A 144,179-nucleotide genomic window follows, 5' to 3' on the forward strand; every position below is an offset into this window, starting at 1 on the left:
TTGAAACTTTTGGATTAATTCTGCCCAGAATTAATCATTACAGACTTCTGGGAGAAAACACACACAAAAATGTATTCAGTCACCAAGACTGCAGCTTTCCTTGCCAGCATGGTGTCATCTAAGAAGCTTCATGACAAGAGAAAATTGTGGGATGTTGGAAAGAATGCCTGCTTTGGAATAGATTTAGGACAACGCCGTGTAATTCAGAATATATTCTGAGGCTTAGCTGTTTGCAGATCACCCCTCCAGGAGGGCAAAAAAGCACCAGAAGGGAGATACGGAAATGCTGAGCTGAAGCAGGATTAAGAATCCCTTTTTAAAATTATTTATCACGAGGCACTATTGCAACTCTTTGGGCAGAAATGGGTTTTTTAAAAAATAAATAAAACATGGAATGCTCGCGGGTAAACAAAAGCCAGGTGGGAACTTTCCATTTCTTCAAAACTTGGCGAGGGAACAAAACAGATCTAGCAGCAGTTTTAATGTGTGTCTAGGGGAGGGAGGCAGCTTAAAGTGTTTACAGGCCAATCTTTTTCGCGGCTGCAAAAGATTTATTCGTGGTTCCTTTCCCAACCGTGACTTGGATGCTGCCAGACACGGCAGAGATTGTGTCATTTGCCAGCAGAGAAAATTGCCCCTTCTCCTTTGGCTTCATGGGCCAAATCCTGCCTTCTGAAATAGGAGCATTAATACAAACAATGATGGGGAAGGGATGTAGCTTGGAGGGCAGAGCATGTGGTTTAGGTGCAGAAGGTCACAGGATCAACCCCCAACATGTCCAGGTGAGGCTGGAAAAGACTCTTAGCCCCATAGCCTGGAAAGCTGCTACAGGTGGGCACAAATCTATGTGGCATTTGCAAAGCGTGGGAAATATAGGTTGCTAGACCTTTAAATGTCCCAGTATTAATAATAATAATAATTTATTATTTATACCCCGCCCATCTGGCTGGGTTTCCCCAGCCACTCTGGGCGGCTTCCAACAAAACACTAAAATACAATAACCTATTAAACATTAAAAGCTTCCCTAAACAGGGCTGCCTTCAGATGTCTTCTAAAAGTTTGGTAGTTATTTTTCTCTTTGACATCTGGTGGGAGGGCATTCCACAGGGTGGGTGCCACTACCGAGAAGGTCCTCTCCCTGGTTCCCCGTAACTTGGCTTCTCGCAGCAAGGGAACAGCCAGAAGGCCCTTGGCGCTGGACCTCAGTGTCCGGGTGGAACAATGGAGGTGGAGACGCTCCTTCAGGTATACTGGACCGAGGCCGTTTAGGGCTTTAAAGGTCAGCACCAATACTTTAGATTGTGCTCAGAAATGTACCGGAAGCCAGCGTAGGTCTTTCAGGACTGGTGTTATATAGTCTCAGCGGCCGCTCCTAGTCACCAGTCTAGCTGCCACATTCTGGATTAGTTGTAGTTTCCGGGTCACCTTCAAAGGTAGCCCCACATAGAGCGCATTGCAGTAGTCCAAGCGAGAGATAACTAGAGCATGCACCACTCTGGTGAGACAGTCTGCGGGCAGGTAGGGTCTCAGCCTGCGTACCAGATGGAGCTGGTAAACAGCTGCCCTGGACACAGAATTAACCTGTGCCTCCATGGACAGCTGTGAGTCCAAAATGACTCCCAGGCTGCGCACCTGGTCCTTCAGGGGCACAGTTACCCCATTCAGGACCAGGGAGTCCTCCACATCCGCCTGCCCATCTCTTGTCCCCCCAAAACAGTACTTCTGTGTTGTCAGGATTCAACCTCGCTTACAGTTCTCTACCCCTCTCAGAGTGAATAGACCACAAACCTGAGTGAGTTTAAATGCTTTGCTTACAGTAATCACAGGTCTCACTCATGCATCGTTCAGCACTACAGCAGAAACAGCACAGGTAAAAGCTTCTTTAGTATAAAGTTCAAAAGTATCTTCAAGCATGGAGTATGGACATAGGAGCTCCAGCCACATGAGTGGTCAGTTGCATGATTCAAAACAGGGAGGGAGGGAGAGGAACGGTAAACAAACAATACTTCCTCCCCAGCTGTGCCTTCTCTAGGAATTTACAGCTCTGTAGTCCTTAACCCTTTCATTTGCTAACTAGCATAGATATGCATTATTAGGTTTGACTGCAAAAGCTCCCACATTCTGGAAGACTGTTGCCCCACTAACACAGCCTCCTGCAGGCGGGGCCTGTTGCTGACTTCTGCTGGGTTTTTGCTGCTTCTGCTGGAGCAGGGCAAGTTCCCTGCCACTGGCCAGTATCCAACAGTTGGGGGAAAGGATAAGTGAGTGGTAAAACACAACCAGGTTCTTCCTTGCTGCTGTTCACAGGGGGAATGGGAGAGATGGGAAGCGGGGCTCCCTCCATCAGCTCTGCTGTGACAGACCAGCTCTATCAGGCTTCCTCTTCCTCAGCTGTCACCCAGGGCAGCTGTTCCCTAAGGCTGCCTTAGTAGGAGAGATGGGAAGCAGAGCTCGCATTGTACTTCATTACGAAGCTCCCTCCCAATGGGAGCCCATCTGACACCAACATCGTGAACAAGCAAGAGACCACCACTTGTGTCCTGAGAGCCAAAGGTCAGATTCAGGAAGGCCTTTCCTTACATCTAGCAAAAAAATCCCTGACTATGTGCCAGAAGTCTCCTGCTGAGCTCATACAAAACAAAAAACAAATGCTGCCCTCAGGAACATAATGAATGCATTTCCACAGCTTAAAACTGCAAAATAGATCAAAATTTGAAAAATCTCATCTCCAGGTAATGAGTGTACCCTTTGCAAAACGATTAGTTTAAGCTCCTAATAATTTAAATATTTATGCCTGCATGGGGAGGTGGAAGATGAAGATAGGGTGATTTATGGCACAATGTTTATTCTTCACTAATATAAAAACCAGGAAGGAAAAAGCCAAACCACTTACAACTAACAGGCAATAGACTTACTTGTTTTTATCCACTAATTCCTTGTTGCCCTGAAGCTCCTGAGATCCATTTTGCATTTAGCTGATAATCCACGTCTTACATAAATGGGCAACAAGCGACATGAGCTAATCTTGTGTGGAAACCTGCCCCCCCACCCCCACCTGTTTCTCAAACATTTTCTTCCCCGTGAAAGAGGCTCCTGTTTTTCTGCCTCCTTAGCAAGGTGCCTTATAATGTCTTTATAACATGGATGGGAAACTTCAGGTCTGGGAGCCAATTGCATCTCTGTCTGGCCCTTGGGACGCTCTAGAGGCTACATCTCCTTCCTCTTTCCTCAGGCTCCACTCCTCACCAGTCGTCCTGCTTCTCTGTGTGTCCTGTTGCTTGGCTGGAGTGAGCCCTGGAACTCAGATGATGACTCCTTCTCGCCTGGATGGAGGATGGAGAGGGGTGTGTGAGCGTGGGTGGAAACTCCTCTTCTGTGCTGCAGAGAACGACAGCAGAATGTTCCGGAAACAATCCAGTTAACTCAGGAGCAAAGCGACAAAAATTGGGGGAGCCATATCAGCATCCAGTTCTTTCCTGCTCTTTTCACGCGGGAATTGTGAGGTAATAGAAGCTTTGGAAAGGTTTGGGGAGCAGCAATGTTGTTCGGCGATGTCCGATGTTGTGCCGCACCGCACAACACCGGTGTGGACAAAATGTGGCATGGCATGGCAGTGCATCGGTCAAATAGCCAGTGTTTTCTAATGCAACAAGTTATTGCAGTGCAAAAGAAATGTTAGGAAATGGGACAGAAGCTAACGAAATTCTCCGCATGTCTGAACTCTCTTCTCCTACAGAAAGCAAGGAGAAGGTTGCCATGGACCGAGTGAGGGAAAGGGGCCATGTACCAGTCGTCCAGTTTATAGTTTGATAACCTAAAACAAGTTTGTTTCTCTCCCCACTCCAATAAAAAATATGACAAAATGGATGGAATGTAACAGTGTGGTTGGAGGAGGCTGGCATCAAAACATCTCTCTTGCAAAAAGGAACAAAGAACCTTTGGAAGGGAAAAGACAAGACCATGTCGCTGGGGAAACCAAGGGGCTCCAGAGGCGATAGCAATTGCAGCAGCTTGTTCTATCTGCATGTTTCTGCTGTGCCCACACAGTGTTACTTCCCCAGAGCAGCCAATAACCACCGGGGAGTATCAGCAGCCAGGCAGCACTATGTCCTGAGGATTCCTTCCCTCCTGTGTACACAATTTCCAGAGCAAGGCAGCTTTTTGGCAGTTGTTATTTGCCATGTTGTTTCAGTGTCAGAAGCTGCTCGTCTCTACCTCAGAACAGTGAGGAGTGTTGTCTTAAGGTGAAAAAACAGGGATGCTATTGGTGTAGCTGTAGCACCTTTAGTGGGCCTGAACCACCTCCCTCTGACAGTTTCCTCCACACGGGTGACCTCCTTTAGCTCAAGACAACAAGCAGATACACACCACACATTGAAAGCACACCAAACAGGCATGTAAAGGACATGGCCTCAAAGAATTCTGGGAGTTGTAGTCTCCCCCCCTCACAGAGCAGCAATTTCCAGCATCTTTCACAAACCAGAGTTCCATAGTTGGGGAAGGCTGGTCTGACTTAAGCTGTAACTTTTGCATGTTGTACAGTGGACGCTCGGGTTGCGAACATGATCTGTGCGGGAGGCACGTTCGCAACCCGCAGTGCCGCTTCTGCGCATGCGCGAGCACCGAAACCCGGAAGTAACCCGTTCTGGTACTTCCAGGTTCAGCGTGCAGCGCAACCCAAAAATGCGCAACCTGAAGTATCTGTAACCCGAGGTATGACTGTATTCATTTAATTCTTCTAGAGCCCCTCGGGTATTATCTTAAGAGCAAAAGAGTGGCCATTGTGTGTGTTTGTTTTAAAGGCATTTTATAATAGAGTTTTGACATCGCAGTGGATGTGGCTGAGATTACAGAATGTTTGCTGCTCGCTTTCCAGCAATATTTACCATCTGGCAAGGCGATTATGGACAGGATGGACGAGAAATTGTGCAAGGGCTATAGACAGAACAGACCACTATTTGAAGGCTCTGAATGGATTCAAGTTACCAGAAAGGACATTCCGACTAAACACCAGGAAGAACTTTCTGGTGGCAAAAGCTGTTCTGACAGTGGAGCAGACTCTCTCGGAAGGTGAGAGGCTTTTAAGCAGAAGCTGGGTGGCCATCTGTCGTGGATGCTTTAGTTGAGATTCCTGCATTGCAGGGGTTTGGACAAGATGACCCAACTCTACAATTCTATGGTTCTAAGGTGTCTGCAAATGGCAACTTTTTTTGCCTCGAAATATCGATTGTCAAATGTCGGGCCAGTCCTACGGCTGAAAAGCTACCCTAAAATATACTTGTTGCTTATTTTGAAGGTCTATACTGTCTTCCAATCAAATGACTCCAAAGGCAGCTTACAACCAACAGGTAATCTCTCTCACTCACTCACAAATAGTCATTAGTCTTCTGGATGATGGAGGAACCCAGAACATATCACCCTTTGGGTCTGGAGCTGAGTGTCCTTTCAGGCAGGGAAGAGGGAAGCGAACTCCTGGCGGCTGCTTCTCTTCTTCAGCCAATGGATGTGGCCAGGCTGATCTCTTCCCTTACCACAATTGTCTTCCTGGGGGGACAGGGGTGCAACCTCACAGGAAACTAACTTCACACAGTGAGTCAGACCACTGGCTGTTCTACATCAAAATGATGTCCATTCTTGATGGCCAACAGTTCTCCTAAGATTTCAGAAAAGGGTTTCCCCAGTCCTGTAGTTGGGAGATGGTGGAGATTGAGCCTACGACCATCAACCCAAGCCTCTGCCATCAGCCAGACTGCCTCTCCCAGTAGACCTTTGTCCCTTGACTGGCGGTGGAGGCCAGAGAATGCATCCCTTCCCCATTGCACCCTGAAGGTCCATCATGAAAGGAAAGGAAAGCAGATAATTGTGTTTCCATTTTTATTTGATACAGGCAAAGTAGGGCTACCGAACACATAAACTCACAGCCCTCTGGCCCAGCATCTGTGAATAAGCTACATTAAAACTGATCAGAATATAGCCCACTTAAATATAAATTCCCATACAGCATATAAACATAATTCAATTGTATTCAATGCTTTGCGAACATAAAAAAACACACACACCATTTATCTTACTTGCGGATGATTATTTCTGTTCCCATCTTTAAATACACGTCAGAGTCAAGTTCTACAGTCATTCATTAGTGCCATCTGCCTTCATCTAAGCATCTCAACTCGTTTGCAACATCTTTTTTTAAAAAATACTACGTCACTATCTTATTCTAAAAAGAAGATTTTTGCTACATTTAAAGATCTTTGGCAAGTATTCCCCGGAACTTTTATTTTGTACATGCCAGCTGCTCTGGTTTCAATGTCTTTAGACCAGCTGAAGCCCAATACACAACGCTAGAATACAAGAGTAGTGCCATCGACACAAGAGGCAATACACCTGTGCAAAATCTGCTGTGAATCAGCAAACCCAGAAGTAGCCAGGTCCTACACAGTAGGAAATACACTGAAAAATACACAGTGCGAACGCTTTAAATATTCACACATACAGAACAAACTCCCAGGCGCCGCGCGGTTTCCAGTTAAGCCGCATCTGTCGGCATTTTCAAATACGCTAGGCGGAAATTAAGGAGTCCTTCACACTCAGGTGGTGCCCAGGAAAGCAAGCCTGACCAACTGGCCAAGTGAGAGGAACAACCAGATAAGAAAGCATTTAAGCTTTGCTGGTAGGGCGGAGAGTCTGCCACACGCTTTTGCCAAGGTAGTCGGCATGGAATCCTTGCAAGAGACAGGAACTAAACGCTCCCGGTGCCCTGGATTTTGGAAGAGGGAGTCTATTTTACAGTGGCAGGTGCTGGGGGTGCTCAGAGCTTGAGGATTCTGCCCCCAGCCCTGTTTTCAAAAGGCACTTGCGGACTTACCAAACATGACTTTGGACGGCACGGCCTCTCAGCCTCGCCATCCAGGTTGTGTGGGCCAAAGACTCCTGCCAGCCAAGCGTTAAGGGCTCAGTTCTTTCAGTGCGTTTGGAGCAGGCTTTGCGCAGTCATCTCCAAGTGGGATTTATGGGGCAGGGAACAGATAAGCCAAGTGGATCTGGCAGCTTTATATCCCCTGAAGGCACACAGAGGATTGCCAGAACCATGGGAGCTGGGGGAGAGAGAGAAATTTAACTCTGCACTGCCTTCGCTAGAGTTCTCGGTCTGCTTTAAAGTCTTTGCACAGCAGGGGTAGCCAGCAGGGTGCGCTTCAGATGTTGCACCCCACCCCAAATCTCCCCTGGCCATTGGCCACTCAGGCCGGGCCTGATGGGAGTTACAGTCCGACAATATCAAGAATGCACCATGTGAACAGATGCAGAGTAGTCAAGCCGAGGGCTGAAGTGAAGGAAACGGCAGCCAACCTGAGGTTCTGAACATTAATCTGCTGTGTTCGGGGTAGAAAAGAGAAAAGGTCGGATTTCGGGATCAAAGCAGGGGGAGCATAGATCTCTCCCCATATGCCCCTTAGCTTGCAGCAGCAGCCCTTGATGCAGAGCATCTGGGGAGCAAAGTGACGCTTTTGCTCATGACGGGCATTCTGCCAGCTCCGTAGGCTTTTTTCTGGGACTGAAGGATTAAAGAAGCACACAGATCTAGCGGGGAAAGAGCCATCGCAGCAACATGCGTTTTCACCAACTCAGTACAAAGCGGTTGGTTAGCAAAGCAGGGTTTTTGAACCATCATGCGTGGTGACGTGTAGCCTCCAGGTATCTTTTGCAAACAGCCCGGGGGGAGAGGCAGGGAAGAAGAGTCAAAAACATTGATGCTTTATGTTTTTATCATGCAGTGCAGGGTTTCCCAAGCTTGGGTCTCCAGCTGCTTTCAGACTACCGTTCCCATCATCCCTGACCACTGGTCCCTGCTAGCTAGGGATGATGGGAGTTGTAGTCAAAGAATAGCTAGAGACCCAAGTTTGGGAAACTCTGGTGTAGTGGTACGCATGGAATGAACAACATTAGTGCTGCTGTTAACTGTTGCATAGGCTTTTTCATTTAAGAAGTGCAGGACATGACTACAGTTTTAAATGCAATTCAACACACACACACCCAGGCAGGGATACTGGACAGGAGTTAAAGCAGGATGACTCCAAAAGCCCCACTCTGTGGCATGTAGTGTTAGCACTCAATTCATACACACAGAATTCACACCCCCCCCCAGTTTTAGGAGGGGGAAGGATCACATGAATCAGGCCTACATTCAGGTCGGGGAAGGTGGTACAGATTCTGGGGGCCAGGATAAGACCCCTAGCTGGGTTTAGGTGTGATCTGGCTTTTTATGAAGTAAGGGGTTCCATCTCAGCTGCTGATGGAGAGAAGTTAAAGGGGCCTGTAATACAGAACACATCCACCCACAACGTCATTTGAACAGGGCAAAAATCTAGCCTGTGTCCTCCTGGGCAAAGCTTCACTGAAATTAAAAGGGATCTGCACACCGCCATTTCCATGGGAGCTTACACAAAAGGAACTTCCAAAAGCACGGAGAAGAACACCATACTGGCTGCACTCTTTAACAAGATTACAACAAAGGAGAGATCTTAGGAAGAACGAGTGCAGCCCCAAGTTAAGAGCCCTTTAACATCTGAAGTCCAAGTAGTTTGAACACGGTTCAAAACTCTACATACAATCAAAATTTGTTTCCTCAAAGCAGAAGTGGGTGGGAACCTCGTGAACTCCATGCAGCATGTTATGTTACTGTTATTTTTTTGCTTAAAGTAGAATACTGGAGAAATATCTCCTTCGCAACGTACACCGCTCAAGTACAAAATAGAGGAATTGCTCCATAGTGTTAGGAATAAAATAGAAAAATATACAGGAGCTTGCAAGTTTGTAGAGTCAAAATCAAGTTACGACGGAGAGAGAGAGAAAAAACCATTTAAAACAAGCTTGCATGGGTACTCATAATCGTGGTTCTGCTCCACAAAAAATAACTAAGCAGACATTGCACGTGCAAAATCTCATCGCGGCAGAGGTTATTTTTGTTGCTTTGCATAAACAGGTTTTAATATCCTCATCGCTGCAATCGAAGACACAATTTTGACACATTTGGTCTCTCTTTACCCCGTGCTATGGAACCTGTTCATTTAGTTACACTTCATTTCATGGGCAGTGACCTGCAAGGGGAAGGAAACTGCAGCGGAGGAGCTAGCTCAAAACCTGGTCCCAGGTGGAGCAGAATCTACTGGGTGGTGCCTGTGGCTAAGCCCCATAACCAACCTAACACAATTCACATTTTAAAAGCACATCTGTATTCTCTCAACTGCTGTGGGGCTTGCGACGGCGGAGATCTTAGACAGGCCGAGTGTGGCTAAACAAGACATGAACGGGAAAGTCGTTGGTTTGTATCGGCCAAACATGGTGTCAGAATAGTGTTTTGCTCTCTGGTCCCATTTGCAAATAAATATGTGGAAAGCCATAATGCTTTGAAATCGTGCTCTTCACGAGGTCATATGGAAAAGGAAGGAATGCAAAGACCTTGGGCCCGAACAACTTGAATGTTGGAACAGGAGTGGCTTTAGGTTCTCAGAAATGCACTTGATAGGCTCCCATCTCTAAACCTTCCCATTCAGAATTTTTGGTTCTCAAAGAAGTCTGGAACAAGGAGTTCCGGAAAGTTCATACTTTTCCAAGGTTAACCGGCGTTCCGGCTAAGTGCGAAACATTGAAAGAGCCCGGAGACGGCTCTGTAGTGTTGAGAGAAAAGAAAGAAGCCGGACAAACTATCTCTTTCACGGCCACGTACGTTCCGGTTACGAAGCCAATCACGCCCATGGAGGCAATGCAGACGTCTTTCAGAAGCATCCACAGACTTTGCTTCTCCTTGTAAAACGTGAGGATTTCGACCAGCGGCGGCAGGATCAAGGCTAACGTGCTGCTGCTGATGGCTCCGACGAGAGAGATGACGATGTCCAGGCGAGGGACTGAAACAGCCAGAATGCCTAAGAAGAGAGGGATGGGAGAGAGAGGCATGTTATTTTCAACTTTAAGGTATCTGACACAAGGATGGAAGAATGAGGAAATTCCTACGAAAGAGCAATGGCAAGAGAAATTGATGAACTACGCAGAAATGGCTAAACTGACATACAAGCTGAGAGATAAGGACAACTGTGACTTTGAAGAAGAATGGGAACTTTTCGCATATTACTTAAAAAGACAACAAAATGAATTGGACTCCTTGGCAGGTTTTGAATAAGCCTACACAAATCTATTGATTGTTAATGTAGTAGATAGATAATATAAGGAGTTATACAATTTTACAGTGTGCAGAGAACAATATGAGTTGAGAAATCAGAGAGAGGAGCTGGGGGAAGTCTTGGGGGGAAGGGTTTGATGGGAAATGGGGGGGAAATGATGAATATCAGATGTTTTGATATGTTAATATGTTGAAATTGTTAATTTTTTAAAATAAAATAAAATAAGGTATCTACATGAAACAGAAGTGAACAAGTCGGAGCTCTCAGAGCTGAAGGATTCTGGGGGGTCTGAGAAAACAGAGCTAATTCACTGCCAATAGCCTTAGGATGGATGAACCTGTCAATTTTGCTTTATTTCTGTTTCTTGTTTTCTCATTGTAGGGTTCCATTGACCATATTTCCACATCAATTTGGAAAATAAAAATAAAAATCCTCACGAGAATTCGCCAACATTTCCCCTAACACAATCACTTCTGCAACGGATTTTGCCTGCTGCACGCATCTTTTCTACTAAATCTTCTCTAGCAAAATGCACATTGTATCTTAGTTATATCAGTACATGCATCTTTGTGCATATTCTTGGGTTGCGGAACTGCAGCGCAAAATTTGGAGAACCACGAAGGACGTCTAAAGTTTTGGTTCTCCTCGCATTGTTTCCAGCAGTATGAATTATTTCGACTTGCATTAAAATGCCAAGGAAATTTAATTACTTCGTCATCCCTGCCACCGGACGGCTAGCAGACAGCTGCTTTCCACAAAAAGATACAGCTCAAATGAGACCATTCCACAGAATTTGCAAGACTTGATGTTAGAAGGAAAAGTCTCCTGACTCAGATGTTGTGGGGAAACAGATCTGGGCATTATAGGCGTATTGTAGGTGCCTACACTATGGAGGTGAGAGATCACAGAAATGTTTATTTCTCTCTGCTTTGTGGAAGAGACAGACAGACAGACTAAATGGCCTTTGGGTGGTTCGATGGAGGGGTGGAATTCTGTTGCTTCAATTCAAAAGAAACACCAGTCCAAGTGTGTTAAGCCTGAAGCCGTATTTAAGTCTACAAATTATGCCCCACGGGAATGTGGTAAACACGCCAATATATTATGTACTTAAATTTTAGATAAATCCCACTTTATCCCAGATGTTTGATGTGCGGAGTGTAGAGATGCAAAACCAAGACAGAATCCCACCAACAATAGCAAATCCAGGGCACACCATGTATCCCAGCTGCACAACATTTAAAATCCTAGCTATATCATCCCCACCTCTGGGTAACAAATTTGACAAGCAATATTTGATAAACCGTTCCCAAATCTCTTACCCTTCTCTGCTGGGAGGGGAAGAAAGATTATCAGCATCAGCATTTTTTGTACTCTCATAATTCAGATGTCTGTATAGCATGAAAATTATACAAATTGCCCCAGCAGGTGAACATCAGTTATAACCTCAGCCTCTTTTAATTGGGCGTGAAATCCAGGTTGTTCTATAAAATGAGAAAATTCATCACAAAGTGCACTTTGCTAGCACATTTTTAATTCCGTTCTCCCTCCACGGAGTTTAGGGGCAACGCGCAGGGATCTCTCCGGCAACTGATTCCTCATGAAAACCCTGTGGGGTATAGCAGCAACTGGAGCAAGGGCACCTATCAAGCTTAAATGGGGGGTGGGGGTTGAAATTGAACTCAGACCTCCCCTGTTTCAGACCTTCAGATACACCGGTTCGCACCTTTCGGTGCATTGTAACTTCCAAAGCAAACCGATTTTTGTGCAGCAGAATCAGTGCAGCTGGTTTGTAATCTGCAGCAACCGGTGCAAGCTCTACATAATGACCCATCTGTCGGAATCTCCGTTTGACCGAGCTGATAAAGCTCATCTTCTGGAATTGCCCTCCAACGTGATTAACGACCTGAGCCTCTGATAAGGCTCCAGGCACATCCCCCATTCAGCAGAGTTTTCAGCACAGGGAAGAGATGAGAAGGTATGAGCTGCATGCTAGGTTTTATTACTAAGCTACGCAGACAGAAAGAAATACATCCTCTCTCTGTGAGAGCAGAGAGCAACTGAAACAAAGGAACAGGAAACCAGTACGTCACATCCGTCTCCCATGAGACTTCCAACAGCCTGGAATGTCTCTGGAATGTAAACAGAGTCTTGTGACTCCAAAACACTGCACAGTGGCAAACAGAAACTAACACCATCTGCAGCTGATATTACTATGCAGAAGCCTTGAGACTCGATACATATATTTGGGGAGGGAGAAGGGAAAGAATGGACACCAGTCAAACAGAGGGCAAGCACTAGGAATTTATGAATTTATTAGTGAAACCATTATACACAGCGTCTTCCGAGCCCAATAGCCCCTCTAGGGCAACTTAACAATTATAACTGTTGCAATAAAGTCAATTAAATCTGAGAGCACCGAACAATTTTTACAAACTAAGGAGTTGCCCTTTTCACCACAACAGACTAACAGCACTAGAATCTCCTCTAAAAATTTCTCAAGAGAATGCACTGCAGTTTTCCTAAATACACCATCAGAATCAGAAGGCTGTTGCCAAATAATTTCCTGGGTTCATCTGAATAAATGTGGCCTCCCTGCTCAGGACCTGCTCAATCTTACAGGTCCCTTAGCTTTATCAGGAGCAAAGGCAGAAATGATGGGGGAAATCTGGCGGCCTTTGGACTTCTAAGCCCTTCTCAAGGAGATGTCTCAGGTTCTAGACCTGGCAGCGCTATGTTCTAGATCTGTGTTTCTCAACTTTGGGTCCCCAACTGTTGCTGGACTACAACTCCCATCATCCCTAGTTAGCAGGACCAGTGGTCGGAGATGATGGGAGTTGTAGTCCAACAGTATATGGGGACCCAAGGTTGGGAAACGCTGCTCTAGACAGCTTTCCCTCAGACATCTCTCTCTCCTTGACCTCAGACTCAAGTCACACTTGAAAACACAGTGAGCAGTAAGGCTTCACTTCTGTGGGAAAAACAGGAGCAGCCATCAAGCAAGTGCTGAACCAGCATTATTACAAGCCACTTTTAGAAAGGAAGGACTTAATTAACTGCAGAAGTAATTACATAAACAAGTTTAATATAATTAATTAGAGTAGGGACCTGCTAATCCCAGTAGGACTGCAGAATGAGGCCAGAGATGACTCTCCTCTGCCATTACATCGCTAACTGGAAATGGCCGTTCCTGTTTCACAATTCGGAGACGCCATGTTTGCGAGCGACAGGACCAGAAATCTGCAACAGGGAGCCCTCCCATCTGCCACAGATATTTTCTTCTTTGGTCTCTGCCCAGCTGGAAAGAGGTGCACCATTAACTGCCCTCAGACCCTCTGGACTAAGAGCTTGACTTCCCGAACTGGCTGCCTTTTCAGAGTGCTGGCAGCAGCTGTGAGAAACCTATTTCTTTCGTCTCTCTCTCATGCTCTGACCTCAACAGGGGCCTGGGCCTAGCCCAGTGGATCTCCCACAGCCCCTCTCTACCTGAGTCTAATGGTGAGACAGGAAGATATGGGGGGGGAGAGAGACAGAACAACTTTACCCACCCTAGATCTCTCCAGGCGTTGGACTACAACTCCCAGAAGCCCCAGTCGGAACAGTCAACAGTCAAGGATGATGGGAGTTGGAGTCCAACAATGTTGGGAGGGTACCACACTGGGGAAGACTGAAATCAAGCGTTCCTGTCCCCATTAACTGCATTTCCTAGCCTTCTCTGCTTGGTCAGAGACAATATCGCTGCTCTTCTCAGTCAGGCCTGTAACTGCAGCCTGAGGCGGTGCAGTTTCAGTCTGTTGTGTGAAGACAAGTGTGTGAAATTTGGGTGACGAGAGCCACCTTTGGGTCTGGCCTGGCGCCACCTTGAGACCAGACTTCTCTGCTGCCAAGAGCTGACAAGAGTTATGGCTGACACATGATTCAGGAGTGTCACCCTGATCAGGGTGCACAGGAAAGATCAAGCAAAGAATAGAAGCAGTAAGACGATATCGTTAGGAGGGCAGCCATGGCACACCCTTAATAAGATTCGCATTAAGGCTCTCTTGCTGGCCACGCCATTTTAAAGGGCCTCTGTGACAGCCTGTTTCTGCACAACAGATGTCACCCAAGGGTAAAATTCTGTTAAGATGTCATCTGTATGAATAGAGCTAGGACACAGAGCATCTGTGAAGAGAGCTGAAGGACAGTACAAAATTACCTTGAATCTTCCCACCCACTTCTGCCTCCTGCCAACCTCGGATGCTGCTCCAATGCACAGCGCAATTTCTTTGCCTCACTAGTATTGACAAAATGAAGGCCAGAATTAATGCAACGACTCCAGCAATAATTATTATTATTATTATTATTATTATTATTATTATTTATTATTTATACCCCGCCCATCTGGCTGGGCTTCCCCAGCCACTCTGGGCGGCTTCGAAAAAAATATATTTAAATACTGTAATACATCAACAGCAAACACGAAAGACACGTCCGTTTTTCACATCCAAACCTGAGCTACCAATTTGGCTCTCCAACATTTTGTTTAGTCATGTCCAACTCTTTGTGACCCCATGGACCAGAGCATGCCAGGCACTTCTGTCTTCCACTGTCTCCCACAGTTTGGTCAGACTCACGTTTGTAGCTTCGAGAACACTGTCCAACCATCTCGTCCTCTGTCGTCCCCTTCTCCTTGTGCCCTCAATCTTTCCCTACATCAGGTTCTTTTCCAGGGAGTCTTCTCTTCTCATAAGGTGGCCAAAGTATTGGAGCCTTATCAGTTTTTCACATCGAAACCTGAGCTACCAATTTGGCTCTCCAACATAACACACTGGATATAAATGAAATAAACACCACACTTTGGAGGAGAAATGCCGCTAGGTACTGCTTGGTTTACAAACACTTCAGCATCCCCACTTGAAAGAAAGCAAGGCTTTAAAAATGAACCAGGGACTTGTTAGCCTGAAGGATGCAATAAGAATATGGCAAGGTTTGCTAATCGCTCCCATCTTCTGAACACCCCTGTTCTGTGCTTTTGTGCCTTCGCTTGCAGAGATCCCTTTAGTGAAGAGGAGTCCCCCCTCACTTCTTGAAATGCCCAGATGTTATTTAAGCAGCCGAAGGCAGAGGCAATCTGTGGCCTGCAGTTCCACTTGCTCATAAAGCATGATAGCAAATGAACGAAGCATGAAGAAACTCTGCAATTCGGGTTTTAACAAGTTCACAATCTGGTGGTTTCATAAAGAAACACAGCTGCAACATGGAGCAGTAGCAACTTAAACAAAGATTTTCTGAGAACGCATTGAATCAATATAGAATTTAGGATAGTGTGGGGATTTTGTGTTGGGTTTTCATTTTGTTTTTTGTTTTTTAACTGACAATACACAAGGAGAGGGGACGCGGGTGGTGCTGTGGGTTAATCCACAGAGCCTAGGACTTGCCGATCAGAAGGTTGGCGGTTCGAATCCCCGCAACGGGGTGAGCTCCCATTGCTCAGTCCCTGCTCCTGCCAACCTAGTGGTTCGAGTCAAAGTGCAAGTAGATAAATAGGTACCACTCTGGTGGGAAGGTAAACGGCGTTTCCATGCACTGCTCTGGTTCGCCAGAAGTGGCTCAGTCACGCTGGCCACATGACCCGGAAGCTGTACGCCGGCTCCCTTGGCCAGTAAAGCGAGATGAGCGCCGCAACCCCAGAGTCGGCCACGACTGGACCTAATGGTCAGGGGTCCTTTTACCTTTACTTTACACACAGAGAGAAATACACACATCTTAAACTGGTTAGTCCGTTATTTATAATAAAATTTAACTCTCATTTTTCCTGCAACAAGGTCAAGGTGGTGTGCGTTGCTCTCCCCATCTCCATATCATCCTTACAGCAAACTCAAGAGGGGTCAGGCTGAAAGTTGGTGACTGGCTTAGAGTCACCCAGTGAGCTTAGCTTCATGGCTGAATGGAGATGAGTGGAGATTTGAACCCTGTTCTTCCAGGGTTCTGATCCAACACTATTACACCGCATGGGGGTGGGGCTGCATATTTTTTAAAAAGTGAGCAATCTGGCACAGAGGGGAACAGATGGTCTGACGGGCACCTTGGCATACCTAGAGAGTTTATCCCCGCAGCTTGACTGTACAGTCTTAATTCATGTACTGTTCAGAATCTTCAGAGTTTCTTTTTGTCTTCATACTCATGGCTCAAATTAAAACAGGAGATGGGGCACCATTCATGTACCGTGTTCATACAGACAATCTGAGTGAGAAACAACTCATTCAGGCTTGGAAATAGCTGCTTGCCTGCTCAGCAAGAAATAATCACATCCAGGTGTCATATAGCCAGGGAAACTAGCATCCATTGTAAGGCTGGTGCCCTGCCTCCCCACTTTTAGGTTGTCAATTTGTAATCAACAATAAACATAGGAATGTGTGAGCAGGTGGGCTAGTCAGTTTGGTGGGTGTGCAAAACTAATTTGCTTCTGTTCTCTCTGGGACTTGTGATGAATAATTTGAGGAGTGGAGTTCTGAGAGACTAGCTCCATGAGGCAAGCCCTGTTTTTATATTCAAGTTAAAAACAAATAAAAAGAAGAAGAGGAGGAGGAGTTTGGATTTGATATCCCGCTTTATCACTACCTGAAGGAGTCTCAAAGGGGCTAACATTCTCCTTTCCCTTCCTCCCCCACAACCAACACTCTGTGAGGTGAGTGAGGCTGAGAGACTTCAAAGAAGTGTGACTAGCCCAAGGTCACCCAGCAGCTGCATGTGGAGGAGCGGGGAAGCGAACCCGGTTCAACAGATTACAAGACTACCGCTCTTAACCACTACACAATACTGGCAACTGTCTTTTCTGGGTTTTGTTCCCCAAAAGAAGACCTTTTCACATCATTATCATCAAGCGATGATAATGTTTTCCTCTTCCAAAAACTAGGTGCATCTTATGGTCTGGTGCATCTTATAGAGCGAAAAATACGGTAATTAATGTAGAAACACAGCAGGAGGCATATGATTCCTTTTTTCTTTTGTGGCAGTTTTCAGTGGTTCCCAGTCTGCTTCCAGGCCCAGTTCAAAGTCTTATGCCTACCTTAAAGCCCTGCAGGCTTGGGATCCAGGTATCAGTAGGCATGCTCTCTCCCTAAACCCACCAATGAATTGTGAACACAATACATGAACTCTTAAAATCCTGAAGAGGCTTCCCTATAGCCAAGGGATGAGCCTAGTCCCACATACAGCAATGGAATACACAAAAAATATTGTTATTATTTATTAAATGTGTATACCTCCCTATTCCTATGGGTCTCAGGGTGGTTCACAACATAAAATCACAATATAAAAAGACAAAATACATATTAAAAATAAAAACAAGAACAACCTGATAATCCCCTCCTCCCCAACACATTTTAAAAGGGCATCGGATGTCAAAATCAAAAATAGATGCCCGCTTAATATATACCGGTCACAGAACAGCTTTTCCTGGGGCCAAATTTGCATGTAATGGCTGGGGTGTAATTGGGCACCAAGGGAAGGCACAGGGAAGTCTGTTGTTGCCTTGGCGAAGTTCCAACCTGACCTGGAAGCTTCTATTGTTCTTCCGGGTCAAGGGGAGCCAATGGCTGGCCTGGGCAGGCAGAGACATTCCAGAACCTAGGGACACTTAAGCCCCTAGGAAACCATTTATTGTGTAGCCCCGGTAGCTCACCATGTTAGGTACTAGTCTATGAATCAGATGGTTACTGGTTCTACTCCCGGGAGATCCTGACACTGAGCTTCCGGATGGCAGGCTTTTTAAATTTGAATTTTCCTTTAAGAGCAGCATTCATATAGCTAGCTGTTCTTTCAGAAAGCCTTGAATGCAGAATTAACCTGCACTTCTATGGACATAGAAGTATTCCTGTATCCCCGCAATACAGGAATATGTAGCTGTCCCTTATGGGGATCAAACCTGCAACCTTGGCATTATCAGCACCATGTTCTAACCAACAGAGCTATCCCACTGATAGGGTCGTCCTGCTGCACCTCTTCATTGGGTTTCATTGGAGCACTCACTTATTCTGGAGTTCAGAAGTATGGCAACATGGCATGTGCTTAGAGGAGGCTGCCCCTCGTGTCTCTTCTCACAAGTCATAGCTCTGGACTTGCTTGCTTTCTGCCAAGTGATGCCCAAAGAGGTACCGTATTTTTCGCTCTATAAGACACACTTTTCCCCTCCTAAAAAGTAAAGGGAAATGTGTGTGCGTCTTATGGAACGAATGCAGGCAGGAAGCTCTGCTCAGCGCTCCCTTTAAAGAGTTGCGTGGAGCGTGTGTGCGGGGGCTCTTCAGGGCTTTTCTCCAAGGGCAGCCCTTCTCCCTCCTCAGGGAAAAGCCCCCAAGAGCCGCACACACACTCCGCGAGCTCTTTAAAGGGAGCGCGGCTCTTGGGGAAGCCTTAAGCCGCGCGCAGCCTCTCCTGGGCAGGGGATGAAGGCTCCCCTTGCCCGCGAGAGGCTGCGCGCGGCTATCTCCTAAGCCAGGACAGCCAGCGGGATCGCTGCGCTGCGATCCCACTAGCTGTCCTGGCTTCTGGGATTCAGATTTTTTTTTTCTTGTTTTCCTCTTCCAAAAACTAGGTGCATCTTATGGTCTGGTGCGTCTTATAGAGCAAAATATACAGTATTTCTAATCTGTTGCTTAAAGCAAATTACCACAATTCATTACAAAACATTACCACTGGGCATTGAAACTAGAACCAAGGTTGGAACAAATAATCAAGCCAATTGTGGCCAAAATGAAAATCAAATACAACCTTAGAAGTTAGCTGAAAAAAATGGGAGGAGATTTCAAAAAGTTTCATTAGCCTGATTTTTGTTACCCCAAAATGTGCAAAGTGACTAATGACGAAGGGTGTTTATCTCCTGATAAGACCAAACTCTCAAGAAAGGACAAATCAGAAGTCCCTTACCTTGCACATCGAACTATCTTGCACAGAACTATAGCGTTAAGTACAGAACTACTTTGCTGGATGATATCAGTGGAAGTGAGAGCTGGACCATAAAGAAGGCTGATCGCCGTAGAATCGATGCTTTTGAATTATGGTGCTGGAGGAGACTCTTGAGAGTCCCATGGACTGCAAGAAGATCAAACCTCTCCATTCTTAAGGAAATCAGCCCTGAGTGCTCACTGGAAGGACAGATCCTGAAGCTGAGGCTCCAATACTTTGGCCACCTCATGAGAAGAGAAGACCCCCTGGGAAAGACCCTGATGTTGGGAAAGATGGAGGGCACAAGGAGAAGGGGAGGACAGAGGACGAGATGGTTGGACAGTGTTCTCGAAGCTACAAACTTGAGTCTGACCAAACTGTGGGTGACAGTGGAAGACAGAAGTGCCTGGCGTGCTCTGGTCCATGGGGTCACGAAGAGTCGGACACGACTAAACGACTAAACAACATCAGTGCTCAAGCATCTAGTCCAGCATTTGGTTTCTCAACAACCAAGCAAGGCATGCAGTCAACAGCTCTGCCTACACTACAATATCTACTCCTCTGAAGAAAAAGATTCCATTTAGACAGAACAGAAGAGGATGCAAGTTCTGCACAGGTGCATCTGTTTACATTGCAAAGGAAAGGCATTCTTCCCATTCTTCAAACGTACTGCCTTTACTTCAGGCTGAGCCCCAACACTGAAAATATGTCAGCGGCAGAGAACTGGATCCAGCCGGGGGGGGGGGCAATTCCTTATCTCCCCCATCTCTGTGGGCAAACCTGGCATGTGGTCCATCGCATGACAATGACAATGACAAATGGACATGACAATGGTCCATTTTTGCACCGAGTTTCACAACAGGAGAAAACAAACTTGATCCATCCTCAGCGGCACGGCTTTTTAGATACAGTGGTACCTCGGGTTACAGACGCTTCAGGTTACAGACTCCGCTAACCCAGAAAAAGTACCTCGGGTTAAGAACTTTGCTTCAGGATGAGAACAGAAATCGCACGGCAGCAGCAGGAAGCCCCATTAGCTAAAGTGGTACCTCAGGTTAAGAACAGTTTCAGGTTAAGAACGAACCTCCGGAACGAATTAGGTTCTTAACCCGAGGTACCACTGTATTTGAAGATGGCTATGAGATTTTCCTCTCCTCTTATCCAGGCCAAACATACCCAACTCCCTCAACTGTTCCTCATCAGGCTTGGTTTCCAGACCCGTGATCAACTTGGCTGCCCTCCTCTGCACACGTTCCAGCTTGTCAACATCCTTCTTAAACTGTGGTGCCCAGAACTGGACACAGTATTCCAGGTGGTGTCAGGTATAGAGCAGGTGCGTGTGGCTTGGTCAAAATGGCCTCATAGGCCAAGTTCTTGGGAAGCTAGTTGAGCATTATTAGGCCTGCAGGGCCAGAACATAGTTGTCAACTTTTCCCTTTCCTTGCGAGGAATCCTATTCGGAATAAGGGAATTTTCCTTAAAAAAAGGAAAACGTTGACAGCTGTGGGCCAGAGGCTCCCCCACCAAGGAAGCTGAGTTTCATAACTTGTCTTCAGGACAACTTGCAGCATCCAAGCCCAGAATGAAAAAGGGAGGAGAAGGAGAAGCCACCCACATAATCTATATTCTCTTTCAAGATTACAGCACCTTTGTTAGATGTCCTTCAAAGGGAGTAAATTAATTCAATCTGCTCAACTTTTAAATATTCAGTACTATACATTTATTCCATAAGTACTGTTCGTGTGGGGGCAGAGTGACGGTGAAAAACACCTCCAGCAGGAGTTATAATTACCATCATTTATCCCTTAGGCTTCTTACATTATCATTTCATAACCAAAAATTTTACATCTCTTCCTATTAGGGGTAATTAAAAAGAAGCCAATAACAGGAGAACAGGAGATTAATTTTTTAAAAAAAGCCTTCTACCCAGTTCTCTCACTAGCAGAAGATTATTATAAGAGTAGCCAGAAAAGTGATGTTGATAGTTGTGGATAATTTATTTTCTCTAATTGCCACCTTAGGAGTAATGTGTATTTAATAAGATAAGGAGATTTTTTTTAAAGAGTTCCGAAACATGAAGGACTTCTCTGGGAGCCTCTGGCAAGAAACGCCCCCCCAACTCATTAATACTCAATTAACCTTCAACTCTCTTCGCTGTCACTCTGAGGAGTCCATTAAAAAGTGGGGAACACAACTACTACGCCAGCATGCTGCCTCTTGGGGCATTCTGTCGGAAAACCAGCACGCCATGACTTACGACGGATTAAAACACAGCTTCCTTACACCTGTGTGAAAACAAACAGGCCAACTGGTATGTATTTGTTCTTAAGGGTCTGTGCCAGTTCCACATGTGCCCCAAATTATTACGCAAATGGGTGAACTGGAGAAGGTTCTATATCCAATTATGGCATCCCACTTGCACAACAAACTCCAGAGGGTTGACGGATCCCTTCAGAGCTGCAGGGCATTATGGCAGGAGGAGTGGAAAAGGAAAGCCCACTGGCCCAACACTGGATCTTGCCCACACAGTTCAAACCTAGGCATGTTTACTCAAGAAGATCCTTGGCATTCAAATGGACTTATTCTCAGGTAAACGTGCCTGTGATTGCAAGAGATTTCTGCAGATCAGTTGAATAACACCCTAATCCAGAAAATACCAAATGGTGGCCCACAGGTTAGAACCAGCCTCCAAAGGACACCCACCCCACGTCCCCCTACCACACTTTAAATGAAGCTGTGATACAAAGTTTGTCTGAACTTTGGTCCCCTCACAGAGCTACGATTGCCACAATTTGCCAGGAAGGGGGATTTGATTGTTGAACCACACAGAGAATTATAGCTCTGTTATGGAAAAAGGGGTCTCCTCACAACACTCAACTTCCTAACAAGCTACAGTTCACAGGATTTTTTGGGGGGAGAGCCATGATTGTTTAAAGTTATATGATACTGTTTCAATGTATAGTGGCCTCATTCCTACAATTTCCTTTCCTCACAAGAACCTTTATGCAGATGCAATCAATTAACTGATGAACTGGCAGTCTCCTATGATGTGTAAACTAAGATTCCTTTAATTGGACAGCAGCCCCGATATTTTTATCTCATTATATACAGATCTTGCCTTTCTCCAGTAGCCCTCAAATTCTCATCCACATACTGACCAGACCCAGACTAGAAACTGGGTTTCAGAGGCCTCATTTTCACCAATGCAATTTGAGAATTTATCGTTCATGGAAACTACCAACAAAAGCAGAAGTTTATGGTTCCAAGGAGAGACATAAATTCAATACCAGTGTGCCCCATTTTCAGTCTCTGGATACAAACTTTGTGAAGCCAAAAGGGGAATCTCACGTGTACAAAAACAAGAGACTGGTACACCCACACAAAGAGCAAACCTTTAAAAGAATTTCTAACAGTTACCTTGCAGTTAAAAACATTTAAGCTTCAAATCCCTTCTTTAAAAGGAATTTCTTTTTTCCCCTTTTTCTTTTTTAAAGCACCACACAACATCAGAAGGCCCCGAAGAGGCAGGTTTTCAGATAAAATCTTTAATTAAAGTTTAATTTAAATCTAGTATTATATATTTACTTTTCCTGAATAATTAATCAATGAACAGACAGTTAAAGGTAATAGGATTTTGCGCTCTCTCTCACTTTTTTTGCTGATATAAACGACTCTGAAGTCCAATGTCAACATAAAAGGACATGTTAAAATGAGACAATTACGCCAGTGTTTGGTTTCAGCACGGGTGTTTGAATACTGGGGAAGTATCGGCTAAAAAAAAGGTCTCAAGAGTGGCTGGAGATTATCAGCTCTGGAAACCCTGCTATTACCAAAAAGAAAAAAGAGTGGGGAGGGATGAGTCATCAAGACAGAGAGTACCAGTCCTTCAATATGTCCTCACAGTTGCTCAACGCATAGGGAAACAGCAACAAGAGGAAATCCACCCAGCTCCTGGGGAGTCACACCCACAACCAGTAGGTTGCATTCACCTTGGTGAGTCATAAAATTGTGCAGGGCTATGATAACTCAGGATCCAGATAGATGTAGAGTGCTCTGTTGTTGTCAGCAACCGTCTGTCTCAGGAGAAAATGGAGGAGTGCGCCTTTGGGGTGAAGTCAAACTGCCGGAAGGTTACAGTGCCTGCTGTGGCTGTAGAGACGGATATGGGAGATACATGTAGGGTTGCAAGGATAATAAAATAAGACAGGGTTGGGGAACCTGTGACCCTCTAGGTCAGCGGTTCTCAACCTGTGGGTCCCCCAAATGTTGTTGGACTACAACTCCCATCATTCCTAGCCAGCACAACCAGTGGTCAGGGGTGATGGGAGTTGTAGTCCAACAACATCTGGGGACCCATAGGTTGAGAACCGCTGCTCTAGGTGTTGTGGGACTCCAACTCTCGTAAGCCCAGCTAATTCACTAAAAAGAATAAGGCCGCTGGGGAGAGCTTGTGGGAAAGCCAGCCTCTTGAAAAATAGCCTTTTCTAACTTTTTTTAAAGGGAGAAAATGCATTATCTAAGAGGATTCGGATTTCAGATACTTTTGTAAGGATCTTAAGGACACATGCAATATTATTTCTAGCGCCCTCATGCATGGCTTGGGGATGTTGTGGTACGGAGGGAGACAACAGAAGATGAGAAGAATAGCAAATGTGACTTCAGGCATGTTAGGAGAAAGCAAAAGCAATAAAGCAAGTTGTTTCCACCGCACCCCATTAAAAATAAAACAAATGAACAGAGGTTTTGAAAATCAGTCTTAGCAGCCTGGTAACTAAAATTCTCACAGCTCTTACAAGGCTTATATGCAAGTACTGAACAAGTATCAGAGATATGCCTAGAGACAAATGTTGGTTAAAATATTTCATGTTTCCACACCTAACTGAATCTTCTTAAAAATGCAGAAAGAATGAACCGTTTTCATTTAAGATGCAGCTGGTCAACAGTGTGCAAAAAGCAACAACAACTCTTCAGAATATGAACTCTCCTTCCAGTGACTGAGTCATTAGCAGGACTGAGTTGTACACAGATGCAGAATCAGCGCCTCCCTTCATCTTATGTAGAGGGTAGTACTAAAAGGGCAGAAAGATTTAATTCTATATATTTAACCATCGAAGTGGGGAAGGAGAGAATATCAAGTGGGGAACGGGAAGAAGGGGAACATCAACATGTGGAGGGGATCAGTATATCTATCTCTGAATACAGTGGTACCTCGGGTTAAGTACTTAATTCGTTCCGGAGGTCCGTTCTTAACCTGAAACTGTTCTTAACCTGAGGTACCACTTTAGCTAATGGGGCCCCCTGCTGCTGCCGTGCCCCCGGAGCACAATTTCTGTTCTCATCCTGAAGCAAAGTTCTTAACCCGAGGTACTATTTCAGGGTTAGCGGAGTTTGTAACCTGAAGTGTATGTAACCTGAAGTGTCTGTAACCTGAGGTACCACTGTGTGTGTGTGTGTGTGTGTGTGTGTGTGTGTGTATTACTTACCCTTATTACAATTCTGGGAAATTCTCTTGCATGCTTGTTATTTATGATCTGCAGCCTTGACTTTTACAAAATTAATTAGGACAATAAAAGAAAACTACACACACACAACGCATCGTGTGGTGGGGAAAATCTGTGGACAGGATTCACCTAATGAGAACCTGTTGGGTTGGAATAACAACAGCTGTGCAAGGACTTCCACTCACACAAAGGGGCTTTCCCTTCCTTTCCTTACCCCCTGCAATGCCCTCTGAAACTGGAAGTGGGGGGCAGTCAGGAGAACCCCCGGAATAGTTCACAGGGAGAGGAGGTGGGATCAAGATGTGATGCTTGCCCAGATGGAATGTTGCATCACTGTATTCTACCCTGTTAGATTTTGTCCAAACCCACAGACTGAGTCACGTGGCACTTGCAACACCCCAAGACAGTGAATCTGTAACAGGATCAAAATGTCTTCATCCAGCCACAGCCTAGTTTATCCTTGCCAGATTTGATCAGCTCATTAAGAATCAGAACACTACAAAACTGAACAGCCTCCTATGTGTATCATAGAAAATGAAACTGTGGCATCACGTTCAAGGGATGGTCTTAATATTTAGGGTTTTGCTATTGTGCACTAGCTGACTGTACTCTTTGTTAGGATATTTCCGTTCCACCTTAAAAAGGGAGCAGGCTGTTGTGTGTCACAAGCCTGCATACTTCCTGCTCACAGGAAGTTTCTGTTTTGTATATAGCTTTTGTTTTCAGTCTGTTGCCTCGACACGAAGGCAGGCAGTCATGTTTTTCCTTTGTTCTGACCAACGTTGAATAAATCTGTAAAATATGCTCTCCTGGGTGAATCTTTCATTGTGGAAACTCTGCAAAAAGGGCGTGCACGAGTCCTGGAATGTGGACAACTATTTCTGAGGCTCTTGTTGCTAATCGACTGATAGTGTTTCCACGGGAGACCGGGAGATGGCATGGAGGCATGATGGCCTTTGTCTCCCTGGCAGTATCCGAACACTCTTCCCATGTAGCCTTTTGCAAACCCACCAACTCACACCAATAAATTTTGGACTACAGTTCTGACAAAACTTTACTGAAACTTCACAGCTAAGCAACATGCCCCTCAGTGGCATGTGCCATGTTGAGCACCGATCAATAAGCTTCACCATCACTTCATCATTTCTAAGCCCACCCTTGAACAGACTTCAATAAACAAATAATGATTTCAAGCTTACCCGTGCAACAACTTTAGCTTTGCAAAGTAAGAGTGTCTTATGGAATCGCTTTGTGCTTATAATTCACTTCCACCGGTACTCAAGCATGTAGGTTTAACTACCGCAGAGTTGCTTCAGTGTTAATGCAGCACAGCACTGGGAAATACAGTCAAATTAAAGCTAGCTGATAATCATAGAAATACAACATTGCGAACACTTTAAATGGAAGAACAGTTAATCTTATGGCTCTAAAAAGCAACTTGGTGTGTTTCTAGTACAATCAATTTACAGAGTTTCTAAGAACACAATAACAAAAGAGGCAATAGCGTTACTTTAGATTGGGATAGCCAATGTGGAGTTCCTGTGAGCGGTACTGGACCAGAATTTCCATTATCCCAACCACTGACCAGGCTGGCTGGGGCTAGAGAGTCCATCAGCATTGGGGGTACATCATGTTTGCTGCCACTGTCCCACTGGATTGGGTAATTAGACCTCTGTTCAAATGCCTACTCGGCCTTGCATCTCACTGGGAAAACCTTTGACACATCACCCTCTTCCAACCTGGCTAGGCCACAGCAAAAATGGTCTATGACAGGCCACTTAAGCGAGAAACTGTTTCTTGATTTGGTCATGGCAAGGTACGTCTTACATTTATTGTCTTTCATGCCATCTTCTTCACCACCTGAAGCATGCCACCAACAAAATACAAAAGTAGGGGAAATGTTTTTTTAAGCTTCTGTACTACAAGACACAACATATTGGTCTTTAACTTCACTTGGGAATTAACCCTAAAACCCTGCTAGCGATCCAGAGCAGCGTGGAGCTATAACAAGAACTTGATTCTTCCAGATTACAGAATGGCAATCCATTTTTAGTGGCTTGCTATCGTTTATGCCCTGACTCAGAAAATTGCTATGGCATGAGACACACATTACTCTGCACGGGTATGATACTGTCAACACTGCACAGTAACGACTATGAATTAATCTGGCTTGTGCCTTTCATGCACACTTTCCAACACAAGGCATGTTGCTGTCTTGATAGAAATTCAAACAAGTGTATTACATGCATGGCCTTGGGCTGGCCACCCAGGGAACTACAGGGCATCGGGCTGTAGCTACGCATGGCTCAGGACTGAGTAGCAACTAATGGACTGCTAAAACCAGGTTCCTAGAAGCAAGTCCAAATAGGAAGCACAGGTTCAGGACCTTGGAAAGCTCCCAGGCAAGAAAGAAGCTTCCATGGTGATCTGAGCACCCAAAACATCTCCCGAGCCTCCCAGTCTTCTGCTAGCAAGTGTTTTAAAAAACGACCATGGACTTGGGGAAGCTTTGCACACCGGCACTCCAGGGTAGTGTTCTCTAGGTGCACCTTTTCATCTTCTCTCCCAGCAATGTAGAGCAAGGGCCCTTGCAGCTGCAAATTGTTGCATAATAATAATAATAATAATAATAATAATAATAATAATAATAAATTTTATTTATACCCCACCCTCCCCAGCCAAGTCCGGGCTCAGGGTGGCTAACAAGCAATAATAAAAACAAGTTGAATGAATACAACTTAAAAACAAGATTAAAATACAACATTAAAACACTAAAATGCAGCCTCATCACAGGAGGAGAAAGGAAAAAGAAAGAGGGGGAGGGAATCAAATTGACTCCAAGCCAAAGCCAGGCGGAACAACTCTGTCTTACAGACCTCAGCTCCTGAAAAGCAGGAAAGCCTCTGGAATGGAATGGCGAACAAATGCTCTTCTAGAACCACCTAATTTGGCAGGAGAGCTCCCTTACTACAGCACCATAGAACTGCAGAGTTAGTAGGGGCCACAAGGGTCATCTAGCCCAACCCCCTGCAAGGTAGGAATATTTCACCCAACATGGGCCTCGAACCTACAACCCTGAAATTAAGGGGTCTCATGCTCTAGCCAGTTGAGCTATCTGTATGAATTCTTTTGCGTCGGCAAAAGACAGACAATCTAGGAAACTGCCTCATATTATGGAAGACCATTTTTCCATCTAGCTTGGTATTTTCCTAGCCCAACTGGAGATGCCAAGGATTGAACCATCGAAAGCAGGTTCTCTACCACGTACACCATTCTTCTGGCCCCCTCACTATGGAAAGCAAGCACAATCCAACACTGAATGAGATTATTTTCAGTATGGAAAAAAACCATTCTCCATGAGAAACTTGAGAGTAAAGCACTCTCCCCCTGCGTGGAAGAGGACGAAAAGCTTCCAGCGCGAGTCAGTTCATATTTTTGGCTTCCCACTGTATTAGCTTACAATGGTTGTTGTATAAATAGCTTACTACAAAAATAGATTATCTGAAGCAGTAAATGTAACAAAATCCATAAGGTCTCTGCAGCTTTCTTGGGTAACCTTGTTTGTTGAAGCTAGACTTTAATAAGCTGTTGTGGTTATTTTCGAACACCCCTGCTGTCCTCTGTGTAACCTCACATCTCTTTGGATTCCCTTGCCAGTCCACTCAGCTGTGTACACACTCATGCTGGACAAGGGGAAAGCTACACGTCCCTCCTGCCCTCCACAAAGAGGATAGGGGAGTATTTAAAGAACTGCTGACTCCCAGTTCCTCAATTATTTAAAGGCAAGATTAACTTTGTACCCACACTTAGGTGAAGTGTGTAGCTCTGCAATCATGGGTATTAAGAGGCACACAACACTCTTAAACCCTCTGGCACACCAACTGCGTAGCATTCCAGATAACACAACACCACCATCTCAGCAAAGGGATGTGGGTGGCGCTGTGGGTTAAACCACAGAGCCTAGGACTTGCCGATCAGAAGGTCGGCGGTTCGAATCCCCGTGACGGGGTGAGCTCCCATTGCTCAGTCCCTGCTCCTGCCAACCTAACAATTTGAAAGCATGTCAAAGTGCAAGTAGATAAATAGGTACCACTCTGGTGGGAAGGTAAACGGCATTTCCGTGCGCTGCTCTGGTTTGCCAGAAGTGGCTTAGTCATGCTGGCCACATGACCTGGAAGCTGTACGCCGGCTCCCTCGGCCAATAAAGCGAGATGAGCGCCGCAACTCCAGAGTCAGTCACGACTGGACCTAATGGTCAGGGGTCCCTTTACCTTTACCTTACCATCTCAGCAGATACATCAATAATCAGCGTGCTACCAGACGGTCAGTACCTTTATAATGGTCATCAGAACTATCTCATGTTAAAACACAGAGCACAAATTATTATCAGCTGTTGTTATTAATCATTAGATTTGTATACTGCCCTTCATCTGAAGGCTCACGTCATAAAAATGCAAAATGAGAACGCAAACTACATAATGAAGCAAAAACAAACCATTAACACCGCTCCCACAGACACAATTAAAAGAGCATGGATGGTTTAATCAGCCAAAGGCCTGGTTATAGAGAAACATTTCTGCCAGGTGCCTAAAGATATGTAGTGAAAGTGTCAGGCATGCCGCCCTGGAGAGAGCATTCCACAAGCGGGGAGCCACCACAGAAAAGGCCCTTTCTCGTGTTGCCATCTCGTGTGGTGGAGGCCCACAAAAAAAGGCCTCAGATGGTGATCACAGGGACCAGGTCAGTGAATATGGGGAGAGGTGGTCCTTAAAGTATTGCAGTCTGGAGTCATTTAATGCTTTGTAGGTCAAAACTAGCACCTTTAATTGGGCCCAGAAACTAATCATGCACAAACCATAAAATTTCTCCAATTTAGTTAATAATCAATGTGCTACTACCTAGGACCACCACCCCAATAGCTGTGTGCCAGTGGACGTGGACTATGTAAAGTAAAGCTACAAAGGTAACAGAGTGCCTGGGATCGGCCGACAGTGGCCTTTTCACTGAAATTTTTCTCTCCAGCAAAAACAGAAGGTGAGGGTAATCTCTTGGTTGGTCAGCAAGGAAAACTGGAAAATACAGCTACAAAGAGAGAAGGGTGGGGGAGAGAACGGTGTTTACAAATTAACTTTTATTCAGAGCAGACCTACTGAAATGAATGCACTGAAGTTAGCCATGGCAATTAAATTAATCGAGTCTAGTCTGAGTAAACGTTAGCTGAATACAACGCCAGGCTTCATGCCATGATGGAATCTGAGTTGAGCAATACATGGGCCTTCTGGTCTAAACCTGAAAAAGGGACCCCCATGTATAGAACTGCCAGAAGACCCCTATTCAGCCTTATCCTCAACCCTCCAGACAAAGAGACCCGACGCTGTCCTGTTTCCTAGGCATCTCTGTCTGTTTATGGCCACCCTTCCCAAGCTGGTGCTCTCCAGATGTTCTGGATGCCCATTTCCGCTGTCTAGGACCACTAGTTGTGCTGGATGGGGATCGTGGGACTTTGGGTTCAAAACATCTGGCGCAAAATGGGCTGGGGAAGGCGGATTTAAGGCATGGTTAATTCCAAGGTAAGACACAAATGAGGAAGCTTTCTTCTATGTTTAACTCCATTCATTATTATGTAAGTGAAATAGTTTCAAGCTGGCCTGTATATCTTATTACAGAGCACTGCGCTAAGCTTATTTTAATGCTTCGAGGCATTTTTAATGTAATTTTTGGGAATATTGTTAACGTGATATTACACGGTTGCTGGTAGTTTTTAAATTAGCAGTTGCAAGTTGACCTAGACCCTTGAATGTGAGCAGGGTAGAAATGATCTGGAATGAAGAAAGATCACTCTGCCTTCATTTTATTACGCCTCGAGGACATAGGCAGAGGCATTTTCAATTCTTCTTTGAGAGACTTCTAAACAGCTAATTTCCTAATTTCTAAATCATTTAAATCCCCGTGTTAAATATTTAAATATCCATAAGCACATTTTATCATTCCCCCGAAGCCCACCCCTAATTGATATTTTCTCTAGGCAATAAACCTATCCTCACAGGATTTCAGGCTAACAATTTATTTTTCTAGATCCTTTAGAATCCTCTGAACTTCGTGTCCAGCTTATTAATATCACTTTTGGGTTGTTGTTGTTGTTGTTGTTTAGTCGTTTAGTTGTGTCCGGCTCTTCGTGACCCCATGGACCAGAGCACGCCAGGCACTCCTGTCTTCTACTGCCTCCCGCAGTTTGGTCAAACTCATGCTGGTAGCTTCAAGAACACTGTCCAACCATCTCATCCTCTGTCGTCCCCTTCTCATTGTGCCCTCCATCTTTCCCAACATCAGGGTCTTTTCCAGGGAGACTTCTCTTCTCATGAGGTGGCCAAAGTATTGGAGCCTCAGCTTCAGGATCTGTCCTTCCAGTGAGCAGTCAGGGCTGATTTCCTTAAGAATGGAGAGGTTTGATCTTCTTGCAGTCCATCAGACTCTCAAGAGTCTCCTCCAGCACCATAATTTTGGGTAGCAACATCCAAAAATGAGAGCCAGTGTGGTGTAGTGGTTAGGGTGTTGGCCCAGGATGTGGGAATCCAGGGTTCAAATTCCCACTCTAGAATGAAGCTCACTGAGTGAACTTGGCCCAGTCACTGCTTCTCAGCCTAACCAACCTCCTCATCCTGTTCCTTCACAAGCAATCTGAGGTCTTGCCTATCTTTGCTCCGCCCTCTTCATACCTCTCCTGGTCCTGGGAGACCAAGATGGTGGTGGCAGCGCTTGTTGCAGCAGGAAGGGGAGACAGCCTGGCTTCCTCACCAGCTCAACTCAACTCTACCTCTTGCCTCCCTCTCCTGTCAAGCCTCTTCTTTTGCCTCTGGTTCTAGACTGTTCTCTGCCACAGCCTCTTCCTGCTCACTAAGCCCTGTTACCTCTTCAGCAGGAGTAAGCTAGGCTACAGTCCTTTCCTTGGCACCTAGTTTTCCATGGGCAAGGAACAGCAGTTCGATCATGCCATCTCCCCCTTGCCATCAGAAGCGGAACAGTTCAGGAAACATTTTACCACGTGATCCCTCGCTCACATAGTCCAGGTCTTTGATGCAGGAAGTTCAGCTAACTTTCTTGCTCGAGATTCTTTGCCGCAGTTCAGCTGAGGTTCCCAGTGCAAGTGTATAAGCGAACAGAATCAAGACAAGGTTTAATTTCCTCCTGCGGCAATATGCAATTAAAAAAAAGGAGCAAGGAGGGAGTGTCTGAGGGGGAGTTGCAGAGGCAGCGATATGAAGCTTCCCGACAGGTTGTCAAAGAGTCCGTGGCTCTAGAAGATTGTATCATCTCCTGTGTTTCTGCTGAGATTTAAGTTTCTCTCTCTTCAGTATTTCCCCATATTCTTTAAAAATTAAAAATAAACCCCCCATTGCACCAACTTCCCTACCCCCCCCCCGGCATGGCCATTAAGAGGAGACTGGAAGTTATTGGCTTCCATTTTTGTTTATCCACAGTTTAGTGTTAGGTCCAAACTCCTAAACTGTGGTTCATCTGAACTATGGCTTCCTGAAGCAAGCCAGTTCAGCTAAGTAGTTGCACATAGCTTGCTCACATCAACTTGCAGAGAAAGCCAGAAGTGTGAAGTTGCATAAATGCAGAGGCTGCAAAAAGGAGAAAGGCACCAATCTGGGTATTTGGCAGCAACATTTCACCCCCACTGGAAGATGTGAAGCGCCGACTAAAAGACAAGCAAGTCACAGTACATTTGCAAGAATTCTCCCAGATACATTAGAAAGCCTAAGTTGATTATGTCTCAAGAGCATTGCCCGGAATTGCAGATTATGAGACGCATTCAAAAGCGGTGACGAATACTTAGAGGTGCGCCTTCTCTCCCCCTCTCCCCTGAAACATTTAAGAGCTTCAGCTATGCAACGAAGGCATTTCTTAACTCTCTGGAGAGCAGTATTTATATAGCTCTAAGTGTTTCAAACTGAAACTGAAAATTGAAACAAACAGGAGCTGATCACTCATTTAGAGTTTCACCTAAGACGCGAACAAAAGCAAAAGCTGACAGGATCTTTTGTTTGGTGCTACAAAACAGCAAGTAAGTTTTTTTCCCCCATTTCTTTTTTTAAAGTGGAACCTGTAAGAAAATGCTGCAGTGCAGAGTGTGTTCCAGTTCAGGGTTGCTGCCAGCCAGCCAGACCCTTTCCCCGCAGATGCTGGCAGGCACGGAATTAACTCTTGTCAAAAGGACACTTACAAGTTAGGAAGAGGCATGCCCATTAAGTTCCACATCTGTCAGCTACTCTTGGGTGTGCACCCAATGAGGCTGTTGCTGCAACAGAGAGGCTCCGCCCCTAACCTTAGCTTAGGTATCTCTCCCACCTGAGCTGCATGCAAGCAGATGAAGACTAGGCCTGCGTGTAACCTTCTGCTCCTCTCACTTCAGTCCTCTACTGGTCCTGGGAGACAGTGGAGCAGGAGAGGTAAGGGCAGTGAGGGCAGCAGGAGGAGGCATGGAAGCCCTAGATTGCACACTAACCTGGCCTCTCCCTCCCTCCTCCCTCACCTGTTCTTCACTCCCCAATCCTGCACCTTCTCCTGCCTCTGGCTCTCGTCTCCCAGTTGTTACAAGTTTCCCCATTTCGCTGATCCCTTCTTCCAAGTCAGCCTCCAACCCCCATTTCTCCCGGTGCCCAGATTCCAGCCACCCCTCCCCAGCGTCCGGCCAGTCTCTGATAATGCCCCATTCTGTTCTTCATCTCTCCCCACTCTGCTAATGATGCCATGCTGCTCCCTGGCCTTTCCTAAGGATGCCACAGTAGGGAAAATCAGCGGCGTGATCAGAAATAAAACTCTCCAGATGTCATAATACCATTAACCCAAATCTATGGCGAGACTGCAATGGGAATAACTGTGTAGAGTTCCGGTCACCTCACCTCCAAAAGAATACTGCAGAGTTGGGAAAGGTCAAGAAAGGGCAACCGAAATGATCAAAGGAATGGAGCAACTCCCCTATGGGGAACGGCTGCAGCGTTGGGGACGTTTTACTTTAGAACAGTGTCTCCCAAACTTAGGCCTTCAGCTGTTTTCAGACTACCATCACCCCTGACTTGCTAGCTAGGGATGATGGGAATTGTAGTCCAAGAACAGCTGGAAACCAAAGTTTGGGAAACACTGGTTTAGAGGGAAGGAAAGGTGGCATGTTAGAAGTTCATGACCCTCGGGGTCCCTTTCAACTCAACTCTATTAACAGTGAATTAACTGTACCAAGGGACGTGGGTGGCGCTGTGGGTTAAACCACAGAGCCTAGGACTTGCCGATCAGAAGGTCGGCGGTTCAAATCCCCATGACGGGGTGAGCTCCTGTTGCTCAGTCCCTGCTCCTGCCAACCTAGCAATTCGAAAGCAGAAGTGCAAGTAGATAAATAGGTACTGCTCCGGCGGGAAGGTAAACGGCGTTTCCGTGTGCTGCTCTGGTTCGCCAGAAGTGGCATAGTCATGCTGGCCACATGACCCGGAAGCTGTACGCTGGCTCCCTCAGCCAATAAAGCGAGATGAGCGCCGCAACCCCAGAGTCGGCCACAACTGGACCTAGTGGTCAGGGGTCCCTTTACCTTTTAACTGTACCAAACTAGTTAGTATATGGTGCGCATACACACACACACACACACACACACAGCCTTTACTTCCATTATTGGACCACCACATGCATCTGAAATCAGTTTCAATATTGCTGTTACAATGCTGAGAGAGGTGGGGAGTTTATTCCACTTTTCAACTCAGCGGTGGTCTATAACTGTACATGGCGGGGACTCTTTTCGGGGGCCGCACTGGAAAAGACCCAAAACGTCGCCACTTCGCCAACCTGAGAACAATCTCCTGACACAAAAGCCAAGCTTGCAGCTGAATTGAGATGTTACACCTGCATTGGAGAAACCAACAATCCCCCCCCCCCACACACACCATGAACAGACAACAGAGAAACTACAGCCCACCCTCCTCCGGAGCTTAATTGATGCTACTGGGCATCTCTATATCTGGAAACCGCTCCGTATATTTTAGTTAAGTATAGAGGACCAGCCTCAATTGCTCAACAAGCCATAATCAGCATGTTGAGGAGTTTCCAGTTGTGCCTGGGCTTTTCTTCCTCTTTTTTGGAATACTGCATTTCCACGCAACAGCTGCATGGTAGAAACAATATAGAGAATGCTGTGAATAAACAATGTTTTTTTGAAAAAGGAAAAGAAAAGAAGCTGTTTCAAGGGTTGGCAGAGCATCTCTGCACTAAATGATAAATGTAGCTTTTTGGAAACCCAAGGTGCTGCACAAACAGAACGTCTCGTTACGGCACCAGCCGAGCTGCTAAGTTATTGCTCAGAAAACACCAAGGCCTCTTAGCAAGAGAGGCAAAAGGGCCACAGCTCAGTGACACAGCAGGTGCTTTTGTAGGCACAAAGTCCCAGGCCAAATCCCTGGTATTTCCAGTTAAAACCTTCCAAGCAGCAGGCGATGGGAAAGACTCTCTGCCTGGACCCTGGGGGGTCACACACAACACTCAGTTGCATCGCTCAGTGCAGAGGACATGCTCCACGTGCAGAAGAGTCCCAGATCAGATCCAGTACACATCATCATAGGTGAGAGATGGTGAGAAAGGTATTCCTCTGCTGCAGACTAATCAGTGTTAGAAACTCATATATATAAGCTAGGTGCCAAATGGCTCCTTAAACCAAGGTTAAAGTTAAGGTAAGGTAAAGGATCCCTGACTATTAGGTCCAGTTGTGACCGACTCTGGGGTTGCGCGCTCATCTCACTCTATAGGCCGAGGGAGCCGGTGTTTGTCTGCAGACAGCTTCCGGGTCATGTGGCCAGAATGACTAAGCCGCTTCTGGCAAACCAGAGCAGCGCACGGAAACGCCGATTACCTTCCCGCCGGAGCGGTACCTATTTATCTACTTGCCCTTTGCCCTTCAAAGCGGTTTGATGTGACCTGCGGTTTACTGTGGCATGTGAACACAGCCCCTGTATGACTGTTGTGTAGAGGAAATGTGAAAGCTAGACTTGATTGGCTTTCTTTCTTTTTTAAAAAGAGGGTAAACAGCACAAGTTGAATGAGAAAACTTCTCATTCAAGGCTAAAGAGGAAGCCCGGGCAGCCAGCGCGATCCATCCTGCTTGCTGCCCGGGCTTCCTCTTTAGCCGTGCGTGCCTCTCCAGCCACGGGAGGCTACGCAAGGCTAAAGAGGAACCCCGGGCAGCCAGCGCGATCCATCCCGCTCGCTGCCCGTGCTTCCCCTTTTCCTAGCACGCCTCTCCAGCCGCGGGAGGCTGCACAAGGCTAAAGAAGCCAACTTTTTAAAAATCTTTCTATCTCTACCTCTTTTTCTTTTTTCGTCCTTTCTCCACCCCCTTATTTTCCTCTGTATCAGTGTTTTTATCTAGATTAACGTTTTAGTTTGGAGGGGGGGAATGTTATAAAAAAGGAAACTTTGCAGCTTTTATTTTAGTATACAATAAAAACAGATTACCAGTAAACTAAACACAAGAGAAGGAACTAGCATAGAAGAAGAAGAGAAAAGGGAAAGAGGGAGGATACAAAGCCATTTACCAGAGGTAGATCTTAACCCTTGCCTCACCTGGGAGCTTCTCTGGGCAGGAATTCCCTCGGCTTAAGTGGGGTGAGGGAAGAGTGGCAGGTAGGGGGGTACCTACCTAGACAGTGAAGCCACATGTCTCTCCAATGAAAATTGGGAGTGGGCATTGTGTGAAGTGGCTGTGGATCTCCTGCCGCAGAAGTGTAGGACTGTATAGAGTTGGGAGGGCCACCCGAGGGTCATCTAGCCCAGCCCCCTCACAACGTAGGAATCACAGCTAAAGAACGCCAGGCAGATGGTCCCGCAACCGCTGCTTAAAAGCCTCCAGTGGTGGAGACCCCCAACAACTTCCGAGGTCACAGAATAACAGGGTTGGAAGGGAACCCCAGGAGTCATCTAGTCCAGCCCCGGTGGACAGCGGGCACGATCCATCCCGTTGTGCAAGGCTAAAGATGCTGCTAAGGCTAAAGAGGAAGCGCGCAGCCTGTCCGTTGCTCTTTGGGGCTGGGGGGGGGGGATAATATTTTTTTCCTTGACTTCCCCCTCTAAAAACTAGGTGCATCCTGTGGTCCGGTGCGTCCAATAGAGCGAAAAATACGGTACATATTTTTCCTGCATTTGGCTAAGAAACTCCCCATTCTTATTACTGCCCCTAGAGAGGATGACAGACGTAGGATCTAAATCTGCTTAGAGTACTCCAAGGCCCCATACCAAGCAAAACTGAACTATCAACACCTGGCAATAAAGCACTCTGAACGCCTGGGTTTTTGGTGAAATAACTGATGGCGTCTGTGTGTGTTTAAAGCCACTGAAATGCTGCAACGAGATCAAACTCACACCAAATTAGAACTGCTTCTTACCCATACTGATGAGTCCTCTAGAGCTTTAAACATGACGCATTCAATGAGCCGGTTTGCAGTCCTCCTTTGAGGACTTTTCCTGAAGTTTCGATTTGTATGCCGCCAGCCGTGCCAAATAATAAATTAGCTTGGAGAGTTTCTATACAGTGAGGTTGCTACATCCCTTTTCCTCTACATCGCCTGTTGACAACATTAAAATTTTAACTAAGAGAGTAATTATACAGTCTGGGCCCCTCAAGGAAAAGCCAATCCAACCATAACTGGTAAGGCACAAACAACTCATTTTAATGTGCATCCAACGAAAATTCAGCTTCTGGGCATTAATAATAAAAGGCACCCCATACATGATGCTTCACTGTAAGCCTTTTCTCACATGCAGAAAATTAAGCATGAAAATGCTTAACTCCTTCACAAGGGGAGTTTGCAAACTAATGCATATTTTTTAAAACTGAAAAGCAGATAGCCAAGCACATGATGCACAGATGGTCCATTTGAAATCCCGGTAAGAGTCATGGCCTGGTTCACATGGCATGCTAAGCCAAATTCACACTGTTTTGTGTGAATGTGCAAGCAGACAGGCAGGCTCCAGGGCAGGAGAACATGGCTGCTTGGCTCCTCTGTGCTTATTTTGGGCTCATGATTCACTGGTTCAGCTTACCCCAAACCTTGGACAAACCTTGGTTACAGCTTGTGGTTAATCTGGAGAATGCTAAACCATGGCCCCATACTAAGCCAAATCATAGATTAATACAGTACAGCAGTTACGTACACTCCATCCGCTCTGCTGAGGGACACCAGCTTTGTTTGTCTCCAGTGTGGCGTAGTGGTTAAGAGCGGTGGACTCATAATCTGGTGAACCGAGCTCGATTCCCCGCTCCTCCACATGCAGCTGCTGGGTGACCTTCGGCTAGTCACACTTCTCTGAAGTCTCTCAGCCCCACTCACCTCACAGAGTGTTTGTTGTGGGGGAGGAAGGGAAAGGAGAATGTTAGCCGCTTTGAGACTCCTTAGGGTAGTGATAAAACGGGATATCAAATCCAAACTCTTCTTCTTCTCCTCTCCCTACCCAATTTCCATTCTAGCTTGCCATTATGTTTAACTTTGAAGAAACGGTGTCTGAGCTTAACTCATCTTCTTCTTTCCTCCTCATCCCCCTTTCCCTTCTGTATTGTGGCTTTTAGTCTATGGGCAGGGATTGTCATGTTTTGTGCTGATCTTCAGCCACGTTTTCAGCTGAAGAACGCTTTAAAACCAACAAGATGTCTCACTGGTTCTTGAGACTCTGCGAGGTTTCGTACAAGCTTCAAGCAAGACCTTGTGGTTCCTCTCGCACGTCTGGAACTGAGCATCTTTGTAGTAAGGACCAGTGGTCAAGTGACAAGTGCATTTGCAGACCCCTTACTAAGACTTCAGTGAACTTAACTGTTGGTCACTCAGCTTTCCAAATACGCTTCACACACTGCTGAAAACTTCTTCTTTTTTAAGTATTAAAAGTTCCACTGCAACTTTTCTGCATCAGCTATTAAGTGCACCCCTATCAGAAATGTCCAAACCACAACCAGCCAAATCGCAAGTTGAATACATTTTTTAAACAAATCAAAATATGGTATTGGAGGCCATCGAAAGCATTCTGAGAGAAGTGCAGGGAGAAGGAGGACGAGGGAACAGCTGAAAGAACTGCCAAGAGAATAGGTACAACCCTTAAGGTATCTTCAAGCTTTGGCCTAATACATTATCTTCTTTAAACAGCTTCTCCGCAGGCTGACTTCTCTCCCCTGCAAGGCTAATATAAACATGGGAGGAGGAATCCAAATCCAAATTAAGTCCTGGGATGAGCCACCCAAAGCAGTGTGCTCGCAATCGCTAACGCTCCCAAAAGACAAAAGCATTATTCCTACACATGCATCTGTTGCAGGAAATGTTAGAGGGAGCATATCATTAAGTCGAGCTAGCTAACTTTTCTGCGGCAGCCGGCATTCCATGAGAAAGGCACTTATTAAATCAAAGAGAAAAACCAAGCTGGGCGTGGAGGCATCTCGGCTCTGTGCGTTTAATTGACAACTTTTTAAAAACACTCCTGGCACCTTAGGCTGTCATCCTAGCCACTGGCCTGCAGCAGGAGATCTAGGTGGAGTGGCATTGCCACTGCAGCATCCACCACCCTGCCAATTGTGCTGGCCAGAGACCGCCTCTCCTGGTACGCCCTGCAGAGAACCTTAAGGTCCATGAATAATCATAGTTTAGAGGTCCCAGGCCCTAAGAAAGTCAGATTATCCTCCACCAGGGCCAGGGCCTTCTCAGTGATGGCTCCGACCTGGTGGAATGCTCTGTCCCATGAGACCAGGGCCCTGCAGGATTTAACCTCCTTCCGCAGGGCCTGTAAGACAGAGCTATTCCGCCTGGCTTTCAATTTGAACTTAGTCTGATCTTTTATTACCCTTCCTTCCCTCCCCCTCCCCTTTTTATGAAGATTACCCACTCTGGGATCCCACAGTTAATTCTCCCTTGGTCCCCTCGCTGGCCCAAATAGGACTAATTTAGCCAACTAGCCCTAATGTTTATTGGATGGATTTTCTCCCTGAATTGAATCTGAATCATAAATTGCTCTGCCCATTAATGACTAAAGGCTGTAGACCAGTAACTCAAAAGCCACAGTTTGGTTCTCTGCACAGTACCTATATGCCACCCCAGGTTTAAACTCAAGAGACTAGAGGTTTATAGGAGGTGCAACAGCTGAGACAACTAGATTTGTTGGCAGATCCCTATAGGGTACAGAAGACCCTTCTCCGTAGAATCTTGCATAGATTCCAATTGAGGTTTGAATCAAGACACCTTAAAAAAAAACACCAACCACCCTTTTTCCAAGGATAACCTGCCAAAAGAAGCAGAAAGAAAGTGTACAATAGGGGGAAATGAGTGTGGAGTTCGGCATTGCTGAACTGCCATTAAAGCATAGGAATTTGCGCTGGAGAAAACAAAACCATGCAATTACGTTGTAAATTTCTGCTATTTCACACAGCAGAATGTCTGGCGAGAGACGGCATTAAAAAGCAGGCTCAAGAGATAAATACTGTGTAATCAAATGGTGGTTAAGTTGAATGTCGAATAATTAAAACTGCCCTTAATACAGCTGAGAGTCACAATGACTTCTTCGTCCTCAGCGGTTCGGAACATAATCTACAGTTCTGAGAGATTTATAGCACCAAGCAGGAAAAGTAAACCAGGAAACTAGAAGTCCAAAGGGCTTTGGAGCCATGGATTTTCAAACTGAGTATTGGGGGACTCTGGTGGTCTTCAGGCGCTTAGTCTCCTACTCTTACAATTGTGGAAGTTTATGGCTTAGTGGGGGACGCGGGTGGCGCTGTGGGTTAAACCACAGAGCCTAGGACTTGCCAATCAGAAGGTCGGCGGTTCGAATCCCCGCAACGGGGTGAGCTCCCGTTGCTCGGTCCCAGCTCCTGCCAACTTAGCAGTTTGAAAGCACGTCAAAGTGCAAGTAGATAAATAGGTACCGCTCCGGGGGGAAGGTAAACAGTGTTTCTGTGCGCTGCTCTGGTTCGCCAGAAGTGGCTTAGTCATGCTGGCCACATGACCTGGAAACTGTACACTGGCTCCCTCGGCCAATAAAGCGAGATGAGCGCCGCAACCCAAGAGTCGGTCATGACTGGACCTAATGGTCAGGGGTCCCTTTACCTTTACTTTTATGGCTTAGTGGCAGATAAGATTATCCTGGATTTGGTCCAATATGACCTTTCACCAGCCAGCTAAAAGAGCCGAGAAACTCCTGGTTCTATGCATGGCAGATTCCTGTGCAAAAGGACACTTTTCCAAACCACAGATCGATCACCCTTGAAATATTCAGGGCAGAAGAAAGGCAGAATGGATTCCTCTTGTAGATACACCGCTGGGGGATTTGCCATAGATCAACAACAGTTTGACTTAAAAGAAGGGGTCATCTGCCATGGCAGACCTTGTGCTAATTATCAATTCCTCTCTCGCCTCACTTTCATGCTTGATCCGATTTGATTTAATATCTGCAAGCCGCTTTCCCAACAACCAACGTGAGACCGAAGCATGCTCCAGGGCAACTACTGCAGGAGTATGCCACCAGACGAGTCAATATGGAAGTCTTAGATACTGGAAAGATCAAGAACCCCTGCTTAGGTTAGGGGGTTTGTTCTGGGTTCATAGAATCGTGGAGTCGGATGGGACCATTAGGGTCATCTAGTCCAAGCCCCCAATCCACCCCAAAAGGCAGGAATCTTTTGCCCTATGTGGGACTCAAACCCACAACGCTGAGATTAAGAGCCTCATGCTCTACCGACTTAGCTATCCCAGCGCCAGTGAGTTCCTGGTGAAGAGCACAATTCAAAGTGTTGGTGTTGACCTTTAAAGCCCTAAACGGCCTCGGCCCAGTAAACCTGAAGGAGCGTCTCCACCCTCATCGTTCTGCCCGGACACTGAGGTCCAGCGCCGAGGGCCTTTTGGCGGTTCCCTCATTGTGAGAAGCAAAGCTACAGGGAACCAGGCAGAGGGCCTTCTCGGTAGTGGTGCCCGCCCTGTGGAACGCCCTCCCATCAGATGTCAAAGAGATAAACAACTACCTGACATTCAGAAGACATCTGAAGGCACCCCTGTTCAGGGAAGTTTTTAATGTGTGACATTTTAGTGTATTTTTGGTCTTTGCTGGAAGCCGCGCAGAGTGGCTGGGGAAGCCCAGCCAAATGGGCAGGGTACAAATAATAAATTATTATTATTATAATATTATTATTTGTCACATTACACATGCCATTTCCACAAACCATTCTCCAGCAAAGTAGTTTGCTTTCTTCTGTGTGCAGAAGGATGAGAGAGGTATGCTAAAACACTATACAGTGGTACCTCGGGTTAAGTACTTAATTCGTTCCAGAGGTCCATTCTTAACCTGAAACTGTTCTTAACCTGAGGTGCCACTTTAGCTAATGGGGTCTCCCGTTGCCGCCGTGCCGCCAGAGCACAATTTCTGTTCTCATCCTGAAGCAAAGTTCTTAACCCGAGGTAATATTTCTGGGTTAGCAGAGTCTGTAACCTGAAGCGTATGTAACCTGAAGTGTATGTAACCCAAGGTACCACTATACCAGAGATGGGGAAGCCCATGGCAAATGTGCCCTCCAGGCAATCTATCAGGCTCTCGGGACTCTCTGCAGGCCAAACCCCTCACAGTGGCTTACTCTAGTTCCCCCCTGAGTGCTTTTGCCTGGGTTGAATGGCCCTTGCACTATTATAATGCTTCATGCTTACTTGGATAGAGAAAAGAGTGTGTGCATTGGCTGGGAAGTGGCCTACAATACAAAGGTAAGAGTCATCCACTTATGGCACCGGACCCAGTGCGCAAGTCTTGTGTGATATTGTGCATCTTTTCTGTCTCTCCTGAGCCTTCTGTCAATCCCGCTGGACCACGAGGTTCCAGCACAAATGGAAGAAGGAAACTCTTCAGCCAAAACAACCCTAATTTCACATGCCTCTTATAAAATCCAGTGTGCTGCCACGTGACAAAAGCAGTGCTATGAAACTAGGAGATCCACAGGCAGTTTAAGGTCCAGTGCAGGCGGCGGGAAACTGTTTGGGGGCTGTGTGTGTCGTGTGTGAATAAAAGCTGGCTTTTACCACCCTCTGAAGACTCACGTGGACAACTCTCTTCAGCTGCAAGCCTTGGTTATTCTGCATATGCAAAGTATAAGAGCAAGCAATACTCAAGTTGACGAGGTTTTTATCTGCATAAGCACGGAGGACTAATCCACAGCCTTCTTGCATGCTAACCTAAGATAACCACCAATCCGAAGAAGAATTTGGCAGGGAGTCAGAAGAAACTATAGTGCGGGAGAGAGGGAATAGAAGTATCTAAAGCAGGAAGAGATTAGAAAAATCAGATGGGGAAGGAGGGACAAAGTCCAAGCCTCACAGGTGTCTTTCTAATCCAGCCAACTTCCAGAAGATTCTAGCTGGCTCAATAAATTAAATCCATGAAACTGGACAAAAGACTGCCTTGTATCAAAGTTGAAGGCCCTCGTTGCCAACTATGGGCGTTTTTCAGAACTTAACACAACTTATTCAGTGAGAGATTCACTAGCAACACGGGAAGTTGCCTCATTCCAAGTCAAACCACTGGTCTATCTACGTCAAGTATTGTTTTCTGTAAGGGACGCGGGTGGCGCTGTGGGTTAAACCACAGAGCCTAGGACTTGCTGATCAGAAGGTCGGCGGTTCGAATCCCCACGATGGGGTGAGCTCCCGTTGCTCGGTCCCTGCTCCTGCCAAGCTAGCAGTTTGAAAGCATGTCAAAGTGCAAGTAGATAAATAGGTACCGCTCCGGCGGGAAGGTAAATGGTGTTTCCATGCGCTGCTCTGGTTTGCCAGAAGCGGCTTAGTCATGCCGGCCACATGACCCAGAAACTGTACGCAGGCTTCCTCGGCCAATAAAGCAAGATGAGCGCCGCAACCCCAGAGTCGGTCACGACTGGACCTAATGGTCAGGGGTCCCTTTACCTTTACCTATAGTTTTCTGCAAGCAGCTCCCTTAGGGTTTCAAGTCAAGTCCACTCAACTCAGTCTTACCTGGAGAAGCCAGGGACTGAACCTGGGAACTTCTGAATGCAAGTGCCACCACTGAGCTATGACCCACCAAGCTGCAAATAAGTGCACTTGTCTGAAGTTATGCTTGAAAATGCTCCTCTCTCTATCACCACATAAATCCGGGGGTGTTTGCTCAGACTCAAGTTTGGCCAAGTTCCACAGCAATTATTCCCAAGCAAGGCTGCACGGAACTGTGGCTTTTTGGATTTTTGTTCTGCAGTATCCCTTACGTGAGGTATTATAATGCAAAGCCATCTAACCTAAAAACCTCTAGAAGCTTTCCTCTAGTTGCAAACAGTTAGGTTTGGGAGGCTCCAGTTCTGAACGGTAACATAGCAGTAGAGAGTTAAAACCTTCTTTCCCTATCTCACAGACTAGATTTGTCTGGGGCTGGGGCTCGGTATACTATAATAATAAATAGTAGTAGTAGTAGTAATAATAATAATAATTTATATAATAATAATTTATATATTATGATATATATTATTCTATTTTTATTATTTTTATTATTTTAGTAATTAATTATTATTAATTATTATGTTATTTTTTATTTTTTATTATTATTCAAAGTGTTGGTGCTGACCTTTAAAGCCCGAAACGGCCTCGATCCTATATACCTGAAGGAGCTTCTCCACCCCATCATTCAGCCCAGACACTGAGGTCCAGCTCCGAGAGTCTTCTGGCGGTTCCCTCGCTGCGAGAAGCCAAGTTACAGGGAACCAGGCAGAGGGCCTTCTCGGTAGTGGCACCCGCCCTGTGGAACGGATTCCCATCAGATGTCAAGGAAATAAACAACTACCTGACTTTTAGAAGACATCTGAAGGCAGCCCTGTTTAGGGAAGTTTTAAATGTTTGTGTTTTATCATGTTTTTAATATTCTGTTGGGAGCCACCCAGAGTAGCTGGGGAAACCCAGCCAGATGGGCGGTGTATAAATTAACAACAACAACACATAGACTCCACCAAACTATTTGAGAAAATCTACATCTAGTTTGGTCTCAAAACAAATCTTTCACAAATTCTCTACCCACACTGTAATTATTTAAGTTCTGAAAGGTCTTTACACCCTTTCTGCTCAACATTCTTTTCTTTAGGTCATTCATCTGTAAACTAAATGAATTCTATTCCTATTACAGATGCCAGCATAAAATGAGCCGTCAAAAATGAGCAGTTCCATTGACAGTTCATAGTTGCCTCCCACTGTTGCACAGATGAATTAAGTTCTCTCAAGGACTTCAAACTGAAGCCTCAATGCATACCGGTTCCTATTTACCGGTACATCCATATCCCAAGCCTTTTAATAAATGAAACCTCAAGTTTGCCACTCCAGCAGTAAAAATAAAATAAAAATTCTGCCATAGTTCATAGTAAGATTTATAGGTTTAAGTACAGTGGTACCTCGGGTTAAGAACTAAATTCGTTCGGGAGGTCCGTTCTTAACCTGAAACTGTTCTTAACCTGAAGTACCACTTTAGCTAATGAGGCCTCCTGCTGCCGCCGCTGCACGATTTCTGTTCTCATCCTGAAGTAAATTTCTTAACTCGAGGTACTACTTCCAGGTTAGCGGAGTCTGTAACCTGAAGCGTCTGTAACCTGAAGCGTCTGTAACCTGAGGTACCACTGTACAAGGGATGCCCAGACACCCATTTATATATGAAAAAACTTACTGATTAAAAGCAAATAAAATATCTGGTGCCTTCCAGATATTGCATTACAACTCTGTGTTGCATGGGGCTGATGTGAGTTCTTGTCCAAAATAAGCTGGAGGGCACCATGTTGGGGAATGAAGTCCTAATTTCCCATATTTTCTACCCTTCCACAAATAACAGGCACAAAGTGATTTCAGCATCAGTGTACATTCCCTGCCTTTAGTTTGCCTGAGACCATATTATACAGGATTTTAATAACCTCCCCTCCTCACATCACATTAACTGCTGGTTGCGCAGTTTGCTAATTAAAATACATGAACAGAACAAATAAAAATTCATGATAAAAATTCTGCCAAGGCAAAAGTAGCACTGAACAGCTTTCAAAACTTGATAAACCTGCACATTCGTGCTGCTTCCAAGGGATGCAAACTACTTTAGAATTCCCCTTTCCTCAGGCAACAATTCTTAAATAAAATTTCCTTATACGGGCTCATTTCAATTAAAAAAAAATCCCACGCCAATTTCTTTTCAATATGATTAGCAAAGTTTACATTTATGGGGAGAAAGTTACTACCCCCTCCCAACTTCCCAATAAGCAAAGCATGCATTTTTTTAATTTTTTAAAAAAATTGCCCGCATCTTGAAGTTTCAAGTGCTGAGCTGTGTTGAAAGTATTTAGATTTTTAAAGAGAAAGAGAATTAAAGAACTTGGGCTGCACATTTAATATTAATTAAGGAAATAAAGGAGGTGGAGGGGGGAGAAGAGAGAGGAAGAATGCATGTGTAGCGGAGTTGATTTGATGTAAACAAATGTAAAGGGATGCAAATTTGGGGCACAAGAATTCATAATTTCACATATTCGCTCAGGGGTCTGAACCGGGAGCATCTGACCGGGAAAGAGAGACCGGGGTGGGGGCAGGTCATAGTGCACAGTTTGATGAAAATGTTGACCAGTGTGCAATGGCTATGCAAAAGGCAAAATCCATGCTATGGATCATTAGGAAATGGAATAAACAGAAAACTGCCCGTATTGTATTAAAAGTAAAGGGACCCCTGACCATTAGGTCCAGTCGTGACAGACTCTGGAGTTGCGGCGCTCATCTCGCTTTATTGGCCGAGGGAGCCGGCGTACAGCTTCTGGGTCATGTGGCCAGCATGACTAAGCCGCTTCTGGAGAACCAGAGCAGCGCACGGAAACGCCGTTTACCTTCCCGCCGGAGCGGTACCTATTTATCTACTTGCACTTCATGCTTTCGAACTGCTAGGTTGGCAGGAACAGGGACTGAGCAATGGAAACTCACCCTGTCGCAGGGATTCGAACCACCAACCTTCTGATCATCAAGTCCTAGGCTCTGTGGTTTAACCCACAGCGCCACCCGCACCCCATATTGCCATTATGTAAATCTATGGCAAGACCAAACTTGCAATACTGTGCACCATTCTGGGTATTAAAAAGGATATTGTGGACTTGGAAAAGATGCAGAAAAGGTCAACCAAAACGATCAACGAGATGGAGCAACTCCTTTATGAGGAAAGGCAGTCAATATTTGGGGTGTCTTAGCTTAGAGAAAAGGCGTGTTAAGTGCAGCCATGATCGAGATGTTTAAAATTATGCAAAGTGTGGGGGGAAAGGGAAGACATGAAAGCTTTTCTCCCTGTCTCATAATATGTACAAGAACTCGGGAACAAACAATAAAGCTGAATGTCAGAAGATTAAGGACAAAAATTTATTGACGTAGCACATTGTTCAAGTGCAGAATTTCTTCCAATTGCATGCAATGATGGCCACTAACGTAGATGTCTTTAAAAGAGGGTTAACAAAGAGACAAAACCACAAAATTCAAAACCGTACAGTCATAGCTTGGAAGTCAAATGGACATCTGTTCCGGATATCCGTTTGACTTCCAAAACGTTCGAAAACCAAACCGCAACTTCTGATTGGCTGCAGGAGCTTCCAATCGGAAGCTGCAGAAGCCCTGTTGGATGTTTGAGTTCCAAAAGAATGTTCACAAACCAGAACAATCACTTCCGCATTTGTGGCGTTCGGGAGCCAAAACAGACGAGTTCCAGGGTGTTCAGGATCCAAGGTATGACTGTATTTTAAAACATGCAAAAGTTACAATACTGTAGCAGATTAGAATGACACAAATTCACAATGGATACCACCAGTTGCTTGTAGCCACAAGTACGGGGGGCGGAGCAGGGGAGCATTCAGTACCTATTTATGTGTTTCTGACTGGTCACTGCTAGAAGACGACACTGGACTCAATGTGCTTTTGACACACCCCATTTATTTTTGAAACATTTAACCCACCAAGGTAGTTTTCAGAAAAGGAATTTATAAAACAAAACAATACAATACAAGTTGGAAAATAGCGCCGGCTCATGTTGCACTAAATAAATGCCAAAACAAGTTTCTGCAGATAAGATGGGAAACTACTTTAAACTATGTCTACCCACAGTAATATATATATATATATATATATATATATGCACATATATATATATATATAGATAAAGATATAGATATAGATATATAGATATAGATATATATTAGATACTCTGGAATTGCAAGATGGTTAAAAATTAATACATTGATAAATACAACCTTAAAAGCCCAAAATGCTCTAGCCTTTAGCTTGGAAAAAGGAGGGTATTCCAAGATTCCAAGACTTCTGGAGTTTGTAGTTCTCTCATGTACACAAAAACACAAACACACTGCTGCTGCTTATTTGTGGTTCTAGGACAACACCAGAGACCTACATAGTAGTCATCTTCTGAATCAGGCATAGATGTCTGACGACAAGCAATTGGTCTGTCAAGCTTTATCTGTCAAGTAATTTCCAAGCCCCCAGTTCATTGTCTGCTATCATCATCATGCTTACGAATCCATTATTTCCTTAAAGTTTCTTCCCTTCCCTTTTTTTTTGAATTAAAAATAAGGCCTATTTTAAACAATGGGAAATAATTTCTGAGCTCGCTGCAATCATCGCACATTTTCTCAGCTCAGAAAGAGCACAGCTTACCAAAGATGCAAAGACGATCAAAGTGTAGATTCAATATTCATTTTCATTCAGAGACAAAATCTAAATTACGTTTATTAGAGCCTTGACAATTATTTTATCATTAGCATTCTGCCAGAGATTGGTTGGGAGGAATGATTTGATGAATTTGAAAACGCCATTGTTACATTTCCACGACTCCACTAAGGGATAATGGCACTTCCAGTTTCCAAATCACTGTCACACACACACCCCCAAGTTTTGCGGCAGAGCTCCTCAAAGTAAACATCCTTACGTCTAGGAATGTGTGTCATGTGACATACAAAGAAGGGCAAAAAACAGCAATATGATCTCCCTGAGTTAAGGAAATAAGACACATTCCTTATTCTGATTAAATTCATGGGTGGAAAAAACTTGAAAAGTCCATGTGGTCAGTAAGGATGCAAAACCCACCGTTAGGAATCTGACCAGTCAAAAAAGATTTGGTCAACTAACCTGTCAAACAATGGGGAGGTATTTCTATAGAAATAAAGTTTGTTACAATAAATATATACTTCAACGATCAACTGGTTGGACAAAAGCAATTAGTTTCCTTGATGTGGTTTGCATAATCGTTCCTGGCTTCATAAACCATGGATTGTGAAGCCAAGATCAGGAACAAAACACTCCTCCCTCCCTCTCTCTCCCCTCTCCTTCCCTGACTTCAGTACAAAGATCCTGCCTTGCATTAACATGGAATTTCCAGCTGCGCTTGTTGAACCAGAGAACCCTGGGCTTAATACCGGCCAACTAACCAGAAAAACGAATCAGGATGTGATCATAGATGATAGAAGAGGGGTGAAGGAAAAGCGCTGAGCCCCAGAACTCATGCTCAGCTTTGTAAACCATGTGCATGTGTGTTCAGAAATACATTTCCCTAAGAGGCATATTAGGAAACACCCTCAGTAGCTCCAGAACCGTGTGCCACCAAGCCCAATTCGAGATATTAGCAGTGGTTTGCAACACCATAAAATGGCTCAGGATCCAAATATCCTCCATTACCAAATAGGCAGGAAACAGTGGGTTTCTTTTAGAAAGCAGTTCATAACTGAACTGACTTTTGCAAATTTTCCTTTAATCGAATCGTTACCTAATTTACAAGCTGCGCAGGGTTTGTTTTTTTCCTTCTTCTTCGTCATCAATAGATTTGAGTTTCAAGACTGATATTCTGTCAGCAAACAGAGAGAAAGGGAGAGGGATTAAACCCTCTTCACCCACCCAAGTACCCTGATTTGGCCTTTTTTTTCTGCTGCTGGTGCGCAGCCTGGGAGTCATTTTGGACTCGCAGCTGTCCATGGAGGCACAGGTCAATTCTGTATCCAGGGCAGCTGTCTACCAGCTCCACCTGGTATGCAGGCTAAGACCCTACCTGCCCGCGGACTGTCTTGCCAGAGTGGTGCATGCTCTGGTTATCTCCCGCTTGGACTACTGCAATGCGCTCTACGTGGGGCTACCTTTGAAGGTGACCCGGAAACTACAACTAATCCAGAATGCGGCAGCTAGACTGGTGACTGGGGGCAGCCGCTGAGACCACATAACACCCATCCTGAAAGACCTACACTGGCTCCCAGTACGTTTCCGAGCACAATTCAAAGTGTTGGTGCTGACCTTTAAAGCCCTAAACGGCCTCGGCCCAGTATACCTGAAGGAGCGTCACCACCCCCATCGTTCTACCTGGACACTGAGGTCCAGCGCCGAGGGCCTTCTGGCAGTTCCCTCATTGCGAGAAACAAAGCTACAGGGAACCAGGCAGAAGGCCTTCTCGGTAGTGGCGCCTGCCCTGTGGAACGCCCTCCCATCAGATGCCAAGCGATAAACAACTACCTGACATTCAGAAGGCATATTAAGGCAGCCCTGTTCAGGGAAGTTTTTAATGTGTGACATTTTAGTGTACTTTTGGTTTCTGTGGAAGCCGCCCAGAGTGGCTGGGGAAACCCAGCCAGATGGGCGGGGTACAAATAATAAATTATTATTATTATTATTATTATTATTATTATTATTATTATTATTGCCTTTCACTGAGGGTAAAAATTGCTATGATGTCTGCAGAGGGAGCAGAATGTTCTGTTTCTCTCTTAGCTGGCTGGAAAATAAAAGTGTTGTAAGCAGGAAAAAAACCAGATACAGTGGTGCCTCGCAAGACGAAATTAATCCGTTCCGCGAGTCTCTTCGTCTTGCGGTTTTTTCGTCTTGCGAAGCACGGCTATTGGCAGCTTAGCGGCTATTAGCGGCTTAGCGGCTATTAACGGCTTAGCGGCTATTAACGGCTTAGCAGCTTTAAGAAAAAGGAAACAAACTCGCAAGAACTCGCAAGACGTTTCGTCTTGCGAAGCAAGCCCATAGGGAAATTCGTCTTGCGGAACGACTCAAAAAACGGAAAACTCTTTCATCTTGCGCGTTTTTCGTCTTGCGAGGCATTCGTCTTGCGAGGTACCACTGTAGCAGCCTTATCAGTCTATGGTCCAGGCATCTAAAAATGGGGTGATTGTCCCCATTTGGGGTGAACCAATGCAGTCGCCTGTTGTTGTTGCTTTTGATAGCCTATGACCCTAATAAAATTATCAGCCTCTCTGGTCATCGGTAAGGAATAGGTTTTCACTGAAAAAGCACCTTAATTATGGGGGAAATAGCCAAAAAGCGCAATATCCAGTTTGGGGCTATAGGTTTCACACCTTTTGCCCAAGAGGGCTCCAAACTGACAGAAAACAACCATAATGTATTGAAATAATTTTTGGGAGCATTACTGGAGGGAAACAGAGGACCTGGCAAAACCTCTAATTAATGCAAGTAAAAAAAGCTCTGTCTTTTCTCTTTTTTTTAAGAGTTCACTTACACATAAAATTGTTCAGAGAAACTGCATGGTGCTCTAAAATGTTCCAAATGTAGCCTGCCAATCTGCACTAATCTGTGATCAATCGTTTCTCTACTGCTGTAATATTCCTGGTGCAAAACAATAGTCTGCTCTTGTCATCTGTCAAGCCAGTTCCACACCTTGAGACCTACTGCGTGCAGGACACATGTGGCCTCTTCTCCAATATTTGGAGTTTTCTTTACCCATAAGTAGGCTGAGCAAGTGGTTGTTTAAAGGAAGAGACTTGCAAGCAACAGAATGCATAATCAGGATGCAACTCCGAAGAAGAAGAAGAAGAAGAAGAAGAGTTTGGATTTGATATCCCGCTTTATCACTACCCAAAGGAGTCTCAAAGCGGCTAACATTCTCCTTTCCCTTCCTCCCCCACAACAAACACTCTGTGAGGTGTGTGGGGCTGAGAGACTTCAAAGAAGTGTGACTAGCCCAAGGTCACCCAGCAGCTGCATGTGGAGGAGCGGAGACGCGAACCCGGTTCACCAGATTATGAATCTATCACTCTTAACCACTACACCACACTGGCTCTCTTTACAAAGAGTTAAATCCTTGGGACAGTGTAGGAGATTGAGCTTTGGTCAACCGACATGTTAACTGAACACTGATAAATTATCAACGGGCCTGTGAAATAAGGGCTAAGTTATTTAGCTGGGAGGAAAAGCTGTTTTGATTCTACACAGTCTGAATGTTAATACGGAATGAAGGAGAGTATTTACGACGGTGATGAACAACATCCTTTGTGGTTAACCTGAAAATCAGCACACTTCCTTCAGTATCATAAAGAGGGATTGATAATCCAGAAATGCATATCAAACCAATTGACTAATTATTTGGGGGAGCTAAGGATTCTCCTTGACAGCTCAGGTGTTTCCCAATGGCGTTGGGAAAGCAGATGAAGGAAGCCGTAAGAGTATCAAAAGAAATCCAACTGGAGAGAGACCTGTTGGAATGTAATGTAAAAGGGCTGTCTAAAATGTATAAAATATTATTGGAATGGGAGACAAAGGATGAGCAAGTAAAATCCTCAGTGATACATTGGGCAATAGATACTGGTCATAATATAGACATGGAAGCATGAGAACGATTGTGGAATATGGATATAAAAATTACAGCATGTTATGGTCTAAGAGAGAATTATATAAAAATGATATAGTGATGGTATCTAACACGGAGTAATTGGCAAAAGTGTATAAATTTAAATCAAATAAGTGTTGGAAATGTAAAGAGAAAGAAGGTTCTTTTTATCCTATGTGGTGGTCTTGTAGTAAGGTTAAAGCTTACTGGGAAATGATATATAATGAATTGAAAAGGATGTTTCAAGTAAGTTTTGTAAAATAAAAAATAGATAAAAAACCCAGAAACTTTTCTTTGGGGAATTCTAGGTACAGAACTACCTAAACTGTATAGAAACTTATTCATGTATGCTACTACAATGGCAAGAATGTAACTTACCCCAAAATGGAAAGAAGCAGATGTCTCAGTAAAGGAAAAATGGATACAAAAACTTATGGAATATGAAGAAATGGCGAAACTTACCGGAAAAATAAGAAATCAAGACAACAAACTTTTTATGAAAGAATGGAAATGGTTTATTGAATATTTACAGATAAATTGTAAACAGATAAGAACATTGGCAGGATTATTGTAAAAACCTGCAGTTTTATAAGAGTATATATTTAAACCAGATGAATAAATGAGCAAATTAAGTTAATTTGGATATGCAGAAGATATTAAAAACAAATATAAGGAACTGCAGAAAGAGGGGGAAGGAAGTCAAGTTTTGAAATGTTAAAATGATTGTAAAATTAGTGAAATGTACAAATCTGAAAAGCATAAATAATTTTTATTTTTTTAAAAAATCCAGTCTATTCAGAATGCCTTGCTAAATTCACGTTTCGGAATTCCTCGCTGCTTTAAAGTAAAGCTACACAATTATATACCAGGTTTTAATTTCAGCCAGTATTCAGCTTTCTACAATAAAGGCCAGGTTTAATAAATAATAGTAATAGTAATAAGTGGCAGAACTGAAATGGAGTATGTCAATGAAATGTCCAGAGTAGAATTCTCAGTAGATTCATTTAACTGGCAAAGCTTTTAAATATGACAGCAAGTCCCTTGGGTTTCCTTGAAATCCAACATCTCTTTTCAGAGTTTGAACACTGCAGTTTATATATTCAGGTAGATTCCGATTTACTTTCACAGATATTTTCTCCTTCGAATAAAGCTGTGGTGTTAGAGGCAGCTCTTAAAGGTAAAGGTAAAGGTACCCCTGCCCGTACGGGCCAGTCTTGACAGACTCTGGGGTTGTGCGCCCATCTCACTCAAGAGGCCAGGGGCCAGCGCTGTCCGCAGACACTTCCGGGTCACGTGGCTAGCGTGACATCACTGCTCTGGCGAGCCAGAGCCGCACACGGAATCGCCGTTTACCTTCCCGCTAGTAAGCGGTCCCTATTTATCTACTTGCACCCGGGGGTGCTTTCGAACTGGCAGCTCTTACTGTATACTAAAAGGCTCCAAGGCAGTGATTCCTAAACTACGCTCTGGGACACACAACACAAAAGCTAGGAGAATTGCTAGACTGCGCCTTGAAAAAACCATGCTGCCATGCGAGATAATACCCACTTAAGAGGTTTTATTACAATCAAGTTGTAATATACATTTCGTTAACCGAAAAGGAAACAAAATGCAGGCTGCCTCCATCGCTTCCTGAGCCAGGCATGTTTTCTGATCAAGGGCGCAGTAGCCCCTCGCCAATGTCATGGGCGGTAACGCCATGCTGAGGGAAGAAGCAAGGGCACCATCAACAGAATTGCAAAATGGCAGCCTGAATTATAGTTAACAGACTGAAGGGAATACCAGAAGCATCACCACTGTGCAAAAAAACAAAACCCAACAGTGTCAGGGTTCAGGATAAAACTAAACCAGGCAAATGAAAAGAAGGGCATGCAATGTTAACCAAGTTATCCTACAGCTGCAAAATGCATGCAATGTTTGAGAAAGTGTGTGTGTTTGCATTCACACACCATATGGAGCATAAGGCTGAAGCGGTGCCATCATTTTATATGTAACAATAATAATAATTTATTATTTATACCCCGCCCATCTGGCTGGATTTCCCCAGCCACTCTGGGCGGCTTCCAACACAATATTAAAATACAGTAATGCATCAAACATTAAAAGCTTCCCTAAACAGGGCTGTAGAAAGAAACTCTGTACATTAGGAGTTTGGGGGAGACAAGTCTAAGGACACAGAATTGTTTTTGCAAGATTGTGAAACTTAAGACTTAGGGGTTGATAGCAACCTCAGGCACTGGAATAGGAAACCCAGTGTATTTGTTATTGCCACTTGTCGTATTTGATAGTTTCTACCCAAACACACAGAGCCTACGACTTGCCGATCAGAAGGTCGGCGGTTCGAATCCCCGCGACGGGGTGAGCTCCCGTTGCTCGGTCCCTGCTCCTGCCAACCTAGCAGTTCGAAAGCACCTCAAAGTGCAAGTAGATAAATAGGTACCGCTCTGGCGGGAAGGTAAACGGCCTTTCTGTGCGCTGCTCTGGTTCTCCAGAAGCGGCTTAGTCATGCTGGCCACATGACCCAGAAGCTGTATGCCGGCTCCCTCGGCCAGTAAAGTGAGATGAGCGCTGCAACCCCAGAGTTGGCCACGACTGGACCTAATGGTCAGGGGTCCCTTTACCTTTACCCAAACACAGAAGTTTTCTCATTCAACTTGTGCTGTTTACCCTCTTTTTAAAAAAGAAAGAAAGCCAATCAAGTCTAGCTTTCACATTTCCTCTGCACAACAGTCATACAGGGGCTGTGTTCACATGCCACAGTAAACCGCAGGTCACATCAAACCCTAGTTTATGGTTTACCTTGAGCGGGTCAAAGAAATGACAACCGGTAAGCCAAGAATCAAAGTTTGCTGCCGCTCACACTTAGGGAATGACTTCTGCGTTCAAAGTAAAGCATTAACTACGGTTTACTGTGATGTGCAAAACTGAGCCTTCACTTTTATCTACAACCAGACAGACTCAGCAAGCGGGTATGAAGAAACCGGTCACAGTGCCTGCCCTTTATTAGAGGAAAACCAGGATTGTTCTAGCAGTATCACACACACAACCACAGCACTATGTTATCTAATAAGACATATTGTAAAAGGTGAATAATTCATAAGCAAGGAGCAGCAAACTATAAAACGGAGAAAAAGAGTATGTTTATCTTAAGAATAGGGCCCTGTATTACTCAGAGTTCTTTTAAGTTATAATTCAGTTGATGACTTTGATTTTTCCTCTGCCCCTTGAGTCCTTTTTTGGGGGAAGGGAGTACATTGCAGCTCAATCATTCAATGTTCTAGCCAAGGCAACACATTAATAAAGAAAACTACTGTATATATGTTTTCCAGGAATATCCCAACTATTTTCAGATGAAATTCAAGGAGTGCATTGTCCCTACATTATTTTGCATCAGACAACAGGTAAAGATGTACCTCTCCGTCCAGAGTTTTGGCGAGGGGTGAAGCATATGGCGATACTTTAATTCCTCTTCTGTTGCATGATTTATCTGTGATTGTTACTATATTGATTTGCCCAAGTGTGCTTGGAGTTTGGCCTTACCATCAGCCGGAAAAACACCAACCACATGGGTCAGGAGATGTTGCCAGCACTCCACACATCAGCATTGGTGACCACAAGCTGGAGGTGGTAGATGTTTTTGTCTACCTGGGTTCCACCATAACAAGCAACCTCTCCATCGACGCTGAGCTGGAGAAGCGTGTTGGCAAGGCGACTATGGCAATGGCTCGCCTCTCCAAAAGGGAATGCAACGCTAACGTCCAATACCAAGAGGAAGGTCTACCAGGCTTGCATGTTGAGCATGCTGCTTTATGGTAGTAAGATATGGGCAACTTACTCCCATCAGAAGCGTCAACTCAACACATTCCACATGTGCTGTGTCAGGAAGATTTTGAGCATCACATGGCAAGACACGAGTCCGAAACAAAGAGGTGCTCTCCCCCCAGCCCACATTCCCTGCATGTTCACACTCCTGTCTCAGCAACCTCTACACTGGCTTGGTCATGTCCACGGAACGGAAAATGGCAGAATCCCCAAAGATGTGCTCTACAGTGAGCTGGCTTCAGGCACCGGCTGCCGGCTTGAGAAAACAGCACACAAGAGGTAATTAACAGAAGATTTATTGCACACAAGCAATTAGCCTCCAACCACTCTCTGCGAGCATCCATCACAATCAAGTTGGCCCCTCTGAAGAATCCTTCCGGCTACCGCAGAATATCCTGAACCTCCTACCCTTAAGTTTCAGGGATCATCTTCTGTCTTGGACTTTTCCCATTTGTCTAGTCCTAGGACTGATGGGTTCAGCTACCTCCTCTTACAGGGAGGAAATGCTCTCCCTCCCTGGTGCCGTGAGTGACTGTGATTCCTCAAAGAGCTGGCTCTCATCCAGCCCGCCTTTCCTGAGCTGCTAAGCCTCATTCCTGCCAGCTTCAGGGGGAGGATGAGGCGTCAGCCTACTGGTTCCAGCTGTCTGAGAAATCTGCAAGACTCTCTGTTCTCCTTCTGCCTGCCTGCCTTCTATCTCAGGCTGTCCTTCTTGGTTTTGGGCTGTTGTGTTCATGACAGTAGACCAACTCTGTGTTACAAGGATTTCTGCAAACATGACATGAAGACTACTAACATCAACCCTGCCATGTGGGAATCCCTTGCAGATGACTGGGAATCCCTGGAGACATGCGGTCAGGTCAGCAGTGACCAGAGGAGAAATTACCATTGGGAGCAGCGCCCTGGTGCATCTGCAGCAGCACAAGTGGATGCCTTCATCTTCCCCAGCTGCAACAAAACATGTCTCTCCCACATCAGTCTCTACAGCAACAGCAGGAGCTGTAACTCTCCAACGGTTTGACTTTACCACAAAGGCACATTCTTCCATTGTCCCGCAAGACAGATAGATGCCATCCAGTTACTAAAGGGATGTTGTTTAATTTTTTCTTGTTAATTGTCATCGTAAGGTTTCTTTTGTGCCACCCTCATAACCTTGGGTGAAGCGTGCATCACAACTACCTCCAAATAAATAAATCGCAAGATTGTAAAGTTGGCAGGGACCCTGAGAGTCATCTAGTCCACCCCCTACGATGCAGGAATCCCAACTAAAGCATCCCTGACAGACGGCCACCTGGCCTCTGCTTGAAAACCTCCAACGAAGGAGAGTCCACAACAAAGGAGAATCCACTACAGTTCAAATAAAAACCAGAATACAGAACAATCCACAATTCAACCGATAAGATCAAAATATTAGTATAAAAACCCAGAACAATTACAAAAATAATTTTACACCTGCTTCCTGAACATGCACAAATTCTATCAGAATACTTTTCAGATAGTTCCCCGCCCCTCCCCTCCGGTGCAGAGCCTATTTGCAACATTCATAAGAACTGCACAGAGAATTACAGAACTCAGTACTTTCAAGTAGCATTAAATAAAGAGATGGTGGGAGTACAATTGAAGTTAAGTTTTGCATACTTTATGTGAATGATTCATGGCGATGGTGAGGATTGTTATGGGGGGGGAAATCTCAAACATTTTCCCACATCTCCCTTTCTGAAACAATAAATCTCTCAGTTTACTTATCACATTTACATCCTGCCTGTCTTCTACAACGTCAAGACAAAGTAGCAGACAGAGTTCCTATCCAAACACTGATGAGATTAAGGCTGCATTCACATAGACGTTTATTCAGTTTCCCCAACATTTCTCTAACTCTTAATTTCCGCATAATATTTGCAGTTTCACGCGACATGAGAATCACTTCCAGAAATCCAGCAGAATATTGGAGAAGTATAGTGTGGATTTCTGTGTTAATTGCTTCGGGGGGGGGGACACATCTGCAGCCCCCTTAACCCAGAAAATGAGAAGAGTAAAGTGACAGAATTTGGGGTGGTATCCCAGCATACAGTTCTTTCCTGCTGTTTTCGTGAGTGACTCATGGAGGAATATTACATGTGCAGAAAGTTGGGACGACGACGACAGCAAAGTTGTTCAATGACATTTGTTGTTCTGCTACACTATGCCCACTGGTGTGAATGAAATTTAGTGCGACATATCAGTCAAAAAGTCACAGTTTCATAACACAACAGGCACTGCTTTGTGAAAAGAACATTGGAAAACAGGACATACATGTACCCTGGACTTTTTGCATGCACATCAGATAGATGCTCTACCACTTTCCGTGTGAACTGATCATAAACAAAACTTACGCCGATTGTATCAGCAAGCAATATTAAATGGTGGAGTGGGCGAGCAAGGTCTGTAAGCACTACGGTGATGGGAAAGAACATTATACTGAGAAATAATGGCTGGAGAAGCAAATAAATAAGGTGCTTCCAGGCGTCTGCTTACTTGCACAAATATGTTATCCCTCACTTTCTAAATACTGTACTTTTCCGTGTATAAGACTAGGCTTTTTTCTTTAATAATTATGCTAAAAAGTGGGGGTTGTCTTATACATGGATTGTGCATAGGGTGGACATTTGACTGGTTGCTGCCTTGGCTGTCAGCGGCTACTGGGCGTGTTATTGGTATGTCTAATTTAGGTTTTACAGACTACCCTTAATTCCTCTCCTTGTGCTCCTAAAATGATGGTTACCAGAAGCTGTGCCACCATAGTGAAAAACCAACTTTCAGAAGAGACTGCCCAACCTGCTCTGCAGTTTAGGATCTTTATGGTAAGAAATCTCTGAAGCACTTGCCTGGAAGTCAGTCAAACCTGCTACACAGATAAGGGCTTCAGTGTTCAAATGCCGGGTTCAAATCAAATCACCGTGAAATGCATCTGGAGCAAACTGTTAAGATATTTGGGGGGACAGGCACAAAGAGAGAGAGCGACGGAGGCAGGCAGAAGGGGAGAGGATAGAAAATAAATTCTTGGCACCCTCTGGTGTTCTACTCATGCAAAATGTGTGCAGCACACATGTTCACTGGCAGTGATGTAGATATTTCAACAGGGAGCTTATCCCATCAAACGCATTGAAGATTAGGCAGATAATTTCTCCGAGTTTGCCTTGTTGCTTCCACCCACCTCCCTTGTTCCTTTGTTGAATAATAATAATAAATAGCTTGATGCACCCTCTAATGAAATGTGCTACACATGTCTTTAGCAGCATCCAACTCACTCATTCCATCAGCGCAAGGATTACTGCCAGCACAGCAAAAAAAAAAAAAACCTCCACATTCCACATAATCTATTCCAAGGGATACCCCAATGCTCTGGGACAGATCTGAGGAGGGTGGGGCACAAACAGGGAGCGAGGGAGGAGAGTTCTACTGCACAAGCAGTAATCCTTTTGCTGATGGAACAACTTAGCTGGATACTGCTCAGTTACTTTGGCCATAAGTTCCACAGTTCACAATTCAGTTTAGACTGCTCAGTGTCACCTCTGCCCTTTCCTATGCTGTAAGATCACTGCCCGAGTCCCTATTCCAAGTACCAAATGAGGAATGGTGGCTGGCTAAGAGTTCGGGCAGTTTTGATATTTGTGGACGCGGAGAAAGCTTTTGACAACATTTCTTGGAGTTTTATGAAGAAAAATTTACAGGGGATGGGGGTTGGTCAAGGTTTTGAAAATGGTATAGGTGCAATTTATTCAGAACAAAAGGCTAAATTAATTGTGAATAATGTGGTGACGGAAGAATTTAAGATAGAGAAAGGAACACGACAAGGTTGCCCAATCTCTCCATTGCTTTTTATATCGGTCCTGGAGGTTCTTCTAAACATGATTAGAAGGGACCAAACAGTTAAAGGTATACAAGTTGGAGCTAAACAGTACAAACTAAAAGCATTTGCTGACAATTTGGTATTGACACTACAGGAGCCAGAATCTAGTACCAAAAGAGTACTGGAATTGATTCAAGAATTCGGACAAGTAGCGGGATTTAAGTTGAATAAGATGAAAACTAAAGTCTTAGAGAAAAATCTAACAGTGATGGAGAGAGAAAGGTTTCAGAAGGAGACAGGGTTAACACTGGTTAAGAAAGTGAAATACCTAGGGGTTAACATGACTGCCAAGAATGTGAATCTGTTTAAGGATAATTATGAAAAATGTTGGATGGAAGTGAAAAAGGATTTAGAAATATGGTCAAACCTGAAGTTATCATTGCTAGGCCGAAGTGCTGCGATAAAGATGAATGTATTGCCAAGGATGTTGTTTTTGTTTCAAACATTGCAAATATTAGATAAAATGGAGTGTTTCAAGAAGTGGCAGAGAGATATCTCTAGATTTGTCTGGCAGGGCAAGAAACCTCAAATAAAATTTAAGATATTAACTGACGCTAAGGAAAGAGGTGGATTTGCCCTGCCAGACTTAAAACTTTATTATGAATCAGCCGCTTTTTGCTGGCTGAAAGAATGGATGCTTCTTGAGAACACTGATGTGTTGGATTTAGAAGGTTTTAACAACGTTTTTGGGTGGCATGCATATTTGTGGTATGATAAGGTCAAAGCACATAAAGCGTTTAAAAACCATATTGTCAGAAAAGCACTGTTTAATGTTTGGATAAGATACAAGGATTTGCTTGAAAATAAAACCCCAAGGTGGCTGTCACCAATGGAAGTGAAGGCTCAGAAAAAGCTCAATATGGAGACCAAATGGCTGAAATATTGGGAAATTTTGGAACAAGAGGGAGACAGATTAAAATTGCAGAGTTTTGAAAAATTAAAAAATAGAGTGCGAGATTGGCTTCACTATTATTGAATAATGGAGGTATATAATTTGGATAAAAAAATTGGCTTCCAGGTGGAAAAATCAAAATTGGAAACAGAACTGCTAGATTCCAAAACTAATAATTTGTCAAGAATGTATAACTTGCTGTTGAAATGGAACACTCAGGAAGAAACGTTGAAATCTGTTATGATTAAATGGGCACAAGATGTTGTACACAACATTATGATGGCTGACTGGGAACAGTTATGGACCACAGGTATGAAGTTCACGGCATGTAATGCCTTAAGAGAGAATATAATGAAAATGATATACAGGTGGTACATGACACCAGTCAAGCTTGCGAAAATCTATCATTTGCCCGATAATAAATGTTGGAAATGTAAAGAGACTGAAGGTACATTCTTTCACCTTTGGTGGACATGCCCAAGGATCAAGGCTTACTGGGAGATGATTTATAACGAAATGAAAAAGGTATTTAAATATACCTTTCTGAAGAAACCAGAGGCCTTTCTCCTGGGCATGGTCGGCCAATTGGTGCTAAAGAAGGACAGAACTTTCTTTATGTATGCTACAACAGCAGCAAGAATACTTATTGCAAAGCATTGGAAGACACAAGATTTACCCACCCTGGAAGAATGGCAGATGAAGGTGATGGACTATATGGAATTGGCGGAAATGACTGGCAGAATCCGAGACCAGGGAGAAAAGTTGGTGGAGGAAGATTGGAAGAAATTCAAAGATTATTTACAGAAGCATTGTAAGATTAATGAATGTTAGAATGATGTTGGAATGAATTCATGTGATTTTAGCAGAAATGTTACAAAGATTTAGAAAAAACAGACTGTTAATTGGTGAAAGGAGGGAAAGTAAATTTATATCAATATCAAGATAAATTTACAGGACAAAAATTTGAAAAGAGGGAAAGGATTTGCTGAAATGGATAACTGACTTAGAATACAAAAAAGGGAGGTGTGAGGAGGTCAGGGAAATAAGCTAATGAAAGAAAACAAATGGGAAGATTTGCTGTATTTTTTCTTGATTTTTCTTTTTGTTTAAGGGATTTTAATTCTTTGTTTTTTCTTTTTGATCTTTCTTTTTTCTTTTTTGTATTTCATCTTTTTTTTGTTTAAAATGTTTTTCTTGATTTTTCTTTTTGTACCTTTAAAAACTTTAATAAATATTTTATTTTTTTTAAAAAAGAGTTCGGGCCTTTTCGGTGGTGGCCCCTCAGTTATGGAATGTCTTCTCCAGAGAAGACCACCTGGCTCTGACTGGTGTATTACTGGCACCACCTGGCTCTGATTGGTGTATTTCTGGCACCAGATACAGAGCTTTTTACCGTGCAATGGGTCCAACATTATTTTAGTTTTGCAATGGGTTTAGCTTCTGTGCTGTCCCTTGGTGTTTTTTTAATTTTCTCTTGCTCTAACAAACCCAGTTTGTTTGATCTTATAGCTGCAGGGTTTCCTGCGTTTCAGCTGCATTTTATGCACTTACGGTTTATAACGTTGCTGTTCACCCTCACCCACGACCTGGAGAACTGCCAGCAATGGGCAGCTGATAAATTAAATGAGTAATAAATAAAATTTGGCTCCCTTCCCATTTACACCAGTGTGAAGGCCTTGGGCAGAATGTATGGATTATGCATTAACTGCCCTTGATCTTCCTCCGTTCCTTTTGGAAGGGGGGAAAAAGGACAGCACGAGGCGAGGCTCGTACGTCACGCCTGAACTTTGGTTGCATCACTGATGGTTTGGAGAGGCTGTTGACGCATCTGGGTATATCTGACGGCCTACGCAGCAGGTAAAAGCTTCCCTCCTCCCATGCCAAATCCAATCACGTCTCCCTAGAAAATCATCTTGACACAAATGCACACAGCATAATCGAGTTAAGCTGCGCAGAAACCAGAACAGTTTGAATGCAAAGAGGAAAGATACTTGACCGGCACCTCTTCTTCAAAGGGCTTCACGACTGTGCCAATTGCCCAGCTGCAAGAACAGAAGTCACGATCGAGCCTTTATCTTATTTAACACGGCACCATCAGATGAGCAACAAGAGGAACAGCAGAGGAGCCGTTGTAGAATTCCTACAAATTATCATATCTCTCTCTCTCGCTCTCTTTTGAGCTGAGCATCTTCGTTTTATCAATCTTGATGGGCCTTCGTGGATGGGGAAAACTTAGCCACAGCAAATCCACACACTGGAATCTTCCAGGCTGGACCAGTGAAATGAACTCAACACAAGGCTCTCCTTGAAGAGGCCCACATGAGCTAGTGATCTGTTTTAAAAAAAATTAGTGTGGTTTTTATTGTGCATCTATCTACATATAATTATTGCAAACTATGGGGTACTGGTGTTTCATTATACGTATATAAAAAATGAAAACTGAATGCAGGTCACATGAATATAGTACACACATCCACAAAGCTGCAAGGTTGGTTTAAAACCGAATTAGCTTTAAGGTCAGAGCAGGACGACATTATAACGGCACGCTGCAAACATTGCATGGAAACATCTCAACGGCCAAAAGATAACAGCAAATCACATGAATCCAGATACATTCCTTGATGTGTCTGTGTTCATAGGATATATGTGGGCATTTGGCTACTTTATGGGGGCTTAAAGTTGAGTCAAATATCAGTAAATGCAATTTACCGTATTTTTTGCTCTATAAGACTCACTTTTTCCCCTCCTAAAAAGTAAGGGGAAATGTGTGTGCGTCTTATGGAGCGAATGCAGGCTGCGCAGCTATCCCAGAAGCCAGAAAAACAAGAGGGATTGCTGCTTTCACTGCATAGCGATCCCTCTTGCTGTTCTGGCTTCTGAGATTCAGAATATTTTTTCTTGTTTTCCTCCTCCAAAAACTAGGTGCGTCTTGTGGTCTGGTGCATCTTATAGAGCGAAAAATACGGTAAATCCTAAATTCACCAGGCCCCAGTGAACCCTTTCCTCAATGCCCAAGATACTGCTTGTCAAGGAAAACCCAAAAAGTTAGCTTCACAGCTGCCTTCTGCAACCTAAGACCCTCCAGATGTTCTGGACTGCAATTCTGACCAGCATCAACCAAGGCTGATGGGAACTGAGGTCCAACACATCTGGAAGGCACAAAGTTGGGGAGGTCTGCCTTGCACACGGCCTTGTACTTACAGGTTGAGCAGACCAAGAGCACCCTGACCGCCATCTCGCAGAACAGCTTCAGCTTCTGCTGCACTCGGGAAGCAACGGCCGGAATGAGGATCTCAGCCGGAACGTAGAACTGAATCGAATAGGTAATGAAAATCCCAAAAGAGTAGAGAATCTTGACCATATGGTACAACCTGTTGGAGGAGAGAAAGCCACACGTTTGGACAAAACTCACACTGGTCAGAAGGATACAATGAACAAGTCTGCTTCAAAGAAAAGGCGTAATTTCACAAAGAATAGTCTAAGCACCTGCCCAAGCATTTACTTGAAGGATCACCTCACTACAAATCTGCCCATTTGACCGCTAAGAACTGTGCAACTGGCACTTTTACAAATGCCACATAATACTCATTTGCACTCACAAGAAATCAATCTTTTAGTGTTTTAATGTGTTGGAAGACGCTGAGAGTGGGTGGGGCAACCCAGTCAGATGGGCGGCATATAAATTATTTTTATTTTTACACTTTGGAACTCCCTGCCCATTGGTATTAGGAAGGTTCCTGCCTTCAAGGTATTGTTTTCACCGGCTGCTAAGAACTTTTTTGGTCTAGCAAGCGTACCCAGGCATGTACAGTGGTACCGCAGGTTACAGACGCTTCAGTTACAGACACTTCAGGTTACAGCCTCCGCTAACCCAGAAATAGTACCTCGGGTTAAGAACTTTGCTTCAGGATGAAAACAGAAATCACAGGGTGGCGGCGTGGTGGCAGCGGGAGGCCCCATTAGCAGGGAGTGGGTGCTTCAGGTTAATAACGGTTTCAGGTTAAGAATGGACCTCCAGAACGAATTAAGAGAGCATGCTCTGGTCCATGGGGTTACGAAGAGTCAGACACGACTAAACAACAACAACAGGCTCCTATGATATAAGTCATGGGCCCCGCCTTCTAGCCTGCTCCCTAAAATATCACTGGTTTGCTTATTTCTATATACAGGGTGCCTACATTCTGCATGGACTGGTTGCATGGCAACATGTGCAAATGGCTTTAGATACCTATTAGGTCCATAAATTACCATATAGCATATATTCAACACAAAAACAGCGACAATTTGTTGTTGACAAAGGACAGCTGGACATATAAAAGGCCCCATTACCTTTAGTAGCTTAGGGCCTCATCAAACCTAAATCTGGCCCTGGGTACAGCACAAATCTAGGCAGATTGTTGCAACAGGGCAAACAAAAATCAGATGGACTAGACAAGCATGGCACACGTATAGATAGCCCTAGGCAAAACCAGCCCATCTATGAGGTGCAATGAAGCAGCCGCCTCAGGCAGCAGAAATTCAAGGGGCAGCACCCATCTGCCACAGAAGCAACCCAGGTAAGGAAGGTGGTAGTGGAAGAGCAGCACAGTATTTCATTGGCCAGCTTTGCCACCCCTCATGGCAAACCTCTGGAGAACACGTCGCCTCTCGCTGAGCCCTTGCAAAGCCTCACTGCCAGAAGGTGAGACTTTGCGAGGGCTTTTCCTCAAGGAGAGCGTCATGCGGCAGCAGGCCATTTCACCTCAGGTGGCAAAACATCTGGGGCCACCCCTGCCATAGGGCAAAGGTAGATCCAAGGTTGTTTGCAGTAGATATTGTAAGGGGACAGAGAAGAGGATGGAGAAGGAGAAGAAAGCTCATTAGGATTCTTAACTTGAAAAAGAAATAACTTCACAAAGACTTCAAAGCTGATGATGGTACAAGCTGACTTCGAGCAAAACTCTCCATTCTAACAGAGTAAGCATATTTCCGGCACTAAAAAGCACTCAGGAGAAAAATGTCTCCATATTCGGAAACTATTTTAAGAAGTATTAAATTAAAATTGACTGCTGATTTATTAGCTGCTTCCAAGCAAGCTTTAAAAAAAAATAATACAAAGGAGATTTTGTTTGTGACTGTTAATCTCTTCATTCCAGCCGGATTCGTTTCTACTTGCCAGTGTGTGTGTGTGTGTGTGTGTGTGTGTGTGTGTATTTCACATTTGAAACAGCTAATAGTAACAGTAATCTTAAAATTCTGTACCTTAACTAACATAAGTAAGCAATGAATCTCTGAAAGATGTACGTATGTAAACTAAAAACAAGAATGCATCGATAGAATACAATAGAGGTGGTATTCAACTGAGTTATAACTCAAAGTAGACCCAATGAAATTAATGAATGTGAATGATACAAAAAAAAAAGGATCCTGACATGCAGATAACACAAATCAGGAACTCAATAATCTTACTGTCATACCCACTCATTCAACGACCATATTCTCCTTGCAACCAGCCACTCAATTCTCACTTCAGCAGAACACTTAGCAACGAATAACCACGTACAAAACCGAAACATAAATAGCACGAGACCCAATCATTTCCTCCCCAACTCTCACCTGGAGCAATGGCAAACACGCTGGGTGGCATTCAGCTAACTCAGAGTAGTCCCGCTGAAATTAATCTAATGCTAGGCCCATTAACTCCTGGCTAAGTTTACAGCTGTTATATCAGCATCAAATACTGGAGAATATGGGACACAACAACAGAGTTAGGTTTGCAGAGAACAGCCTTCCAACAAAAAGAAAACTGCTTTGTGAAAAGGCATCTTATCAGCCACTGATGCACAAAGAAGAATTATTTGGACATACCCCCCCCACCCCCCACAAAAAAGTTTCTTCAGAATACCTTTCCTGAGGACTTGAGACTGATTGGGACATATTTGAAAAAGACTTAGCAGTCAAAACAGAGCTATAGCCAGTTGTTTGGGAGTATTATAGTCCTCCATTCATGTGTGTGTTCTCTAAAGTACATTACAAGTAGATTTTCATATTTGTAGGTCTCACTGCTAATCCGTTTTTCATACGTAGGGACCCTCTCTGTATTCTGCATTAGGACCAACTGTAGCCTGCTTGAGTGTTTCCAAGCTTAGCTTCCTGGAGTGAAACATGCCTCCAACCTTGGTTCAGAAAATGAAATAAACGTGTGTTTACTATCTGAATTTCCATTATTTGTGGAGGCAGGTGGACCATACAGGTTGCCCTCAACCCTGACACAACTTATGCAGCTATGCTAGACTCAAAGCCACAGCCAGAAATTACCAATTCAAGTAGCCCTGTGGATTAAGCAACCTGACAGGACCTAGTACTTTCATATCCTGCCTTTCTTCCATCATGGAACTCAAGGTGCATGCAGAAAACATTCTTGTTCAGGCAATCCTATCCAGACACATAGAACGCTGGCACGAGTTTTAAATCAGGTTTGCATCTTTTCAATGATTTTAATTATTCTTCTGGATTATTTATTTATTTATTTATTTATTTATTTATTTTTAAATGACAAAAACTTTATTGAGTGGTGAAAAACTAGGTGTAGCATTAGGACAAACAAGGCTTGAGCATCACTGTAACATTAGTTTCCAGCTTCTCTTCTTTATACTAGAAGCGCAATAGACTGAATATTCAGAACATTAGTCAATTAAACTTCACTCCCAAACCCAGAAAACTGCATAGTTAAGCAGTAGTACAAACACATTTCTGCAAAACCCCTGAAGATCAAATTTATTTTTTGCTGTGATTTTGGTACAAATGTGATCACCAGCACTGATCTTCTGGATCTTTTAAATACTGTAGTTGTTTTTCACTAGCAATCTTATTGTTTTTGGAAAACCGCTTCAAGTTTTTGTTACAACCGTACAAATTTTGCAGAATGAGTAAAAATAAGTAAGTACGTGGGGTTCCTAGGTGGTCACCCATCCAGACGCCAACCAGGCCTTGACCTGCTTAGCTTCAGGACGTTGGGCTGCCTCATTTGCCTTCGGACTATGGCCTGGGATGGCAGCAAAGGAAAAGCGAGTCTCTGCCCATTGCTGGCAAAGAGAGAACAATACTTGCCTCTGCACCTTCCTTCCTTTCCTTTCATTCTACAGCAGGACTGGGTAGAAGGTGGATTGGGATCAAATGGCAGATCCCTGAGCCATATGGACAAGGGTTTCCAACTCCCAGCAGCTCTGACTTTCCCCACCTGGATTAGGACGCTGAAATAGAGAAAGCTAACCAGGAGAGGACTTCTGCATGAAAGAACTGTGAGCTCAGCTCAGTTGCAGCACTGAACACCTTCTGTTTTGTCATTCTAAGGGTAGCTGGCTCTGATGGGTAAAGGGACCCCTGAACATTAGGTCCAGTCATGGCCCACTCTGGGGTTGCAGCGCCCATCTCGCTTTATTGGCCGAGGGAGCCAGCGTACAGCTTCCGGGTCATGTGGCCAGCATGACTAAGCCACTTCTGGCAAACCAGAGCAGCACACGAAAATGCTGTTTACCTTCCCGCTATTTATCTACTTGCACTTTCAAACTGCTAGGTTGGCAGGAGCAGGGACTGAGCAACGGGAGCTCACCCCGTCACGGGGATTCGAACCGCCGACCTTCTGATCAGCGAGTCCTAGGCTCTGTGGTTTAACCCACAGCGCCACCCGCGTACCCAGGCTCTGATGGGTAGACGCTAGGATTCTAGCAGGGAGGAGAAACAAGTTGTTTCTGGTAAGACCGCAGTCTGTTCCCCTGCCCTACAAAACTAATCTCTTTTATAGAGCCACATCCACTTCCTGAATCACATAAAAACTATGATTCAGCAGGCAGACCCTTTAATACGCTCTTCCCTCCGGTAATTACAGGTCCTAGTTATGCCATAACACAGTTGTCTACACTGATCAAGTCCCGTGGTTGAAAACTTGACCTTGTCCTTATATTCCCCTGCCACCGCTCACCTTCCTACTCATCATCTTCCCAATGCACTTTTTACACAGTGATGGGTAGCATTCAGATTAGCATTCAGGAGCAGGAGGCGAATTAAGATCCCCGAAGGACACTGGAGTTCTGCAAAGTTATGCCTCCGCTTACCATGCATGCGGCAGGTTCAGAGTGATGCTGCCTTTGATTTCGTCCCCAAAGCACATATACCCCAGTGTGGCCAACGAGACGTACAAGGTCATCACAATCGCCATGCCAATGTTGAGGGCCAAGGGGAAGCGGTCGACTTCTTTCATCCTATTCTGGAGGGGAAGGACCTAAGAAAGAGAAAGGGGGAGGAATGTAAGCTCTTTTTATATGCAATAACAGCAGCAAGAATATTACTGGCCCAAAAATGGAAGCAAGAAGAATTACCGATGATTGAAGAATGGAGAATGAAGTTAATGGGCTATGCAGAACTAGATAAACTAACAGGAAGGATTCGAAACCGGCGGGACCAGAAATTCATGGAAGACCGGAGTAAATTTACAGACTACTTGAAAAGTATTTGTGAAGATCAGACGACGTTTGTAGGTTTGCAAGAAGTTTTGTGAGGAGTATTATTGGAAATATTGCAAAAATGGAGAAGGGGAAGGATGATTTGTTAAGAGATGTAAAGGCAATATAAAGTTAAGAAATGCATAAGAAGTGGTTAAAACGGTGGATCAGAGGTGCTGATGGAAGTCTAAAAAGATTGTATAAGTGATAAGTTTTGTGGTACATTTTATAATTTATATGTTAAAATCAATAAAAATAAATAAAAAAAGAAAGAGAAAGGGGGAGAGAGGAAAGGTAGGCGAGAATGAATGATCAAAGAAGAGCTTTTTTGTTTAATGTTTCTTGCTACACATTTTGAGAACCAGGCTCCCGTGGCTTGCGGAGAGTTGCCTGTTCTGGGGTCTGGGGAAGCTTGGGCTGGGGGGGGAAATAATTTTCCCCCCTTTTATTTCCCCCCCAAAAAACTAGATGCGCCTTATGGGACGCAGCGTCCTATAGGACGAAAAATACAGTACTTTGTCTCTTTTCATATTTACAGTTATTTATACCTGTTCAGGGAAGTTTTTAATGTGTGATATTTTAGTGTATTTTTGGTCTCTGTGGAAGCTGCCCAGAGTGGCTGGGGAAACCCAGCCAGATGGGCGGGGTACAAATAATAAATAATTATTATTATTATTATTATTATTATTATTATTATTATTATTAACCAACAAACCATCGTTTCAGTCTGTTGAAAGTGAAGAAACCATAGTTAAGCTGCCAGGCAGATGGGATACATAATATAAACTAGTTCAGTGAACTATGGTTTAGCGTTATGTGTGAACTAGGCCACTTGGGAAATTTCACCACCATATCTCTCTCTCTCTCTCTCATGGCTCATCAGATAATATACCACCAGACTCAAAAGACCAAGAACATATTGGTGGATATCAGGTAACATGAGATTAGTTGTCAGTGGAAAGCCTCCTACCCTGATCTTAGGGCACCAATAAAAGACGATTGTAGAGAAAAGAGAGTCGTTTGCAGGGATAAAATATAAAGCTGTCCAAAAAGGGGAGGGAACTCTGACAACTGGCCGCTTGCTTTTAACTCTAAGCATTAATAAGACTGTTTGCATCATCTGTCAAGATCCAAGTCAGTGGCATTTTGAAGATGATAATCCTGTTCTTTAAAAGACAGGGAAGGAAGAAGAAAAAAGTAATCTAGCAGCCACTCAACAAATCCAGCGCTTGTTTGCTTTCTACAAAATAACATGTTCTCTCTGAAAAGCAGAGATATCCCCATTTTTTAAAAAAAATGAAACTTTGGGAGGCATCCGATTCAAAGAAGGTTCACATCTAAAAGAAATTAAACATTTTCCTTTTGCTTAGCTCATCATTATCTAGAACACCGCACAGGGAGCAGGGGCAAGGAATTGCAAACATTCACTTTTAAACAGAATGCAAAGATCAGCCGAGTTCCTTTCAGCAGGAAGGAGCTGCCTTTAGGAATGTTAAAAGCGTATCTCAGCACAAGTTCAGAAAATAGGAACAAGGTATTCCTACATAGTGCTTTACAAAGATAATCTGCCAGACTTCACCTGTGCAGAACGAACACCGTGCAAATTTCGCAGGCAGGCTAGCGCTTTCTGGAAACCTAACCCATATGAATATCTAGGAATAGCTCTTTGCTGGGAATCATTTACGGTGAAAGTTAGCTATTACATGCTTTGGGGAGGGGTGGTCTTCATAAGGCCACCTGAACTTACTCAATCCAGCTCAAAGATATGGAGTTAGAAAACAGCAAAAATTGAAGATCAATCCTCGCTTGCTACTTTTCTACTTACAGAGGGCGTTTAAAATATACCACTTTCGCGACCTCCAGATTGAGGTAGTATTCTTCAAGGGCAGCAGTACCACTTGACTGTTGATCAGGCAACTATCTGACTTTTAGAAGACATCTGAAGGCAGACCTGTTTAGGGAAGTTTTTAATGTTTCATGTTTTATCATGTTTTTAATATTCTGTTAGGAGCTGCCCAGAGTGGCTGGGGAAACCCAGCCAGATGTGAGGGGTATAAATAATCTATTATTATTATTATTATTATTATTATTATTATTATTATTATTATTAGCTGTCAAAAATATTAAGCAAGATACTGTCAGGTGTCAGGAACAGCCCCAAATAAAAGGGTGCAAATATAAGAATTATTTCCAAGTATGGCTGGAATATATTGCACTAAAATCTTTTATTTCCCTAGTTTCCCATCCCACCCTTCCCCTCTTATAATTTGCATGCAAAAAATTAAAGAAGGCTGACAAGACTGCAACACTGCTGTCAGCTCCTACCGTCAATACTCCCTCAAGTCATTGTCATGACATTTACAAGGTTAAGGTCAGCAGGTAACCTCTGCCCGTCACTCTGCGGTGACAGCAGCCCCCCCCCAGAGCCCCCCTATATACAATTCAAAATATGGAGATTTAAGAAAGCCAATTTAAGTCTGCAGCCACATCCTAAGGCTGTGCCAAGTCCTGTAAACAGAAGCAGTCAGTTGAAAGGCACAGATCCAGCATTTAAGCTCTTATTCCAACAGTGAAGTTTTGCTAAGCAATGTGGCCTGGCAGAAACAAGAGAGGGGAGAGAGCAGGTGAGTCAGCTTCCAAGACCTACAGAGGTGGAAGAGGTCCAAGCAAGCAGTTCCCTCAATGGTTTCACAACCAACCACCCTTTCCAGGCTCCTCGAGGGTAATAGGAGTCTCAGCAAACTACAGTCCACAGGATTATTTCGGGGAAGCCATGAGAGTTAAAGTGGTAAAATACTGCTTTACATGTGTAGTGCAGATGGGGACCAAGCAAAGAGCATCAATTTAAAGTCCTGCTCTATCACTGGGCTCCAAAACAGATCTCGCAAGCTTCTGAATGGTCTCAAGGTGTTCTGCATAAGCAGCCCTCTCTGTATTTTGCATTTGAAGGGGGCAGAGGGTTGCACCCTGGCTAAACAAAAACATCTTGGAGGTCCTGGGCCACAGGGAGGCTAGGCTGGCCTCAACCTGAGCCAGGGCTTTTTCGGCTGCGGCCCCGATCTGGTGGAACGCTCTGTCACAGGAGACTAGGGCCCTGCGGGACTTGACATCTGTCCGCAGGGCCTGCAAGACAGAGCTGTTCCACCAGGCCTTTGGCCAAGGCACAGCCTGACCCCCTCCTTTGGTAATCCTCACAGAACTCTAGACCAATGGTTGCCATTAATTTGATTTTGAATTGATTTTAAAATGAAATGATTTTAGAATGCCGTGTTACTTTTATTATTGTTAGCCGCTCTGAGCCCGGCTTCAGCTGGGGAGGGTGGGATATAAATTATTTATTTATTTATTTATTTATCTATCTATCTATCTATCTATCTATCTATCTATCTATCTATCATCATCATCATCATCATCCAAATTCTGCTCCCCAAGTAAGTTATGCCATGTCTAAGCAATTTCTCTTATTCTCTATGCAGCACTTTCTGCTATTTTGCTTTATTTATTTTGATACGCTCTTTACCTTCCACTCTGGGCTATTTGCCTTGCCATATAAAATTGTCTATCATTTTCTGCCTACTTTCCAGTTCAGAAAGATCAACAAGTAAAAACAACGATACAAACAAAAAACTGAGTTACAGAGAGGACGGTCATTTTAAAAGGCATAAATTTTGTCCTCTTGGGACATGTTTAATTTTGTTCCACCTTTCCGAGACTGACTTTACTCCCTGAGCCAAGGTCTCGTGATTTACTTTGCCTACCCTCTTAGTTTCAGATGCTAAGTTTATGCATCTAAATACCTAAGTGAAGTGGTATATGCATTCTATCCTGTGAAGCAGGGAAGGGGAAGCTGTGTCACTCCAAAAATTGCTGGACTACAACTCCCATCAGCCCCTGCTAGTGCAGCCAAGGATGATGGGAACTGAAGTCCCAACGTATCTGGAAGGTCATAAGTTCCCCACCTTTGCTGTCAATAAATATTAACTGTGACAGCAACACATTTTGAGATAACTCCATATATTTCCGTAATCTGGAATACATAACAGTAGCAATAACCAAACTCATGAAAGAAACCAGAGAAACAGGAGCGGTAATCTGGGAGAAAGCTTTTAAATGAGGAAGAGCCCGAATAAACTCAGCAATTGAAGCAGCATCAGCAAATTTTGAGACATAACACAGAGGCTCAGTAAAATGGAAGAAACTGAATGGGATGAAGCCACCACTTCCACTTTATTTACCTCATTAAAAGCAGTTATTAGTAAAAAGAACCCAAAAAAAATCCCATAAACCTAACTGAATACAATATTGAAAGAACAGGCAGCCCAAACTTCATCAGACACTGGAAGACAGACACTAGAATTTTAACAATACTCTGTCTGGTACGAGGTTAGAAAATAGAGGCAGTACTTTTTTTCTGGGGGGACGCAGACCCCTAAACATTTGGTGAATCTAATGGAAGAAGAAACTTTAAAATTTTTAATTTATTCTCTAGCATGGTGAATCATCAGTTCCGTTGTTACTCCCGATGGCGGCCTCATTTCCTGTCTTGGTGTTTCGTGAGTCTCAGACGAAAGCGAGGGTTTAATGAGTACCCCTAAATATATATATTTTTTTGGGGGGGAAGCACTGGATAGAGGTAATTTCAGACAGATAATGTCTAACATAACTGCTTTGGAAACATATAGGAGACTTTTCGGTCTTGTCGTCCAAAATCTAACCTGCACGTGGATTATCAAATGATCAACGAATCTCTTACAATGAGGCTATTATTCTATTTGCCTGGTTTACTGGTCAGTTTCTAGCTTTCAAGTCTATTACAGGAAGACAGGTATCTCCTGTGGAAGAGCCTGGATTGTTTTCTTTCCTCCTTTCTTTACCTCTCGTCCCAAAACTTCGCGTTCATCTCTAGTCTTTGGCCCAAAGTCCTTCCAATGTTTTGACTCAAGTTTCACCTTCCTGCCTCGCTCCCAGCAGAGCGGCACGCCAGAGTCTGAGCCCACCTGAGCTCAGCTGCTCTGGAGACCTTACAGTAGCACCAAGCCCCGGCCTGCTATCAGGGAGTCCTGGGGGAGAAACAGCAAAGCGCTTTCCCTCATTCCAGGAGAGCTCTGCAGCCTCCTGTGGAAACTACGGTACAGCATCTGCTTCCACCGAGAGAAGGGGAGGCTGGCACAATCTGCTTCCCACCAGCTTCTTCCACTCTCTGCCCACGCATTTTTGAAGCACGCTATTCTCAGCCCTAAACACTAAAAAAAAACCACGTCGTTTTTTAGGTTCTTAGGAACCTGGATTCTGAACTCGGTGCCACACTCAGCACTTCTAAGTCTTCGCGGCATGCACACAGCACGTGATCTGGGCTCGAAGGGCAAAAGACGAGTTAATAACTTTTGACAAAGTTGGTAAGTTCACAAAGGTAAGAAAAGGAGGAGGCTAGGCAAGGAAGGTTGACGTCCATCTTGCACCCTTAGCATGGCAAGTTGTTGTATACCAGCTCAGGCCATTGCTGCATCTTGTTCATAATCATCTATCTGATTTGATTGAGAGTTGTTCCGCCTGGCCTTTGGCTTGGAATCAATTTGATTTCCCCCCCCCCTTTCTTTTTTCATTTCTCCTTCTGTATTGGAACTTCTATTTGGGGACTTCCCTGGCTTTTTTCTGGCCCATGTAGGACCAGTCTGGATAATTAGCCTTGGTGAAGACTTGACGTTTTTCTCCCAAAAAAAGTTTTTGATTGAGTTTCCACTGAAATGAGGCTGCATTTTAATGTTGTATTTTAATCTTGTTTTAAATCTGTATTTCAATCTTTAATCTTGTTGTTTAAGCTGTATTTCAATCAATTGTTTTTATATTTGGTGTTAGCCCGGTCTTGGCTGGGGAGGGCGGGGTATAAATAAAATTATATTATTATTATTATTATTATTATTATTATTATTATTATTATTATTATTTCAGCTGCCATCAGTTCTCCAGGGTTTCAGGCAAGGTTTTCCTCCAGCCCTATCCAGATATCCCAGGGATTGAACCAGGAAACTTTTTGCAGACAAGAGTGTATGCTCTACAACTCAGCTGAAGCCTTTCTCTTCGAATAAAAGCCTCTTGTGCCTTCATGGAAAAGCACTAGCAACCATTCTAGGTCCAGGCTGTCAATGTTTTGCAGGAGTGATTCAAGCGCATACTGGAAATTTAGGTTTGCACAATCAATACAGATTAAAGCACCCTGCTGACCTGGCACAACACAACCACTGAAAAGAATCAGATTTTTTTGCAATGGGGAAATGCACTGAAAATTGTGGGAAGAATCTTCCCTATCAAAGGCACACACAAATTTGGGGGTCTCGTTTACCCTGAAGGTCTAGTTCTGGCCACTGGAGTAAAACAGAGGCCAATTCTATTTTTCCCGAGATGGTGAAGAGATGCGTTTCAACTGCCGTTGCCTTTAGGTAATAATCTTAAATTCTAAAACGGCACTTACCACTCCTATTCCTTCAAAAGCGAAGACAGCCGTGCCAAAGAAAAGCGGGTACCTCTTCCAGTCTGCCACTAGAGGCAGTTTTCGAGGAATGGATAAACCCTGGCAAGAGACATCATAATGAAAACAATATTGACTTTCTGTAGTCCGTTACGCCAACCCAATACAAGCCCGTCCTGAGCATTCTGGACCATTGAAGTTTCTGGACAGACTTCAAGGACAGCCCCATATACAGAGCATTACAGCCTTCTAACCTGGAAACGACTACAGTTGCAGCCCTAAGCATGTCTTCTCAGAAGTAAAATCCCGCTGGATTCAATTGGGCTTACTCCCCAGGAAGCGCAGCTAGGATTGCAGCCTAAGGCATGAATAACCGAAGTTAGGCCCAATTTCTCCAGGAAACTAGATACAAGTAGGTAAAAGGCAAATCTGGACATCTTCTAGGTGCGTTAGTAGGTGGGAAACTATTGAGTATTTGTGGAAGAGCTGGGCCATTTGAGTGCACTAGCACAGCCCAAAAAATCTCCACTGCTGAAGGAAGGAAGCCTCTGAGTACCAGCTGCAAGGAACCGCGACTGGGGTGAGTGCTATTATGCTCAGATTCTGCTCGCAAGTTTCCCATAGGTATCTCATTGGCGAGAACGAGATGCATGGGTCACTGGTCTTATCCAGCACCAAGGTTTTTCTTATGTGGAGTCATTTTTGAATTTTATTAATTCTGATGCTGCATTTTATGTTTTATTTTATGCTGTTTTTAAGTTGCATTTTAATCAATGTTTTATATTTGTTGTTAGCCGCCCTGAGCCCAGTTTTTAAGCCGGGAAGGATGGGGTATAAATAAAAAAATATTATTATTTAGTATACCGGAATTATACTCTACCTAGGGCTGGGTGAGTCCTGGTTTTCAACATCATGATATATCACCAGCTAAACATCGCGATGGGACGCGGGTGGTGCTGTGGGTTAAACCACAGAGCCTAGGACTTGCCGATCAGAAGGTCGGCAGTTTCAATCCCCATGACGGGGTGAGCTCCCATTGCTCGATCCTGCTCCTGCCAACCTAGCAGTTTGAAAGCACGTCAAAGTGCAAGTAGATAAATAGGTACCGCTCCGGTGGGAAGATAAACGGTGTTTCTGTGCGCTGCTCTGGTTCACCAGAAGAGGCTTAGTCATGCTGGCCACATGACCCGGAAGTTGTATGCCGGCTCCCTTGGCCAATAAAGCGAGATGAGCGCCACAACCCCAGAGTCGGCCACAACTGGAGCTAACGGTCAGGGATCCCTTTACCTTTATCAATACATCACCCAGCCCTACTCTAGGTAGACTGGTAGCATCCATGCCAAATGCGTGGGTTTGGAACACGCCAGGTTTGTATTTTACCTGTTAAAAACGCCCAACTATAATTGGGGAGTAGGGCAGAGGGATTCCCGTGCAAGGCAAGAAGCACATAATCCTGTGGTTGAAATCTTGGGCCCCTTAAGGCTCACTAATGGACAGGTCAGCGCTGCCCCTGCGCCGGACCCTTAAAAATGCACAAAGGAAAAGGTAATTGCCCTGTATTTCCTAAGTAATGGAGATGCGGTGGTGAATCACGATGACCTTTAAACAGATGAGTGAATCTGAACAAGTCGACTAAAAGGTCGTTGTCATTCAGCGGTGTTGGTTCTGGCTATCCACCGGATGCATCACTCAGAACTGTCAGCTTCTGTTGTTGTTTTCACTAATCTCCATCCACCCCCAAACCTACACACAACATGGGGCTGAAAGTTTCATTACACGTATGCAATGAAGGTGGGCTGGGAATTAAGCCGAGACCTTTTTGGTTGCAGGAGATAAGGCTATTGATCAGAAGCTGCTAGTCACAATGGCTACTGAGTGCTTCCAAGATAAGAGGCAACATGGTTCTGAATGCCAGTTCTTTGGGAACAGCAGCAAGACAAGACTATTCCCTTTATGCCCCGCTTGCTGTGGTCTAAACCACTGAGCCTCTTGGGCTTGCCGATCAGAAGGTCGGCGGTTCGAATCCCCGCGACGGGGTGAGCTCCCGTTGCTTGGTCCCTGCTCCTGCCAACCTAGCAGTTTGACAGCACACCAGCGCGAGTAGATAAATAGGTACCACTGCGGAGGGAAGGTAAACGGTGTTTCCATGCACTCTGGCACTTGTCCTGGTGTCCCATTGTGCCAGAAGCGGTTTAGTCATGCTGGCCACATGACCCAGAAAGCTGTCTGTGGACAAATGCCGGCTCCCTCGGCCTGAAACAAGATGAGTGTTGCAACCCCATAGTTGCCTTTGACTGAACTTAACCGTCCAGGGGTCCTTTAACTTTTACCTTTTTACCTGCCATCTGGTTGCCAGACGTGGGGAAAGGAATGGTGGACTGGATCAGCCTTTGCTTGCATCTTGCAGGGCTCTTCACACCTAGCTCTGTGTACGCTTCCAGCTAAAGCAGTGCTAAAATGGATTACCACCCGCGAGCCAAAGCGCAGCCCCCAAGTGTGACGCTGGGAGGAAGGAAAGAAAAATGAGTGCAGAAGCAGGTCCTTACTCACCTGGATAACATATTGATAAATGATTACAAGACTGATGGCCATGGCTATGTTTGCGAGGAGTGAGAGCACAGACAGACTCCGAAGATCGCGGATGAAGACCAAGAGGACAGTGAAAGGGAGGAAACACAGCATATATATTCGCAGATCAGTAGTCATTTTGTCTGAGGGGCCACTGACTCCTGTGGTGTTCACACCAGATTTATTTCCAAGAATCCCTTCGTGAACCTGCAAGAAACAATACAGGTTATTTTTAAATGACTGAAATTAGTCAATTAGTACAGTTTCAAAATGAGGGAAATGCCTTGTCTTCCCAGGATAGGGCACCTTTATCTTCAGCTCTTAGACCAGGGGTCGGCAACCTGCGGCCCATGGGGGTCGTTTAACTGGCCCATGGACCCCCGCCACCTGCTCAGTTGGCTCCCATGCACCGCACTAAACTGGTGCAGAGCACAGCAGGGACCGCCTTCCATGATGCTGCCCGGCTTCCCATTGGCTGCAGGAAGTTCCTGCAGCCAATGGGAAGCTGCACCCGCCTCCTCCATGCCGGAAGGAGAGACTTAAATAGCGTTTGCACATTCGTGTGTGCGCACAAACTCCGGCCCACCGCAGCGTCTGCAGGACCGTGAACCAGCCCAAGCCACAAAAACTTTGCCAACCCCGCCTTAGACCTCCTTTATGCCAATTAGCTATCAGGGTAAGCTAAAGATGCTGGTTTTGGTGTAAAAAGGCCTGCAGTTTGGGGCAAGGATACCTGAAATATCGTCTCACCTCTTAAATACCCGATCAATCACTGACAAGCTGCAGCCTTTGCGTTTTCCACACAGTTGCCATACAACCCAAGAAATCTTGGTCAACCAAAGCAAGTTTTTGCCCGTGAAACCTGCACACATTTGATTCTGGACAATAAAAACAAGTTTCGAAGGAGGAAAGCATACGGTGTTTTGACACATGCATCCCAGACCAAACGGGACCTTAGGAGAGGAACTAGCTCCTGTGGATGAGTGCCTCTGAGATAGCCTTCCCCATTTTGGTCTGCTACAGATGTTTGGAACAAAACAGCAAGCATTGGCTGGTTCGGCTGATGAGAGCTGCCATCCAAAATATCAGGAGAGCACTGGGATGGGAGAATGCTCTTCTAAGACATAAAAACTTTCCGGTAGCAGACACCAGGCATGTGTGTGTTAATAACGATTCACTGAAATGATGATTATCAGGGTGCAGAAACCAGAATGTTTTTGAAATATCAACCATGTAAAAATAACATGCTGCCCGAAGAATAGGTGATGCCTTTCATTCATTAAAAAGCTTTTTATGATCAACCAATGTCAGCTAACAGTCAGCTTTAAAAGGTTCAAGCCCCACATTGGGTGAAAGATTCCTGCATTGCACAGGGTTGGAATGAATAGCTTTTAATGCTTTCTGTTTTATTATGCTTTTTATATTTCTTGGAAGCTGCCCAGAGTGGCTGGGGCAACCCAGTCAGATGGGCAGGGTACAAATAATAAGAATGTCGTTGTTGCTGCTGCTGTTAAGCAAAATGGTAGCACTTCACTAACTTCAAGGATGCCATGTTACAAGACGGGCAAAATATCCGATTTGCCAGTTGCAGCACAGCCAGGACTGAAAAGCAGACAACCTGAACAGAGACACACGCATGCAGGAAGTTAACAAAACAACCATGAAAGAGCAACCGGCCTCCTCCTCCTTCTCCCACATTTCGTCTGGGGCCGAGCAGCGGTTTACTGCTGATTGCGATAAGATGATTGGTAGACGTGTGACTCATCTTCTGCCTAACCTAGTCTCCTTCGCAATGTCAGACTCAATATCATCAGCATCTCCAACCACTCGGTCACCATCACTTTGAAGCAATGGCAATTTCCTCCAGTGCGTCACATCACAGAGTTAGTAATCTTGGGCCAGGCCATGGTAAACATTATCCCGCTCTCCCCACACACACAAAAAGAAGAAGAAAAAGAAACATAGTCAGAAGTAACTTGGCAAAACAAGCTTCCAACTTTGTGATTTCCTCCATGCAAGATTTCCAACCCTGCAATGGTGTTGCTGGCCCCAACACCGTAAAACAGAGCGTTTCCTTTTTTTTCAAATGACTTACTCCAAACGTTATACAGTGGTACCTCTGGTTACGTACTTAATTCGTTCCGGAGGTCCGTTCTTAACCCGAAACTGTTCTTAACCTAAAGCACCACTTTAGCTAATGGGGCCTCCCACTGCTGCCGCACGATTTCTGTTCTCATCCTGAAGCAAAGTTCTTAACCCGAGGTACTATTTCTGGGTTAGCGGAGTCTGTAACCTGAAACGTATGTAACCTGAAGTGTATGTAACCCAAGGTACCACTGTACTTAAAAGCTTATATGCCGTCTGTGCAGTTGTACTGCCTAAGGTAGCCAATGGCGGTAAGAGCAAAAGCAGCATGCAAATACCTCGGGTTACAGACGCTTCAGGTTACAGGCGCTTCAGGTTACAGACACTGCTAACCCAGAAATAGTACCTCGGGTTAAGAACTTTGCTTCAGGATGAGAACAGAAATCATGCGGCGGCAGCAGGAGGCCCCATTAGCTAAAGTGGTGCTTCAGGTTAAGAATAGTTTTAGGTTAAGAACGGACCTCCGGAACGAATTAAGTTCTTAACCCGAGGTACCACTGTAGCGCAAGCAACCCAACAGGCAGGCAGCCCCAAGAATGGCTCTCAAGTAGGGTTGTCTACAAGTTGCAGGAAAGGCTCTCAAGGAGCTCAACACTCATGAAAGGTAGCAACCTTCTTCCCGAGCAATCAATGGCAAAAAGGAGAAGGGAGATGGCTTTCTGAAGCCGTTGGGGTACCTTACGGAGGCTTGGAGCAACATTCAGATGAATAATGGACTGCTATTAGTATTAATGAAGGGACGCGGGTGGCGCTGTGAGTTAAACCACAGAGCCTAAGACTTGCTGAACAGAAGGTCAGCGGTTCGAATCCCTGCCACGGGGTGAGCTCCCATTGCTCGGTCCCTGCTCCTGCCAACCTAGCAGTTCAAAAGCAACACAGTGCAAATAGATAAATAGGTACCGTTCCGGCGGGAAGGTAAACGGCATTTCCGTGCGCTGCTCTGGTTCGCCAGAAGCAGCTTGGTCATGCTGGCCACATGACCCGGAAGCTGTATGCCGGCTCCCTCGGCCAGTAAAGCGAGATGAGCGCTGCAACCCCAGAGTTGTCCGCGACTGGACCTAATGGTCAGGGGTCCCTTTACCTTTACCTATTAGTATTAATAGATGTGCAGCCTTCACTCTCGGGTAGCTCAGAAGAACAGCAGAATACTGCAGCACACTGCCTGAAGAACAGAAAGGAGACATCGGCTTGGTAGCGAAAGAGCCCTTGCCCACGCAGGAGCCTTCTGCTCGTGCAAAGTGGGGGTCTCCGATTTCCTTCATCCCCCAATGTAGCCCCTTGATCTTTGTTGTTAGCACACCCTTGCAGAAAGTCCCTTGGACTTCCAGAGGAACCACTTTTCAGAGGGCTGCAGCGGGAAAGGGTGGGTCTAGAGAGACCCACTGCGTAAGTGGAACTGTCTGTGGTTCTTATTCAAGTCAGTAATGGCAGCAGCATCAAAAGCAAGACCACAAGTGGTATATCAAAGTGAGTTTGGAGAGAGAAAGACAGAGAGGGGGGAGGGAGGGAGGGAGGGAGGGAGGGAGAGAGAGAGAGAGGGAGAGAGAGGAGGTACGATGCTTTGCTTGACACAAATAATGGCGCACAGCCGAACTCCGGAATTCACTCCTGCAAGGGGCAGTGATGGCTGCCAGCTTGGATGGCTTTGAAAGAGGATTAGACAAATTTGCAGGGGAAAAGGCTGTCAATCCACGGCTTCCAGCCACAATGGCTAGGTTCCCTCTCCACTGTTAAGAGGCAGCATGCCTCCAAACACCAGGTGCGGGGATCTGCAGGTGTGAGGAGTGCTGTCATACTCAGGCCCTGCCAATGGGCTTCCCGTGGGTGTCTGGCTGGCCACAGGAAGAACAGGCTGCTGGCCTAGATGGACCTTTGACCTGACCCAGCTGGGCTCTTCACGGGAAATTACAGATACGCGCAACCTGCCATTTTTTCCTATGTGCCCCAAGTGTTTCCACATCAGTAATGAATTTGGGAAAAGTTGGATGGAGGCGATCTTGGTTCCTGGGTAGGAATTACCGTACTTTTCCATATACAAGACTAGGGTGTTTTTTACTAAAAATAATGTTAAAAAGGGGGGTAGTCTTATACATGGGGGCAATCTCCCCCCATTTTCTTAATTTTGAGTCCCCCAAAATAGGGGGCGTCTTATACACGGAAAAATACTGTAATTTGGGGAAATAAGGTGACTTCCTCTAGACCAGTGTTTCCTAATGTTGGGTCTTCAGCTGCTTTCGGACTACAACTCCCATCATCCCTAGCTAGCTAGACCAGTGGTCAGGGATGATGGGAATTGTAGTCCGAAAACTGGAGACCCAAGGTTGCGAAACACTGATCTAGACAACGAAACACTGATCTAACACTGATCTAGCAGCAACGAAGGAGGGAGGGGGGAACTGAATTGATTTTGGAGCAGAACTTATTGGGAGGAAATTAAGAGGAAGTGACTTGGGACCATCTGGGTCTTAGTACCCATCTCCAACTTCTGCAGTGAAGCAGACTGCATGCTGTCAGAGAATAGATTTATAATAATATAATAATAATAATTTATTATTTGTACCCCGCCCATCTGGCTGGGTTTCCCCAGCCACTCTGGGCAGCTTCCAACGAAGATTAAAAATACATTAAAATGTCACACATTAAAAACTTCCCTGAACAGGGCTGCCTTCAGATGCCTTCTAAATGTCAGGTAGTTGTTTATCTCTTTGACATCTGATGGGAGGGCGTTCCACAGGGCGGGCGCCAATACCGAGAAGGCTCTCTGCCTGGTTCCCTGTAGCTTTGCTTCTCGCAATGAGGGAACTGCCAGAAGGCCCTCGGCGCTGGACCTCAGCGTCCGGGCAGAACAATGGGGGTGGAGACGCTCCTTCAGGTATACTGATTTATCTCTGGTATGTGTTTCTCTGGCCATCTACTGAGGGCAAATGAGCATAATGGTCACAAATCCAATACTGGGGTGGGGTGTCAACTGAACAACTTGCTTGGGGGCGATTTGCAGAGGTAGCTGTTTGCCTTTGGCGACAGTTGTTATTTCAAATTTCCACCTATACATACAAATCAGCATTCAAATTTTATGAAAATGAAGTCTTTAGGTCTGTGCCCAAAACACTGTAAGGACCTAGCAACACTCTTCACTGCTTGGGTGGGAACAGCTGGTGAAAGGGCCCACTCTGTTCCCTCTTATTCTTTGCAAGTAATCAGCAACTGCTGCCGCTTACCTTCTCAACACAAAAGGAAAATGGAAAAGGAACAGCCAACACTTAAGCCAAGCTGAAGACGCTGTTCAGAAGAACAACACAGACAGTTTTCACCGGTGTTACGTGTGGGCGTACGCAACAGCTCTTTTGAACAGCAGGTGTACGAAGCAGCCAGAGCTAAACTGTACCCACAAATTTCAGCGCAGTTGCCACAGCAAGAAACAAAGGAGGCAAAATTGCAGGGCATTTTTATGAAGACAAGGGGCTGCATTCAGGCCTCACCTCCGCCAGCCTCCTAGCCATGGTTTGATGATCAGGAACAAGCCATGCGCTCAAGTGCTCTCCCCTCCCCTTCAAGTTCTCAGCAGGGCTGGGCGATATTGCGCCCAAAACTGGTTTGTACTCCATATTGTACAATGGGCCACTGGTCCCATCACCTCCTGGCAAATAGAAGGGGAAGAAATGGAGGCAGTGAGAGATTTTACTTTCTTGGGCTCCATGATCACTGCAGATGGTGACAGCAGCCACGAAATTAAAAGACGCCTGCTTCTTGGGAGAAGAGCAATGACAGGCCTAGACAGCATCTTGAGAAGTAGAGACGTCACCTTGACAACAAAGGTCCGTATAATTAAAGCCATGGTTTTCCCAGTAGTGATGTATGGAAGTGAGAGCTGGACCATAAAGAAGGCTGATCGCCGAAGAATTGATGCTTTTGAATTATGGTGCTGGAGAAGACTCTTGAGAGTCCCATGGACTGCAAGAAGATCAAACGCATCCATTCTTAAGGAAATCAGCCCTGAGTGCTCACTGGAAGGACAGATCGTGAAGCTGAGGCTCCAGTACTTTGGCCACCTCATGAGAAGAGAAGACTCCCTGGAGAAGACACTGATGCTGGGAAAGATGGAGGGCACAAGGAGAAGGGGGCGACAGAGGACGAGATGGTTGGATAGTGTTTTCGAGGTTACCAGCATGAGTTTGACCAAACTGCGGGAGGTAGTGGAGGACAGAGGTGCCTGGCGTGCTCTGGTCCATGGGGTCACGAAGAGTCGGACATGACTAAACGACTAAACAACAACAACTCCATATTGTGAATCAGTTGCATGATTTCTGATCTGGCAATAGATCACGAACCATGACGTGTGTGTGTTTGTGTGTGCTATGCTAAAATCGCAAAGGGGGGAAAACCGTGAAGCCACCCAGTGCCTCTACATACTGTAGCTCCATCCTTATTTCAGACATCGTAGTATATCGGTATATCGCCATGTTTAGCTGGTGATATATTGCAATGTTGAAAACCAGGTATCACCCAGCCCTTGTTCTCCGTTTAGTATAACTGTTCCATCTATTTATACCGGTCCCCTCCTTTTGTGTTGCATTTCAGACTATAAGCTCCTCGGGACAGGGACCTATCCTCTACTACTTTGCAAAGGTCCATGTCCAATAATTGTTTAATTATTATTCGCTGCTGTTTAGCTTTACTGTTTACTATTACTATAGATTCTGATGGATTGTTTAATGTTGGTTTGTTTGATATAATTTGTTTACTGTAAAGTTATTGTGACTTTTTGCTATTCCTATTAATGTTGGATGTTTTATTATGTGTTTGTATGTGTTGGAAGCTGCTCAGAGTGGCCTGGGGAAACCCAGTCAGATGGGCGGGGTATAAACATTAATTGTTGTTGTTGTTGTTGTTAATAAGGTAAAGGGACCTCTGACCATTAGGTCCAGTCGTGACCGACTTTGGGGTTGCGGCGCTCATCTCGCTTTATTGGCCGAGGGAGCCGGCGTACAGCTTCCAGGTCATGTGGCCAGCATGACGAAGCCGCTTCTGGTGAACCAGAGCAGCGCACGGAAACGCCATTTACCTTCCCGCCGGAGCGGTACCTATTTATCTACTTGCACTTTGATGTGCTTTCGAACTGCTAGGTTGGCAGGAGCAGGGACCGAGCAACGGGAGCTCACCCTGTCGTGGGGATTCGAACCGCCGGCCTTCTGATTGGCAAGTCCAAGGCTCTGTGGTTTAACCCACAGCGCCACCCGCGTCCCTATTATTATTATTAATGGCACTCTATTATTAATGGCTACTGCTCCTCCTCTTCCATTATTATTATTAATGGCACTGTATAAAGGAAGAGGAGCAGCAGCAGCCTGGTTACTCAATCAGACCCAAAAGGCCATCTAGTTCAGTATCCTGTGGCCAAGAAGGACTTGAGCACAGTTTTGATTCCCAGAAACAGGTATTCAGAAGCAACACTACCATTACTCCCTAGGTTCCTCCTTCCAGTACATCAGAGAAAGCAGAAGGAAGAGAGTGATTCCTCAGACATTACAGGTTCACCATGCATTTGCTTTGCAAACAGAAGAGTCTCTACCAGCACACAGAAGTTCACTGCAGAGAAAGAAGCCACGCATGGTCTCGAATAGAGATACTGTGACACAAGGATGTGGAACAGCAATTTATATTTTTTTTGCTATGGCTAGTTTACTGTGGTAGACAAGTACACACTGCAAAAAAAAAAAGTTTTCCCTTTAAGAAATAGAATTACATTGAATAGCCATTCTGATAGCTAGCCCTTTGGCTCCCCCTACAGAGTGAATACTCCATAACAGCAAATCTTCTGACATGAATACGAACTGGCCAATCTTATCCATGATGACTGGCAGTGGCACTCCAGAGTCACACACAGGAATCAGAACTGAACTTGGGATGTTTGGCTTGCAAAGAACATCCCCTTTCACTAAGCTATGACTTTTTCCCACTGGGATATGGTCTGGTCAGCAACCGAATAGCGGACAACATACAACCAACAACAAACTGCACGGGCCTGCGAGCACTCCAGTTGGAGAACAGCCTTTACCAAAGGTGTCATGGGCTTTGAAGACACTCGAACTCAGGACGAAAGGGAGAAAGGTGCTAGGAGGAAGGTACACTTGGCAAATCCACACCGTGATCAACTCCCACCCGGAAACCCACTGTGGAAGGACGTGTGGTTCCAGAATTGGCCTCCACAGTCACTTACGGACTCATTGTTAAAACCTTGTTTATGGAAGACAATCTTACTTGGCTATGAGTGATCGCCAAGGAAGAGGAGACCGCCAAACATCCCATGCACACTCACTCTGACTCAATTCAGTGGAACTTGCTTCCGAGTAAAACATGAACTGGATTGAACTGGCGGCGACCTTTCTCAGGTGGGCCTTTTCAGCAGTGGCTCCTCGTCTGTGGAATGACTTCCTAGCGTGCTGTACCTTTATCAGGAGGAATTTGAAAACCTTCCTGTCTACCCAGGGATTGGATGGCTGAAGAATACTTTTCCTAGCCACCCCAAGATCACTGGTGGGGATAACGTTTTCAGCTGTAACAGCTTTCAGAATGTGTTTTGTTTTGTTTTTCAAATTCTGCATCCTTTTTTTAACCCTGGGCTCCTTCAGGAAGACGGGTGCAATATCAATTCCACGGATAAATTTATTGGCTTACTTGTTTCACGTTTTCTGCCAAGAACACGATATAAACGCTGCAGAACCCCAGCTGTGTAATCACAAGGAAGAAGTCCACAACGTATCTGTAGTGGCGCAATGAGAGAGAGAAAACTCAAGTTAACTAGTGTTTATCTGCGGGGAGGCAAAGATTTGGAGGTCACATCCAATGCACTGAGGAGTCGTATGCAATCAAATGAAGCTTTCCCTGCAAAACAGCAATTTGCTACCTTCCTTCTGGAGTGCCTACACTGACTAGGCAACGTACATAAAATCAAAATATAGTGGTGGGCAAATCTTCCCTTTTTTTCTTTCTCTTTTTAAGGAAGGGAAATGGAAACAGACTCGTTAGTCAGTGCAAGGACAGAGATATGTTTCTCTTAAAACAGGCATGAAATCCAGGTTGACGTCGAGCTTTCCTAAACCTGTTAGTACTCCCTGAACCACAAGGATCAAAGCGTTTCATGAAGTCTCCAGGCAGATTTCACACCCGCGCAAGAGAGTCTGTTGACGAGCTGGTGTTGTGCACAGACAGAGGCAGCATTTGGTTTACAGGGCAAATCAGACAGGGACGACGCAGCAGAAGGCCTGGGAGCAAATACTGGTGCAGCAGTGCTAACGCAAAGCCAGCGAAAGGAACTCGAAGCCTTTGGAGCGCAGCGCGAGTTCCCGCTGTGCTCCAAAGGCTTCAGGCGGCTATCCCTGAAGCCTTTGGAGCGCAGCAGGAACTCGCTATGCGCTCCGCAAGCTTCGGGTTCCTTTTGCTGAAGCTGGGAAAGCAAGACTCTCCTGGCTTCAGCAGAGAGGGAGAGCTGCGCAGCGCCCCTTCAGCCAAGCGGGGGGAGAAATGGAAGGGGCTCCGTTTCTCCTGCCGCTTTGCTGAAGGGGCGCTGAGCAGAGTGGGGGAGAAATTTTTTTTCTTATTCTCCCCCTCTAAAACAAGGTGCGTCCTATGGTCGGGTGCGTTCTATAGAGCGAAAAATACAGCAATTCGTTCTTAACCTGAAACTGTTCTTAACCTGAAGCACCACTTTAGCTAATGGGGCCTCCTGCTGCTGCCGTGCTACCGGAGCACGATTTCTGTTCTCATCCTGAAGCAAAGTTCTTAACCCGAGGTACTATTTCTGGGTTAGCGGAGTCTGTAACCTGAAGCGTATGTAACCCGAGGTACCACTGTACCGCATTTTGTTGGCAATACAGTTCTAACCCTTCAAGGACCCCACCTCAGGACAGAGCAGTCAGAAGAGTCAGAATATGTCCATTCTCTGCTTGCCCCTGCTTTCCATTCCCAGAGCCATACCATTTGGTAACTGGAACACGCTAGATGCTGGATAGCTCAGTCGGTAGAGCATGAGACTCTTAATCTCGGGGGTTGTGGGTTCGAGCCCCACCTTGGGCAAAAAGATTCCTGCATTCCAGGGGGCTGGACTAGATGACCCATGCGGTCCCTTCCAACTGTACAGTTCTATGATTCTAGGTCACACCGCCACAGTGCCTGCAATGGCAATATCACTTTTGCCGCCGTTTGCATCAGTAGGCTGTGAATGCCAACTCTATTAACTAAAATGCGTCTGCATTTGATTAAAGGTAAAGTGACTAGGTTATCGTGATCCGTGGAGATCTTGATGGATGCCTTTTTCGGGGACAAAAGAGCCTGGGGATTTTGCCTGCAGTAAACTTACCCCTCCCCCCCCTACTTATTTTTTATGAAACAGAAACACAACAACACCTATATGAGCTGAAAAATTCCCTTCCAACACGTAAGGGCACCTTCATTACATAACTTCAGCAAACTACGACACATGTCTTTACCCTGGCTTTCAACGCCCGAGATACAGTATTTTTTCATGACCCACCCTAGCCTTCTAATTGTAAAAGGTTTTTATCTGATCGGAACATTATATTTTTGCACTGTTCACCCCACCTTATGGTGAAAGGTGGGCAAGAAAGCAAATAATAGCAATAAATGAATAGCAACGATATAAATTCTATGTACTGTTCTTTATCTACTGTGTTCTTATCCTATGGGATAGCTCAGTTGGTAGAGCATGAGACTCTTTTAAAGATGAACAAGGAAGATATTTGGCTATTGAAATTCAACTTCAAGGAGAAAAAATTTTGATTGTAGGGGTGTATGCACCGAATGAGGGGAAATCTGAATTTTTTAAGAAGTTGCATGAGGTTCTCTTGGACTATATGGATTACAATATAATTTTAATGGGAGATATGAATGGAGTTGTTTCTACAAATATGGACAAGGCACAAAGACAAGTAATCACCAAAGATGGGAGATTACCAAAGACTTTTTTTTGAACTGACTGACAATATGGACCTGATTGACATTTGGAGAACTAAGAACCCTCTAGAGGGAGAGGGAACTTTTTTCTCTGAAGCAAAAATGACCTGGACTAGAATCGACCAAATTTGGATTACTAGAGGAATGGCACCAAAGATAAAAAAGGTAGAAATCTGCCCTAAAACCTGCTCCGACCATAATGCTGTAAAGATGGAGATGAAGCAAATAACACCCGGTTCCTTCAGATGGAGGATGAATGACACCTTATTTAGAGATGAAGAAGTATACAAAAAGGCCCAAAAAACTTTGAGAGACTATTTTGAAGTAAATTTGGCTACTAATGTTGAAAAAAGAGTAATTTGGGATGCTAGTAAAGCCGTGATGAGAGGGTTTCTGATTCAACAGAATGCAATAAAGAAGAGAAGTCGAAATGAGAAAAAGGATAAAATTCTGGAGAAAATAAAAGAAGGAGAGAAGAAACTGAGAGCAAAGCCAAAGTCACAGGAGATTTTGAAAGAAATAAAGCTACTTCAGGTACAATATATGGAATTGATGAACCAGGAAATAGAATGGAAAATTAAACAAATGAGACAGAAGACATTTGAATCAGCAAATAAATGCGGGAAACTATTAGCATGGCAATTGAAAAAAAGACAAAAACTAAATACAATTACAAATCTGGAAGTGGAAGGAAAAGATATACATAACCTAATTGAGATTAGAAACTGCTTCCAGAAATATTTCAAACAACTTTATGCACAAGGGCCACAGAACGAAATGGACATAGACCGATTTTTGAAGATAAATGGATTACAAAAAATTTCACAAGAAAGTAAGCTCATGTTGAACTGTAAGATAACTGACCAGGAGATAGAAGGTGCCATTCTAAGTATGCAAGTGGGCAAGTCTCCAGGACCGGATGGGTTGTCTTCCTGCTACTACAGACTTTTGAAAGAGTGGCTATTGCAACCATTGAAGGAAGTTTGTAATGAAATTTTGGAGGGGAAAAGGGCACCAGAATCGTGGAAAGAGGCTTACATTACACTAATACCAAAAACAGAGACTGAAAAGACTCAACTTAGGAACTACCGTCCCATATCCCTATTAAATGTGGATTACAAAATCTTTGCTGACATTTTAGCTAAGAGATTGAAAAAAGTACTGATTGAGGAGATTCATAAGGACCAGGCGGGCTTTCTCCCGGGTAGACATCTGTCAGACAATTTAAGGAATATAATTGACATTTTGGAGAAGTTAGAAGTGAACATAAACACTAAGGCAGTTTTGATATTTGTGGACGCGGAGAAAGCCTTTGACAATATTTCTTGGAGCTTTATGAAAAAGAACCTACAGGGTATGGGGGTAGGCCATGGTTTTGAGAATGGTATTGGTGCAATATATTCAGAACAAACGGCTAAACTAATTGTAAATAATGTGGTTACAGAACAGTTCAAGATAGAAAAAGGGACACGACAGGGATGCCCAATTTCCCCCCTGCTTTTTATTTCGGTCCTGGAGGTTTTGCTGAACATGATTAGAAGGGACCGGATGGTTAAAGGTATACAGGTCGGAGCCAAACAGTTTAAATTAAGAGCGTTTGCAGATGATCTAGTTTTGACACTACAGGAGCCAGAATCTAGTACTAAAAGAGTCTTAGAATTAATTCAAGAATTTGGTCAGGTTGCAGGATTCAAATTGAATAAGTTAAAAACCAAAGTTCTTGAGAAAAACTTAACACCGATAGAGAGAGAAAAGTTCCAGAATGAAACAGGCCTGACTGTGGTTAAGAAAGTGAAATATTTGGGGATTAATATGACAGCTAAAAATGGGAATTTGTTTAAAGACAATTATGAAAAATGTTGGGCTGAAGTGAAAAAAGATTTAGAAATTTGGTCGAATTTGAAGCTTTCCTTGTTGGGTCAAATTGCAGCTATAAAGATGAATGTATTGCCTAAAATGTTGTTTTTGTTTCAAACTTTGCAAATTTTGGACAAAATGGATTGTTTCAAGAAGTGGCAGAAAGACATTTCTAAATTTGTCTGGCAGGGCAAGAAGCCTAGAATAAAATTTAAGATATTAACTGATGTAACGGAAAGAGGTGGATTTGCCCTGCCAGATTTCGAACTCTACTATGAATCAGCAGCATTTTGCTGGTTGAAAGACTGGCTGCATCTTGAGAACACAGACATTTTGGATCTTGAAGGTTTTAACAATGTTTTTGGGTGGCATGCATATTTCACAAGGTGAAAGCACACAAGGCCTTTAAAAATCATATTGTCAGGAGAGCACTGTTTAATGTTTGGACTAGATACAAAGATCTATTGGAAAATAAAACTCCAAGGTGGTTGTCACCAATGGAGGCTAAGGCTCAGAGAAAACTTAACATGGAGGCCAAATGGCCAAAATATTGGGAAATTTTGGAACAAGAAGGGGATAGACTGAAACTGCAGAGTTTTGAAAAACTGAAAGATAAAGTGCGAGATTGGCTTCACTATTATCAGATAATGGAGGTTTATAATTTGGACAAGAAAGTTGGTTTCCAGGTGGAAAAATCTAAATTGGAAACAGAATTGCTAGAATCCAAAACTAAGACTTTGTCAAAAATGTATAACTTGCTGCTGAAATGGAATACTCAGGATGAGACGGTTAAATCTGTAATGATTAAATGGGCACAAGACGTTGGACATAATATCATGTTTGCTGACTGGGAACAGTTGTGGACCACCGGGATTAAATTTACGGCATGTAATGCCTTTAGAGAGAATATTATGAAAATGATATATAGGTGGTACATGACCCCAGTCAAGCTTGCAAAAATCTACCATTTGCCCAACAACAAATGTTGGAAATGTAAGGAAAATGAAGGTACATTCTTTCACCTTTGGTGGACGTGTCCCAGGATTAAGGCTTTCTGGGAAATGATATATAATGAATTGAAAAAGGTATTTAAATATACCTTCTTGAAGAAACCAGAGGCCTTTCTCTTGGGCATGGCTGGCCAAGTGGTGCCAAAGAAGGATAGAACTTTTTTTATGTATGCTACAACAGCAGCAAGAATACTCATTGCAAAGTATTGGAAGACGCAAGATCTACCCACTCTGGAAGAATGGCAGATGAAGCTGATCGATTGTATGGGACTGGCAGAATTGACGAGCAGAATCCGTGACCAGGGAGAAGAGTCGGCTGAAGAAGATTGGAAAAAAATTAAGGACTATTTACAGAAATACTGTAAAACTAAGGAAAGTTAAATGGTGTTGGATTAAAATTGAGGGGTTTCTAGCTGTAATGATATAAAGGAACATAGATGGGGGGGAAAAGGGTTTGAAAAAGGAGGTAATGTTATAATCTGTAATGCTTTAAATGAAGGATTTGCTGAACAAAGAATTTTAATTGGGATATAAGGAGGAGAAGTATGAGGAGGTCTGAGAAATTCGTTATTTAAAAGTATGGTTTATGAACTTTATGTCTTTTTTAATGTTTTTGTTTGTTCTGTTTTTGTTTGTTTGTTTAAAAATTGGAAAATCTAATAAATATTCTTTAAAAAAAAAAAGAGCATGAGACTCTCAATCCTAGGGTCATGGGTTCGAGTTCCGAGTCAGACAAGAAGATTCCTGCGTTGCAGGGGGTTGGACTAGATGACCCTCAGGGGTCCCTTTCAACTCCACAATTCTATGATTCTATAATACTTTTCAGGAAAGGACTGCCTCCCAAAGCAGCTCATATTGGTATTGAGGGGCTCTACAATCAGACTTACGAACTGAAAAGGAAGAGGCAAGGAGAGTGGAGGGTGATCGAGGAGGGAGATCAGTTTCAGATTCTTGTAGAAGCTTACCTTCCCCAAGAAGCTCGTTTCTGCAATACATTAAAGGGACCCACTTCCATCGCATAGCTTACTGTGTCGCTGTACCCTAAGGTAGTTTTTTTCAATCTGGCACAAACGAGAAAAGAAAATACTGATTATTTTCCAACTACGGTTATTGAACAAGATGCAACTTTGCAGAAATGAGTTTTGCCTCACTTTAAAAAAGGGGGGAGCACTCAGCCAGCAAACAAAGTCCAAATTGGCTAACATGCATTTCAAATTAAGCAGGCTAATTGAAGTAGGGCCATCGAGAGCGGATAACGCCAAGAAATGCAGATAAAGCCAGCCCCAGCCGTATGGCCACTGCGGCACACTCTGAAGTTAAATATAAGCTTCCAAGAAACCGAGAAGTAAACTAAGGACGGTTATCTTGCAAAGGGGAGGGGAGGCAGGTTTTGGCTTCCCTTGAGCCATCGACAAGCGCTTACCTTTGGGATAGGTAATGGCTGCATCGCACCAAAATGTGCATGCAGTGGATGGATACAATCCCAATGAACAAAAGGCTGAATGGCCCGAGCTGTGTGGAAGAGAGAAACACAGGCACAATAAGAAGAACCGCTTCCCAGGCCACACCCCTTCCAGCCACACCCTCTGCCCAGGCCACACCCTCTGCCCAAGCCACACCCCTTTCAGCCACACCCTCTGCCCAGGCCACACCCTCTCCCCAAGCCACACCCTCTCCCCAGGCCACACACCCTTTCTGGCCACACCCCTTCCAGCCACACCCTCCCCAGGCCACACACCCCTTCTGGCCACACCCTCTCCCCAAGCCACACCCCTTCCAGCCATGCCCTCTCCCCAGGCCACACACCCCTTCTGGCCACACCCTCTCCCCAGGCCATCACCCCCAGGTCCCACCCCTCACTGCCCCTGTTTTGTGCTTTTCACCTGGCTGAAATGTGTCTAATAATGCTTCTTGCTTTTCTGAATGGAGGATAGAGGGTGGGTGTGTGGAAGAGAGAGAGAGAGAGAGAGAGAGAGACTAGACTGCTGTACTAAGGTAAAACTTGCATTCATTGCTCCACCCATTTTTACTCAGGCCGACCACCATCATGCGGCCCCTGAAAGCTTGCACAGAAGGGAATGTGGCCCTCGGACTTAAGAACGATTCCCCACCACTGTCTGAAATTGTTTAACGGGAGGGCGCCTTTGCTTGCAAGTCCATAACCCTGTACGCTAACAGCAAACTCAATTCCTCCTGGTGCTGATCCGGACGTTGCCAAAACAACACCATCCACACATGGCCAGCAGGCTTGGGAGTGACCCAAAGGTTTGCAGAAGAAGTAGTAGTAGTAATATTTCAGGGGGAAACCCAAGGGGACAAAAAAAAAAAGACAATGGCCACCAAACGCAGCTAAATGAAGACTGAGCATACTCTGTAGCCGTGGAATTCTCCCAGGCTATTGGGAGGGGAACAGAATACGCTGGACAAGTGCCTCAAACCCTGATCAGAGTGATTCCGCATTGCAGTGCTTTGGGTTGCATGACTCCTAATCCGAGTAGACCCAAGCGAACCGTGCGTGTTAATTTCAATGGGTGTGTTCCAAGCAGGACTAACATTAGATGCAACCCCTTTTTTGCAGGACCCGTTTGGAGACTGCTAACGCACAGCTGTCAACAACAAAATCTAAACAGGACGTTCCCCCCTCAATGGAACTGATGAGCCACTCACCAGAAGGCCTGCATTTTTTATTGCAAGCGGGAGGCCTAGAAGTCCAGTTCCAACGTTTCCTTTGAGGAGATGAGTGAGTGTCTGTACAAACCTAAAAATGAGAGAGAGAGAGAGAGACCAACATTTGTAAACTAAGGTAAAGGTAAAGGTAAAGGGACCCCTGACCATTAGGTCCAGTCGTGACCGACTCTGGGTTTGCGTCACTCATCTCACTTTATTGGCCGAGGGAGCCGGCGTACAGCTTCCGGGTCATGTGGCCAGCATGACTAAGCCACTTCTGGCGAACCAGAGCAGCGCACGGAAACGCTGTTTACCTTCCCGCCGGAGCGGTATCTATTTATCTACTTGCACTTTGACGTGCTTTCGAACTGCTAGGTTGGCAGGAGCAGGGACCGAGCAACGGGAGCTCACCCCGTCGCGGGGATTCGAACCGCCAACCTTCTGATCAGCCAGTCCTAGGCTCTGTGGTTTAACCCACAGTGCCACCCGCGTCCCTATCTGTAAACTAGGACAATGTAAAACAACTAGAACACATGTGCCCCAGAGGATAGGTCTTCCCTGCAGCTACAGGGAAGACGGGAGGGCACTAAGGAATTTTATTTAATTTAATGATTTCAACAATTAAATTGCAATTGAAAGCCAGTGTGGTATAGTGTCAGACTAGGTGCTGGGAGATCAGGGTTCAAATCCCCCCAACTCAACCATCAAGCTCACTGGGTGACCTGGGGCCAGTCACACACCCTCATCCCAACCTACCTCACAGGTTTGTTGTGAGGATTAAATGAGGGAGAGAACCACGTACCCCACCCTGAGCTCCTTTGAGAAGAAGGTGGGATATAAATGCAATAAATGTAAAAAGGTAAAGGGTAAAGGGACCCCTGACCATTAGGTCCAGTCGTGACGGACTCTGGGGTTGCGGTGCTCATCTCGCTTTATTGGCCAAGGGAGCCGGCGTACAGCTTCCGGGTCATGTGGCCAGCATGACTAAGCCGCTTCTGGCGAACCAGAGCAGCGCACGGAAACGCCGTTTACCTTCCCGCCGGAGCGGTACCTATTTATCTACTTGCACTTTGACGTGCTTTCGAACTGCTAGGTTGGCAGGAGCAGGGACCGAGCAACGGGAGCTCACCCCGTCGCAGGGATTCAAACCACTGACCTTCTTTTTTTATATATATATAAGATATTTATTAAGATTTTTTAAAGTATTACAATAAAGTGAAAAAGAAAACAGATAAATAACAAAAATACAAAATAAGAATAATTAAAAACACATAAATTTTCCATTGCTTATTTTCCTTTAACTTGTTTCCCGGACCTCCTCATACCTCCCTTTTTTGCATTCCACCTCAAATTGTTGGTTCAGCAAATCCTTACCATTATATTATTACCTATTTATAATCCTTTTTTCATGTTCTCTTAAAGCATTACAGCTGGAAACCACTTAATTTCAATCCAACATCATTCTAACATTCATTAATTTTACAATATTTCTGTAGATAATCTTTAAATTTCTTCCAATCTTCTTCCACCGACTCTTCTCCCTGGTCTCGGATTCTGCCGGTCATTTCTGCCAATCCCATATAGTCCATCACCTTCATCTGCCATTCTTCCAAAGTGGGTAGATCTTGTGTCTTCCAATACTTTGCAATAAGTATTCTTGCTGCTGTTGTAGCGTGCATAAAAAAAGTTCTGCGAACCACTGACCTTCTGATCAGCAAGTCCTAGGCTCTGTGGCTTAACCCACAGCGCCACCCGCATCCCAGCAATAAACGTATAGTATTTTATATACATATATGTGTTTTCTTAAGTAGAAATACGGTACTTACGAAATGCTGTCCTGGTTATCGAGCTGATACTTCTTCTCTGGCGGCAGCAATTCATTTTCATTCTCATCTTCACTGTCCGAATTCTGCTCTGCTATTAAAGGCTTCATTACTTCCAGATCTATTAAAACATGAGGGGAAGAGGGAAGAACCCAATACATTTTGAGGTCGTCAAGCTGTTCATCCTGCCAGAAAGGTTCTTCAGGCAGCGCAGGAAGCAGCAATGGCCACCAACTTGGATGGCTTTAAAAAAGGATTATGTACAAGTTTGTGGATGAGGTAAAGGACCCCTGGACAGTTAAGTCCAGTCAAAGGTGATTATGGGGTTGCAGCACTCATCTCGTTTTCAGGCCGAGGGAGCCGGCGTTTGTCCGCAGACAGCTTCTGGGTTATGTGGCCAGCATGACTAAGCCACTTCTGGTGCATGGAGGACTGTGACAAGTGCCAGAGCGCACGGAAATGCCATTTACCTTCCCGCAGCAGCAGTACCTATTTATCTACTTGCACTGGTGTGCTTTCGAACTGCTAGGTTGGCAGGAGCTGGGACAGAGCAATTGGAGCTCACCCCGTCACCAGGATTTGAACCGCCAACCTTCCGACCGGCAAGCCTAAGAGGCTCAGTGGTTTAGACCACAGCGCCACCCGCATCCCAGTTTGTGGATTATAAGACTGCCCATGGCTATTAGTCACAATGGCTTCAAGGTAGGTGACATTCCCAGGCCTGCCTGGAGATACCTAGGATTGAACTTGGGAACTTCTGCATGCAAAACAGATGCTCTACCACTGAGTTGCAACCATTCTCATTATTCTAGGCACCTTCTCACGAAGCAGGGGGAGACTAGCTGATCTGGAACCAACTATGACATCATTTGGAACCAGGCAAAGCTTTCTGTTTACACTGGCTTATCATCATACAGCTAGTTGCGTTTTTTCATGCAATCCATACCTCTGAATCTTATAGGATATTTTCAACTGGTGCTTTTCGCTATTTGACTTGTTGCCATTTCTTTTTATTAGTTTTGTTACAAGCCAAGGTCGACATTTTTTTCTGATGGGAAGCTTAAATAAAATGAGTGGTGCAGACTCTTGGGTTCCAAATGTTCTTCAACTACAACTTGCGTCAGCCCTGGCCACTGGTCCTGCTAGGGATTATGGGACTTGTAGTCCAACAACTGCTGGAGACCCAAGGTTGAGAAAGGCTAGTTTAGAAACAGGGTTTGTACCTCATCTGCTCTTTGAATGAACTAGACCATCACCCTCATAGTACAGGGAAGCCAACATGGTTCCTTCCAGATTTTGCTGGACTACAAGTCCCATCAACCCTGTCCGTTCAGCATGACAGTTGGGAGCTTATGGGAGATACAGACCAGGGCTTCCCAAACTTGGGTCTCCAGCTGTTTTTTTGGACTACAACTCCCTGGCCACTGGTCCTGCCAGCTAGAGATGATGGGAGTTGTAGTCCAACAACAGCTGGAGTGTTTGGGGAACACCGACGTAAACCAACATCTGGATAACACCATGTTGCCTAACCTTGCCATATTAAATTCCACTGTGCAGGTTACATTAGCTAGTTGGAAGATTGAAATAATACAGCATACAGAAGTTGCGATCACCCCATACCCTCTTCATGAAAAACACATTAGTTGAAGGTCATATTTCAGTGCCATCCTATCTATGCCTTAATTACAGATGAATTCCTATTCAAAGATAGCTTTAAGTATTTCCTCATCAGTGCGTCACAATGGCACATTCTGCTTCGGCATAACAACAGTAAGAATCAAACGCTTTGGAGTCTTACTAAGCTGGAGATGCAAAAGCAGTTCAGTGCTTTTTCCCACAGCTACTAGATCTTGATTTTAAGGATTTTGGCGCCCTCAGGTGAGAAGGTGGAGCCAGGGAACAACCTGGTGGCCCATGTGGTAGAGCTTGGGGAAAATTTAACACCTTTCCATGCCCCAATCCATTTCTACTGGTTAGCAACTCTACAGGAAGACTAGGCCCGATGTCACATAATGCAAGAAAGGTATCCTCAGTCGCTGGATAGCAGCAAGAGGCAATAAGGTGCTGCGTTATAATGCCCTAAAATGACTCAGGGCCCTAAATGTCTTTGGGACTGCCTCTTCCAATACCAGCCGACTCAAATCTTAAAACTGGCTAGAGGCTCTGATCCTAGTCCCCACTTGGTTTTATAAGCAAGGACCCTCTTCTCCATAGTGGGGGTCTCAGCTCCAGAATGACCCTCACCCCCTGAAGTGAGGTCCTCTAGGTGATTGTTATTTATCCAGGCTTTTCAAGAGTTTGGCAACAGAGGGGCTTGATCACTAAAAGCAATATCACTCCTTCCTTGGAGGTTTTTTAAAAGAGGTTGGATGGTCATCTCTCATGTATGGTTTAGCTGAGATTCCAGCATTGCAGGGGGTTGGACCGGATAGACCAGGGGTAGGCAACCTAAGGTCTGTGGGCTGGATGCGGCCCAATCGTCTTCTAAATCCGATCCGCGGATGGTCTGGGAATCAGTGTGTTTTTACATGAGTAGAATGTGTGCTTTTATTTAAAATGCATCTCTGGGTTATTTGTGGGGCATAGGAATTTGTTCATTTGTTTCCCCATAATATAGCCCGTCCACCACATGGTCTGAGGGGTGGTGGACCGGCCCACGGCTGAAAAAGGTTGCTGACCCCTGGGATAGATGCTTGGGAAATAAACAACTACCTGACTTTTAGACGACATCTGAAGGCAGCCCTGTTTAGGGAAGTTTTTAAAGTTTGATGTTTTATCATAACAAAATAAAAAAATTCCTTCCAGTAACACCTGTTTCAGTGTCTCTGAAGAAGTGTGCATGCACACGAAAGCTCATACCAATAACAAACTTAGTTGGTCTCTAAGGTGCTACTGGAAGGAATTTTTTTATTTTGTTTCGACTATGGCAGACCAACACGGCTCCCTACCTGTAACTATGTTTTATCATGTTTTTAATATTCTGTTGGGAGCTGCCTAGAGTGGCTGGGGAAACCCAGCTAGACGGGTGGGATATAAATTAATATTATTCTTATTCCAACTCTACAATTCCAAGTGAGCTTGCGTTATAATGCTCCTGTTTTGTTTCACATATGCTTTATTCATTGATGTATTTTATTGCTTATTGGTGGTTGTGCATTGCTCTGGGCCCCTCTGGAGGAAGGGCAATTCCTAAACAACATTCGCCGCAGGGATGGTTTCCGCGATCAGCTGTAGCCCTGGCATATCAGCTCAAGCACTCAGAACTCTGATAGGATGGTTTTGCTGGATTACATGGCATTTCTCCCAATCAATCAAAAGTCTTGGCTACACACAAATCTGGCCTCTCTACAGCCAGGTAACCCACTTGCCTTGCATTTATCAGCTGTGAAATCTGCAGCCAGACCTAACTAATCGACCTGACTTCTCTCTCTCTTTCTCCGGAGAAGCCGCTGGGAAATCTAACATTGTTTGGTCCTGTCGCAGCTGGACTGTCAGGAAACAATGCATGTGAGCCACCAGTCAGCTAAACATTAAGCTAATGTTTTCAGGCACCCACAAAAGGGCTGCTGGGGTTCTAGAAGCTTCCAGAGGTGAACTTAGCCCCCTTCTGCCTCAGAAAATAGCAACTGGAGACATAGAATAACAGAGTTGGAAGGGACCCGAGGGTCATCTAGTCCAACCCCCCTGCAAATGCCGGAATCTCAGCTAATGCATCCATGACATATATAGCCATCCAACCTCTGCTTAAAACCACAAGAAAAATCCAAATCCCCACAGGCATAACATAAAACTGGCTCATCAAGTTTTCAGCTCATTTTGCAGCATAATGCTAGACTAGAAAACAACATAAGGGAGTTTAGAAACAGGGACTAATCTAGGGTAGAGGGACCATCTCCTGTTTGCCTCAAGGATGCATCTCAGAAGGCATCTCTATGTGTTCATGAGTAGACAAGACATCACTATGGCCACAATATTTAAACCAGGCTTATACAATTCTATCAGGAATGGTTGTTAAGGCTGCTGCAGCTGTGGCTTTCTGGGGTCAGCAGCATTGCTAAACTACAGTTCCCAGGATCCTCTGGGGGAAGCCATGACTATCAATAGGGCATATATGTGGATGTCATCTGTCCTGAATTATTTATTTTGCTCATGCCACAGAAATATGCTTCTGATCGCTTTGGTTAGAAGATGCGACCTTTCTCCCTGTAGAACCGTAACTTAAAACTTCCTTTCCCGTTTTTCCAAAGCCACCTGCGAAATTTGGGGAGATTGTTCTCAGGTCACCTTTACTTCCAATTCTCCCTCGGACAAAGTTGACTCTCATTTCCCTCAGCTGATGGGCAAAAAGTTCTTTCCCAGCTGACAAAGATTCATTTCCCTAGCAAATGGCTAGTAATCCTTTCCAATTTCCTTTCCACAAGAGTGCAAAAAGGAGTCACACAATAGTAACGACTCTTTTTAAAGTTTCTTCATGTGAAATCAATATAAATGGTATCTCTATAATGCGATCCCAAATTATGGTTGCCCAATATAACTGACTCGCTTTATCCATTAAGATGGGTAAATCTTACAGCAATGACGCCAAACTTGGTACATTTCAGAGGAAATGTTTCAGGCACTGAATTTGATTTCAGGGAGTGGGAGCAAGAGAACAAGTAAAAGTAATCCATTTAGGTCCTTGATGGAAATGCAGGTGTAAAGAGGAGGGGGAAATGTGTTCAGGAACAAAGTCAACACTTCTGCATCATTTAGCCTCCCCTCTATTTTGGTCTTCAACTAATGGATTGAATCAGCGTACAATGGAACCTCGTGTTACGTATCACCCTCTTTGCGAATGCTTCGGGTTACGAGCTCCGCTAACCTGGAAGTAGACGCCCCTTCTTGCGAACGTTGTGAGCGGAAGTCGTGCGCCGGTGGCACAGCAGCAGCAGGAGGCGCCATTAGTTAAAGCGCACCTCATATTAAGAACGGTTTTGGGTTACAAACGGAATTAAGTTTGTAACTGGAGGTACCCCTGTAGCTTCAAACTACATTTTTGCCCAGCAACAGTTTCCGAAAGTCTTCACTCACTTACTTTTCTTTATGTTGGTCACCATCAGTTCCATGCTGTTTCTGTTCCTAATCTATGGCTTTGGTTCTTTTATATATATATATGTCACTTCATTAAAGGGTTACACCAGCACCAGGAACCAACCAATCCGATTTGGCTATGGCATGAAGCCAAATCAGAATGAAGGCAATAAGTGCCACTATCACTCTGCATAGGCTTCTTGATGAGGCCATATAACATGAGGTTTTGCTGCTTGGCGAGCGTAACTAAGCCAAGTCAGAGCGAGGGCATTACTCCTGCCCTCATTCTGAATGGGCAAAAGAAAGCCTCTTTGGTATAAAACCAAATGGGGTAGGAAAAACACAGGAAGACAGGGAAGAAATCTAAAATGCTGCTGCTGAGCACTTATATTAGCATTTGGTGTGGAAGACTGGGGTAGAATGAACAGGAAAGAAAAAAAAGGAATTAGAGGAGGGCACAAAATAAGAGAAGCTAGACGAAACCTCCAGTTGGCAAGGGATAGCTCAGGCGGTAGAGAATGTGATTCTTATTCTCAGGGGTTGTAAGTTCGAGCTATAAAAAGATTCCTGCATTCCAGGGGGCTGGACTAGATGACCCTCGTGGACCCTTCCAACTCTACAGTTCTGTGATTCTAAGTTGAAACATTTGCCTAACCATGCAAATTATCACAGGGTCAATGGAGACAGGGACATGCAAGCCCCACCCCATCCCTTGTGCCCCCCTCCATCCCTGCCAGGGGTCTTCCACCTGTCTGCAAGAACATTGGGGTGGAGTTTAATGCACACCCTTGTCCCCAACCTTACGTGGAGAATCTGCATGTCCAGGCAAATGCCTGAATATGCTTATCCTTGCAGTCTGAAGATCCAGACCCACCCAGAGATTTGACTTTATGTATCATTTACCCAAGTGCCCCAACTGGCTCAACAAGTGAGGCAGGGCCAGAAGCAGACTCCTTTACTGAATCAGGCATTTGCTCAAAAGCCAATACCAGAATGGCACTTTCCAAGATTTGCAAACAGTTGTAAAAGTGCATGCCTAGAGGAAATTGGACGGTGCTCTTGCAAACAGATTCTGAATGAAGCATCTACCAGTGCAGAGATCAACAACAAGCCATTTGTTTGACAAAATAAGCATCACGAAGATCCAGCTATTAACGAATAGTACAATGTTGTATGTTAGCTAATTTATAAAATGATGCATAAAATTATTGTATTTTCCTTTGCAGACCAAACTGAGCTCAAGTCAGCCTATCTGCACTACCTGTGTGTCCCACTTCCTTTGATTTCAAACCATGTGTGCAAAGTTACAGGTAGGTAGCTGTGTTGATCTGCCGTAGTAAAAAAAAAATTTAAAAAAATCCTTCCAGTAGCACCTTAGAGACCAACAAAGTTTGTTATTGGTATGAGCTTTTGTGGGCATGCACAGGTATCTGAAGAAGTGTGCATGGACTTGCCGATCAGAAGGTTGGCGGTTCGAATCCCCGCGACGGGGTGAGCTCCCGTTGCTCGGTCCCTGCTCCTGCCAACCTAGCAGTTCGAAAGCACGTCAAAGTGCAAGTAGATAAATAGGTAACGCTCCGGCAGGAAGGTAAATGGCGTTTCCGTGCACCGTTCTGGTTCACCAGAAGCTGCTTAGTCATGCTGGCCACATGACCCAGAAGCTGTAGGCCGGCTCCCTCAGCCAATAAAGCGAGATGAGCACCGCAACCCCAGAGTCGGCCACGACTGGACCTAATGATCAGGGGTCCCTTTACCTTTACCTAAGGTGCTACTGAAAGGATTTTTTAAATTTTGTTTCATGTGTGCAAAGGTAGCATTTCGCTGCAGGGCTTAGGAGCACCAGTCAGCTGATTGGCGCTTTGAGCAAGCCCAATTTGGACAGCAACCAGATGTATTATATCAGTATCAGCTGCTATTAAGTGTCAATCAACTGCTTGGCACCCACAGCAAGCCTCATTTGTCAATGAACAATTGAGAGCAATCAAGAGTACACTTTTAAGGCTTCCAGATCCATCCTTTGAGGAAGTGTCTTTACCTGCCCTGCACCTGGTGTCACATATGATGCCAGCTATGGGACAGGTTTGAGGGGAAACAGCCTCCCAGTATGAGGCGTAATTTGGCCCATGAGCCAGGGGTTCTCCCCACCACTGATTAAAATGATTAAGTCCATCATATAATTTGTCCAGCAGATAATTCTTAGTGCAGAGGTGGAAAAATAATTATCAAGCAAGCACAGTCTCTTCCCGTACTTACAGATGGGTGAAGAGAACCGAATTAAAACTTCATGCTAACTCTTCAGCCAGTGTTCCATAAACAGGTAAGACTAGATACCATGCCAAGTATACCAGTAATAAAATAAGCAGTCCTGGAAAAGATTATTAATATTAATGTACTAGCTCTGTACGGTCTGTATTAAAGAAAGACCCACATATTACTGTAACAGAATGCACTTTTTATGGCCTAAACCCAACCCACTGAATGACAAGGCAGGCATCCTTTGCTATCTCAGCGATACACAATGAAGTATTTGTCTCTCAATTTTGTAATCACATGCTCGTTGCAGTATCTAGCAGGGTGGATTTGATTTAAATCATCCATTTAAATCACTAGTCAGTAAGTCTTGATTTAAATCATTTTTTTACAGAAAGACTCGTTCTTGCTGGTATAATCTTAATATTTACATCCAGATGAAGGTTTCATTTTTGGAACAATAAATTTTCAGAGTAGCTTTTACAGTTATATCAAAAAATACTAATTTGGTTATACTATTAGAAATTTGTTTCTAATAGACAGGTAATTATGAAATTATTCTTTATATTTGGACAACTTTTCTGCTGTACTTTATTGGAAGGAGAAAAATAACCATTTCCTTAACAATTTAAACAATTTATTTAAGTAAAACAATAACATAGTATATGTATCCATGTTTGTTAACGGATGTAGTTAAACGATTTAAAAAAACAAAACAACTTAGACTGAGTTTTAGCACACATGAAAAACCTAAAACAAATCTTTATTTCCTGATGAATAGCCTTTGGACTATAATGTAACTTAAACAGAAAACTATCTTTGGAAAGATTTTTCCTCCAAAAGCATTTTATTTTAAAAATCCAATTAATTTTTTTAAAAAATCCGATTAATTTTTTTAAATCATTGATTTTTATCCAGCCTGGTATCTTGGCTAGTCAGAAGATGGATAAATGCTTTGTCTGAAAGAGCATGAATTGGGATGGGGACTATGATTATAACAGCAATCCATGTTGCTCAGGTCTACAGAGCACCAGATTAAATGGTATATTGAAAGGTCAAGGAACAAGGCTTGTAGTTAAACGCAGTCATGTGGCTAAGCCAAATATGTAAAGCCTTTCAGAAATGTGGAAGATTCATATAAAGCTTCTGGATGAACAAGTCAACCACACCAGTGTTTCAGAAATGGAGAGAAGCAGTGCTCTTTTTCTAGAAAAAGAGGTGCCGGAACTCACTATGAACTTCTCCCTTTTTCTCTTAGAAAGGCAATGGCGCCCACCTGAGAGGTGCCAGAGTTGAGCTCCAATGAGCTCCGGCTGGTGGGGGGGGGGAGCCCTGGATAGAAGCATGTTCAAGTGTTGAATTAAGTAACCCAAGTGTTCTTTTGGAAGACTGATCATGTACCAGTTATGCTTAGCCCGTTCAGCTTGGTCATGTGAACACAAGTTAAGCCAGCAAAAAGGGTGGCATAAAACAGACCATATTTAAAATGGTCATTTTCTCTCTTCCAGGATTAGGTTAGCTCTAAGCCAGCAGTAGCCCCACTGCTGAACCCAGTTTGAATCTGAGGTAATTTTAAGCCAGTTTGCTTCACGCCACCTTTCTGTGTATAGGATTGCTCCCTCAGATTGTGTTTTTAATTAATGCTACTTTAATTAAGATCTGTGAAAAGGGCTTACAGTGTCAAGGTGGAAAAGGAGGATGCAAATATTTTGAATTCAGAATTCGATCCGGCACTTCTCTTAGTTGGAAGTCAGTTGGAACATACCGTATTTTCCGCTCTATAGAACGCACCGGATGATAGGACGCACCCAGTTTGGGGGACAGGAAAATAAGGAAAAAAATATTTTGAATCCCAGAAGCCAGAACAGCAAGAGGGATCTGGCTTCTGGGATACCGTGTGGCTGTTCTGGCTTCTGGGATAACCGTGCCAAGCCTCTTCAGGGCAGCGGGATGAAGGCTCCCCCTGCCCGAAGAGGCTGCGCACAGCTAAGGCAGAAGCCAGGGCAGGCGCGTCGCTGAAGAGGTGCTGCACAGTTTTCCCTCTCTGAGCAGCGCCTCTCCTGCGAAGACCCTTCTGTTCCTCCTCCGGCTTCGCAGGACAGGCGCGTGGCTGAAGGGTCGCTGTGTAGTTCTCCCTCTCTGCGCAGCGCCTCTCCTTCGCAGGAGAGGCGCGGCGCAGAGAGGGAGAACTGTGCAGCGTCCTTCAAGCGAAGCTGGAGGAGGAACAGAAGGAGACCCTTAGAATTTCTTGCACACAAAACAAGCATAGAAGCTTGCGTGATAATAAATCAAGAGCAGTTGGGCTTATCTTCGGAGGGGGGGGAACTGCTTTGATGGGTTTTACAATCAAGTTGTGGATAAATTTCGTGAAATAAATAAATAAATAGTTTATTGTCTCAGCTGCTTGTGTGGCTCAGTGCTGGTCGTTTGATGGTTTTTTCCTTCCTTGCAGCCACAGTAAAAGCCAAGGGTAGATTTCCATTACCCAACTCCCTCTTGCACAATGCTGAATGATCAGGTCCAAGGAGGAATACAGTAGTCTTGATTGCATCTCACTAGTATTTCCAAAGTAAACCTTGCAGCTATTACAGCCATCATATCCTCCACAGGGCAGCAGTCCTAGGTATGGTGTTCTCTCACACACACACCTTAACGCATTGGAAAGAAAGAATTCCACTGAAATTTGGGTTGATTTAGGCAAGTTGCTCAGATGGCGAAGCCACACCATGTGAAACAGGGACAGGGTGTGTGCTAAGAGCTGGTGCAGCAACACCTCATATGAACACATTCACACATGGCAAGATCCATCAACACTCACTGTCTCCTTCCTTGCCCCACATTTAAGGTGATTCTGAGAGTTTACAGCATGCGGAATCACAGTTGGAAGTGCCCTCAAAAGGTTATGTAGTCTAAGCGCTGACAATGCAAAATAAGTATACAAGCAAAGCAGAACCATCACATCCACATAAAAATGTGCACATCCCTTTTAGGTGGCCTTGCTTCTCCGCTTCAAATCACCACTTATGTACGACTTTGCAGTGAATCAACCCACACACCGGATTGCCAAATGCCCCGAATTAAAATTCAAAGAGACCACTTGCACCCCATCCACTCATTGTGCAAAGGAGAAGAAATAAATATTCGCCGCAAATATGAAAAACTCAGCCACACAGTTCCTGGAGAGCGGAACATTTGGAAACCTGCACACATTTTAAGTGGGGTCAGTAGTAACAAACTAGTTTAATGCGTTGGTTCCTTCAAGACAGGATTACTGCAATGCGCTGTTTGTGGGGCTTCTCTCGTGCTTGATCCAGAAGCTGCAGTTAGTGCAGAATGCTGCAGCACAATTGCCAACAGGAGTGATGCCTTGTCAACCTACATGTGCTTACTCGACCGCTTCAATCAGCGGAACCAGCACCACTACAGGTGCCACATCACACCTGTTACTGCACTTAAAGGTAGGTAGCAGTGTTGGTCTGCCGTAGTCGAAACAAAATTTAAAAAAAATCCTTCCAGTTTGGGGGGGGGGGTTGGATTTGATATCCCGCTTTATCACTACCCTAAGCAGTCTCAAGGGACACGGGTGGTGCTGTGGGTTAAACCACAGAGCCTAGGACTTGCTGATCAGAAGGTCAGCGGTTTGAATCCCCGCGATGGGGTGAGCTCCCGTCGCTCGGTCCCTGCTGCTGCCAATCTAACAGTTTGAAAGCACGTCACAAGTGCAAGTAGATAAATAGGTACCGCTCCGGTGGGAAAATATACGGTGTTTCTGTGCGCTGCTCTGGTTCACCAGAAGAGGCTTAGTCATGCTGGCCACTTGACCCGGAAGCTGTACGCCGGCTCCCTCAGCCAATAAAGCGAGATGAGCTCCGTAACCCCAGAGTCATCCACAACTGGACCTAATGGTCAGTTTACCCTTTACCTTTAAGGAGTCTCAAAGCGGCTAACATTCTCGTTTCCCTTCCTTCCCCACAACAAACACTCTGTGAGGTGAGTGGGGCTGAGAGACTTCAGAGAAGTGTGACTAGCCCAAGGTCACCAAGTGGCTGCATGTGGCGGAGCGGAGACGCGAACCCGGTTCACCAGATTACGAGTCCACCGCTCTTAACCACTACACCACACCGGCTGTGTATTTGAAGAAGTGTGAATGCACACAAAAGCTCATACCAATAACAAATTTAGCTGGTCGCTAGTCTAAGGTGCTACTGGAAGGAATCCAATCACTTAGTGCAGCAGCGCCTGCACTTCGGAACTCCCTGCCTATTGAGATCCAACAGGCATCTTCACCGCTGTTTTTTGGCGCTCGCTATAAACATTCTTGTTCAGGCAAAGCTACCCAGGTGCTTGGAAAGCTCAGGTCCCATTAATCTGATTTCAACCTTTTGCACGTTTAAAAGGAGCTGCCTTTACAGTTTTGTCTTTTGTAAACCGCCCTTGAGGGTTTTGCAAACCGCCTTGAGGGTTTGGTTTGGTTTTTCACAATCAAGAGGAGTATAAATCTTATTAAATGAAATAAATACAATAAAAATACGGTTCCCCACCCCCACCCCTTTTTTAAACACACTGCAATCCCCCTGCAAGAGTTAAAAGCAAAGGCGGATTTTGCTAACTCCAACGCACCGGCCTCTCCTCGCCCTCCCGAGGCTGCAGCACCAGCCCAGGCTAAGCTGGGGAAGGGGCTCGGTTCAAACCTGCGTCCCCCACACCCCTCCAAACAGGATGGTCTCTCCCGACTCCTCGGATACAGAAAACGCGAACGGGGCAAACCATGACTGGCGGAGAGGGGTGATATGGAAAAAAGGGGAGCTAAAAACACTCTCCCCCCCACTCCCCGTACTCTCAACACTTCTCCCCATTAACGATCAGAGTTACTCCCCCATCCACCCATTCAATCCCCTCCGCCACCCGGCAAACATAAAGGTACGTACCTAATTCTTCTCTTGCCGCCGTCTCCATCTCTGCCCTCTCTATGGTTCGCTCCACGACTCCTTCCGCCAATGTGGAGCCCCAGCGCCGCAGCAGCTGCTGCGCATGCGTTTACAAAGCCGGTTCAGGTTCCCCCCTCCCGCTGGGCTCGCGGGCAGCGGCTTACCATAGAGGCGGCATGGGGGCTAGAGAGGGCACAGGAGAGAAGGCCATCTCTCTGTGTAGTGGAGGGAGGAAAATTCCACAGCCACCGAGGCTCTTTGAAGTAAACCCTAGAAGGGCCTTTTCTTTTTATTGGCTGTTGTGGCCCAAGACAGCTGTTTTCTCTCACACATCCAACTCCAAATCTCAGGGATACTATGTGCTACTTCCCTAGTGTCTGTTTCTCACATACATTTTATACATATATACACACAAATACATTTGTATTATGTAAGTGTGTGTGTGTAGGAAAATAAATCTCCCATTTCACAAGCAGCCAGAACGACTTGGCAACTGAAACATATTTTTTAAAAAATTAAAAAGACAAGCAATGATTTATTAAATTTCTATGAGCCCTTCATCCGAGGATCACAGGGCAGTTTGCAATGTAAACACACACAAACGCACAAATACGTGACATAGTAACAAGCAAAACAATGACCCCTTTAATTAGTGTTAAATTTGTGGATGAGCCCAGGGCCTTGTTTGAGAATACACAAAGAACCAAAATGTAAAATACTAGCAACAGCAACAGGCCCCAAACTGTTTTAAATAAATAACCCACTTAATTTGCGGGATTACCTTCAGAGAGAATTGCAGAAGAAGCCATTTCAGTTGAAGAAAGCACAACAAAATGAAAACTATCAGCGCGGGGGAAAGCATCTCTGCAAAAGAGCTGCTACTTACACTCACTCCTCTTTTAAAAAGAGTATGAAGACTCTCACCTTACTTATAGCTCAAAGTACTATGGGAAATCTCAACCCCACAAACAGGTAGACATCTTTCTCAGGGGAGGAGACTCACCCCACAAGTAATGAAACATGAAGGTGGCCAGGATGTCTTGTAAGAGGGAAATGAGAGAATAAGCCGTAGTCTTAAAAAGGACTAGCATAGGTCCATCCAGATTTTAAACTATATGCATTTTAGAACAAACTCTTCTGAAACCTTGTATCTTACCAGGGGGGCGGGGCAGGGGAATTGGTGATTATTTTATATATATTTAGTACAGTGTTTGTCTAAGTTTGCTTAGGCTTATTGAAGTATATGTTTGTTGTTTAATGCTAGCTATTGTATATGATTTGGCAATTGCTTTGTAAACACAAAGTCCAGTTAATTTTCAGTGCTTATCAGGCTGTGGGGTAACATTATTGCGCTTATAGTACAGTCAGATAGATAGATAGATAGATGCTTATTCAGAAATAAGTCCTCCATGTTAACCGAGGCTTACTCCCAGGTAAGTGCATAGGATTTGTACAACAGCCTGGCTTTTTTAAAACCTAAAAGGGGGGAAAGAGGGGTACATGCACCATGCGCTTATTCAACCATGCAAACAAGCCCCATTAAGTTCAGTGCATAAACTGTGCTGCACAGATGTTCAATGGGTGTTTTTCGTAAACAAGTGTACTGTACTAAAGATTGTGAGCTTGCAGCCCAATCATTACTTCAGAAATAAGCCGTGCTGAATCCAAAGGGATTTTGCCCAAGTAGCTTCAGTCCTGTGCACAATTATTTTTGGGTGCAAGTACAATAAGCTACTCTTAAAGAAACAGGGATACACTGAGCCATGGGTGTAGCCAGGGGGCAGGGAGGGGCAGCTACCCTCCAAATCAACAAAAATACATAGCAAACTGAGGTTCTCCCCCCCCTCCCGCCCCAACAAAAGACCTGCCCCCCCCAAAAAAAACCTCCTGGCTACACCCATGTTAACTGAGCCTGCCTTGCATATTTTGTTGTTTTTATAAAGGTTTGCATACCTCCACAAAGATCAAGTTAAGAAATAATTCAATGGGGGGTATCAGCAGCTTATTTTAAGAGCTCTGTTGTAAACAAAATCTGCCCTTTTTCCCTTATGGTGTATCCAAGAGCCCGTATAGAGTCCTTAAGTGGGTTTCCTATCGGTAGGAGCAATAACAGAGGCCAACCAGAGAACATTGAGAAGCAAAGCAGCTAGTAAGACTGATCTTTATTAAACTGTTGCAACAGGGTCCTCACTCACCACATGCAGGAGGGAGGAGTAACCCAGAACAATGGTATGTAAGCTCTTATATAGACTTTTGGAATTGCCCACTCTGCCGCTCAAGACCACCCCACCCCACCCCCCAATACATCATACATACATCACTGAAGGGGCGGTCTGCAGCAGAAATACATCACAGGAGGCAGTCTACAGCAGAAATCCTGTCTGGCAGGAAACCTGTTAATGGTCAGTGATTGGATTACCTGGGTATCCTGGCCATTCTTTTGTGATGATAAATACTTAATTCCTGAGTCTAGGTCACAAGCTCACCCTATTCATATCTTAAATGTGCCCTTAAGGCACGATTTGTGAGCAGAGAGACAATGGGAAGGTTTTTCCCATTTCCATCTGTTATGTACTGAAGTTCTCACCCTGGGCAAGCAGGGGGATACTGTAGATAGTTTTCACTCAGGTCCACATATGCAAATAAGGGATTGAAAGTGACGTTCAGTGATTGGATAGTTACAGAAAGTTGCGTTGTAGTGGAGCTCTATATAAGCAGGCTGGCTGAACCCTTCAGCTCAGTTCTGTTCTGGCCTGTGAACAGTGGCGTAGCGTGGGTTGTCAGCACCCGGGGCAAGGCAAGTAATTTGCGCCCCCTAACCCGTGGATTTTAGTAGGGGCAGAGAGCTGCGAGTGCGAGCGCGCCCCCCTCAGATGTTGCGCCCAGTGCGGCCGGGCCCCCCCCTGCACCCCCCATGCTACGCCACTGCCTGTGAATAAACAAGAGCTGTTTGAAGAATCGCTGTGTCGTCTGATATGTTCACCCACAACTTAACACCATCCAAACTGCAGAGGAGTATTTGTGGCCACTGGGAGAGTCAAAATGGTCTCAGGACTGTCTTCCTGTACTGTTTCAGACATGTGGTTTATATATTTATGTAGGTGCTTGCCTTGTACATTTATGAACATTTAATTTATATATTTGAGACCTTACATTCTTATAACAGCTTCATTGTGGATCCCTTTTGAATATTTCAAAAGAGTTACAGGTGCTCTTGGGAAATAAGCATATGTTGCCTTGAAATGTAGGAGAAGGGAACTGAAGGTGTCCCCCCACACACACCTCATTAATTTGTGTCATCTTAAGGTTTTCTGAATTGCACAGAAGCAGAGAGGTGATTATCACATGCAGCTTTGCCACTCATTATACTTGACATTCTTATAGTACATCTCAAGTGTTCGGAGTCCTGCACATTGAGTCTCCGTAGCCCTGAAAGATGTAGGCCAGTCTTGATGTACTTGTTTTGCAAAAGGAGTGTGCAACGAGAGTCAAAAGGAAATCCTTAAGATTGTGAACCTCTACATGTCAACACAGATATTAAATGCTATTGAGTTTAATAAGACGTACTGTCGGGACAGTGGATAGGATGACTGTCTGAGATAGATAGATAGATAGATAGATAGATATAGATAGATGTAACAACCTCATGAAATCCATCAGCATTTTAGTGCAAATTTCTAAACATTAACAATTCCAATTCCAGATGTACTTATCTAATGTATAGGTATTATAATTACCCAAATAGATTCGTGTTTATTTTTAACCTACTACATTGTGTATTCCAAATGTCATTATACTTGTCCACGCAAAGGCTATGTCTATAAGAAATCCATTCGTAAATTGCAAGTGTAATCCTATCTTCAATGGGTTGATTAAATGTAGCCTCACACTTAGCTTTCCTGTGCATCAGTATCACTCTTTTGGCCATAGTAAGGGCGCGAAGAATACATTTACGTTGTCCAGGTGTCAGATTCCATGTGGTAGCAACTTTGGAAATCCCATTGTCTCCACATTCCTTAAGGTTAGTGTGGCCACCTACAAATCCCGCCCCCCAAGGAAGTGCAGAACCAAAAGAAATGAGGGCACAGTTTTGCAAAAATTATGTATCTGCTAATTTATATGTCTTGATGCAAATGTAGAAACAATGACTGAAAGAGCTGCTGTCAGTCAGAGGATCGGCTGCTGACTCACAGCCTTTCTCCCAAGCCAGGAAAGTAGAAACTATTTGAACTGGCTTTGTTCCACATTCTAAAGATAACCTATGATCACTTCCAAACTGACCCTCAGGTCTTTTATCTTTTAAGTCATTGGAATGAATGTACTGTTGTTGCTGCTGCTGCTTATTTTATACGTTTCATTGTTGCTTAATCTCTTGTAGGTTTTTGTACTGTAACTTTCATGTTTTCTCCTGTTTCCTCATCAAAATGGAAATTTACACTCTATTTGTTTTCTTTTTTGATTTGTGGACTGGTGTAATGATGAAAGGGGACAAATAAATGAACGGGAATTGATTTTGGAGCAGGAGTTGAGTGGGAAATTATTTGGTGACAAATTAATTGGAAGCAACTGACATGGGTGATGTGGGGTGGGTTGCAAACTAACTTGAAGAGTTCATTTGGAGGTGAAATTAATTGGCTTCTGTGAAAATTAAATTCTAGTAATTGTTTCTAAATGGACATTTATACTGTTAGGGTTTGAAGGTGAGTCTGTATGTCATCTTTGGGTTCTTAGTCAAGCATGTGGTTTTATATCTGTAAGATGGAATTCTGTAGGAAGACAGGCTACTAAAGTGGTCAAATCAATGTCTTTGGTAAGTTGAAGGCTCTAGCCCAGTCTGTTGTGTATCTCTTTGCATGACCAAAGAGTAGTGGCTGGTTGCCACGGAAACTAACTGGAGATTTTTCCAGAAGAGGGTGATATCACTGGTGAGTACAAGAGAACAAGAGGCTTAGACCAGGGTCCGCTGAAGCTGGGAAGTCACATAGTAGTAATATCCAAAGGCAGCACGATGACCAAGTACAACAATACAATGTCAATACAGTGGTACCTCAGGTTAAGTACTTAATTCGTTCCTGAGGTCCGTACTTAACTTGAAACTGTTCTTAACCTGAAGCACCACTTTAGCTAATGGGGCCTCCTGCTGCCGCCACGCCACCGGAACACGATTTCTGTTCTCATCCTGAAGCAAAGTTCTTAACCTGAAGCACTATTTCTGGGTTAGCGGAGTCTGTAACCTGAAGCGTATGTAACCTGAAGCGTATGTAACCTGAGGTACCACTGTATAAACTCTTTATATAATCTTTACAGGACACTGAACAATATGACATATATGAAATATGCACTCTCTGCAAAACCAAATAAACAGAAATCTTCAAAATCTCTGAAAGTCCCAAAATATGCACTTTTGATGGATTCTCTTGAAAACATAGAACCGAATAAACATAAGTCTTATAGGTCTCTGAAAGTCTTTGTAGGCTATGCAAGTCTCTGAAAGAAGCAATGGGTCAGATTCTTATTTGGTGAAAACAAGCCGTAAAACTTTGTTTTATGACGTCCAACGCTGCCGAAGTGTTCCGCAAACAGACGTAGTGAACAGCGATTCCAGATATACCCACTGTTTCGTGGAATTCTTCTTCAGCACAGCAGAAGGATACAGAAATGCTTCATAAACCCCTCTATATGGTGAATGGAATTGTATAGCAACAATTGCTATGGAGCAGTGGTCATAAAGTTATGTAAGGGAAGTCACATAGACCTGACTTGGGATCATAGAGTTGGAACAGACCACGAGAGACATTTTCTAGTCCAACCCTCTGCAATGCAGGAATCTTTTGCCCAACAAGAGGCTCAAACAAACGACCCTGAGATTAAGAGTCTCATGCTCCACCAACTGTGCTATCCCAGAGTACTTGCTCCTGTTCTCACAGTGACTAACCAGATACCCCTGGGAAGCCTGAAAGAACTGGTGCCTACAATTTATTTTCTTCCCCCCTTCCTTTCCCTTTCCATCCATTTCCCCTTTTGCGTCATGTCTTATTATTGTAAGGTTGTGGGCAGGAACCGTCTGGTTTTAAGCAAGCCTCTCTGGGAGTCTTTTCAGCTGAAGAGGGGAGTAAAACAAAATGCTTGAAATAAATAAGTTGTCTCCCTCTTCTTCTTTTTTATTTGTAGAAGTTGCCTCCATCCCCTTATAGAACTCCAGCTCTTTGTGAAATGGGTTTGTTGACTCCATGCGCCATCTTCGGAACACTTCTAGCAGTTTCTGATTGTTATGTACTGAGTTGAATAGGATCCAAACTGCAGCAGTCTGATTGGTCCTAGAACAATAGGATCCAAAACACAGCAGTCTGATTGGTCCTAGAACAATAGGATTCAGAATGCAGCAGTCTGATTGGTCCTAGAACAATGCAGCAGTATGATTGGTTGGCAGGAACCACCCAATCATTCTCCAGATAGAAGTGAATCCACAACCTGATTGGCTTACAGTAGAATTCCGGAATTAGCCAATCATGTGCAGCCCATTGGGTAAATAATGTATATAAAGCAGATACTTTGAGGGGACATTCATTCATTCCTCCTCACCACTATGAGCTGAATAAAGAGCATGAAATCACTTTGCAACTCTGAGTATATTTCACTGGCGACGAAGGTGGGATCCCGCTGAGCTGACTGCCACACACAGCACCGCAGCACCGCCACCTGCCGCATCGCTGCCTCGCACCGGGTATCCAGGCTTCAGCTCCGGGACACAAGGAACTCAGAATGGCAACCGACAGCAGCTTCTCGCCGTTCAACCCAGCATCCGGAGACTGGGAAGCGTACGCCTCCCGTTTCATCTTCCTCCTAGAAGCCAAAGGGGTCACCGACGAAGAAGACGCCAAGAAGAGGGCGATATTCTTCAGCGTCTGCGGAGAGGAGACGTTTGAAATCGCCCGGGCTCTCCTTGCACCTGAAGACGTTGCTACTGTTCCATACAAAACAATAATGGAACAGCTGAAGGGGCACTTTTCGCCGCAGCCCTCAGTGGTGGCTCATCGAAATGCCTTCTACGCAAAGCGGCAAGCCCCTGGGGAAACCATAACTGGGTTTGTGACCTCTCTCCGCCAAGCCGCCCGGTTCTGCAACTTCTCAGAGCTAGAGAACATGCTTTGTGACCGCCTCGTCGGTGGCCTGAAGGATGAGAAGCTGCAACAACGCCTCTACGCTAAGAAGGACCTAACGTTCCAGGTCACTCTGGAGGAGGCCCTGGCAACGGAAGCTGCCGAGAGGTCGACGCAAGAGGCACGGCCGAGCCTGCCGTCCCAACTGAGGGTCCACCATGAAGACCTCACCGACGACTCAGGATCCGACAGGGAGGAGGTGCACCGAGTACAGCAGCGCACTCAAGCAGCCCACATACCACACCTGCCTCGACGAGAAGGAGGGAACTGCGTAAGCTGCGGGGAAAGTCACGAGAGGAGGACCTGCCGTTTCCGCAACGCAGAGTGCAGGCAGTGCAGAAAATTGGGACACATCACCTGGGTGTGTCGGGCTCGGCCCACCCGATGCCAGGCATCAGATGACCAATCCAAGAGCCCCAGGTCCCGGGGGCCAATGCACCAAGGCAACTCGACGGAGCTCACGGACTTCCAGGTATACCAATTGCCCCACCCCAACGTAGAGAAAATTTATGTAGAGGTACAGATAGAGAGGGCCCCATGCCACATGGAGCTTGACACGGGTTCAACTCTATCCATAATCTTGGCAAGGACCTTAAAGAAACTGTGTCCTACTGGGGGTCCCAAATTCAGACCGGCCCCATTCACCCTCCGGGACTTCCAGAAACGTAAGGTCCCCACAATGGGGGTGGGGACCTTCAGGGTGCAATACCGAGGGCGGACGCAGCAACTGGACTTGCTTGTGGTCAAGGGCCCCTACATTAGCTTACTGGGATTGGCATGGTTTGGACCACTGGGGCTAGCCGTCACCGGGGTGAACCACACTAGCTTACAAGTGGACGTGGACACCATATGCAAGGAATTTCCGGGGGTTTAATCACTTTGCAACTCTGAGTATATTTCACTGATATTTTGGAGGGTTCACGGTCTCTGCATTCAAAGTCACTGTATGCGAGAATTTCTTCACCCACCATCATTCCTGAAGAACAACATTACCCTGTAATTAGAATGCTACAGCAAAGGCTATTAAAACCTGACACACTAACGAATCCGTTCACCCCACAGCTTTAATTCTCCCTGGTCTGTGGTCTTTGCTCACAAATGCCAGTTACGTAAAGGGGTGTGTTGGCAACCCACATATGCAGAGTAAAAGATACACTGACATCTATTGCCTTGCTGGTGGAATATTAATTGGCTTCCGATGCATGCAGTGAACCACCTCTTCTGCTTCTGCCTCCTTTCTGAAAAACAACAACAACGAATTCTCTTATTTTCATAAAAGCCTCTGGCGTTAATGATGGGGATAATCCATATATTGCCATGAATTTTGCCTTGTATTTTGCAGAATCGTAAACAGTAATTAGGGTATGTCTAACACTTAAAACTAGACTCAACTCTGGACTATTAAAAAGAACTGCGTGGGAAAAGATGAATCATGCTTCTTTATTATTGGTATTATAGAGCAGGGATGAGGACCCTCATGGCCGGGGGCTGAATGTGGATCTTCCTATCTGGGAACTCTTTCTTCTCACTAGACCTACTTCATGCCCTCCTTGAATGTCTTTGCCCAGCTGGCGTAGGTGCTTGAACTCCATGCCTCTTGCTTGCTAGTAGAAAGCTACTTCAACAAAGGTGAAGCTTCCATCCGTTGCTCCTCCCACTTTTGTCTTTGGCTCCACCCACCTCAGGTCTGTGCCCTAGGAAGTTGACTCAGAAGGGTACGTGGCCCCTAGCCTGGAAGAAGGTTGTCACCATCCCTGTTACATAGAAGCAGAACATGCTTACGTCACTAGAGTCATCAAGCCTCTGTAGAACTCTATACATAAAAGAGACAGATCACATACCACTTTTAACAGCTAGGGCTTCCTCAAAAGAATCCTGGGAATTGTAGTTTATTGAGGGTACTGAGGGCCTTTTCTGTAGTGGCTCCCTGGGTGCAGAATGCTCTCCCCAGAGACGTTCGCCTGGTGTCATCACTTACATGCCTTTAGGTGCCAGCCAAAAACATTCCTCTGTACCCAAGCCTATGGCTATTAAATAATCTATGGCTTGTGAAAGTAGGAGTGAGTGGACTGTTACGATGACTATATTATTATTATTAGGCTGTCCATCAAATTATTTTTATTATGTTTTTATCATTGATGTTCTTCAATGTTGCACACTGCCCTGGGATCCTCTGATAAAGGGCGGTATATAAATTGCAATTATAATTATTATTATTATTATTCCCTATTTCCCTCGGAGAGGGGCGCGGGTGGCACTGTGGGTTAAACCACAGAGCCTAGGGCTTGCCGATCAGAAGGTTGGCGGTTCGAATCCCCGCTACGGGGTGAGCTCCCATTGCTTGGTCCCAGCTCCTGCCCACCTAGCAGTTTGAAAGCACATCAAAGTGCAAGTAGATAAATAGGTACCGCTCCGGCGGGAAGGTAAACAGTGTTTCCATGCGCTGCTCCAGAGTCTGTCATGACTGGACCTAATGGTCAGGGGTCCCTTTACCTTTACCTTTATTTCCCTCAGAGAACTGCAGTTCTCACAGTGGTTTAATTGCCAGAAGAGTTTGGATTTGATATCCCGCTTTATCACTACCCGAAGGAGTCTCAAAGCGGCTAACATTCTCCTTTCCCTTCCTCCCCCACAACAAACACTCTGTGAGGTGAGTGGGGCTGAAAGACACAAAGAAGTGTGACTAGCCCAAGGTCACCCAGCAGCTGCATGTGGAGGAGCGGAGACGCGAACCCGGTTCCCCAGATTATGAGTCTATCGCTCTTAACCACTACACCATACTGGCTCAACAGCAGTGAAGGAGCTCCTCTTCTCAAGGAACTCTGGGAACAGACCTCAATATTATATGATATCTACACGTGACTCATTCCCGTTTTTTCTGTCTGGCCTTGTCTCTTCTTCCCTTCTCCACCCTCTCACATGTCTAGAAAAAGGAGCTGCACAACTGCAGGTCCATTGACTCTAGTCCACAAGTTTGCAGGGAGCACTGTTTGATCTTTGCAAATATGGCACTCCCCCAAGAGTCAAGACTGTTAAAGTAATTTACCTCCCACTGATCCAAATTGTTTGCCACTCAACCAGGATGCGGAAATCTCCTGGCACAGCCGGAGTCCATTGTCTTCCTTAGCCTGACCTGCTTAAGAGATCACTGTGTTCGTACTCCCCTCCATCTTCCCTAAAAGGAACGTGTATAGAGTTTTGATCTGGTTCAGCTAAATCCAGGTCACATCCCCGGGTGATTTCAATAGACGTATTTATAGGTGCTAGAATTTAATTAAGGTTTGGGGTGTCAATGCTAATTTCCTTGGAGGTGGTAGATGTTAGGATATTTCCGTTCCACCTTAAGAGGGAGCAGGATGTTTGTGTAACAGCCTGCGTAAGTTCCTGTCTCACAGGATGTTTATGTTGTAAGTTCGTTTCGTTTTCTGCTGTTTTGCCTGAGCAGTCGGAGCAGACGGTCATGTCTCCTTTGTTCTGACCAACGCCTAATAAACTGTAAATATGCATGTTCTGCTCTCACGCTTGTGCAACTTTCTGCTGTGTGAATTCTGCTGTTATAGTGTGCACTAAGCCTGAGGCTTAGTGTCGCTGAATTGCTGATATTGCCTGACTACGGGAGGTTGATGGATCGTCCGGCACCGAGCTTGGGGGCCAAGATGGACTTTATCTCCCTGGCAGTATCCCAACAACAGGTTTCGGGCCCAGATTCACAGCACTTGCAGGAGAGTAAGACAGCGACAGACTGCTGAGGTATGTGTGGGAAAAGCGAAAGCAGAGGCTTTTCTGTTGCCGCGGCAGCCTCTTTGATGTCCGGCTGGCCTAATTGGCCTGGGAGCCGAGCCAGAGGCATCGTGATTTATGGGCTGCCGAGATAAGAAGTCTTAGAACGCATAAAGGCTCACGGCTAAAGTAAAAAGCTGGAATGGAGTTTTTCCAAGCCTCTGAAGCTGCTGAGTGTCCTAAATTAAATCGGGACAATTATGAGACCTGGGCAAGATGGTGTGAGAGTTTGCTGCGTCAGTTTGGAGTCTGGCATACTGTATTTGAGGCCACTCCAGTTCCTCGGACAGAGAAATGGCAGGGCCAGGATTCGAAGGCCATGGATATTATTGTCTTATCCGTCTCTCTGGAGGAAATAAAGACGCTTGCTGGAAATCTCACGGCACGTGACATGTGGGATGCTTTGAAAAAGGCCCACCAGCCAATAATCCCAGCCCAGAGTTTGACTGCGTCGGAGGTCCTGGCTGTTTCCCAGAATGCGAGTGAATGCAGGAATGCCGAGGGCACCGGTTGCAAGCTGCAGGGGGAGCTGACTGTGATGTCATCCCAGGCAGCATTCCAGCCTCCAGGGGGAGCCAAGGAGTCGGCAGCTGAGAGCTCTGTTTCTCGTGAGAACCAAGGTCAGAGCCTATGCAAAGGCCGGAAGACCAAATGTAAACAGAGCAAGATGCTTGCAGGTGGCCAGGAGCGGGGGGGCAAGTTGCAAAAGCCCACGCCAGTGGAAAACAAGGCTATGTTAGCTGGCACAGCTCCACCAAAGGCTAAAGGCACGTCTGATGGCCAGGAGCAGGGGGGCAAGTTGCAAAAGCCCTCGCCAGTGGAAAACAAGGCTATGTTTGCTGGCACAGCTTCACCAAAGGCTAAAGGCAAGCTGCAAAAGCCCACGCTGGTGGAAAACAAGGTTTTGTTTGCCAGCAAATCTGCTTCGAAGGGGAAGGCCAGGTTTATTGTTGACTCAGGTTGCACGCGCCATCTCAGCAAAGACCGCCATCTGTTTATCTCCTTCACACCTCAAGATGGAGAGGTCCAGCTGGCTGATGGAAGGACTTTGCAAGCTACAGGAGTTGGAACTGTGAAACTTGCAAGTCTGAAAACGACCATTAGCAATGTACTTTTTGTTCCAGGAGCTGCAGACAATTTGCTTAGTGTACCACAGCTAAATCGGTGTGGTTTTGAAATTACCTTCAAGAGGACTGTCTGTGTCATCAGAAAAGGCAAAGAGGACATTTTGCATGCAAAGTTGATGGATGGTTTGTTCAGTCTAACTTATGATGACAATGTTGCTATATCTAATGCTGATTCTTGTTGTGTTGCACAAACTAACAAGGTTCTTCATGCAGGATGCATTCATGATGCACATCGAAGGTTTTGTCACCTCTCTTGGCAAGCGCTAGCCAAGATGCCTGAGTTGGTTGAAGGTTTGGACATCAAACCTTGTAAATATCACATGAAATGTGTATCTTGTGCAGAGAACAAGGTGAAGGTTGCTCCAAAAGGCAAGGAGTCTAGCAGGCAGGCTTCCAAACCCTACCAGCTAGTTCACGCAGACCTGGTTGGGCCTCTAGCGCCCTCTTTGGGAGGAGCAAGGTACTTCATGGTTCTAATTGATTCTTTTTCCAGGTACATTCATGTGTTTATGCTCGAGCAGAAATCGCAAGCATTTCCTAAGTTCAAGGCATTCTGTGCTTGGTTGGAGAATGCTCATGGTAAACGTATTGGTTGTCTGTTTACTGATCGAGGCGGGGAATTCACTTCTCAACAGTTTGAAGCTTTCCTGACTGAGAAGGGAATCCAGCATGACTTGTCAACGCCTAGATCGCCATGGATGAATGGGCTTGCGGAGAGAGCAAATCAAACGTTGCTGCAAGGGATAAAAACCTTGTTGCATGATGCCAACCTCCCTGAGAAGTTTTGGGGGGAGGCTCTCTCGAATTTGGTTTACACTTTTAATCGCAGACTGTCATCACCTATTGGTTGCACTCCCTATGAGAAGATGTTTGGTAAGAAACCTAACACCAAGCACTTGAGAATCTTTGGTTCTGACATGTGGGTGCACACCCCACAAAGCAACAAGCTTGGGAAGCGTGGGGCACATGGTTTGTTCATGGGGTACGAAAAAGGTGCATACAGGGTATGGATGACTAACTCAAAATCCATCAAGTTCACAAGGAGTGTTGAGTACAATCCTAAATGGGGGGAAAATGTGGGAATTTTCCAGAGTTACCCAGAGGAGGATGAAGGTGATGTGAAGAAAGCAGATCATGCTGAGAAAGCTGAGGAAACTGAGGATGATGATGATGATGATGATGATGTTGATCAGAGTTCGGATTCCAGTTCAGTGGGCGGCGCTGCTGCTGCTGTCAGTGACAGTGATGACACAGCAGACTACAAGAGCGCAAAGGCCTCAGTCAGACCATCTGATGAGTCTGACAATGAACTGGAAGAACCACTGTTCACCATTGGTCACTTTTCTCCTAAGAAAGAGGAGATGAGTCCAGAAGACTTGCGTCTGGTTCGCAGGTCTGAAAGGGCGACCAAAGGCAAACCTCCAAAGAGATTTGCTGATGAGTTTGCTAAGATGGCAACTGCTGTTCTTAGTAGCTCAGAGAAGGTGTGGGAACCTTCAAGCTTCAAAGAGGTCCAGGAGTTAACCTCTAAAGATGCTGAGCCTTGGCTTAATGCCATGAAGGCTGAAGTTGATTCCTTGAACAGGAACCAAACTTGGGAGCTGGTACCGGTAGTCCCAGGGATGAGACTGGTTGGCAGCAAATGGGTCTTCAAGGCCAAGACAGACCAGAATGGCAAGGTTGTCAGACACAAAGCCAGATTGGTTGCCAGAGGTTTTTCACAGGTACCAGGACAGGATTACCACGAGACCTACTCACCCACGGTCAAATATGAGAGCATTCGGCTGATGCTCAAGATCGCTGCGGAGGAGAAACTGCATGTTTCCCATCATGACATTAATACAGCTTTTTTGTACGGAATTTTGGGGGAGGAGCTGTACATGTTTCCACCTGACGGGATGCAGATACAGAAGGGAATGGTCTGTAAACTGCGGAAATCCTTATATGGTCTCAAGCAGAGTGCCAGGTGTTGGAACACAAAACTCACTGAAACGTTGCTTTCTCTAGGTTTTCACCAGGGCAAAGCTGATCCGTGTGTGTTTGTCAAGGAGGAGGGGCAAAACAAACTGTATTGTTTATGTTTTGTTGATGATCTTCTGATGTTTTGGAAGAATCAGGCTTTCTACCAAAGCACCCTAGCTCAGCTGAAGGAGCACTTTGACATGAAGGATCTTGGTGAGGTATCCAACTATCTTTCTCTGCAGGTGGAGAGGGACCAAGCAGGTAATTTTCTGGTACACCAAACACAGAAAATTACTGATGTATTAACCAGGTTGAATTTGGTTGATGCAAACCCAGCAGACACACCGATGGTGACAGGTTACCAGGTAGATAGTACTGCTGGAGCGTTTTCTGACACAACGCTATACAGATGCATTCTAGGCAAGTTGAATTTCATTGCTAGATGTTCAAGACCTGACATTGCTGTAAGCACTAACTTGCTTAGCAGACATGCTAACAATCCTACTGTTCAGGATTGGAAAGCTCTGAAGCGCATAGCCCGGTATTTGAAAGGGACTATGCACTACAGGCTGAGGTTCACCAGTCAGAAGACTGGAGGTCTTGAAATCTTTGCAGATGCAAGTTTTGGAAGTGACACCACGGATGGTACAAGCACTTCTGGAGTATGCTACATGTACAACCACTGCCTGTTTGACTGGTTGTGCAAAAAGCAGACAACAGTTAGCCTAAGTTCCAGTGAAGCAGAACTCAATGCTCTGTCATTTTCACTCATGGATTGTGAATGGTTGATGCAACTGTTTAAGGACATTGGGGTTTCTGTGAAATGTCCTATACAAGTGTATCAAGACAATAGATCTTGTTTGGCTTTGCTGAACTCGGAGAGTTGCAAGCAAAGGACCAAGTACTTGCAGATTAAGCTACATCGTGCAAGAGAGTGTATTCAGAAAGGACTCATTCAGGTGTCCTACATGCCAGGAAATGAAATTCCTGCTGATCTGTTGTCTAAGGTTGTTAACAGAGAACAACTGAAGGTTTACGCACAAAGGTTGCAATTGGGTTGAACCACAGGTACTACAGGTTACACGGAAAGGGGGAGGATGTTAGGATATTTCCGTTCCACCTTAAGAGGGAGCAGGATGTTTGTGTAACAGCCTGCGTAAGTTCCTGTCTCACAGGATGTTTATGTTGTAAGTTCGTTTCGTTTTCTGCTGTTTTGCCTGAGCAGTCGGAGCAGACGGTCATGTCTCCTTTGTTCTGACCAACGCCTAATAAACTGTAAATATGCATGTTCTGCTCTCACGCTTGTGCAACTTTCTGCTGTGTGAATTCTGCTGTTATAGTGTGCACTAAGCCTGAGGCTTAGTGTCGCTGAATTGCTGATATTGCCTGACTACGGGAGGTTGATGGATCGTCCGGCACCGAGCTTGGGGGCCAAGATGGACTTTATCTCCCTGGCAGTATCCCAACAGTAGCTACTCATATATGTATTAGGCCAAACCCAGTGTGTATTCTTCAACATCAACTTCATTAGACTGGTCATGTCGTGCGGATGCCTGATTATTACCGTATTTTTCGCACCATAGGGCGCACCGGACCATAGGGCGCACCCAGTTTTTTTGGGGGGAAATAAAGGGGGGGAAATTATTTTTCCCCCAGGCGCGGGGCTGGGGCGGGGGAAGCTCGAGCTTCCCCCGACCCCAGCCCCCAAACAGGCAGCTCTCTGCAAGCCGTGGGAGCGCTCCCACAGCTTGCTGAGAGGTCCGCGAAGCCTGGGCGCGCTGATCTCAGCGCGCGCAGGCTTCGGCACGCTGGCAACTCTCCGCAAGCAGCGGGAGCGCTCCCGCTGCTTGCAGAGAGGTCCACGAAGCCTGGACGCGCTGAGCTCAGCGCGCGCAGGCTTCAGCATGCAGGCAAGTCTCCGCAAGCAGCGGGAGCGCTCCCGCTGCTTGCGGAGAGGTCCGCGAAGCCTGGACACGCTGAGCTCAGCGCGCACAGGCCTGAGCATGCAGGCAACTCTCCGCAAGCAGCGGGAGCCCAGCGCTGGGCTCCCGCTGCTTGCAGAGAGGTGTGCGAAGCCTGCAGAGCGTGAGGGGTCAGTGCGCACCGACCCCTCTCACTCTCCAGGCTTCAGCGAAAGCCTGCATTCGCACCATAGGACGCACACACATTTCCCCTTCATTTTTGGAGGGGAAAAAGTGCGTCCTATGGTGCGAAAAATACGGTATCTTCCAAAGCAACTACTCTATTCCGAACTTCAAAATGAAAAGCGTAATGCTGGTGGTCAACAAAAGAGGATTAAAGACTCTCTCAAGGCAAATCTTTAAAAATGTAGTATAAACACTGACAACTGGGAAACACTGGCCTGCAAGCGCTCCAGTTGGAGAACAGCCTTTACCCAAGGTGCCATGGGCTTTGAAGACACTCGAACTCAGGGCGCAAGGGAGAAATGTGCTAAGAGGAAGGCACATTGGCAAATTTACACCGTGATCAACTCCCACCCAGAAACCAATGTCCCCAATGTGGAAGGATGTGTGGATCCAGAATTGGCCTCCACAGTCACTTATGGAGGAGGAGTTTGGATTTGATATCCCGCCTTTCACTCCCTTTAAGGAGTCTCAAAGCGGCTAACATTCTCCTTTCTCTTCCTCCCCCACAACAAACACTCTGTGAGGTGAGTGGGGCTGAGAGACTTCAGAGAAGTGTGATTAGCCCAAGGTCACCCAGCAGCTGCATGTGGAGGAGCGGAGACGCGAACCCGGTTCCCCAGATTACGAGGCTACCGCTCTTAACCACTACACCACACGGACTCATTGTTAAAACCGTGTTTATGGAAGACAATCTTATTTGGCTACAAGTGATGGCCAGAGAAGAAGATTTAAGCTGTGTGCTAGGCCTTGTTAATCCTTTAATTAAGCCAAGTGTTAAAGCTAACAAATTCAGGTAATTTCCTTTTGAGGTTGTTATGTACTGAAGTTCTCACCCTGGGCCAGCAGGGGGATACTGTAGATATGCAAATAAGGGATCGAAAGTGACGTTCAGTGATTGGATAGTTTTAGAAACTTGTTACAGTTACGTTGTACTGGAGCTCTATATAAGCAGGCTGACTGAACCCTTCAGTTCAATTCTGTCCTGGCCTGTGAATAAACAAGAGCTGTTTGAAGAATCGCTGTGTCGTCTGATATGTTCACCCACAACTTAACAGAGGTGATTTGCAAATGTGTCAGTTTCCCGCCCCCCCCCCAACTGAGGGTTTGGTTTAAAAGAAAATGTCAGTGTTTTAGGGGAAGTTAGGGTTTAGAACAGGCTTCCTCAACCTCGGCCCTCCAGATGTTTTGAGACTACAATTCCCATCATCCCTGACCACTGGTCCTGCTAGCTAGGGATCATGGGAATTGTAGGCCAAAAACATCTGGAGGGCTGAGGTTGAGGAAGCCTGGTTTAGAATAACATTCAGGAGCTAAGGAACAAAGTTACTCAGCAGTGGGTTAGAGACAGAGAGAGTAAAAAAAGCAGAATGCTGATGTCTGTTTTGAATCCAATGCTTTGGCTATGGGAGAAGCCAGAGCTTCTTGGAATATAGTGGTGGAAATCTCTCCATGGTAGACTTATGTGTAAATAAACCAAAAACACCACAGTCTTCACTGCCCCTCACTATCCAAAAGGAAACACAGACCCTGGATTCAAGTGCTCCTGGTACTCCTGGTATCTCACACCACTTGGAGATTTGGGGTTGCATGTAATAGTATGAAATAGCCAGGGTCACTTGGTGTATTACAAAACATCTGCAGGGAAGGTATTTTCCATGGTGAGGGGAGAAAACTTTGAACCTTTACATAAATACCGTACTTTTCCATGTATAAGACTATGTTTTTTCCATCAAAAATCATGCTAAAAAGTGGGGGTTGTCTTACACATGGGTAGTGCATAGGGTGGACGTTTGATTGGCTGCTGCCGAGGCTGTCAGCAGCTATTGTGCGTGTTATTGGTTGCTGCATCAATGGGTGGTGTTGATTGGCTGATGCTCCGGCAGTTGTGCGGGCAATTGGCAGCCTCTGCCGGCGATGGGACAGATGGGAGGCAGATTTAGCGATGCATGTGGGCAATCCTCCGCAAAAAAACCACAACAACTCTGTGCCATCTCTGTCCCATTTTCTTAAATTTGAGTCCCCCAAAATAGGGGGCGTCTTATACATAGGGGTGTCTTATAGAAGAAAAGTACGGTACAGTCACATCATGTGTAGCGAGCATCTGGTGGTCATCGTGTGAAACAGGATGCAAGATTTAATTTTATTTTTTGTAGGTTATGCTTTATTTAACTCTTTTAAAGAAGAAAAGAATAAAACCCACTAAAACAGTATGATGCAAACAGATACCAATTTAGTAATAACAGGGTACAATCTTATGGGTCAAGGAAAACCCGGGATAAAAGATCTTTAGCTACCTTTTGCTGCGTAGCAGGGACACAAAGAGAAAAGTGATCATTTTCCATTTGCAGAACTCATTCACAAAAAATCATCTTTCATTCACAAAAAGGCTGCACTATCTCTCTCCCGCCCCTCCCCCCTTGTGCTTTCTGCATGATCAGACAGAAATTTAAGCAGCAATTCTTTGGAAAAGCATTCTTTTTCAAAAATCAAAAGTTTCTAAACAAAATATCCAAAGGCATTCATTGAGCGGCTAACCCATCAGTAATGAGCTCCCACCGGAACAGACATCACGACAGCTTAGCCATGTTGTCCAAGCAATTGATGCAAGCCGGCATATGCACCAAATAAAAACAATCAACCATTATTTATCTATTTAATGAAGCAAAACCGACGAGTCCCCCATCTAGTTCCCTTCACGGTTGCCAATCTGCTGTTGTTGCCGACAGCATTTTGAGATACTTTTCAGCTGGCACCTGGTGTAGTAGCAGCCAGGACCAATATTCAACTCTCTCGCTGGTTTAATTTAAACTCACTTTAACTTCCTGCAAACAATCTAGGTGCTCCAAATAAGGCACATGGCATTCTCCAGCAACTGCCCAATGATTTCTTCACTCTGCACTCCTCCGCCATTTTAAGGAATCTTAGAAATATTTGGCTTCCTGTAACAAGGATTCCTTTTTGTTTGCTCAGAAAACTTACACCCCAGCCTTCCAATGCAGTTGGAACTCTTTGCAGCAGTTAAAAACAGAGTCATCCCAAAGAGATAAACTGCCCGTATAAAAACTGTTAAGTTGTGGGTGAACATATCAGATGACACAGCGATTCTTCAAACAGCTCTTGTTTATTCAGAGGCCAGAACAGAACTGAACTGAAGGGTTCAGCCAGCCTGCTTATATAGAGCTCCACTACAACGCAACAGTAACAACTTTCTGTAACTATCCAATCACTGAACGTCACTTTCAATTACTTATTTGCATATGTGGACCCGAGTGAAAACTATCTACAGTATCCCCCTGCTGGCCCAGGGTGAGAACTTTAGTACATAACAAAAACAGAACGAGATTTGGCAGAGGTTAATGTTTTAAAATGAGAGTCTGAAACATTTTTTTAAAATCTTCTATCCAAAAAGTTTCAACCACTTGTTAAAAGAAAAAATGCAGCAAGAGTCAATAGCACAAATGTTGTAAAGGTGCAGTACAGGAATTTTAAGCAAAATCTGGGGTGTAGTAGTTAATTGTTTTTTTTAAAAATGTGGTGATCTGTCATGAAACAACCCCGTTGAAGAAGATAACAGTAGTTACTCCAACCTCCTTTTTGGCTGCAGAGTTCAAGCTTCAGGGCCCTCAAAATGTTGGTCCACCACTGACCCCTCCTCTCCATCCTCTGAATCTGGACTGCTCTCTGCTCCAGCCTCTTCCTGCTCACTAAACCCTGTTGCCTCTTCAGCTTCTGATACCTCCTCCTCCCTGTCGTCTCCCTCTTCTCCTTCTGACCACATATCATCGTCCCGCCACCAATCCCTCGGCTCTGAGCTTTCTTCCCCTGCAGGTTCCCCAACTGCATCCAGCCCGTCTGTGACATCTGGCGGCAGTAGGTGCACCCATCTGACCTAGCGTTTCTTCTGCTCTCAACAGTGCAATCTCTCACCTCTGCAGCTGGGAGAGCATTGCAGCAGCAGTGTTCTTCTACCTTACATGACAGGACAGGCTTGAAATTAACTTCCTCACCTCCTGTGCATGTAGATGTTGCAGGATGAAGGAAAGGAGAGAGAGAGAGAGAGAGCAGTTCCTACAGCACAGGAAAACTGGACAGGATATTTAGAAGGTTGAAAGAGTTGCCATGATGGTGGAGCACAATGATTCCTGGACCAAAAACCTGAACTTACTCAGTAGGCAGAGAGAGCATGGGTAGGCAAACTAAGACCCAGGGGCCGGATCCGGCCCAATCGCCTTCTAAATCCAGCCTGTACACAGGTGGAGGGAAGTGCTGGGCTGTGGGGAAGGGAGGTGAAGGGATTAATTGAAACTGTTAAAGATTGGTATAGGATTTAAGAGATTTAAATTTTCATAAAGAGTCTATAAGGAAAGCAGAAAGCAGCAAGAAATATCAAGTAAAGGTATCGGAGAGGAGATCAGTGTAAATGAAAACATAAGACTGGTGGTTTTGTTACATATGGTTTTATTTTGGAGTTGTCTGTTTATTTTGGAGTTGTTTGTTGTAAAGAATGTATATTATGTGAATAAAATAATAAAGGATGAATCCTTTTTTAAAAAAATTAAATAAATAAATAAATCCAGCCCGCGGGCAGTCCGGGAATAAGCGTGTTTTTACATGAGTAGAATGAGTCCTTTTATTTAAAATGCATCTCTGGGTTATTTGTGGGGCCCGGCTGGTGTTTTTGCATGAGTAGAATGTGTGCTTTTATTTAAAATGCATCTCTGGGTTATTTGTGAGGCATAAGAATTCATTCTTTTTTTTCTCTCTTCCAAAATATAGTCTGGCCCCCCACAAGGTCTGAGGGACAGTGGACCGGCCCCCTGCTGAAGAAGTTTGCTGACCCCTGAGAGCATGAGACTCTTAATCCCAGGATCATAGGTTTGAGCCCTGCATTGGGTGAAAGATTCTCATACTGCAGGTGGTTGGATCAGATGACTCTTGTAGCCCCTGCCAGCTCTACAGTTCTATGATTCTACTTCCCATCACCCTGTTCTGAAAAGCACAGCTACTTTGGGTAGACCTCTCTACAAAAGATCTCTTGGAAAAAACATTCAGCTGTGCCGCTTGCATCCTAACACCAACCTTTAAGGTGAAAAACGGTGACTCAGAAGTGGACCGGCCATTTTCTTCTCAAAGCAGCTGTAATTCAAGGTGGATAAATAATCAATTCCAATTTTCTCCCAATTACAAGTTAGGCACAAACAATTTTGGAGTAATTGTGTTAGAAGTGTCAAGTGGGGAGGAAGTGAAGTCCTAGGGGCGGTGTTCCTTTTCAGCACGGTCAATTCACTTGCGCTCTGTACCAGCCCTTGGAACCTGTATTTAACATTCAGTTTTGTGCATGACTCAAAAGTTATTAGGGATTATTCATGCAAATGTACAGCTTATTGGCATTCTGAGTCATTCCAGGCTACTCAATGTAACTGGAAATATGAATAGAAAATGTTTGTGCAATCAACTGGGTTCTAGCCAGTGGCGTAGCGTGGGGGGTGCAGGGGGGGCTGGCCGCACCGGGCGCAACATCTGGGGGTTAGGGTTAGGGGGCGCAAATCCACAGGTTAGGGGGCGCAAATCCACGGGTTAGGGGGCGGAAATTATTTGCCTTGCCCCGGGTGCTGACAACCCACGCTACGCCACTGGTTCTAGCACTGGGGATGAGTGCAAGGGTTGTTTTTGTTGCTTGGGCAAATACAGTGGCACCTCGGGTTAAGAACTTAATTCGTTCCGGAGGTCCATTCTTAACCTGAAACTGTTATTAACCTGAAGCACCACTTTAGCTAATGGGGCCTCCCACTGCCGCCGCGACGCCGGAGCATGATTTCTGTTCTTATCCTGAAGCAAAGTTCTTAACCCAAGGTGATATTTCTGGGTTAGTGGTGTCTGTAACCTGAAGCGTATGTAACCCAAGGTACCACTGTAGTGTGTGTGTTTTCCTATTCACTAGCTCAGCATCCAACATCCTGCTTGACCCCACCATGATTACTTCCTCTCCCAAACCCTAAACCATACATGGGTCAGCTTCTTTATCCTGATCAGTCTCTGTGGGCTTGTCCACACCAGAGTGTACTCTGTGTTTGCTGCTGTTTGTGTTCTTATTTAATTTGCATCAGTGCTTTATTTTTAAGGAAAAAATGTGCCGGTACTCACCATGAAGTTGTTACAGGAAGTGCCACACTTGTAACATTTTTTTGGGGGGGGGAGGAAGGTGCTGATATTGTACCCCCCAGAAAAAATGCACTGATTTGCATGGTCCATGTAGTGTTACTGAAATATACTTGGAATCGAGAGTGAATTTCATGCTCTTTATTCAGCTCATAGTAGCAATGAATGAAACTTTCCCCAAAACGTCTAGCTATATATACATTATTTACACAATGGGCCCCGTGCGATTGGCTAATTCCGGGCTGCTCCTATAGGCCAATCAGGTTGTGGATTCACCTCCTCCAGAAGCCTGATTGGCTGATTCACTTCATCCAGGAGCCTGATTGGCTGCTCCTGCAAGCCTATCAGGTCGCTGATTCACTTCCATCTGGAGCTGGATTGGGTGGGTCCTGCGGACCAATCAGACTGCTGCATTCTGGATCCTATTGTTCTAGGATTCAGCTCAGTACATAACAGTTACCCTCAAACAACACGCCTCTGTACACTTCCCTTTTTAAATTCAGGTTTACCAAATACAGTCATACCTTGAATCCCGAACGCCCTGGAACTCGGATGTTTTGGCTCCCGAACGCCACAAACCCAGAAGTTATTGTTCCAGTTTGCAAACGTTCTTTTTGAATCTGAACATCCAAGGGGGCTTCCGCGGCTTCTGATTGGCCGCAGTTTGTGTTAAGTTGTGGGTGAACATATCAGACGACACAGCGATTCTTCAAACAGCTCTTGTTTATTCAGAGGCCAGAACAGAACTGAACTGAAGGGTTCAGCCAGCCTGTTTATATAGAGCTCCAGTACATTGTAACTGTAACAACTTTCTGTAACTATCCAATCACTGAACGTCACTTTTGATCCCTTATTTGCATATGTGGACCTGAACTATCTACAGTATCCCCCTGCTGGCCCAGGGTGAGAACTTCAGTACATAACAGTTTGGTTTTTGAACGTTTTGGAAGTCGAACGGTCTTCCGGAACCGATTCCATTCTACTTCCAATGTACAACTGTATGCGAATAATCCAATACGTTTGGGGAAATCGGGCTCCAAACTGCTCCACTCAGGGTTGCAGACAATTTGTTTTTTGTGTTTGGGGTAGATCAGTTGTCATTTTCTGCTACTCACTTTTCCATGCGCACGACTTCCTCAATGCTTTCTTTTCTGGCAATGCTTGTACAGGCAGCCCCACCGTTGACACACATTCAAAATGTGTGCAACCTTGTAGACGCGCATTACGCTGAACCCAGAAGTGACTGGGAGATGTCATAATGCATAGCTGTCAACCTTCCCGTTTTTTGCGGGAAATTCCCTTATTCCAGTGCCATTTCCCGCTGCTTCCCGCTGCTGTCCCAGATTGTTAGATATCCCATAGACTGTCTCCGGGACAGGTGAGGCTGCTGATCCCTTATTTTCTAGGCTGCTGATCCCTTATTTTCAAATCTGAAAGTTGGCAGCTATGGTCATAAAGACACCCCTGAAACGTCCTTCAAAGGGCAGAACAGGGGTAGGGTAGGAGCAGTGGAATGGAGTGTTTGCAAGCATGTAAACGGGGGGGGGGTGTTTCCTGTAACTATTTCTTAGCAAATCCTGAAGAGGTGCTCAGGATAATTAAGTGAAGTGTTATGTCTGTCACGGCTAAAAATTGGCCGCTGTTCCTTTAATGCTAAGAAAGTTGGATCAGCATGAGTCAGCGGCCTGCACTGGATTGTACTTCTATATATAGAGTGAGAAACCTGTTCCTCACTTCCACTGTGTATTCATAAGGGATTTGACTTAGATTGTATCTTACCGGCCCAGTGGTTTTTCCTACTTAAACTGAAGAAAGTAGGAAAAACCACTGGGCTACCATTTCACACGCTAGCAAGGTTATGCTTAACATTCTACAAGGAAGGCTCAAGCAGTATGTGGATCGAGAACTCCCAGAAGTGCAAGCTGGATTTAGAAGAGGCAGAGGAACCAGAGACCAAATTGCAAACATGCGCTGGATTATGGAGAAAGCTAGAGAGTTCCAGAAAGACATCTACTTCTGCTTCATTGACTATGCAAAAGCCTTTGACTGTGTCGACAACAGCAAACTATGGCAAGTTCTTAAAGAAATGGGAGTGCCTGATCACCTCATCTGTCTCCTGAGAAATCTCTATGTGGGACAAGAAGCTACAGTTAGAACTGGATATGGAACAACTGATTGGTTCAAAATTGGGAAAGGAGTACGACAAGGCTGTATTTTATCTCCCTGCTTATTTAATTTATATGCAGAATACATCATGCGAAAGGCTGGGCTGGATGAATCCCAAACTGGAATTAAGATTGCCGGAAGAAATATCAACAACCTCAGATATGCAGATGACACAACCTTGATGGCAGAAAGTGAGGAGGAATTAAAGAACCTTTTAATGAGGGTGAAAGAGGAGAGCGCAAAATATGGTCTGAGGCTCAACATCAAAAAAACGAAGATCATGGCCACTGGTCCCATCACCTCCTGGCAAATAGAAGGGGAAGAAATGGAGGCAGTGAGAGATTTTACTTTCTTGGGCTCCATGATCACTGCAGATGGATGCTTTAGTTGAGATTCCTGCATTCCTCTGACCCTGCCCACCCCTAGCGTGTGGCCTCTGGAAGCTCCCCAAGGTGGAGTGCAGCCTTCAGAACAGAGAGGGGAGAAATTCTGCATTTCACAGTGGAGGCTGTGGAGAGGAGGGAGGTTAAGAGACAGAGATGAGCCAGGCTGGTGACAAGCTTGTTAGAGGACGTTTGGCACAGAAACATGTGTGTATACCTTTAAGAAGTTTCTGGGATTAATTGGCTGCAGCTGGCCGTTGCTATGAAGGGAAAAATCTGAGTTTTGTAGCCTGCCTGCAGGAATAACACCCACCAGAGTTTGTGTTTATTGTTTAGTAATAAAGTCTTCGTTTTAGTTTGGGTTTTTACACCTATGTCTCCTGGAGTCACTCTGTTCTCTGCCACCGGCTGGAAATCCCCCTCCAACAAAGCTCCCCTCCTCCCTGGTCTTCCAGCACCAGAAGAGGTATGAAGAGGGCGGTGCAGAGACGGGTACGTCAGCACAGTCTCATATTGCTTGGGAAAGACGCAGGAGAAGAGGAGGCTTAGGCAGCTGTGGGAAGGCAGGTCGCGTCAGTCTCCCCAAATGCCTTATAGGGGCAAGACCTACTGAGCAGAGTTGCCGTGCTCCTTAGGCCTGCCACTCCTGGGCAGACCCTGCTTCTCCTACTGAAGAGTTAACTTCACTTACTCATTGTGATTTATTGCTGGCTCACTGCTGAGAGCAGACCAGGCATGGGTGGGGCCAGAGGCAGAAATGGGAGGAACGCTGAATGTGAATGTTACCTTTGTACAGCAGGCTAGTTTCTACACACAAACACACACCCCCATCTCTATCCCCCACCCGGTCAGGCAAGGGGCATTGTCACAGTTCCAGTCAAGGGGGAAAGCATCTCAGAACAGAGTCGGTGCGGATTGTGGCTCAGGAATGAGGCATGGCCTGTTGATGGTACTGGGGGCCATATAAGAAGGCCTGAGGGGGCCATATCAAGTCTGCAGGCCAGAGGTTTCCACTCCTGGTGCTCACAAATATCTGAGAATAAACCTCGTTGACCTCAATGGGACTTATTTCTGAGTAGACCCATATAGGCTTACACTGCAGATATGCATACCAGTCTCCCTTTTCTATCTAAGTCTTTAAGTCCCGTTATCTGAATAGCAGCAGAATATCATGGACCTACGTCAGAGAGCAGGTAAAATTTACATGCCTTGCTTTTAACCAGCAGCCATTAGAAACACAGTGAATGGGGAATATCTGTATAATTTGACCGTTATATAATTTGCTGAGCAAGATAAAAGGCGTCTCACCACAGGAACATCATCTTTGGAGGGATCAAACTGACACGGATGCACTGTTCTGCTCTTTGATATCTTAATGCCAGGGCAAATAAAGTTTCCTAAGCTTTTGCTTATTTCGTATTGAAAGGCCCACAAGTTGTGCCACAAAGAGTTTGGGAAGCCACCTAGGAACTCAGGAGTGGGGCTCTACTTCGTCAATATAAACAGCTCCATTTTACAGCAATATCTTTACATTAGGCCAAGCAAAATGTCGCAATATTGTGCAAGCTTATACATGGCCAAAGACAAGGAAATGCATCACACACACACAGGGCACAGGTTTGCATATGATTTGCAGGTGTCAACGTGTACATATTTATAATTGTATATTTATTCCATAACATTTATACACTTCTTGATTGTCAAACACACACACATACACTCAAGGCGGTTTACAGAAAGATAAGGCAAGAAAATAAAGAGTGCTCTTACTACCCTGCTTTAAAACATATTAAAATACTAAAATTAAAATTACCTCAACTTTCTAAGCATCTGGATAAGGCTTGTCTAAACAAGAATATTTTTAGCAGGCCCCAAAAAGTGTACAGTGAAGGTGCCTGCCTGATCTCAATAGGCAGGGAGTTCCAAAGCAGAGGTGTTATAAAATTATGATTTTACATATGGTTTACAAACATGTAAACATACATATAATTTACATAGAGATGTAAACTTTAAAGACCCCTGTTCTTTAGGCTCTTTATCTTTACCTCAGGACTCTTGGTAAAGCTGGATCCATGCTGGATCCTTTCTGCCCCTCAAAACATTACCGGCATTAGCTACCGGTAAAGCGTGTTCTCCTTCATGAAGAGCACGTGTTGCGGTGGGGGCCGCCAGGACACTCCAAAGTTGGGGGGCGGGCTAATTGATCGTTGGCCACTGATGCGATTGGGGCTTCCCTTGTTGTTGGGAAGAAGTTAATGTTGCCATTTATTGATTGACAGCCAGAAATACTAAAACTCCTTGCACGAGGCTAGGGCTTCCTCTTTTCACCCGTGCACCGGATTGCCCGTCCCTCCCTCCCTAGAATAGGGTTGTTTGACCTTACTATGCCTGTCATGGGGTCAGTTTTGTCCATCTAGCCGATTGGCTGGGGCCATTTGGTTTTTGCCTACTGCGTAGCAAATCGTCACAACTTGTAAGGTTCGCGGTTAGGCATTGGTTTATGGTTTGGTTGGTTGAGGGGCATGGATTGGCTGTGCCTGCCCCTCTATTGCTGCTGCTGCAAGGGATTCCGTTAAAGGAATTGGGGGCTAACTATTGATTGTCCACTCTGTCAAGGGGCCTCGGGCCATAGCAATGAGCTCCTGGTTGCATTTGGGGTGAGGGCAGGTTCCCTGCTCCGTCGCTACCCCAAGTGTATTCCCCTATTCTGACTTTCGCATCGTGTGGAACGTCAGTCTACCCCCCATGGTGGGGGCAGATAGTCTCAACTAATGCCTAAGCAACCACTCACAAATTTGTATTTCAATAAAGTTGTGGCCAAAATTATGCCAAAAATCTTAAACAAAAAATTCTGTGTGATGTGTGAGTTATTGGGGTGGACCTGGGGACCTCGACACGCAAGTATGCTTCTTTGATGCAAGTGATGGCTCAAAGACCATCCCTTGTTTCCATTAGACATCCTTTGAAAAGACATGGTTTAGACAGGCCTTTAAAACATGATTTTTGTTCTTTTAACCAATCAGTATTTATTTATGTTCTCCCCCCCCCGCCCGGCATTTTAACCTCACAACAATCCTGTGAGGTAGGTTCGGTGGAGAGAGAGAAGCAGAGAGACTCATCCAGCAAGCCTCATGACTTAGTGGGGAATTTGAACCCTGGTCTCCCTAGTCCAGTGCTCTAACCACTAGGCCACACTGCTGTCAGCTCCTCTGGCTGTTCACCCCACAATGCCAAGTGGCGACACCGAGAGACTAACTCTGTGTGGGTGGACATTTGTGTCCGCCCCCCCCCTATGGATTTTTAAACAAGCTGCAAAGATGAAAAAAAGTTTGTAGTTCCCTCTCCTTACACAGGGGGTGGAGGGGAACAGTCTGGTAAAAGACACCCTGTAATAAATGCTCCTGCTCAATTCGAGAGCGCAAAGCAATCTGAATGCTGTTGTTGTTTAGTCATTTAGTCGTGTCCGACTCTTCGTGACCCCATGGACCAGAGCACGCCAGGCACTTCTGTCTTCCACTGCCTCCCGCAGTTTGGTCAAACTCATGCTGGTAGCTTCAAGAACACTGTCCAACCATCTCGTCCTCTGTCGTCCCCTTCTCCTTGTGCCCTCCATCTTTCCCAACATCAGGGTCTTTTCCAGGGAGTCTTCTCTTCTCATGAGGTGGCCAAAGTATTGGAGCCTCAGCTTCAGGATCTGTCCTTTCAGTGAGCACTCAGGGCTGATTTCCTTCAGAATGGAGAGGTTTGATCTTCTTGCAGTCCATGGGGCTCTCAGGAGTCTCCTCCAGCACCAGAATTCAAAAGCATCAATCCGAATGCTAAGGTGCTGCTTTTCCTGCATAAGAAATTTGGTCAGAGACTCTTGACAGTTCCCCCCTCCCAGCAACGATATTGAGGACAGGGATAAGGCCACCTACTCGTGGCGGGGGTGGCAGCGGCATGATCCAGTGTGTCACTGCAACATATTTAAAGCATTCCCCCCCTCCAAAAAAAAAAATCCTATTTCTGTCATGGTAATTATTCGTTTGGGTGGACAATTTAGCTCAAAGGACTTTGGGAGGCAGGGAGCTGAGATGTGATTTTCTGGTTTGGCAAGAAAATTATACACTGGGCAGGGTTTTTATTGGGTCTGTGGGCCTGCACTGTTTTTAAACATTTGTCAGATGTTAAAACTACAAACATCTCTGATTTTCCAGGAAACTGGAACTGAGTTCCTGGTGCAAACAATTAACAGTTAAAGAGGGGGAAACAGAGATGAGGTGATTTGAAACAAACAAGGACAGCAGGTTTCAGTTCTTGAGCCTTTTAATTTCTTTATTACAGTACATCGATATTCCCCCATTTTTTTCAGGGGAAAATAATGCCACAAAAAGGCAGGTGATGAATGGGGTTGGGATTATGAAATATACTCAGAGTCGCAAAGTGATTTCATGCTCTTTATTCAGCTCATAGTGGTGAGGAGGAATGAATGAATGTCCCCTCAAAGTATCTGCTTTATATACATTATTTACACAATGGGCTGCACATGATTGGCTAATTCCGGAATTCTACTGTAAACCAATCAGGTTGTGGATTCACTTCTATCTGGAGCATGATTGGGTGGTTCCTGCCAACCAATCATACTGCTGCATTGTTCTAGGACCAATCAGACTGCTGCCTTTTGGATCCTATTGTTCTAGGACCAATCAGACTGCTGCAGTTTGGATCCTATTCAACTCAGTACATAACAGATTAGGAGCTGCTTTTGGGTGCTCACAAGCAACACATGAAGGCAACAAGTCTCTGGTGGGGGTGTTTTTGTCCCCAGATTTTGGCGTTCAGAGGCAGACCTCTGTAATGAGATGAGTGGGGTTGTTTCCTCTTAAAGGGATGGAGAAGAATTTTGATTTTTCTTTGCATTTTCATGAGAAACTACCTAATTCACACTTCTCAAATCAACAAAAGAATACAGAAATCCTTCAACATTCACACATCCCTGTATTTTGAAATGCCCTTCCCCAAGCAATGTGTGCAAAAATGCATACACCAGGCAAAAGTGTGCATGGAGCTGCATACATTGGTGAAAATAACGTCCAAAAATGCATTGTTATCGGGGGGAAATTGCTTTCAGAATACGTGTATTAGGGAAAATGTGTAGATTAGGAGAAACACATGAAATGAGAAATAATAATAATAATAATAATAATAATTTTTTATTTATACCCCGCCCATCTGGCTGGGTTTCCCCAGCCAATCTGGGCAGTTTCCAACTGAATATTAAAAACAATACAGCATCAGACATTAAAAACTTCCCTAAACAGGGCCGCCTTCAGTTATCTTTTAAAAGTAAAATAGTTGTTTATTGCCTTGACATCTCCTGGGAAGAATCTTCCAGAGGATTTTTTTGTAAGAAACAGCTAATTGCTGTGGAAATGTGGAGAGCTAAATTTAAGACTGGGAACAGGAGAAAGTGGGAGAAACCAAAATTGACAGATTTGTCCGACCCTAGAAGTATTTCTTCAGGATTTCTCTCTCCTCAGTATTCCTCCAAGTCTAGATTTGTTTGTTTTTTAAAGGTTCCTTAAGATTCTTTTTAAAGATTTGTGGGTGTCTCTCCCCTTGCTGCCACAAGCTCCCCTTCCCTCTGGTCTCCCAGAACCAAAAGAGGCATGAACAGCGCAGAGTAGAGGCTGGCTTCATGTGATGATGATGATGATGATGATGATGATGATGATAATTTTTATTTATACGCCGCCCTCCCCAGCCAAGACCGGGCTCAGGGCGGCTAATAACCAATAATAAAAACAAGTTGATTAAAATACAATTTAAAAAACAAGATTAAAATACAACATTAAAACATTAGGATGCAGCCTCTTCACAGGAAGAGAAAGGAAAAAGAAAGAGAGGGAGGGAATCAAACTTATTCTAAGCCAAAGGCCAAGTGGAACAACTCTGTCTTACAGGCCCTGCGGAAAGAAATCAGATCCCGCAGGGCCCTGGTCACATGAGACAGAGCGTTCCACCAGGCCGGTGCCAATGCTGAAAAGGCCCTGGCTCTGGTTGAGGCTAATCTAACTTCCTTAGGGCCCGGGACCACTAAGGTGTTGCTATTTATGGACCTTAAGGTCCTCCGTGGGGCATACCAGGAGAGGCGGTCCCGTAGGTACGAGTAGGCACAGTCTCCAATTGCTTGGGGGAAACCCTGGGGAGGCAGGGACTTTCAGTCTCAGCAACTGATCCACGGGGCAAGACCTAGCGGCCTGATACTCTGCCAAGTCGGTACAGATCACGTTCTTGCTGATAAAGAACAACTCCCACTTGAATGGTGTGATTTTTTGCTCTCTACTGTCATTTAGCATCTCCTTCTCTTCTCCCTCTCCTCTGGAAGCCTGAGTTGTTGGAGGGAGGGCATCAGCAACTGTTCTTTGGAGCTGGCTCCTTCTACGGTGCAAAGAAGCCAGCAATATGGCACAGATGACAAGCCAGGCAGATCCTGTGTGACTAAATGTGAATCCAGATCTAAATCACAGTGTGGGCAGCCTCATTCAACATCAAGAGCGCTACACTGGGAAGACATTGCAAGCCCCAGGGCCTCCACTAATTTGCTCTTTTAGTTGCACATAATTAACAAGATGTGCATGTCATTTTTATAAACCTGGCAGATGCCAAACTCCAGCTGGTAAATATCTTGCATTTAACCTGCAATTATCTTGATCTGAAATTGCTCTCTTCCAGTGTGAAGGACTTTTTGAGTCGTTCCAAGGGGGCAGGGATGATACCTCGACTTTTGATGCATCCTTTTTTCCATACTTTTAAGCCATTTCTGCTGTCACACTTTTGAACTTACAGCCCGATCCTACAGATCTTGCTCAGAAGTAAGCCTCTATACATTCAATGGAACTTTCCTTGAAGTTAGGTTCTCCATTGGTCAGAGAAAATGACAGAGGCTAACCAGAGAATTATTGAGAAGCAAAGCAGCTAGTAAGCCTGATCTTTATTGAACTGTTGCAACAGGGTGCTCCCCTCGCAGACAGGAAAGGAGGAGGACCCAGAACAAAGGTGTGCCCGCTTTTATATAGACATTTTAAATTGCCAGCCCTGGAGTCCAAGACTACCCCCCAGACACATCATACCTACATCACAGAAAGGGCGGTCTACTACAGAAATCTGAGTGCGTTGTTTACTTCCTGTCTGGCAGGTTAACTGTTAATGCTCACTTGATTGGATACCCTGGGGAACCTGGCCAGTCTTTTATAATGATAAATACTTAGTTCCTGAGCCTGATCACAGGCTCACCCTATTCATACACAGACATACCCTTAAGACAGGATTTGTGAACAAAAAGACAATGGGAAGGCTCCCCCGCCTCCTCCCTCCTTGTAGAGAAAACATTTGGTCAGTTTGGGAGTGAAAATGGTTTCAGGGCGGTCCTCCTGTGCTGCTTCAGACATGTGTCCACACATCTGTGTATGCGTTTGGTTGGTACATTTATGAACATTTAGATGATAGATAGATAGATGATAGATAGATGATAGATAGATGATAGATAGATAGATAGATAGATAGATAGATATAGATATGACCTTAAATCTTTTATTTCACCTGTTTACTTAGAAAGCAGAGAACCCCAAAGTTTGAAGAAATAAAAAAAAATTGAGAGAGACCTAAGGGGGCCACACCCCCAGCCAAAAATAAATAAATACCACACTGGAATGAGGACTGAGCAGCATGATCAGTGGGCATAACTGCTGAGGGAAAACAGAGGGAAAGAGGGAATGGCTCCCTTGCTAGAGCCCTGAACTTAATCGCTCCACACTGCAACATTGTGTTGCAAGCCCCATTTTGTTCCCCATTTCCCTGCACATCGTGAAATGTCGCTGTCCATGCCATTGATGATTGTGGAGATCACCTTATATTGATTCAGGATATATCAATTAGTTCAATCTACCCATCTTAAGTGTTGCTTGCTGGGCTTTTGTATCTTTAGACAAATAAGGCACAATAATTATATATACCTATTTCTGTCCTGCAACCAACAGCTGAGGCCCTGATCATCATTCCCCATCTTCAAGGGGGAGATGAATGGGCACAAAAGACAAGACACGGATACAATTAATACATAGCAAACCATGCCAAACAGCAGGAAAAAGGGGGAAATAACAGAAGAGGCCATTAAAAGCAACGCAGCTTCCTTCCGGCAATTGAAACAATTCAATAAGAACTGAAAAACCTCTCTTAGCTCAAAAGCCTTCCTCAAAATGAAATCACCAGTGCCCATATACCATTTCCATATGTTGGCACTCCCATGGTCTCTTTTAAAAGCCCATTACTTAGATCAAAATGTCTTTGAGCTTCTTTTTTTAGGCATTTTATATCATCCTTCATATATCTGTTCCAGGCGGTTTACAATTTTTTTAAAAAATCAGCAATAACCCGGGACCTTTATGTCAGACATCATGCTGTTGGTTGGGTTGGAATGTCATGATTGCACAAACATTTTCTAGTTTCCCATTTTTTTATTCTCTCTCTCTCTCTCTCTCTCCTTTCTGCTTGCAGTTGCTGCAGTCCCATTACTATGGGCTTTGCTGCCACCATGTGGAATGCCAAAAAATTTCTCACATTTCATAGAACCTTATTTGTCACAGGCTGACATATTAGAATCATAGAATTGTAGGGCTAGGAAGGGCCAGCAGGGTTAGCCCCTGGTGTGGAGCTCGAACCCACAAACCTCTCAGGCTCTACTGACTTTGCAGCTATAGTCTGGAACATGAAGAACTACACAACCAGTTATTCTATTCCTTTCTTTCTTTGTTTTATTTAAAGATTTTCTTGGTTTATGAAAGTAAACCAAACCTTGTCTCTTTTTTTCGGGGTTGTACAGTCTCTTACAAATCAGTTACATTTGTTGTGAGGCATTAGTGTTGAGTACAATATAAGGTTAGGGGAGAGGAGAGGTGGGGTGGGGTGTTTATATAATGTACATGTGGGGTTTGGGGTCAGTGTTTGGGGTCGGTTCTCTTTCTATTAGTTTATTACATTTCCTTGGTAACGAGAGGTATTGTAGGGCAGGGTGTTGTTGGCTGGCTGTGGTTGGCTGCAGTGGGGTTTATCTGCATTTATCAGGTGGGAGAGGACTTATTGGGTCAGGCAAGCCAGATTGATTCATATGCTATCAGTGGATTCTTCTTGTTGGGCTGTGTATGTGAGAAAGGGGAGCCATACTGGGGTCCTCTTTTATTTGTCCCCATGTCAGTATCAGTTTATTGGTTAGCTTTTCTAGTAAGGCCGTTTCCCATACAATTTGATACCATTGGTCCAAGTTTACTCCTGACAGGTGTCTCCAGTGTCTGGCTGCTGAGAATAGGTGGGTTATAAGCTCTGAATAATAATAATAATAATAATAATAATAATAATAATAATAATTTATTATTTATACCCTGCCCATTTGGCTGAGTTTCCCCAGCCACTCTGGGCGGCTCCCAATCAAGTGTTAAAAACAGTACAGCGTTAAATATTAAAAACTTCCCTCAACAGGGCTGCCTTAAGATGTCTTCTGAATGTCAGGTAGTTGTTTATCTCTTTGACATCTGATGTATAACGTGTATAACGTGCAGATGACATGGGTTCCATGATCACTGCAGATGGCGACAGCAGTCACGAAATTAAAAGACTCCTGCTTCTTGGGAGAAAAGCAATGACAAACCTAGACAGCATCTTAAAAAGCAGAGACATCACCTTGCCAACAAAGGTCCGTATAGTTAAAGCTATGGTTTCCCCAGTAGTGATGTATGGAAGTGAGAGCTGGACCATAAAGAAGGCTGATCGCCGAAGAATTGATGCTTTTGAATTATGGTGCTGGAGGAGACTCTTGAGAGTCCCATGGATTGCAAGAAGATCAAACCTATCCATTCTTAAGGAAATCAGCCCTGAGTGCTCACTGGAAGGACAGATCCTGAAGCTGAGGCTCCAATACTTTGGCCACCTCATGAGAAGAGGTTTTCCACCTCCCTGGAAAAGACCTTGATGTTGCAAAAGATGGAGGGCACAAGGAGAAGGGGACGACAGAGGACGAGATGGTTGGATAGTGTTCTTGAAGCTACCAGCATGAGTTTGACCAAACTGCAGGAGGCAGTGGAAGACAGGAGTGCCTGGCGTGCTCTGGTCCATGGGGTCACGAAGAGTCGGACATGACTAAATGACTAAACAACAAAATAACGTGAGTAG

The 144,179-nt window shown here is 44.8% G+C and overlaps 1 protein-coding gene and 1 non-coding gene across 7 annotated transcripts; one reads left to right on the plus strand and one right to left on the minus strand.

Annotated features, from left to right (window-relative positions):
- Positions 1-8,605: 8,605 nt before the first annotated feature.
- On the minus strand, positions 8,606-109,194 carry SLC36A4 (solute carrier family 36 member 4). 6 transcript variants are annotated; one of them, XR_008330104.1, is made up of 12 exons: positions 109,093-109,194; positions 96,848-96,965; positions 95,022-95,112; positions 93,778-93,866; positions 93,320-93,415; positions 87,193-87,277; positions 78,355-78,579; positions 75,808-75,906; positions 68,952-69,118; positions 64,060-64,229; positions 37,015-37,194; positions 9,833-9,920 (listed from the first exon to the last, which is right to left on the minus strand). XR_008330104.1 is itself a non-coding variant. In XM_053385581.1 (11 exons), the coding sequence occupies exons 1-11, from the start codon at positions 109,118-109,120 to the stop codon at positions 9,598-9,600; spliced, it is 1,491 nt and encodes a 496-aa protein (XP_053241556.1). In that variant the 5' UTR covers positions 109,121-109,194; the 3' UTR covers positions 8,606-9,597. The 6 variants fall into 6 exon arrangements, 5 of the variants coding, with proteins under 5 accessions (XP_053241556.1, XP_053241557.1, XP_053241559.1 ...); XM_053385581.1 differs by lacking the exon at positions 37,015-37,194 and having other exon boundaries at positions 8,606-9,920; XM_053385582.1 differs by lacking the exons at positions 37,015-37,194; positions 109,093-109,194 and adding an exon at positions 98,465-98,726 and having other exon boundaries at positions 8,606-9,920.
- Positions 88,517-88,591, plus strand: TRNAK-CUU (transfer RNA lysine (anticodon CUU)). The gene has a single exon. It is a non-coding gene; the product is annotated as a tRNA-Lys (tRNA).
- Positions 109,195-144,179: the final 34,985 nt, after the last annotated feature.

Source organism: Podarcis raffonei, chromosome 4 (genome assembly GCF_027172205.1).
Source record: "Podarcis raffonei isolate rPodRaf1 chromosome 4, rPodRaf1.pri, whole genome shotgun sequence".
Taxonomy (NCBI): Eukaryota; Metazoa; Chordata; class Lepidosauria; order Squamata; family Lacertidae; genus Podarcis; species Podarcis raffonei.

Coding starts and splice junctions, on each gene's coding strand:
- SLC36A4 (XM_053385581.1), bottom strand. CDS start 109,120: ATGGAGACGGCGGCAAGAGAAGAATTAG. Junction 96,966..109,092: donor GGCGGCAAGAGAAGAATTAG/GTACGTACCTTT, acceptor ATGTTTTAATAG/ATCTGGAAGTAATGAAGCCT. Junction 78,580..87,192: donor TGGCAGAAAACGTGAAACAA/GTAAGCCAATAA, acceptor TGTTTCTTGCAG/GTTCACGAAGGGATTCTTGG.